Genomic DNA, 127,609 nt, shown 5'->3' on the forward strand with positions numbered 1-127,609 from the left:
TTCCAGAAGTGTTTTCCATTTGGGAGTGTTGGTGATGGAAATACTCAAAATAGGATGGAATTCCCAGCAAACTCCTCCTCACGCTGGCAGCCCGCAAATTAAGCATTAATAAATATGCCAGCCTCGACACTAAACAGCGGGAGAGTGAAGAGGGAAGCCTCCTTTTAGCAAGCGAGGCATCGATCGGAGAGTTACGTGATAGCTCTCCTTAAAACGGCATGTCACGCTCCTCCACTCCACTTTTTGTGAAACTTTTTCATACCCCGGTCGTTAAACCTTGGCAAATATAGCGCCAGGCTTCCGAAAACGACGGTCTGACGCCGGAGCTTTTACCATTACCCACAGTTCTGTTTCATGCAATTTCTCGCTGGCAAGCTTCAGGGTGAAGGTACTCAAAAATTCAACGTAGCCTGTGGTATTCGGCAGAGCAACACTCCTTCCCAAAAATAGAAATGACATCATCCAAACCCCCGCAGAGGGGTGAGCCGTCTGTTTACTGGAGGTCACGGACACGTGGGAGCTGTGGATTCGGGGTAGTCTAGAAAGCCTGTTAAATGAGATGGGTGTGGGCAAACCTGGACAGAAATCCATGGAACCGAGCGCTCGCAGGAGTCTAGAAAACACTTTTGCTGGTGGAGGCCCCAGTAACCCTGCCCACCACCCCTGCCCACCGACACCTCTTGTAATAAACCCTTGGAACTACCCGTTTGCTCTCTTAAAATTTTTCTTACGTAAGCAAGAAACGTGTTGGTACTGAAGCAGAAAGCAAATCCTGTGTGTTTTCAAGTGCAGATTAACAGCTTCTCTTGGACATAACTTTCCACTAGGAATGAAGGAAACTCCTGCTCCATTTGAGCCATTTCTTTTACTTCGGTCAATTCTAGTATTACAAATTGTGCATGTAACTTTATAAATATTTTAAATAGTTTTGTAAATATTTAATATTCAGCTAATTTGATTTTGAATTGTAAATGTCAAGTATTCTGGTATTGGGATTTTTATGTTTTATTATACTTTGTTAAAATTGTACATTTTTAGAATGTTTTTATCTGAGTAAATTTAATGTATGGAAAATAAAGAGTAAAACTGAATCCTTTTTTATTTTATTTTTTTTAATTTAAAGGGGCTTCATCTGTGTGGGGGCTCCTCCAGCTTGGCAGTGACCAGAGATTTTTTTTTTTTTCCTCTTTTAATTCCTTTTATTACTTTTGCTGTCTCTCCACCCACAGACATCTGCTGGTGAATCCCAGATCTACTGCCGTGCTTGCCATCGCTCTCCTCTCCTTGACTCGGCCCCGGCTGAGCCGAGGAAGCCGAGCTGCTCTGAAAGGCTTTGCGCTTGCTCTCCGCTCCCAAGGGCGGCCGCGGCCCGACTCCAGCTGCCTGCCCGAGCCTGTACCCCATCCCACAGCAGAGGGGGTGGGGAGAGGATGAGGAGGGAAGCGTTGCGCCCCGTTCCGCAGGGAGGCAGCAGCCGAGCCTCTGGGCTCTGCTCTGCCACCTCAGCCTGCCCCTCGCACAGGCTGTACTGCAGAGGGAGGGCAGGCTGGGGTAAGCAAAGGGCATCACCAGCCTGCTGCATCCTTCATCCTCCTGCGGCCAGTTGTTGCGGACGAGCGGAGTCCTGCTCGCGAGAGCATCGGGATTCTGAAGCCGTGAGGGAGAGAGTCGAGCAGCAGGGGGAAGACAAGGGGGACGTGGAAACCCACGCCCCAATCCGTACCCGTCTGCAGAGCAGAACTGCTCTACAGGGTGATCACAGGGGAGATTCCTCCTCACAGAGGGCAGCAGCTCCCTCGGTGCTGGTCACGACTGGTCATGGTCCGCAGGACCCAGTTCAGCACCTTGTGTGACCTGATGCAGGTGGAAGAGCTTCTGTGCTTCTCCCTACAGAGATGCTGTTTAAGAAAACCGTCTAGAAATAACCACACAAGCCATAATTAAGTTGGGATGTAATCCATCCATACCAGCACTGTATTAATTTTAAAAAAGCAACATTTGTACAGGAATATCAGTCAATCACGTTGTAATTACAAGTATGGTTGTCAATTATGAGTTAAACAATTCCTTACACAAACAAAACTAAACATAGAACAAGCTGCACTTAAAAGTTTACGTTGGAGTAAAAACACAAAGAACAATAAAAAATCTGAAGTAAGCATTGTGAACGAGATGCATGCAAAGAGGTGTAAATAGGTACAAATTGTACACCTTATTGAGCTAGAGTGCCAAGATGCAGTAGTATTGCTTCTTTTTCCCCCCATGATAGTAAGTTAGCTTCCAGTAACAGATGTAGTTAGTTCACAGACACATAATATACAAGAGTAATCTCATCCTGCTACGCTTCACTTGACAACGACTCTAGAGGAAAAACACACGTCCTACGAGATACCTTTCCTCTGCACAGGCTGCCTCCCTGCTCAGGACAGTAGTAAGTAACACCAAGATCTTCCAAACCCCGTGCACGTGGCAGGAGACTTCAGCGATGGAAAAAAAAAAAATAATAATTTGTTCGTCAACTCTTGACAGCAACTCCTGGGCGTGAGATGCTTCTAAGAGCGGTTCTCCCTGACCCCCCCTCGGTGGTAACATGCAAAACGAGTGACAGACTGGGTAGGCAGTGTGGGTTGGTAATTCCAGTGGCGTGTCCGAGTCCAGCATTCGGCACGGAGGCGAGTATACAACAAAGCCGTTCGCCCGCTCGCTTCGGAGGGCTCGAACGCACCCGCCCTGCCGAGCAGCCGGAGAGGGCGAGCGGCGCTCCGGGGACCGCGAGCCATGTGGGCACTGCTCGTGTCTCTGCCCGCTCTGCGGCCGGCAGCACGCGTCCCGCCAGCCCCCTGTGCCGCGGCGGGGCCCTCCACCGCCTTCTCCCAGCAAACTGCCGGGCGGGGAACAGCCAAACCTCCGGGCTAGGGAGGGGGGTGACCTTTCGGAAGCGAGCTCGTATGAACAACGGTGTTTCACTGAACACGCAGGGATTGGGAATTCACAACAGACTGGAGTTTTATTTCAATGTTACCTGTCCAGGTGTGTATTTTACAATTAAACACGTCCTAAAACTACAATAAAGCTGTGATGTTTGGTATGAGTATTTCAGAAACCGGCACCATGCCTAAGTTTGCGGTGCCACAAAAACCAGAGACAAAAAGAGCTGTCCTCCCCCAGCTCACCCCAAGCACTTGCCTTAACTCACTGCAGCACTGACACGAGTCTGATCGAGCTGCAAAAGACAAAGCTCCGCTTTGGAACATTAAAACACATTTGCTCTCATGAGAGACCTTCCCATTTTTAAAAAAAGGGAAAAAAAAGAAAAGCTTTAAGGAATCATAGGGAGATTTTCCAGAAAACTGTCACAGGAAACACTTTAGCTCCTCCCTCGTGCCTGTTTGCTTGTTAGAAGTCAATCGAGTGTCCCTTTATTCACAATTGTCACATGCACAATTGGGTTCCATTCGTAAGGTCCAGAAATGTAAATGTGCCTGTGTGGAATATTACAGCAGGTTTCAAAGCCGGAAGTGCTCGTCTGTACTGTTTAATAGTCACAAACAAGGCAAGGTAAGATGAGACACCTGCTAAAGCAAGACTATGCTAAGGTACTGAGAGCGTAGGTGACATCCGTTTCTTTCCCTGGGGTGTGTGTGGGGAAGAGTGGGGGTGATGGCCAAGGGTAAACCAAAATCCTAGGCTAGAAGCCGCTTGCGTGTCTTAGACAGAAGATTGCACTCCGAAAGTCTCCTGAGAGGCGTACACCATGTACAGGAACCCGTCCTCGTCCTTCTCGCTCTCGTACACCTCGGATATGGGTGTGGAGACGCTCACCATGCTGTGTCCGTTCACCAGGAGGAAGAACGCCTGGTTGGAGTTCAGCTGCAGGCGTCGCCTGTTGGGGGGAGGCAGGGGGAGCGGACAGGGGAAGGAGTTTGACAGTGATGACCATGCATTTCCACTCACATTAACACAGGCTTTAGGACAGATGGCAAAACAAAGTCCTCCACCACTGACAGCAGCAAGATGTCCCCACCCAGAGCAGCCCTGCCACTGCAGAAGGCGTTTGCTTCCCACCTCAACGTCGTGCCAAATCCATCTACTAAGCCCAGCCAGACAGGTCCCCCCACAGAAGCCCCTACTTCCCTACGCTCCAGAAGGGCGTTAAACTGCAACGAAACGGAAGCGGTACTCCTTGCCAAGGCGGTCCCTGTACAGCCAGCCAACACCAAGGCCTGCGGGACCTTCGCTCCGCAGCACCTCGCTGGAAATACAAACCCCGGCTGACCTCGAGCAGCCTGTGTGAAGGCAGGGAGGGAGGACGGGCTGAGCTTTCATGCGCAGGCCCCGGACCTTTTAAACTCACTTTGTCACCAGCTCTGTAACAGCCTGCGTTTAACCTTTGGAGCACCTTGCTCCCTCTTCCCCTCCCTCCCGGGAGAAGCATCATGGGAAGGGCAGAGAGTGCCAGGCTTTACAGACAGCGTGGCACAGTAAACATCCAGCTCTGGCGTTCCCCTTGGATCGTTCATTTTAGTTGGGGGGAAATAGATATTCCTGCTAAACTGCCCCCTGGAAAGCAGGTTTGCAGACAGGAGCTCTCTTACTACTTCATAAAGCAAGCAAGCAAGAGGAGCTCGGATATGTTGAGGTGCAACCAAAGAAAGAAGGAAAGAACAACAGATAGAAGAGCTTCCCGCCGCTTCCGCTCGCTGCTGAGGGGCAGCAGCAGCTGGAAACCAGGATTTATTTAGCCTCCCAGGCAAAGGCCTGGAAAGGGACCCTTCCAAAACCAAGCTCAAATCACTCCAGAGACAGCAGGCTGAGAGACGGCAGCAGCTCTCCAAGGGCTGGGAAGGACAGGCTTTGCTATGCACAAGAGGAACTGGCTGAGGACCAAGTCCAGCTGGTACCAAGTCATCTATTAACAATAAAGCCAAAGAAAAAATGTGGCAAAAATCCTTTAGCTTGCCATTAAAACTTTTTGCCCAGGGCCTTTAACGTTCATGAGAAATTCTGGAAGACTTGAACAATCTGGTTCCTGCTTCCAAAACCCTATCTTACTTTCTTACACATGTAAGAGCTGGGATTTGCTTGCGACAGTTTTTGTACAAGCCTTGGAAGCAGGGAATTGTTTGGACATGCTGGACAACTCTCAGTTTTTACAGCTTGTGGCCTCCACAAATCAGCTCCCTGCTCCACCGTGACCAACCAAAAGCAAACTCTGGTTTGCTGCTAACTTTCAAGTTTACTGCTTGAGAACTCTTACTAATCAAAAACTCCTTCTAAGCCAGGAGAAATGCACCTCTAGCAGAATTTCTGACCACAGTTTTAAACCACATAACTTCCACTCTGTGGCTATTTCCCCTTTGCCTTTCCTTGTAAACAAAGCTCAAGCACCAGAGCAGAGCAGCGCTCACGCCACAGCCTGTGCAAACAGCTGGGACAAAAACACACCGGTCTGAACGTGTGTTTTTTCAGGCCTCAACGTCAACATTGAGGGAAACCTCATTTCACGATCAAAGGATGCCAACATCAACCCTAAGCAACGGCTCAGAGCTCTGGCTATGAGCCCAAACTCCCCCTGCAGTGGGTGGGTAGAGGCAGGCACTCCGGAGAGGGACTCCCAGGCAGAACACCAAGAAGGCAACCCCTAAAATAGCCATGCGGGAAGCACTGGAGCCCTGGGCCAGAAGCACCCATGTTAGACAGGGATTCACGGCCCCAGACTTCCTCCTACACCTCTGGGAACCGGTTACTTCTGAAAGCAGACTAACAGCTCTGCTCTTTTCAGAGGCTGGAGGTTTTTTTGGGCAAAGCCAAAGGAAAAGCACCATCTCACGAAGCTGTCTTATGATAAGACCAAGCGCTCGTTAGATGAATTTTCCATTTAAAGAGCTCCCAAATACATACACCAGGTGGGGAATTAACCAAGAATCATAGTCTTAGGCTGATACAGCCTAAAATCACTGAAATCACAGCGTACTACCTGATAATTTTGATTAGCTCGCTCATGTTCACGTGATCTGGCACCAGGAACTTGGTCTTATCCAAAACTGGAAGCTGCTTCTCTCCCTTGTACCTTTCAATGATCACCTAAGAAGAAACACAAAAAGACAGGAGCAGAAGATGTGAAAGGCAAGAAGCGGTGTCCGTGCCCTCATCTCCCCCTTCCAATTTTAACACAGCAAAATACAAGCATTTACGGTAAACTCCATTTCTCTTCATTTGTGAAGGCAGTTATCTCAAATCTGAAGAGGAACAATTGCAATTACCTTCACGTGCTCCTCTTGTTCTGTTTGCAAGAGTAACTGCATGAAGTAGCAAACAGGGATTTAACAGCACATGTCCACAGCTTCAGTGCAATTTTACAAGAGCTCATTCGCTGGAATCATTTAATCTAGCACTGAATTACCCAGCAACAAGGAAACCAAAGAAAAGATAAAGCACACCTCCCTCTAACGCATTACAGTGGCTGACTCGGGGCTTGAGCTGCTAAGGAAATCTGCAAATTCAAGCAGTTTTCCCTAGAATTTGTCCAGTTTCAGGCCATCTCTTTCTAACAACTACACCTCCAGATTAGTATGCTGTTCCATTCACCTTCCATGGCTACTCTAACGCATGAGAGAAAGCTACTTCTGAAGGGGTATAAAGCCTCAAAGGAGAGAATTTCCTCCTCCTTAATCTCAAGACAGCATGCTTAGGAACCAGTAATTCCGTCAAGATTGTTATGTTCCTTAATTCACAAGGAAATTGCAGATTTGCCAGTTTAAGTAGCACCCTGCCCAGCAACTGTATATAGTTCCTGCTTTTAAGAAATGATCTCAGAATTCGTGCGCTCCCTTTCCACAGCCATGTGGCTTTTGTTGTTTTTAAATCAACGGTAGCTACGTGACACCATTTACTTGGATCATTTCCATGCTCACGGGGTCTGGTTATGTTGATATTCCAAAGTTGCACAGGTGAAGAGATATTGAGCCAATTTAATTATATCAGAGAAAGACTTCCTTACACCAGTTTAAATAAATGCTGGCTCATTCTGGAAAAAAAACAATACCATTTTTAAAAAGGTAGACCATAACCAATAGATAGTATTTCCAACAGCAAAATGAAAGATGTCGACAGTACAGGAGGAATTTACCATCTAGCATGACATTGCCATCTTATCTCATCCAGAACCGCTAATGATGATAACAAGGCAGTGACTCAAGCTAGGACATGGACACGCAACTACAGCAAGCCTCCAGGGACCCCAGCAGGCCTCTGCCATAGTTGGGAGTTTGCATCACTGCATCTTCAGCAAGTTGCTTGTGTACCTCTGAATTTTTGCTAGCAATATGTCTGTGGCTGGCTTAAAATGAGAGCTTTGCTATAAATCAATGGCTTTCAATCTGTGGTCAAAAGAGCTTGGGGACTATGGCTAAGTGATCCGTGAAAAGTGGGTAAAAAAGCAATCTTCTGTGAGGAAACAGGTTTGTTAGGAAAGAGCCTTTTGGGAAAACTGCACATTCCAGGAAAGTCAGAAAATCTCTGCTATAAATTATTACTTGTTCCCATGCCCAACAGCAGAGTAAAACAGCAGCAGAAGCTTCGAGATGAAGTAGTTAAATGCTAAAGCTGAAAACCTTTCGGTTTCTATTTGACTCTGAGGCAACAATTGCTTCTGTTGAACAAACTTGCACCAGTTTGTTTACAGAAGAATTTCCACACACAAGGATCATCAGCTCTCATCACTGAGAACCAAAGGCTGAGGCATCCAATTAAGTTCTGTCTTCTGCCCCTCAAGATCCCCTAAGGTCTTCCCTGTTCCACCAAATGGCCATAAGGACAGTTGCATTTATTGCTTTCTGCAGTGACTGCCGTCACACAAAGCCCACCAGTTGTGAAGAACTCATCAGCAATAGAAGACAATCCATGCCCTTTGGTTCCTAGGATGCTTTGCTTTGCATTTGTAACCTTGAGGATGCCATAAAGAAAAGAAAATAAAAATTCAGGCAGCAATCGAAGCTGACCAGCTAAAGAAGAGTGATAAGGTGAGGGCTGATCTGCTCTTTGGAGGTGAGGTGGAGGGGTTTGACAGCCAAGCACCATTTCTGGAGACCTCAAGCACATGCCCATCTCCCAGAAGGCAAGCATTGCTGTCTTTCTCAGCACAGATTGGTGACAAAAGCGGTAACTGTCTCTACGTTACCATGTATTCTTCTTGGTTAGCCTCTGCAGATTCTTCTTTTATTGAAGAAAAAGAAAAGAGCTGAACACTCAGGAGAATCTCAAGAGTTCATCCAGGGTGTGGTTTTCTTTAATGTTACAACAAGCAACTGCAATACACAGGAAACCCTGCTTCCTTCAGTCCCCAGCTAGCGCCTTGCTCTATCATGCTGACTGCCAGTTACTAGTTTGAGAAAGTTTCTGAAATCCAGGCTTAACAACCCTGAATGGCCAAATTTTCATTTGGTGGTCTCACCAGGACAGCTTTTTTACAGGTTTCTAACTACTAACAAGAACATGACACTGGAAATCAAAGTGAAAAAAGAAAAGAATCAGACTTACTGGTATTTTAGTTGGATGCTGATCTCGAATCAGTCGTACATCTTCCACTCTTTGCTCTGCAAGAGATTAAAAAAAGTCTGTTCAAACATCCACACTTAATGCTGTTATTACCTTCAGTTCTTCACCACTGAAGAGAGGGACTGCATGTTAATAAAAGCCGCAAATTCAGGCAGAGCAGTTTTCGAATGGGACAGCACTGTCACAAGCCAAACCTCTCCTCTGACAGCTGATACTTTGCTTTTTCCCCCCAGGTGACAAGTACTGCACTTACACTGCTTCGGACTCCTAGAAAGTGTTAAAGGAGACAGCTTCCTCCCCACACACACCTCAATTTCTGCCCACTAAATCAGACGTTTAACCTCTTAAATTTATGGCATCGAATTACACCACCCAAGTTAATGACTAAATATCCTGTACTATTTTTGCCAGATCCCAGAAGAGGAAATTGTCAACAATTGAGACCTAGAACTAGCCAAAGCCTGGCAGCATCAGCTTACGCCGTGTGCTCTAGCGTTACTGAATTACAGTTTTCTATTTTGATTATGCCGCACCCATTGTCGCAGAAGCTGTCGGTAAATTCTTGAGTACCTAGACATTTCACCGCTCTCCGTGCCAGTTTTCAGGATAAAGTTCACCTCTCCTCAGACACAAATATTAATAGCACAGATATTATAAACCAGGCTAAAGTACATGGCAAAGTAAACAGGCGCTGTTGCTTTTAGAGGAAGTTGCATCTGTTTATACCCTGCCTGCTTTCAGATTCAGTGAGCTGGATTTTAACCTCTCCAGTTCTTTTCAGCGGGCGGGAGCTTTCCAGGCCATTTCCATCTTATAAACACCTCTCAGAGAGAAGATTTAGTGTTGCATCACAGCTTTAACAGACATCTACCGAGGGAGAAGTGCTGCTCATGGGAGAGGAAGAGCTTACATCAGCACCCATCACCAACTCGTTGCTGGTATGCTAACACACAGGACACACTACCTGTCCCATCACTCAGCAATGACATCACTCAGCTCTCCATTAGTCCATATTAAGTGGCTGTGCATTAAATACGTCCATGCGCCTTTTTATGAGCCCGGTAAGGAAATGCAACTCACGTGAATCACAGTTTAAAGCTGAAGGTGAATCAAGCAGAACTAAGGCAAGGAGCATGCAAAGCCTTCACCTGACTGTGAGACTGAGAACCTGAAAGCCATCCTGCTTCATGTCCCACAGCCTGAGCCACCTCTTGCAGACCAGCATTAACGCTTCAAGAGCAGAGATTATTAGCCAATTAAAATACTTTTTAAGATTAACCAGAAACACAGGAGATAGGGGGAGTGAATAAGACCAACCATCAACCTAGCAAGCACAGACAGATTTGACTAACTTTTCAACTGAAACAGGTTTGTTCACAGCAACGTTATTCAGCAGAACTCCCTGGAGTAGGAGGAACATAAACCGGAAAAATCATTGAGATTATTGTATACGGCGTGTTCAAAATCAGGCTTCTGTCAGCCACAGATAAACACTGTTCTCTGACGACATTAGTTGCAGTGGCAACTGCTTGGCTGCCGTCCTAGCTGAACTTAATACCTGCCACAGAGGCTGCTGACAGGCGATGGGGTCAACAACAGTTTTGGAAGACTCCAAGAAAAGGGGCAGCTTAAATATAGGCTCTGCTAAATCAAAATTCTCTCCGCTTCAACGTGGAGAACAGCTTACATTTAACAGAACAGCAAAGGCAAGGGTGGGCATACCAGAAAGCTCTAAGAAGCTTGACTTCAACCCAAAGGCAGAAGGAAAAGAAAATCTGGATCGCTATCTTCCACCAACTCCATTTTATGTATGGGATTTTATAGTTCACACAGAAATAGGTTATGCTGCCAGTTCTTGTTACCCTCAGAGCGTTTCAGCCTACCTCACTGACACACATGAACAGAGACTGAGCTCTTTGATCGCTCTGGTCCCATCCCAAGCACAGAAAGAAGTGCTGGCACCGCTCTATCAAGGCTGCTCCTTCTAGAAAGAGACTAATCTCATTTCTCCAGCCATCATTACACAGCTCTTTTTGATGCCTTGCTAGTTTTCAACAACCGAAGGGAGACGGGAGGCATCCATCCCAGCCCACGCCAAGCACCAAGCTGCAAGGGGAGCTTAACGCTCCCGTCGGGAGAGCAGTATGTCGGGAGGGAAGGGAGGCCCAGCTCCTGGCACACAACACACAGTGATGTTTCCAGGCTCCTGGGAATTTTGCAGTCGATAATGGATGCTGCGGAGAGGCGATCTCCCCCCGCCAAGCCCCCCTCCCAAGGCAGCGCCCGGCACAGCGCTGCCACCCACCCCAGCGCCTCGCTCCCCCCGCCCAGAACAAGACCGCTGGCCCCAACGCCCGGCCCACAGCCGACAGCTGGCCCACTGGGCCGGGCCGGGCCCCGCGGCCGCGCAGGGGAGCGCGGCCAGCCCGGGGTTGTGCCAGGCCCAGCCCCGAGCAGCGGCGGCTCCCCTCCGGCCCCAGCAGCCGACCGGGCAGGGGCGGCCGGGCCCGCTCCGGCCGCGGGCCCCGCGATCAGCGGGAGCCGGCCCAGGCCTGGGCTGCCCGGGGATCTCGGCGGCGCCTAACGAGATGTGCCCCCTCCCCGCATCGCCGCCCCCCCCCGCCGCCGGCCTGCCCCACCGGCCGCCCCCGCAGCCCGCCGGCCGAGCGACGAGGCCCCGAGGGGGGCCGGGGCAGCCGGCGGGCCCTGTCAGCGACCCTGCCCCGCCGCGTCCCTTCCCGGGGCGCTCACCGAAGGTGCGGCGCTGCTTGAAGGTCTTCTCCGAGGGCATGGCGGCGGCGGCTCGGCCTCAGGCCCAGCGGCTGCTCTGCGCGGCGGCGGCGGACAACTCCGAGTGCCGGCGCCCGCCCCCCGCCGCCGCCACCGGCGGCTCCGCCGTCAGCTGACGCCGCGCGTCACGGCGGGGCGGGCACGGCCGCGCCGGCGCCGACATGTTGAGTGTGGCGGGGAGGGCCGCCCGCCCGCCGCCTCCCCCCGCCGCCCGCCGCCTCCCCCCGCCGCCCGCCGCGCCTCGGTTGCCTCCGCGCCCTGCCGCGTTCCTCCCCGGCGCCGTGCGGCCCTGGCCGCCTGGGAGCGCGGTGGCAGTGTGCCCTCTCAGCGACACGCAGCCGTGGCCGCCTTGGGGCACCCTGAGGTGCCCCCCTCTCGGCGACACATAGCCATGGCTGCCTCAGAGTGCCCTGCCATGTGCCACCTTGGCGACACACAGCCTCAACAGTGTACTCTCTCCACGAAAGACAGCCATAGCTTTCTCAGCTGTGTGCTCCCTCAGACACAGCCAGGGCCGCCTCAGCAGTGTGCCCCCTCAGCGAGACACAGCCATGGCTTTCTCAGCAGTGTGCTCCCTCAGTGAGCCACGGCCATGGCCACCTCAGCTGTGTGCTCCCTCAGACACGGCCATGGCCACCTCAGCTGTGTGCTCCCTCAGCAAGACATGGCCATGGCCGCCTCAGCAGTGTGCCCCCTCAGCGAGACACAGCCATGGCTTTCTCAGCAGTGTGCCCCCTCAGCAAGACACGGCCATGGCTTTCTCAGCAGTGTGCCCCCTCAGCAAGACACGGCCATGGCTTTCTCAGCTGTGTGCTCCCTCAGTGACATGCAGCCATGGCCGCCTCAGCAGTGTGCCCCCTCAGCGAGACACAGCCATGGCTTTCTCAGCAGTGTGCTCCCTCAGTGAGACACGGCCATGGCCACCTCAGCTGTGTGCTCCCTCAGACACAGCCATGGCCGCCTCAGCAGTGTGCTCCCTCAGACACGGCCATGGCCACCTCAGCAGTGTGCTCCCTCAGTGAGACACGGCCATGGCCACCTCAGCAGTGTGCTCCCTCAGACACGGCCATGGCCGCCTCAGCAGTGTGCCCCCTCAGCGAGACACAGCCATGGCTTTCTCAGCAGTGTGCCCCCTCAGCAAGACACGGCCATGGCCACCTCAGCAGTGTGCTCCCTCAGACACGGCCATGGCCGCCTCAGCAGTGTGCCCCCTCAGCGAGACACAGCCATGGCTTTCTCAGCAGTGTGCCCCCTCAGCAAGACACGGCCATGGCTTTCTCAGCTGTGTGCTCCCTCAGTGACATGCAGCCATGGCCGCCTCAGCAGTGTGCCCCCTCAGCGAGACACAGCCATGGCTTTCTCAGCAGTGTGCTCCCTCAGTGAGACACGGCCATGGCCACCTCAGCTGTGTGCCCCCTCAGACACAGCCATGGCTTTCTCAGCAGTGTGCTCCCTCAGTGAGACACGGCCATGGCCACCTCAGCTGTGTGCTCCCTCAGACACAGCCATGGCTTTCTCAGCAGTGTGCTCCCTCAGTGAGACACGGCCATGGCCACCTCAGCAGTGTGCTCCCTCAGACACGGCCATGGCCGCCTCAGCTGTGTGCTCCCTCAGACACGGCCATGGCCACCTCAGCAGTGTGCTCCCTCAGACACGGCCATGGCCGCCTCAGCTGTGTGCTCCCTCAGACACAGCCATGGCCGCCTCAGAGCACCCTGCCAGTGTACCACCTCAGCAATGCACAGCTATGGCTGCCTCAGAGTGCCCTGTCGTGTTCTACTTCAGCAACACACAGCCATGGCCACCTTGGGGCACCCTGACAGGCCTCTCTCTCAGTGACACACAGCCATGGCCACCTCGGAGTGTCCCACCATGTCCTCTCTCAACAATATGTACTCTTAAGCTACTTTGCCTCCATGCAGAGGTGCAAGTTCAGCAATTTGCCTTCAGTTTGCCTTCAGCATACGTAGGCACGAGTATGAGGCAGCTGTGGTAAAGTTTGCGTTCAGGGAACAAAGTGGTCGGAGCGGGTGTCGCAGTTCCCTGCAAAGCCCACCACCCGGCCTCGTGCGGTTTGTCAGGAATCGAGGAGATCGCCAGCAATCTCAGCCGCGAGCCACGTTCGCCTGCGTTCACCCTGCAGATACTGCGTCGCAATTGGAAATGCCCAACTGTTTCTTCCCCTAGCAGCTTTCTGACACAAGCTGTTGGCTGTAGACTTTCAGCTGCCTGCCTTTCTCTTCCTCTCACATATGTTCCCGGCACCGTGTTTTGAAATATAAGAATGATTTTGCAGCAATAGGGCTACACAATTTCGCTGTACAATCCAACTTGTGTGGCTGAAGGGATGGGGAGCTGCAGCCATCAGTGTCCTTAGGAGTACAGGGAGAAGGGCCGTTTCCTAACCAGCTTAGAGCTTATCAGGGGTTTTTGCATTTTTTTGGCCTGGAACGATGCATTTGAAGTTAGAGCCATGCTGTGTTCACACGCTGGAATGAGGGTTCGTTGCCTAATTCTGTGATTCAGGGTCATACAGTTCCGGTGGCTGTATAATTATAAGGTGACACCATTAAAGATGTGACTAACCAAGGAGAGAAAAACAGCCCTAGGGTCTATGAGTGCTCTATCCATCACATCACTGTCCAGGGACAGCAGGTGAGACATAGTGGATGATCATCGGAAGGCTGATACACCTGAAACTTAAACTAGCAAGCCCAGATTTCTGTTCCAACAGAATTCTTTCTTATTTAAATGACTGTCTTTTAAAAAAAAATAAAAAATTCTGGGCTGAAAAAATTCTGCCACGCTCTCAGAATTGGCTGTGAGGGGCTGCCGTGTGGCTGTGGGCAGGACAAGCCCCGGTGAACCAGGTAGTGTTGGTTTTGGGGTGGACAGTGAGTCCTGGTGGCAGGGCTGACAATACCGAGCGCTGCGCGTCATGCGGTTTTCATCCACACTACCAACTGTTAGCGGGGCTGCAGCTCAGGCTGAAAGCATCCATATGGTGCTTAGGAAGAGCCACAATCAGAGTATCTGCTGACAGGCAGGGCTATCACATGTTCCACTCATAAATAATCAGCAGAGACTGTGAGAAGGAAAACTTAGATCCACACCAAGACTCACTTGACCTTTCCCTCCTCATCTCATCCTTCGCCTATGTCTGCATGTCGACAGCACAGACAGTTGGTGAGTCTGGATTTAGGAGAGGTGTTAGGCGCAGTTGGAATGACAGCATGGACATAGCCTTTGGTACCAGCTCTGCCTAAGCACAGTTCTCCATCCCTAGTGAGAAAATGCTGCTTTTGAAAATGCTTTTCCTTCAAACTTGGTGACTATGCCGGAAAGGAGCCCTTTAAAAATCTAGCCCGCAGAGCATTTTTATTCTAGTCTTGGAACACTTTACAAAGCATTTAGTCTGAAGAAGAGAAGACTTAACTGAAAGGAGACATTGTATTGTCTTCAAATATGCAAAAGGTTGCTGCAGAGCAGGAGGGTATTAGTTCTCTGCGTGCAGTGAGTCTAGGACAAGAAATAATGAGCTTACATCTTGGAAAAGGCGATAGAAATTAGACATTGGGTTAAGGGTAAGAATAGCTGAGCACCAGAACGAATTGCCTAGGAAAGCAGTGGAATAGTCACCATCGGATATTTTTATTTAACAAGAAGTCAGTAAAAAATCTGTTCTGAAGAGTTTAGGCAGAATTGTTCTTATCTCAGGGAGAAGGATGGGGTAAATAATCTCTTACAATACCTGTCAGCCCTAGTTTTTCATGAAGCAAGAGAGATGTGATTTGCCCAAGCTTACAAAGCAGGTTAGAGCACAAGCTGGGTTCGCATTCCAGCTCAGATCCTCATGTCTGCAGCCGACAGAGCTGGCTATACTAAATCTGAAGTCTGAAGTGAAAACAAAGCCAGGTTTTCCCAACCATCGTATCTTCCACAAGGTTGGTTTTCGGTGGCATGGGGTTTTTTTGTTAAAAAGCCAGTATGAATGGCGGCCCCAAACCCTAGCTGATATTTGCAGCATTTCCCTGGGGAAAAACTCCCACTTTTCCTATTTTTTTCTGTATGAGCTGCTTCACAACAAAGTGAGTGTATCTCACAATCAGAATTCTAAACCATCCCCTCATTTCCCTGGTACAACAGTACTGGAAAGGCTTTTTACAGTGAACAGACAAAGCTATTCCTCTGCAGTGCTACACCCATGCTGGAAGACAGCACTTTAGTGTCTAGGGCTATTAGCTCAGCAGCTGTCAGCAGGATTAAATTCGCCAGAAACATGGAGAGAAAACCCCCATAAAAGAAAAGGAAAAACACTGTGCTGAAAGTAACTTGCATTTCAATCTGAATCAAAATACCTTCCCTCAGTTATTTTCTCATGAATTGTTCTTATTGATCTAGCTCAGCTAAAGATCAATGTGGGCCTTCATTTTTTTAACGCAGTGTGTGCAGCCATTACCCAGCCACTCTTGGAGATTTTCAGACAGGATCAGATTGTACTGAATTGTTTGCAATGCCTTAAAATAACTCTTCTGAGAAGTTTTAATATCAAATTTGTCTTAAGATGGTGACTACCCTATGAACAAATTCCCAAACTTCAAATTTCTCTGCAGAAGTTCTGAGTTAGGAGAACTCTAGCAAGAATGACAAAATATCTCTGTTTGTGGGGAATGTAAAAGTGTAATTTGAGAAAACTGAAAGTAAAGAAACCACTCTCAGAACATTTTCCCTGTGTGGGTTTTCTCTGAGGTCTAACAACAGATGAGCCTGTCCCTCAGTGGGAACGCTAGCACTGTCTCTCTCCTCTTTCTGGCCGCCTATTTCACAAGACTTTTGGAATATAACACTTTTGAGATTATTAGACAGATGTTTTTTTGGATGGCAAATCCAAACTTACAGACACGTATGCAATTCCATCACAAAAACATAGTTTTCTTACAATGTTTGCCTAAAACCTCATTGCACTCCCCGTGCAAGAAGTATTGCCCAAGACATCATTGCCGTGTACCATAACCCTGACATCAGTTACTGCCATTACTGCTGTTCCAGCAAACATTTCTTGGCTTCAGGATCAGGTTTTAAATGGGAACCACTGGTTTCACAAGGAGACACAGTAAATCAGTTGGTATAAGCAGCAATAACTTATGTTTATGTACTACCTTTCACTCAAAAAGTTCCATAACCTCTTGGCAAGCAGTAATGACAGTGTGAGTGCAGGAGGCATAGCAGGGAAAAAACAGAGAATAATACAGCATGCAACAAAGTCTTCCGCTGATTTTTAGTACTCCCGGGATTTAAGCAATTGCACGCATATTCAATTATTAACCGAGTACTGCGTAGCCTGTGGCTTCAGTAAACACCCACCTTATTTACATCGTGAGAAACTGAGGCATGTGGAGGTTCAGTGTGTCTGTGATTGCACAACCATTGCTCAGCAGCCGAGCCAGTAATAGCATCTCAAACACCTGACTGCCTGTCCCATGATCTGTCCTGGGCAGGATAATGCTTCTGTGAACTAGAGCTGCCAGAGGTGTTGGGCACAATGAAATTGTTTCAGGCTGGACCGTGGCCAAAGCTGAACAACAACTGCTGCTAGCAGAAGTGCTATAAAGCCTTCTGTGACCCTAAGCTGATCATTAGATCAACTAATAACTCATTGCAAGGACAGTATGCTGAAGAAAGACCGTACCCTCTCTCATCAAGGGAGGGCACCGAGCTCAGCTCTAAAGCAGAAGGATGCAAAATGCTTCCTGAGTCATCAGCAACATTTTCTGCAGTGTTCTGGATTTTTCCTGAAGAGCCCTGTCTGTCCTCTGATCAGTTTATCCTGCAAAATCTGGTGAGATCAGTGTCCAGACAGAAAGGAAGAAGGTGGAAAATACTAAAATCAGGATGAGAAGAGCTATTTTCGCAGCTTAGAATAGCAAGGAAAGGGTATCTGAGATGAAAATAGGAGATCACAAAACCCAAAGCAAAATTCTTTGGTCTTTTTATTGAAATATTCTCTCTTCAAGTGTCCTGCCTCCAAAGATGCTTATTACAAAGCAGAAATCACACTGCAGGCTTATGCCAAAAAAACGTGCTGCAGATACTTTGTGTGGCAAACAGGGCTTGCAAAAAGGGTTTGTTCATCTGTCTTGGCCTGCCTTGCCATACTTTTCTGTCCCTCTTGCCAAATGAAAAATAAATAATTCTCTCCTAGCTGTTCAGGTTATAGTTGGCTGGATATGCCATCAGCTGGCTCATCCCTGCTCAGAGGATGGGAAGGCGTAAACACTTCCAGGATTACAGAAAATGAGGACACTAACTTTGGGACCAGTCCAAAGCCCTTTAGAGTAAGTGGGAAGACTAATTGACTATAGCGAGAGCTGCATCAGCTACTTAATTGCTGAAGGGAAATGAAACAATAAAATTTCCCCTTTTGGTGCATCCTTTTCCAAGAGCCCTGTGGTAATGGCTGCAAGCTGCCTGTCTGAAACAGCAGGACTGGAAAGTGCTGGACTATTACTCTGGTAATATTTACAAAGAAAGGTTCTCAGACTCTTCGTAGTGCTAGAGAGGATGGGAGATGGTGATAACACACTTTTACCAGCTTGCCTATTGTCACAAACAAAGCTGGTAGATTCAGATAATGGATTCAGCAACATAGAGGAGAAAGTGCTGATTTTATAGTCTGGCCACAGGGTGGTAAACACTGACGTTATAAGTTATATTCAGTTACAAGCACCCTGTTCAACACCAGCTCTCTGCCTTCTGGGCGCCAAGGACCTTTGCTGTGCCCAGACTCTGCTTGTAACTATTGTGTGATGCTCCGCAAGAACAGCACTGGAAACTTTTTCTGCCTGGGCCTTGAAACTTGGAGTGGAGACAATGATTGTTTCTCCTCTCTAATATGATGAAAAGCTGGGATTCCTCCACTCTGCTCCACAGGAAGGGGAAATTGGTCACGTTGAGCACTGAGAGCCCACAGGGCTTGTCACGTTGCATCTGGCTTTGCTCTCTGCCGGGTGACATCAGTGCATCGTGGAGGTGGGCACTACCTTTCAGCCAGACAGACTTTTCCCCTTCTAAATCTGGAAGACGTGGGCATGGGGTGATGGAGCACTGTGGGAACTGGCATGGATTTATGATGGGCTGTCCTGCCTTCTGCTGGGTTGGATTGGAAAGGGGGTCAGCGGGGCAGGGGGAAAGTCTGATCACTGAGGGATGGGGCAGGATGCGGTGGCTCAGCATCCGTGGAGCCAAGACTGTGGGTTAAGGTGATAGGGGTCAGATGGGTGAGGGGAAGGCAGAGAAGGTGGTAGGGTGATTAGGCACCGTAGGAGCATTCAGAGGAAAAGGAGAAAGTCCAGATAAAAATAGAAAATGCAAAAGAGAGATAAGCATGTGTGTGCTGTAGACTGCTGAGTTTCAGCTCGAGGCAATGTCACCAAGGACATCTTTTGTTTCATTCACACGAAAATCCTTGCCATCAGTACTTCTCCTGTCTTCTCCATGAATCCATCAGTCCCTAAACAAACAGATATGACAGGGCCTTCTACAGCTGTGTCAGAAACCTTGAGGACCAGCTCAGCATCATGTAACGTGGGGGGGAAAACCATGTGATTCAGTACAGGTGGAAAATGGTTACAGACATATTTCCAAACAGTCGGATGTTCGGTCGAGGTGACTTGTCCATGTGCAGGGTTTTAAATGCTTGGAGCAGCTTTTCTTAATTTAACCAGAATTGTGGGCACTAAACTTGTCCGTCACTGAAGCCCCAAAGGATTAGCACATTGTTAAAAATGACATCCTCATTCTGGACGTGGGTAGTGTTGGAAGGAGGAATGCAGTGGTTCAGGCTGTAAAAAGTCATGCATTTACTCATCCTGTGGTTGCAGCAATTTTGTTCCTACCACAAACCTTGCAGCCTGGACTCATCATCTGGCCATCCCATACACATAGCCACCCAGACCTTCGGGAATCAGGGCATTGTCCCCCTGACGACCAGAGCTGCCCACTAAACCCTTGGCAAAATCCTTGGGCTGTCCAAGGCGACCCAAACACCTCTTTTTGTCTGGTGGGACTGATGTCCAAAGGTTGTTCCTCCTTCATCTTCTGCCAGTGGCTCGCTTTGCAGGCAAAAAGCTTCCCTGCAGTGATTCTTGCTGGCAAGGTTTGGAGACTTTCTGCATCAATTAAACGTCTGCTTTCCTGCCTTCTTCCAATTTAGGTATTTGTCGCTTGATTGTCATGGTGATTGCTGCCTTGAGCCCCTCACTGAGCATGAAGCCTGTCGATTAGGATTCAGGGCAGCACTTGTGCTGGCATCGCAGGGGACCCTCTTCTGCTGAGCGCTTCACTGAATGCAGAGAGTTCATTTTGCTGCGGAAATCCCAGTCGAACAGCGACTCTTCACAGCGCGCAAACCAGGTTGGCTTTGATTTTTGTAATTACGTGGAAACAACTTGATTTCCTTGCGAGCATGTTGTCAGTGCGGTCCTCACAGCCTGTTCCTGGCCAGAGGATCTGGATGTGGGTGTTCAGGAACCCCGAAGGACTCTTTCAGGAAGGCAACTGTTTTGCAGAACATGGGGAAAAGAAGCCCTTAACAAAAAACCCCAAGGTCTCTCTGTGGAACAACATGGGAAAGAGGAGCCATTTACAAAAAATGTCAGTTCTGTCTTGCTTCTAGAAAAGCATGGGAAAAGAATGAATTTGGGGGGGGGGGGAGGAAGAGAGAGAACGCCAAGAGGTCTCTCCTGCAGAAAAGGAGCCATTTGCGAGGCAGCGAGGTTTCTCAGGCAGCATCCCAAAGCACAGCTGCGCCAGGGGGAAGGCCAGGGACGCAGAGGCAGGTAGAAGGGGGGCGCGCGGGCGTTTCCATTTGAGGAGCCTCGTTAGCGCAGTAGGTAGCGCGTCAGTCTCATAATCTGAAGGTCGTGAGTTCGATCCTCACACGGGGCAGGTGTGGTTTCCTCGTATTTTTGATCCCGTGGAGCTTTCCAAGGGACAGCAATATAGTTTTATTTTTTTTTAATCGAATTGCAGCAGGGGGTGCGACCGAGGCGGCGGGACCGAGCCCCGCGGGCCTGGCAGCGGGCTGCAGCGCGGGCCGTTACTGGGCACAGCCACCACTCAGCGGCGCCCCGCCAGGCTCTTGGTCCTCCCGGGCGCTAGGGGGCGATCCTGCCGACCGCTCTAGCCGGGGAGGGAGGGGGGCAAGCTCCATGGTCAGCGGGAGGCGTGGCGAGGCGATGGTGGCGGCGCTGATTGGTGGCGCCGGGCATGAGGCGGGCCGCCGGTGCCGCCGGCGCCGCGCAGGGCCCCGTGAGGCAGAGCGACCGCGGCCATGGCGGTGTGCGCCCGGCTGTGCGGGGTGGGCCCGGCCCGCGGGTGCCGCCGGCGGGGGGCGGCGCGGGAGCAGCGGCGCGGGGGCGCCGGCGACAGCGAGCCCGACACCGACACCGACCCGGAGGAGGCGGGTGGCGGCGGTGCCACGGAGGACGAGGAGGCGGCGGAGCGCATTGAGGGCGGGGGGCCCGCGGCGCACCCCGCTGAGGCCGGCCCGGTCGGGCGGGCGCCGCTGTCCCTCCTGGAGCTGCCCCCCGAGCTGCTGGTGCAGATCTTCGGTTCCCTGCCCGGTACCGACCTGCCCAGCCTGGCCCGCGTCTGCACCACCTTCCGTCGCATCCTCCGCACCGACACGATCTGGCGGCGGCGCTGCCGCGAAGGTACCGCCTGCCTCGAGGTGGGGGGCCGGGGGAGCCCCCAGGGGCTGGCCCCGGCGGGGTGCAGGGAGGAGGATGGGTCGGGGGTGGAAGGTGAGGGGCCCGGAGGATGCAGGAGCACCCGGAGGGTGGGGAGGTGGCGGGGTGCGGAGCGGGGCATCCTAACGGGGTGCAGAAAGGAGATGGTGTGTGGGGTCGGGAGGAGCTGGGGCCTGAGGGGGGGCGGGTGTTGGGGCCGGGGGGGTGCGTGCAGGAGGGAGAAGAGGGCAGCCCCGGGCGCCTCTGGGGCATGGGCCCTTCCTGGTGCACTTGCTGCAGAAGCCGTGATGTGAGCGGCTCTGGCAGAGGGCATCAAGCAGGGCTTCTGCCCCGGGGAGCACGGGGACGGCACCAGGCCCAGGCCCTGGCAGGTGATGCTTCCATGTGGGTGTCCTTGGGTGAATCCTGCGGATGGGGTGCTGCGGGCGGCGAGGGTAGGGAATGGTGGGCTGCCACAGCATGGGGCTGTGCTGGGGAAGGAAGGAGTCGGTGGGTGTGCGGGGCTGGGGGCCCTGGAGCCGCAGGCAGAGCAGGAGCAGGGAGCCCGCTGGGGTCTAGCGAGCGGGTGGAGGAGGCCAGGCCTGGCTAAGGTCATCCCTTCCCATCCTGTCTCGGGAGGTGCAGTGCCAGGTTCCGAGGGGTTCCCACTGTGTTCCCAGGGGAGTGTGTATTGTGAGGATGCTGTGCCGCATCAGCGCGAAGGCTTGGGGTGTTGCTTGTCAGTCGTGTCTCGGGTCTGTGCTGCTTGGCCCTGCTGCGATTCTTATTCTTTACACATCGTCCTTTTCCTCGCATCAGTGTGGCTCTGTCCCATGTTTGTTAATCCAGCGGCTCTCCCGCGCTCCAAGGGCTGTCTTGCTGTGCTCATCATCTCTCTAAATAGTGTGATCCTGCCAGGTGCATCTGATGCCAGCACATGAAGTCATGTATTTTTTTGTTGTTGTTGTTTGTTTTCTGTTTTTAATAGCAGCGAGGGCATTGGGATGAAGAATTTAGGTATGTCAGAGTGGCTGGCTGCCATGGGCAGTGGGATCTGTTCAAATGTGTTAAACCTTGCAGCAATGAGTTCGTGCCTTATCAGCACTATCCCAGAACCCTTGGACAGTACAAAGGCTGTACCTAGAAAAAGTATACCAAAGCATTCTCATTTCTTAATTTGGCATGGGGTGATCTCATTGTCCCAATAACTTAACATTGTTTTTTGGAGATAGGCTAATAAAATGGTGTTCATACTAACACAGAATCCTCATGGACTTTGTGTATTTCATGAACAATTTGTAAAGGTCACTGATTATTATTTTGATAATTATGATCCTGGCAAAATCTTTATATAGAAAAGTATATAACTTTTAAATGTAGTCTAGATTGTTTTGTAAAGGAACCACTAAACTAGGCCTAATGGGGAAATTTATTTATTAAATTAATGACCACTCCTTGGATTTTCTTGCTGGTAGATAAAGCAGTGTTCAAAAGCTTAGCTGAAATTTAAAGAAACAATGGGCTTTGTATGGCTAAAACTAAACTGGACAGGAAGGGGAAGTATGAAGACTACACTTTGTTCCCAAGGCCCTTAGCTAGCTACAAGGCGAGAGGTGCATAAAATAAATCTTTATGCTCTTTTTGCACATTTTCTTACATGTCCCCAGCATATCCGTTCTGGCCACTGTCAGAGAGCACTTTGGTGGACTGCTGGTATGATTAATCTTGTACCAAAGGCATGGTGTGCCGTCTGTGCCAAACGGATAAGGGTCAGGTTCCTGGCTGGAAAACTACATCTCCCAATCTGTTAGTGCCATCTTGTAACCAGTCACGGTTCTCAGAGCGGTTCCTGATCTAGACTTCCTGCATAGTGCTTTGTGTTGCTCTACACAGCAGTGTAAGTAGTTACTGTTGTGGTAGTACTGTAACTTTGAGTATTTGTATGTATGAGCATAAAATCGGTCATCATTTCATGGAACTGTTTTGTGGTTAATTTCTCTGCATATATTTCAGAGATGTTGCACATGCTCAGCTGTAGAGTGTGCTCAAACGTGAACATGCCACTACATGATGAGTACATCTACTTAAGGGTGTATATGGACATTGGATATTAGTATATAAATACACATACAAAATTTAAAATATCCTGCCCTGTATCTCTGTATAGCAGCACATTGGTGACTGTATGATAGTCGACCATAAAATTTAATTACTTTGTGTAACCTTTTTTGAAAACAAGCCATTTCCCAACTGAGGACAGTTCTTAAGTGTGTGCCTGTATCTGAGCCTTGTGAAGCTGCACATCCTAGAAACAGAGCGAGAACATGTGTGACTCTCCTAGCATACTCCTTATACTGGTGGCTTATTCACTCTGAAGCCTACTGATATGTTCCAGAGCTGAGCTCTCTGAGGAAGTAACTGGTAAACTTTGTCAGTCGTATATGCAAAGCTATTTGTGTTCTCAGAAATGCACAGCAGTAAAGAGACAAAGATGATCCTAAAGTTAACCAGAACACTTCTCTGAGAAGTTGATTCTTGCAGTGCTATGTTTCAGCCATTTTTTTATCTTCATCTTGGACAGGAGTAGCGCTGAATGTAAGGCAAAGCCTGGCCGTCACCCAGGTCAGATGGGGCACTCAATCCATTGAGCGTTGATACCTTGCTCTTGCACTGCTGTGGGCTGGCTCAGCTGTAGATTAGTCCTGGGACCATGTTGTGATTAGTATGAGCATCCAGAGGACTTGCCTTCCTGAAAATGGAGTGGCTTTTGCTGGTGATTGTGAACTTGGAAATTGCTGGGATTAACCAGAAGTAGTTTTGTAACACTGGTGTGGCTGTTAGGGCTGTTGTCCTTTTATCATTGCAACTGTTTGGAGTAAACAATGTCTCTGAATTGCTTCTTTGGCAAGACAAGTATTGCAGTCGCTTTTGTGTTTTCTATAAATAGGAGATTGCTGATCTCTGCAGTGGGAGCAGAATTAAAGCCCGCTTCACCCTGGCTGGCGGCCTGACCTACCTTGATTAACACCTGATAGTCCATGCTAAATGGTAACCACTTTCATCTGAAAATAAAACAGTGCAAGTGCAGCAGAACACCTGGAAACACATCAGTAATTCACAATAACCAAATCTAGAACTTGGATGGAAAAGCTTTTGTTTGGGAGAACAATCTCCAGCAGCTTTTGGAGCTGCTGAAACTTGTCAGCCAAGGTGTTAGCGTCTTTAACGTTCAGCAGGTTTTATAGAAAGAGGTGCCCGTGGAGAAGAGTGGGAAATCTGGTTTATACACTCGGTGAGGGGACTGTTGCACGGAGTTTAGGTCTTAAAAGACTCCAGAGAATCCATGCAGGGGTTTGATGTGCAACTGTTCCCACAACAGGAGCGATTTCTTGTTTACTAGGGCGCAGTGCTACATGAAGGTGGTTTTAATAAGTCACAAGGCTTTAATCTCCCTTTATGTGAGGTTAAGCCATTGTATAATGTGTTTCTTGGTGAACCATGATGGGCTTTTCCTCAACTCTGACCGCATTCTTTGGCATTTCAACTACAGCTTGGCAATGGTTTGCTGTCTTTTGCTGCTAATGGCAGGTGCTCACTATCTGTCTCGCCATCCTTCAGTCTTCCTTAAATCTGTTTGGGAGCTGTCGATCTGCAGGTACACATCTTTTGCTTTAGGATTTCCACAAAGGCTTTCATTTGTTGCAGGTCAAATCTCCTTTTGCTCAGCTCCTTACTTGTGGCTGCAAAATATCTCAGTGGTAACTACAAGCCTTCCTCTGGGAGAAGTACTTGGGAAAGTATTTAATGTATTTTATTCCGATAGTTCAGCCTTTAGAAACAAGAAGCTGGTTCCAAACTTGTTCACCTGATATTTCGGAGATGCTAGCCTGAGAATCTTCCATTTTTGTGGTCTCTGAATTAACCCAGTAGGTTTCTGTGCTTTCTGTTCTGTGTACAGCCTTGTAAACATGCATTTATCCAGGAGTGATTGGAGGACATGATTACATGTCCACAAGCACAGTGGAAGCTTAGCAAAGGTAAGGATGTCAAGCTCTACCAGACATCCTAATTTGCTCTCAGGTGCAGGTGTCCACATACAGTGCTAGCAGCTGCTTACTGGCATTGCCATGCTGAGAAAATCAGAAGGAAAAACCATTTATTTGGTCTTTGAGAGTACAGGGGTTCTTCCTGATATGGGTTGGAAGAGCCTTGTTTGTTTGTTGTTTGTTTTTTAAACTTCAGCATAGGCCACACAGAAGGAGGCATGTGACATGGCTTCTTGTAGAAAAGACAGGAATGTGAGGCTTAGAAGAGCATATGGTGAGAGCAGGCCAGGGAGTAAATTACACTTGCAAAAGTATTAGCGCAGTTCAGAATAAATGGAGACTGCCTTTCAAAGTCGTTTAAATTCCAGTGCATGTGACCATGGAAACAGCACTGTGTCACTGTGTGTTTGGTAAAGCTTTCAAGCACTCCTTATAAACCTAATAAAACAGGCTTCCCAGCTGGTCAAGTAAAACCTTTAAAACCAATTTCTATCCTTGCTTTTGAAGCAGGATTAAGTAGCCATTTTCTAACGGTATAAATTTTGTGTGTGAGTTTCTGTGACTATTAACTCCTTAAAATACTTTACTCGGTGAGCTGTTGCACTGAGATATGTTTCCTTAAAATAGACTTAATTACAGTGAAGTGGAATTTCCCAGGAAGCTTGAGCCCTGCAAAGCTTTCTTGGAAAAGGCTTTCTATTCTCTGTAGAGAAAAATCTTACCGGTTTTATTTTTCTGTAATTTATCTTGAAGCTCTATTTACTGTTAAAATTTGTCCCTCTTGTATTCTGGATTAAAAAGAGATGGCCAGCTTTCTTGCTTATGGTATTTGGAGTTTCTGTTGGCACTGAGCCAAAAGACTGATTTCCCCCCCCCACATGAAGTGGCCATCGTGGTGTTAACAGCTCAGGAGTCAGAAGAGCTGAAGTGATGCACTTACCTGGACCTAAGCCATCACTGGGCTTCTGACTTTTTGTAGTTGTTTGCTGAACAAAACAGGGTAAGGGCTAGTTATCATAAAATGACATGAGTGGTAAAACACACTAACATGAGATCTTTTTTTCCTTGAGAATAGTTTCTTATAAGAGACTTGGATGTCTAATGTTAAATAGCATGTAGCAATATCAAAATTTGAAATTTTTGCTGTTTTTTTTTTTTTAAGGAGCTTGCTATTACTTGGGAGAACTTTGAATCTTTCCAGGAAAGACTTGACCTATAACATTTAGGAAGTACACCTTTAGTAGTGATTTGGCATTCATAAAATTTCACTGCGGGTTATCAAGGGCACTTGCATGAAATTGGGATAGAGCTGTAACACTTCATGACTTTCCACCTCACCCCTGTTGTTTCAAGATACCTGATGGTAGTGGATCTACTGTGGTACTGCACAGAGACCGCGCTCAGAGGGATTTACAGATCTGCTAGGGAAAACACTTTGTGAAAAATTAGCACCTTCTGCAGGAGGAGAGAATGTCACTGTGCTAGTACTGCTGTTGGAGAGCAACCCGGAGAAATGCCATTCGGGCAGGATCCTCTGCATGTCTCCTCCCTTTATGATGCAGTATAAATATCTTCAGTGACACTGAATTTAATCTAGCTGCAATGCCTGCTGCGCAAAGTGTGCATCTTACTGGTTGTGTGGCCAGGTGAGTATTTGTTTACATGGAAAGAGTTGGCTGTTTCTAAACCGTAGCTATGACCACACTGTTTCTGTCATCTTACAAAGATCTCTAGCTTTCAGATCAGCTGAGGAAACATACTGTTCCCTCCATCCCTTTGATGTAATTACCAAACACATACCCACTTATGTACATATGCAGGCCGGTGGTTGGAAGCCTCGGTAGCTCTGGCAGGAGGGGTAGGCATGGCGTGATCTGCTGGGAGGGTCTGAATTTCTAGCCTCCAGCAGAGCTCTGGTTTCACAGATCTGCAGAATGGCTGTGTCGGGTCAGCTGGCTGTAGCCAGCACTAAATAGCTTGTGCTGGGCTGGATGTACTTTCCTGTCTGCTCTTTGGCTAATTGCGCTTCCTCATCCCACTTTGTGTTTGGTAACGCTTAGAGCTTGCTCTGGCTTTTGCTACAGAAGTCAGCAGGAATTTTGCCACTGACCTTTGCATCTTTTAGTGAAGGGCAGTGTGCGTGTTTGTGCCTTCTGCCCACTCTTACCTTTATTGAACTTGCCGCTTACCCGAAGTGATGTTATGAAGAATGTATATTCCTCATAGGTGGGCTGACAGTAAGCTTTATCATTGTGTATGTGTACCACAAGTGTATTTGTAGATAGGAGGAGGCTGAATTCATTCAGGGAAACTTCGGCTTTTCTCGTGTATGAAAAATGAATTCTCACTTTGCAGCAGGTTACTAGCATTAGGTCTTTGGCAGCCATGGTAAATCATTAATTCAGGGAGGTTTGACTGAAGATAAGTTTCATATTTAATGATTTGATGAGGGTCTTCACAGACTTGTGTTGAATATCTGGCAGCTGTTTGGTATTGCTAAGGAAAGCTGGTGTTTGATCTGTGCTATAGATGTCTTTGATGTCAAGGAGGGTAGTTCTCCGTACTGAGATCTATTGGGGTCACTGCAGCAGGATGTTTTTTGTTGCTGATGATTTTTTGGGGTCTCCCTCCTCTCACTTCCTCCCTCTGGTCCCCTAAGGATTTCTTGCATTGAGATGTTAGTGCTTGCTTTTATTTATTTAAAGTTTCTTAGAAGTTTGGCATTGACTCCCTGAGAATGAAAGGAGAGAATCTCATTTTCTGCTTCAAAGCTGCCTCGAAGATCTCTGGACTGCTTTGTTTTCAGGGTGTTCTGTAAGCAATCAGAGGCATTTGAGTGTACAACAGACCCATCTCAATCTGATCAGCTTTCAAGTGTAACCATATTTGTACATGCTGATGCCTGTTTTATGTCTCCATTTCGTTCTCTTTAAACTCTGTGACCTTTTGTTTAGGATCCTAATAAGCAGTTTTCCCTATTGGATACCTCAGTGGGAGCAGATAATTACTACACACAATCATGATTTGATCTGAACGAGCATACAGTCCCAGCTGGAATGAGTACACCTTCCAGATTTTGCGCTCTTTCTGGCCTGGGTGTAAGCATCTGTAACTGTGCTGTGTTTGTTGCAGGCATTGCTTGTAAAATGTGTTAGATTCCCAAGCTGCGATGAAATTACATCTAGTTTTCAGCTTTCTTTTCGAAGCAGAAATAAGATCCTTGGACTAATGTGGCAGCTTGCAAGAACGCACCTAATAAGATCTCATTTTTGCTCCAACAGTCGATATCAAGATCGTGGGTAGCAAACACCTTTGTGCCAGGACTGACATTATCATCTGTGTCATTGCAGAATATGGCGTCTGTGAAAACCTGCGGAAATTGGAGATCACAGGAGTGTCCTGTCGAGATGTTTATGCCAAGCGTAAGTAATAAAGCTGATATAGATCTGTATGTTCTTGCTTAAGTACCAATTTTGAAAGCATATATGTGTTGAATATTTATTAAACTTTGATGACGTAAGTTATTCAGACTTACTTGTTGATGGCAGGGGTTTCATCCGTGAAGTTAACCTGTTTGGAGTTTTATTTAATACTAAGCAGATGCCCAGAACTGGGATGTCTGTGCCTCCCAATCCTTTAGTGGGAAAAGAGCATGTAATTTAACTTTATGATAAAGCGTACTGAGGATTTTTTTTAATCCCATCCTGTTCTGCCATTTTCAGATCTTGCTAAAGAATTAACTGGTATTTTTCCATAGCCCTAATGTTGCCAAGTCTTACTCTTGGTGAAAGGATGCTGTTACGTTGACACTGGCGAAGTGCTGTAGCTAAAGGGATGAGCATTCCTCTGGGCTGTTCCTGAAGGAGGAGGGCCTGGCAGGGCTGGGCTTCTGCCAGGGTGTCGGTGTGTTTTAGGAATGGCTGTGGGAGTGGGACCCCCAGCTCCTTAGACCCGCTGTGCCTTCTGCAAGGCAGATGCACATCTTCTCTCTTGCAGTAGGAAGGGGTGGGGGCATCATTGGATGAGAGAAACCAGGGTAGGCTGAGGACTGAACGGAGGCCTGGGTCCATGGTGAGGCTGTCTCTGCTGTCACCAAATCTTGCTCTTTGCAGTCAGAACCTGAGCTGGTTGCTCAGACAGCCTGGCATAGCCCCCCCAAGAGCTCCCATACCAGCACTGGCAGGCTGTGTTGTCTCTATCCCTGCCCCCCCCCCCCAGTTTTTGTAAGGTTTTGTAATGATGTGTGGTCCTTGGGATAAAACAAGATTTAACCTGCAGCACTTGACCTATGGCTTCTGGATGTTCAAAGAAGGCCCTGCTTTATGAAACAAAAGCAGAGAGGTCAACTATGAGAGGTCCCTGTAGGCTTTGCAGACCCAAAATCTGGCTCAGCTTCTACATGTACTGTATTTGCTGAACCTTGAAGCAGTGATGACCTCAAGCATTGATCTTTAATGCTGGAAAGAAGAACAGGTAGAAGTGTTTTAATGCCATCTTTAACAGACTTGCTGAGCATCCACAGGAAAATTATTTCATTAGCTAGCGTCCCTCTTTACCTGTTTGTATGCCAGGAATAGGACTGCCTAATTTTTCTGGGTGGGAGGGCTTAGTCTCATTAGTACTTGAGGCCTCCCTTACTTTCCTTTCAGCCAGTATCTCTGTATGACATTGGTGTGGTAACAGCCATACAGCACATACCATATCAGATCTTAATTCTGCATTGCCAGTCTTAAATGGCAGAACATCTCTTCATGTCCTGTAGTCTTTTTCACTAGCCCAGTGCTGGATCTCGCAGCCACAGCTGTGAGCAGTCACCTGGGAAAGACTGAGAAGGGGGCAAGCCTATGTGGTACTTTCCCATGTACTCTCCCAGCTTCTGACTGTTTTCAGTTTTGGGGGATTTTCAGTGTCTAATGCAGTCTGTTGATTCAGTAGATCTCTTTACATGTATGTTTCCAGTCTTTGCACCAAAGCAGTTTCTGAATCCTTAGCATCCATTGGCAAGTAGTTGCACGTGATGTGTGAGAACCACCTCTGTGACAGACTTCGCTGTGCTTCTGAGTGAGGGCTGTGTGTGTAGCCTTTCAGCAATCCTAATCAGCAAGGGTTACTCTGAAGTCAGAATGCTCAGCAGCTGTTTCTGACTGTCAGGGATGTACCATCTCAGTTCTCCTGCTCAGATTCAGCGGTTTGCCCTGTTGCAGACACTTAGTGAAACAGTTTCCTGGTGGCGTGACCCAGTTTTCTCTCCAGTCTCATAAACCTCTTTAATTGCAGAAGAGTTAATCTGCGGGTACTGGCAGGACTTTCATGCATTTTTGTCTACTGAATCTGCTTCTCTAAGTAGTAGTGTGGGAAATGGGGAACTGAGCTTAAGCACTAGAAAGAGTTACTAATCCAAGGCCTGGGCTACTGTCCCTGTAGTTACTTGGCCTAAATGGTCTTCTGAGACAGTGGTGCTCATTACAGTCACACTACAGAGTTTGAGGAGGACCCCCGATTCCACTTTGAATTCACTAGATGCCCTTTGTAAATATTGTCTATGGGAATCTTGAACATGCCAAGTTCTGTGCGAGTAATCCTGCTAACCTGAGACCAGGGCAGACTGAAACAAGTGGTGCACCACAGCTGGAAGTGAAGTCAAAAGAGTTTGACTTTCCTGTGGTGTTGGGCCAGATTCATCGTACTGTTACATGCTGGTTACAGTGGAGCAGAGTTCGCTGGTACTTACCCTGCTGTGTCTGTTCAGGTATAAACCCACGAGTGAAGTCGGGGCGTTTTATGAAAATCCTTCCCGACTACGAGCACATGGAGTACAGAGATGTTTACACCTGCCGTACGTACCTCCTGCTGGTTGATGCTTCCTGCACTAAGCAGATATAAGATGCTGCATGGAGTGTGACGTTGCTTTATTTTGGGGTGGACCTTGGGACAGTATGGAGGGTGCCGGTTAGTCGGTTCTTTCTGTTGTGCTTTCATGGAGTGTTCTGCCCCTTTGGAGTGACCACGCGTGTAAGGTGGGCAGTGAGGTATGTTGGTCTCCTTTTGAAGTGCTTTGAGTTAGAGAATTGTCCTGACCGAGTGCAAAAAGGAGGGTCTCTTGTCACAGGGAGGACTTGCTCTGCTCTTCATGGACGGCTCCCTTCTTAAAAGGAAGTATTCAGACACCCTGGTGAGGGCTCCCAAAACCAAGTTTAAATAAGCCCTGTACTGACAAAAATCTTTGTCTTGATTCGGATGAGCTGCATCCAGATCCATAGCCTTACCCAGTGAAGAATGCTGGGGGTTCCCATACTAATTCCTTCCCTGCACAGTGAATCCTTTTAACTACAATCTCTGTCTCTAGGAAACATTCTGCTGATGTTTCAGAGATTGTGATTTGCCTGCCTTAGTCAAGAAGCCACTCTGGGTAAACTGTTCTTTCCCTCCTAATGTTGTGTTGAGGGAAGAATAGTAAAACATTGGGAGTTTAACACTTCCTGTTCAGCAGGAGTTGGGGGGAATACTGGTTAGTTCACATCAATTAAGAAAGCCAGTACTGCTTGGTATTTGGAAGAGCTGTCTCTAACGCTGCTTTGGGTCTGCAGAGTTCAGCAAACTCAAGTTACTAACTCACTAGTGCTTGGGAATGTAATTTTTCACACATGCTCCTGAGCCGAGTGGATGCTGCAGACTAACCTGTGCTAAAGAAAGCAGTTGACCATGGGTCACGCAGAGAAGATATGCCTTTAATATGAGTCATGACAGACAAAGCAGCAGCAGTGCTACAGCAGGAATTGGTAGAAAGTTTAATTTAGGTTTGCAGTCCTGCCTGTCGACATCAGCCTTGTTCTGGAGCTGGAAGGGAAGGAGAGGCATGTCCAAGCTGCCTTGCAGAAAGAGGCATCTACATCTACGAAATCTTTTGTAGACTGCTACCTGGGTGTTTGCTCCAAATGTGCCACTTGTGGTCGCTCTCAAGCGGCATTTTGCGCTCTTCCCTCAGTTAATTCTTTAGCTGCAGCCTCAAATTTCTGATGCCTCATGCCCCTTCCCTTTAGGGGCATGTTGTATTACTTGAGAAAAGCCAATGTGGTTTAAGATGCGACTGCCCATTTCCCCCTTTATCCCCCTCCTCTGTATTAAGACTGTGTCGCCAGGACTTACCATGCGAGTGCTCCCTGATTCATATTTACGCAGCATTAGCCAGGTCAGCTCGGATCACTTTCTCCAGCGTTTTGAACCAGCCTGTCTGATGCTTAGCTTGTTCCACTAGCAGGTCATTAATCGCCAGCTGAGGGGCAGTAACTGCTTATACTGTTCTAACTCATTGTGCTTATGGATACCCTGCTATCCTGAGGGTCTAAGAGAGTTGTAGCGGGTCAGGTCTTTTCCACTCAAAGTGAGCTACCGGTGCTTTAAAGGCTGCAGCTTTCACTGAAAACTCCCATATCAGGTTTTTGCATTTCTCTGAGCTGGACACGGTGAATAAGATTTGGTTAAAACAGTAACATCTGAAAGCATCTCCTCCTGTTCTAATAACCCGTTCTGGGGTTGGAACTTGTCTGTTCATACCTATGGTGTCTGTGGCGTGCCAGCACTGCAATACTTGAATTGCTGTGCATTTGCTTAGTGTCATTTCCTTATCCTGTGCCTAACTGTAATGAGGAGCACAGGTATTAGACCTTGCCCAGACAGCCTTCTGTTGGTGACAGCTTGGGCATTCACTGCTTTTCCTTGCCCGTTCCCATCTGGATTCAAGCCACCTTCCCATCCGAAGAGCATGCAGTGTTGCTTGTGGCAATGTGGGTAATAGCCAGGCTGGGTGGACTTGTGCTGAAGTGTGCAGTGGATGTGTTTTTGCTCCATCTGGCAGGATGTGGGCTCAGAAATTCAGATAAGCAAGAGGCATCTTTAGGATTGAGAAAAACAGGCAGCGTGCATAGCAGAGGAAAACCCTGGAGAAAGACCCAAGTGCTGTTTTCTTTTGAGGAGCAGGGAGGGAAACAAGTGTCAGATCCATCCTGTATCTTGCCAGGAAGAGCTAGAGCTGGAATTCATCAGGTTTTTGCTGCAACGAATATAGCTGCTGGCTTGCTGGAGCTCAGAGACACCTCAGGCTTGAGAATGGAGCTGTATTTTTGCTTGGAGAGTTTTTTGGGCCTGTGATGACCAAGTACTAGTGTTTTCCCCAGTAACTTCCTTCCCTGAATGAGCAGGAGGAGAAGCCCACAGCACCCTGAGCAAGTGAGGGAGACTACTTGGACGGGTCTGTTAAGGAGGGTGAGTCTAGGTGGACCGCTGCTCACATTGCAGCCTCTTCCCCATCAGCTCATCTGGATGCTTCTGTGGCGCCAAACAGCTGGGTTTTTAAAAAATTAAACAGGAAGAGCTGCCCACAGGATTGGTGCAAGCTACACACATGAGCTGCTGTCCAGGGGGTAGGGTTCTTTTGGAGGTGAATGGGATTTTCTTGCCGCCTCCTTCCTTTGCAGCCCCAGGTTTCCAGGTGGTCGGGGCAGATGGTGAAGCAGGCTCTGTCTGTGGCTCATCGGTGTTTCCTGGACTGCCATGGCTCCTGGCGAACCAAGCTGCAGCTGGAGCCAGCTGTTTACCCAAAGTGAGGACACAAACTGCCCTCGGCAGACACGTGGCTTGGAGTAGAAGGGCTTGCTTCGTCAAGCAGACACTTTCTGTGCTGTTGAATCGTCCATCAGCCCTGAAAGTGCTTATGACAGGAGCTGGGGGAGGAGGAACATCCTCCTCACTCTTGGATAGCTCAGCATCAAGTTTTCTGTCCTAAAAATAATAATAATAAAAAAAGAAGCTGGGTTTTATCAGCTCCATGCCAGACAGGGTAGAAGGCAGATTGTGGTGGGTGAAGTGGCTGATGCACATAGCAGTTATTAATGTGTAATTACTGCACTGAGACAAGAAGACAGGGAACATGATTTGCTTGCTTGCCTTAGTGCTGTTTGTGCTGCACTTGATTCACTGGGTCAAACCAGGCCATCAGTCTTAAATTGTTTACTGCACAGGAAAAAGGCTCCTCCAGGCCAGTTGGCAGCAGCCCTGGACAACCCTCCCTGCTGCCCTAAACCTCTGTAGAAGTTCTCTGCTTTGGTGTAATAAAAACACTCCTGTAGTTCTTGTTACCTGAAGTAGTTAATGAAACAAAGCTGTTCTAACATTTGCACTGAAACACAGTTCTTCCTATAAATTCATGCAAAGCAAAAACCGTTTTTCAAGCCAGTCCTGTAAGTTTAAAATGGGTTATTGTGGCCTTCTGAGTTGGCCACGAATATCGTTGTAAGGCAAGTGTAGTATCATCTTGCCCTCCTTATAGAAATAATCTGCACCCTGTTGTTCCTGCCCAAAATACCAGCTTGTGTGTAATGCCTTCACGTGAAGGTTACTGGTCATGTCAGGAAAGTATACGGACAAATTTAATGTCTGCCTCTGTAAGGACTGGAGGCAAGTAGCATCTCTCAGCTTTCCTTGAGAGGAGATTGTTCTGTAATAGGCATTTTCTCCTGCTTGCTGAAGATGTTCCTACTTGTCCTTCATTTTTGGTGGGACTGAAGGCGCACCTCTCTCTGAGATGGCAAGTGGAGAAGCCTCACCTGCTGCAGTAGGCTTTGAGGGGCACTTTGAAGCAGCTTTTGGGCACTGCTGCAACAGCTGCTTACTGAGAATTCTTAAGGCTGTTACTGACCTAATAACGCTGCCAGATCTCCTGAGCTGGTGTGGTCTGTGTGCTTTGCCCGTGCTCTCTCAGTGGCTGTTTTTAAGGGTGCTTGACTCTGGAGACAAGTTTGTCTATACAAGGCAGGGAGATTACTTCAAAATACTCCTATTTCCCTGTTCCTTACTGCCTTTCTGCCCGCCCTTATTTCCTGTTGCTTTGCAGTCTGAGGCATCAAGTACATTTTTGGTAACTGGAGACGGCAGATACTTTATTTGGTTTTAGCTCTGGGTATATCATATGATTTGCATTAATGGGACCGTGTTACAAAAGTTTTCTGGGAATTCCTGGTGAGGTATCTGGTTGTGTAAAGTCCTGGAAACTAACTCCTGCCCCTGCACCAGGGCCAGAAGCAGGGCTGCAGAGAACAACATACATTTGTGCGAGCTTGTGGGAGGCCTCAGTTGAGAACTGCCTGGCTGTGGTCAGATGTAACCAGCTTTCCTTAGGAAAGGCAGTTGTGGGTAGTATGGGTCGGTGTTGTGTGCAGTCTGGTAGCAGTCTTATTTTCCTTCCCCAAATCCTAACTCCTTAGCTTGATGTGCTCACTTCAGTGTCTCACTGTTCCCTAGTGCTGCACCGATACAGACACATCCTGGGATTATGGCAGCCGGACATCGGGCCCTATGGGGGGCTGCTGAACGTGGTGGTGAGTACGTACCTCATTCTGGGGGCTGTGGTGATGAGGACTGATGAGTCTTTCGTGTACTGCTTTCTAGGCCTGGTTACCACCTCCATGCTACCGAGAAGTCTGAACAGGCAGCCCTCAAGCAAGTGACTGGGACCCAGAGCTTGCTTCTTGGATCTTTTCATCATCACCACCTTTCTCCAGACAGTCCTTTTGTTTTTCAGCTGTACTCCAAACAGCCAGAGGAGCACAGAGAGAACATGAACAACGTTTCAGGGAAAGGCTTGATTTAGATTTTAATGCTCATTATTCCAATGGCTGGCACAGGAGTCTATTCCTTGTGCATTGAGTACAGCAGAGGTTTTAGCACTGGCCTGTCGCTTACTGCGTTATTTTTGCCTGCAGCTGAATGTTTGGCAAAGGGTTTTGCCCTGGCATTCGTGCATTTCTCCTTCCTGTAGTCTGCCATACTTTTCACCAGCCCTTGTCTTAAGAATAATGTATCGGATGTAGTGATACTTCTGCACGACTGGGGCAAGACCTGTGCAGTCTGGCAGCTCTTGTGCTGCTGGGGAGAGTAGTTAATGACCAATGTATGGGTGAGAGCTGGGCTAGATGTTTGCCTGAAGCCCTTGTTCTTTGCTCCAAGGTTCAGTAGGTGACAGGCTGAAGTGTAGCAAATCACGAGGCCTTTGGGTTTTGCGGGGTTCTGTTCCATGAACTGGTATAAGAGTGCATCCAAGTGCGCCAATACTTACATGATATTGCGACCTTATAAAGACAAGTGTGCCTCTGTGGCATTGCTCTGCTTTTGTCTCAGCTCTCTGTATTTAGAAAATCCACTTTCTCTGGAATTGCATGGCTTGAAGAAAGGATTGTTAGGCGTGCAGGAACAAGGTTGGCACTTTCACCTCTGAGCAGAGGAGATTGTTGCTTCCTGTGCTGGCTGTGAGTAATAGGGCCAAATAATTCCTTGTCCAAAAGGCGTGGATAATCATGAGAGGCAGAATTCATCTATTCGAGTATCTGCCAGCATGAGCTCTCAAACCAATTACAGTTCGACTAGCTGTGTGGTCTCTTCAGTGCAGTCTCTCCCTCTGGATCCTGTGCACCAAGTATCCGTCACAAAGTCATTTGCGGTAATAAAGGCCTGATCGTTTTCCAGTGGTGCAGGAAGCCCTGTAAAGAAACCCTCTCCCTCTTCACCAGGGCTGTGCTGTGAGTGCATATGGTCTGGTTTAATTGCTGGAAAGCACTTTGGAAATGCAGCAAGCTGTTCTGCAGCTCCTGCCCTGTTGCAGAATAGGCCCCAGGGTTGTTTGCTGCAAACTCAACAGAAAGCGCGCAAGGCTGATGTCGTGTGCCTTGTCTCCCATCCCTCTGCAGGTTGATGGCTTGTTCATCATCGGGTGGATGTACTTGCCACCTCATGACCCCCATGTTGATGATCCGATGAGATTCAAACCTCTCTTCAGGATTCATCTCATGGAGAGGAAATGTGCAACGGTCGAGTGTATGTATGGTCATAAGGGACCTCATAACGGCCATATCCAGGTGAGCTCCTGTAGCACTTTCAGCATCATCTGTCCTAGGTGTGATGTGCGTGTGCGTGCATGCACATTGGCTCCGGAAATGGATTAATCGAAAAAACGTATGAGAATTTTAAGTGATACGGCTTTCACCACCTTGTTGTATGTGTGGATACCAGCTGTACGCTCATTATGTGTCTGGCAAGTTGTGTGGGCTGTTCCCTGCTCTGAATTTGTTCACTGGCAATAGTACAGCAAGGCTGTTAGACGTCTTCTGTTGGGCTGGAGCGCAGTGGGAGGGTGGGAGCACCAGTATGCGTACAGGCTGAGGGAAAGGGTATGTGAAATGGCCTTGTGCAGCCAGTGAATGTGTCCAAGCAGACACACAGACGTGTTCTGTTTTACAGTGAGACATTGAGAAAGTGATGTAGCATCCGTTCAGTACATTGGATGCTTTGAAAAGCTTCCTGAGAGGTTGCTTCCTTTTCTTTGAAGAAGGAAGCTCAGAAGGAAAGACTGTAAAACTAGTGTCTTTCATTAGAATGCATTGGGGGTTTATTGCTTTCATTCAGCTGCTCTGTAGCTGATGCACTGGGTATCTTAATTTTTAATTAATAATAATTAATTACATTTAATTTAATGATTTCTCTGTTGTAGCAAATTCAGTAGCCTTTGTTGTGTAAAGCATTTACTCTAAGCAGCCTTAGTTACATCATCCTAGGCATCTCTAAACAGGTCTGTAACCTGTTCAATTCTCCTCCATGGTAACTACAGATTGTAAAGAAGGATGAGTTCTCCACCAAATGCAACCAGACGGATCACCATCGGATGTCAGGGGGAAGGCAAGAGGTAAGAGTGCTCTGCCAAGCGTCTGCATTAAGGCTGTTTGTATGTCCCCTTTCTAAAGATAAAGCATTGCTGTCTTAGCTAAGCTCTTAGCTAACGTTGGGGTCTGGGATGTGCTCTTCTCCCTGGTAATTTCTGTGTATCTGAACCTAGGTGAAAACCCAGGCTGGGTACCCTCTGGTTGATTTTCTGCAATCTGGTTTTTTGGGTTTTTTTTTTTTGCGTAGAACTGGTCTGTTACTTGAATCAGCACTTGAAGTGGCCACACTTGAATAATTGCAAGAACTTGGGGAACCTCTTCTGTACTTGCTGAGGTGTGGTTTAAGGATACAGTATATGGGATCAGTTTGACATTGCACCCGTAGAATGTCTGGGTGCAGGCTGTTAATATCCATCCTGCTGAGCAGAAAGCTGTTTTAGGCAGTTCTCTGTGGCAAGGTGCTCTTTGAGCACCAGCACCTCTTTTTCTTTCTGTGCTGTGACACCGTTCCTGTTCGATAGCAGGCCTGTCCAGAGAAAGACAGCAACATGCATTGTATGCTGTGCAGCACTTGCCAGGCACTGATCTCCGTGGTATTGCTGTCTGAATAATTAAGATCTTTCAGATACAGGCCTAATATTGAGTACCATCTGCATTTGAATACCTGCTTGTCAGTGAAGCACCTTTCTGCTGCTTGTTGGCTTGGTCAAGGGATTAAAAATCTTATTTGGTTGGTTATCCTGTGTCAGCTGTAGCCAGCAAGGCAGATTCCTGACTCACACTGCATGTTTTAAGGTGCAGGTATAAACGTCAGGATGAAGACCTTCAGCTAATACCTGTTCCAGGTAGTGCTGTTTGCTGCCAGCTGGTTAAACATGACAAATCTGATACTTCAGTTGCTTCTAACAAATGCTTTAAAATGTCTGTCTACTAATGGGAAACAGCTGGGTGAAAGGTTTAGTTAAGTGTTTTCTGGTTCTGTGGCAGATGAGAAATGCTTTAATACTTTCAAAGCACTGCGTTAAGTGTGCGTGGCATTATGGTAATTGGAGGATCTGGCTTTAGAAGATAAAGCAAGCAGGTTTGGAACATCATTTGGTAGGCAGCTATCTTAGTGTAAGCTGTTATCACACTAACTCATGGAGGGTATTAACTTGTCAGAGCTGGTGTAGAGGTACTTCAGGAGATGTTTTCAAAGCACCCTTTGGATTTAGATGCATCGGTATTAAATCAGCAGGGCTTAACCACCTAAATCTTTAGCGCCTTTTGAAAGCTTCTGCTTTTATGTTTAACATGCCAGGATAGGGCACAGGAGTCAGCTTATGGGCACACAAATGAGTTACTGCAAGGTAAGTCACGACATAAAGAAGTAGTAGATCAGCTATTTTGCAGAAACAGGTGATGCCTTTGCTTTTATTCTGAGGAGGCATATTGGTTCTACCTGTAATTTGTTTGAAGGAGAGTGTGTTTATTGTGTGGTGTCTGGCAGGTATAGGGCAGTTACCATTATCACTACGTGTTAGGCGTATTTCCAAGCCAGCTCTGTAGCAGCACAGTCTTCTTCCCAAATCCAGTCATGGTTTTTCTGTAGCTTTGCCAGGGATTCATGCTGACAAGGTGAAGTCATGTTGGGGTGCATCAGTGTCGCAAATGAAATGCCTTTATCTTCCCCCTTTTCTTATGTTGCAGGAATTCCGGACGTGGCTAAGGGAAGAGTGGGGTCGGACTCTGGAAGACATCTTCCATGAACACATGCAAGAGCTCATCTTGATGAAGTTCATCTACACCAGCCAATATGAGTAAGGGCACCAGCTCTTTCTAGGTATTGAGGCTGCTGCAACTGCAAAAGCACTTAGTCATTTGTTCCAAAGATGGGATGCTTGCGGTGGGCTTTAACAGCCAGAGGAATGGTCTGTCTGTGCAAAGGCATGGTGAAGCACAGCACTTTCCAGTTGTGCAGAGAGATGAGGTGTAATGACAGCCATAATAATAAGGTTCCAAGTTCTTTACAATAACTAGGCACAGTAAGGTGGTTTTGAGTCATTTAACTGTTTAATTTGAAGACGGAGCAAATGCCTGTGATCCCAAGAAGCTCGCTGCTTGTTACCCGTATTAGTAAGCAATATACTTTGCAGTGTGCTAGGCAGAAAGTCTCTCAGTCAGTCACTCAGACACTCCCTGAGAACTTGGGGTTTTTTTTAACTGTCACTCCAGACTTCTAAAGCAGCCACCTCACTGTGGCAGATGTTTAAATGTGCTTCATCCTTCAGTTCTCGGGAAATCCCAAGAAATGAGGAGGCTTACCGTGACATTGCTGCAGGAGCCTCCTGGTATGCTGATGAGGACTGGTAGAGAGAAGTGAAGGGAGGCAGTGCTTGCATAGGTCGGAAGTGAAATCTGTTAAGCTTGTTGGTATTGCTTGAAACACAGATCCTGTATCAATCGTGACAACATCCCAAAGCTGCCTGGAGGAGCAGACTGCAAACACATTCCTCATCTTGAGGGATTCTCGCTTAACCCCTCTAATGTGTTGGTTTTTGCACAGCAACTGCTTGACGTACCGACGCATCTACCTCCCTCCTAGCAGCCCTGATGACCTTATAAAGCCAGGTCTCTTCAAAGGAACATATGGGAGCCATGGGCTGGAGATTGTCATGTTGAGCTTTCATGGAAGGAAAGCGAAGGGGACTAAGATCACCGTGAGTGTATTTTCCTTTCTCTCAGATGCTCATTACAGTATTCTTGATGCCATGGATCCGTAGAAGATGTCTCTGAGAGGTAGTCGGCTGTTGCCACCCTAAACCCTGTTCCTTGTGGGGATTGGTGGCACCGGGTGAATCTTAACACATGTAGAGTAGCTAGGACCTGCTTTGCAAAGTTTCTCATGATGCCACCTGGCTCCCCCTTCCTTTCTTCTCCCTTCCAGCTGCTTTCTGTGAGCAGCTGGTAGCAGGTCACTGGAGATCACCTGTGTGTATCTGAGCAGGCACCAGAGGTTGGCAGCTCCTCACTGAAGCCAGGCTAGTGAGCTCCTTCCTCTTTGCAGGGAAGGATTCTGACAAAATGCAGTTGCAGCTTTGACTTAAACCCTTGCAAGTACAGCCTGACTTGTAGCTTTTGATTTAAAATTCTCTTTCTGGGAGGGGGGAAAACAGAGAGATGATGTAAACAGCTTGGGGAACAATAAACAAGGTCCAAGCAGGGTGGGGTTTTTTTGTGATTGTGGTATAGGGTGAGCTATGTACGAGTCAGATGATGGACACGGGGAGGAGGCAGGTCTGAACTCTGGCACCCTGCCTTTGTAGTCATGCTGTTGCTTCCTGTCTCTAGGGAGATCCCAACATCCCAGCTGGGCAGCAGACAGTGGAAATTGACCTGGCGCACCCTCTGCAGCTACCCGACGTTGAGAACCTTCATGATTTCAGTGAGCTCTCTCGCATCGTCCTGGAGGTCCAGGAGCAGGTGCGTCGGGAGGAACAGGAGAAGGAACACCGGCAGGAGGAAGAGGACCGCTCCCAGCAGGCTGCCTCCCAGCCTGCTGCAAAGCCCCTGGGAGGAGAAGGTGCCGAGGGGGAAGAGACTGCAGCTGGGGCAGAGGGAGCAACCCAGGACAAGGCACCAGCTTCCCAGTCCTTCGTGCTGCCCATGGGAGTCATATCAAGGAATGAAGACTATCCCCGGACCTGCCGAATTTGGTAACGGGGACTAGTGGGTTTAATAGCCTAGTCGTGCCAGTCACTTTTTGAAACAGAACAGGGAAGTCCCTGAGGCATGTTCTGTATTTGCTTGTGCTTTACCTGTGTGCAGATCTCCCAGCCCCTTGTGCTCAGAGTTGCTGCTGCTGCTGTCCTCTCTCCCACGCTCTTGTTTGCTCCCTCTCTTTCTTACCACACTGTCATCTACCATCCTGCTTCCTTCCTAGATTTTATCCTGTTACTTCTGAAGCTAGCACCTATCCTGTATTCCACCCCCGCCTTTTTTTAATGGTGCGTTTTGTTTCCCAGAGCTGCCCAGCTTGTATGTTTGGAGACCTGTTCAAGCTGCTTCCCGTTCCTGTGTGTGCCATTTGTGGTGTTTGGCTGTGGGAATACAGTGCGCTCTCCCACCCTTCCCTGTCTGCTGGTGCCTTGGGGCTAGCTCTGGAAGGTGCTGAGCACCCTAAGCAATAGGTGCACGTACGCAGAGAGCCTTGCTGAATGGGACCTGGAGTCAGTGAAGCAGTGTACTAAATGAAGTGTGGAAAAAGAGCCCAAAAGCTGAGGCTTAGGCAGGTGATCTTCAGCCAAACATCTGTGCTCATGGAAAAACCTACCAATAGCTGGTTAATCCCAGAAGGCCCCTGCTGACACAACCGAGTTGTGTTTGAATAAAACCCTGCTCCACCTGCTGCTTGCTCGGAGGTTAGGCTGACCTTTACTCCTCCTCAGCTCCATTTAGATTTTTTTTCTGGGGTTTAGATTTTTCTTTCTCTCCCTCCCGCTAGGTTTTGTCACAAGGTTTGCCTCTCTGGTCACCCTCTCAACGTGCCTTTCCTTTTCTGTGGGGAGTGTCTGGGCCCTGGTTGATCCCTGAGTTGCAGAAGTAAATCTCACATGGATTTCTGGGCTGAACTACTGAAAAACTCAGCCTTGGTGTGCAGGTGCTAATTAGAATAGTCTAAAGCAGCAACCTACAAAAGCAATGGAGAGTTTCTTTTTTCAAAATGGTATCAACAGTGTTTTGTGCTGTGTGATAAGAACTGACTTTTGAGTATAAAACTCTGTTCTGTAGCTCCTGGCAGTGTGTTGGACAATGGCTTGATTGTAGTTTTGTGTTTGTTTTTTTTATTAAATGCTGGGTAATTATGGCTGTTCTCACGTCTTTTTTTTTTTTCTCTTCCCTCCTTGCAGTTTTTATGGGACGGGGCTTATTGCTGGCCATGGCTTCACCAGCCCTGAGCGAACACCAGGTGTTTTTGTTCTCTTTGATGACGATCGCTTTGGATTCATCTGGCTGGAGCTGAAGTCATTCAGTCTTTACAGCCGGATCAAAGTCTCCTTCCAGAATGCCGAAGCGCCTTCCCGTGAGGCTTTTGATGAAATGCTGAAGAACATTCAGTCGTTGGCTACTTGACGGGTGATCTGTGATGGACAGGGCTAGGGGTTGCAAAGGCTGCTGCACTCCCCAGCCAGGGCTGGGATGGGGCGTCCTTGCTCTCGGTACCTCTGAATAAAAGCATGCACTTTTAATACAGCCTTTTTACCCCAAATGTACACATCCCGGTTAAAAAAATCCATGACTGCCCTTTCCTCCCTACCGCTCCACACTGCTCCCTAGCAGTCCTTGTTACCCAGTCTGTAACGTAGCTTTGTATAGCTGAAGGGATCCTGGAGAGGAGGAAACAGACATTTCTGATTGCAAAAAGAATGTATTGGAACAAAAGTAACTCAAGGTCAGAGCTGGATCAGAAGAACATCTAACTGACTGGATGGACACAAGCCCTCTGCTTTGACCGTTAGCAGTCTCCTGGGGAAAGAGCTCTTCTTCAGGCAAGGGACTCATTTAAGCCTTTGCTGCGCTCTAGACCTCCTGGGAGACTTGCTTTACCCTCCTGAAATCAGCACGGTCCCCTGCTGCAGGCTGAGTGGCTGCTTAATGATAAATTGCATCAGCAGTGACAAAGCATGTCCTCCTCTCCAGAAACCTTTCTCTGTTGGGTGCAGCATTGTCAAGAGAGGCTGGTGTAACAGTTGCATCCCTGGCTTAGTAATTGGAGTGAGTGGTTTACTTTTGAGAAATTCCCTCAGCTTGGCAGCAAGGGGAGGATTCCCACTGTAAATGACAGTGTATGTAGTGTTGCCCTGGCTTCTGGAGCTTGATGGATGTGCTGTCCCTTGGGCTCCAGGTCTGGGTGTCTCCCTGAGCCTAGAGAAAATGATTCTTTTTTTCATATAGGAGCTGGGTATGGAACTGGAAATGAGTGTGAACTGCAGGAGCTGGTGCATTCAAACCGGTTTTGTACCGGGAAGATTCACCTCAGATCTTTTAAAGTGGGTCTGCAAATGTAAAGGAAGGAGAGGAAAGAAAACCAGCTGCAGTCTGCTGACTCCTGTCTGTGATGGGCAGCAGAAGGTGCCATATGTTGCTGGTACTGATGTGACCCCAGTTATTTGTCATTCTTGTATCAGGTAGCCCCTCACAGTCTGAAGGAACAATGAGGGATTCTCCTAACATCGCTGTGGTTGGTTCTGGCACCTTTTAGGGTTGGTGCTGACAGGTGGGTGCTGCTGCTCCACTCACAGGACCTTTCTGTTCCCTTTCTAGTTATACTTGTTTCATTTCAGATAACGGCTGCTTCCACAGAAAGCTCCTGGGCCTGATTTATTTCCATGATAACTGCACTCTGTGTGGCAGATCTGAGCTCTGCTGGGGAGTGTGGGCTGCAGACGAGGAAGCAAATTCCCCATAGACTGTTCTGTGCAGGAAAATCCTGGCCAGTGGTTATCTACAGACTGTGGGTTGTGCTATAAACCATCGGCATTTGCATCAGCCTGTGTTATTAATCCTGTGTAGGAAGAGGTGATAGGGATCCTTGTGCAGAGAGAAGAGCAGTTTGTAAGGAAGCTCTTGGTTACAAGCAGAACACCTTTGTTGCAGTTGGTCTCTGGCTGTCACGATAAACTCCAGGTTTCTTTTCCCACTACCAGCCAGATCAGTGTCTAACAAAACTCTGCCTTTACATCTGCAGGTTTTGGTTTGTAAATGTGTCTGTACGTGTGTTGTGCTGGGTGGATTCAGGCCCCTTCTGTGGAGAAGTTTCAGTCGCTGCCTCGTTTCACTGACTGCAAGCAGCTTTTATTCTCGCAAGGGCTTTTTGCCACCTCTGGCTCTTGAGTGTTCCCTCGAGCTGCATGAGAACTGAGTCTCCAGCAGAGACTTTGAGCAGAAGGTCTTGTCACTCACAGGATTAATTCCTGTCTCTTTGGATATAGTTTTACAAACCCCTGGGAATGTGAAGGTGATTGAAGGCACTTTTTTTTCTTTGTTTCCTACGGCTTTGTCAGTAGTGGAAAACCTGCCTCAGTGTTAGAGGTGAGGATCTGAAGTGCTATTACTGTTCCAGTGAATAAGCTATAAAAAGCAGGTTGTTTCTGAGCAGCCTGTTAGAGGTGTTGCTGTCGGCATCAGCAGAGGGAAGAGTTGACTTGAATCTCCCCCCCGTTAGGCAGGGCTGGGAGGGAGGAAGGGGAGCAGTTCTCTGAACCTTGGTGTGTGGGCAGAGAGGTGAGCTGAAGCTAAAATCGGGCATCTCGGCCCCTGGCTGCAGCTGCTGAGCTGTGCGCAGGAGAGGATGTGCTTAATCTTGCAGACGGAGGTTTCCAGCTTGATGATGCAGATTTCTGGAATACCTAAAGACATTAGGTATTCCTTGCAGACTGGGTGGCCAGTTTATCTTGGAGCTCGCTGTTAGGCTGGTGCAGGCAGTATGTTGGCTGCTATGTATTCTCCCTAGCAGCCTAAACGGATGGGAGAGGTCCCCTTGAGCAGCTGCTTAAATTGCTTATCTCTAAAACCAGCTCTGCTTCAGCTGCCACTGGATCCTTAGCTCTGACTGTGTGGATTCCTCAATTTCTTCAAAGTCCCTACTCACCCGAAAAAATAAAAGTCCTGAGGTTTTACATAATGACTTAATAGTTTTTGCTTTTTGTTTTCAAAGTAAGATTGAAAATCCAGACTGTATTGAATGGACTGCAAGCACTTGGCCTGAGACTTGAGCCATTTTCTTCTAAGTACAGATGCTGGCTCTGTAGCTGCTCTCCTCCCTGTAACCTGCTCTGTTGGGCTGGCTGAGTAAAGGCAGTGTAGGTACGTGTCACTGCTGTGTCATACAATATTTTTCATAGTTTTTACGTACAGCTTAAATTCCTTTTGATACCAAGAGTCTCCTGGGGGGTGCAAACCCATGGGTAGCAGGAGCGTTTCGCTCGGTGCTGAGTACAGGTCTGCTTTGTCACTTGAGTGAGGACCCGTTGGCTAGCGGTTGGCACAGGTTGCGTATCTGCTGTTCTCCAGGCGGAGATGGTTCTTCTGCTTGTAGCCTGTCCTTTCCAAACCTTTTCAGTGGCAGTGTAAAGGGTGTCCCTTCTGAAGGCAAGACCTGCTTGGCTGGCTGGGGAGAAGGGTTTTGCAGGGGCTTGATGCTCTGCAGGAACTTTTCACAGCTCGGCTTTGCCCCTGTAGTAGCATCCTTTTATTTATAGTGTACCTGATTGTGACGTTTTGAGGCCAATGTGCTAGTCCTGATTAAAGGCAAAACTGCTGATACACTGTGGCTTTACTCTGTCTAGAGCAAAGGCAATGCACATACCAAATTTCGTATTAATGCTCCTTCCCTGCCGCCTTAATTTCTGCTCCTCAAAGCCTGGCAGGCTTTTGTGGCATTTCGGAAGGAAATTCCTTCTAATTTGGCTTAGGGTGAAGAAAGCGGTTAAGATAGTGAATTTGGAGAGACTTGCTTAAATGCTCTGGGTGCTCCAGTGCCTTTGCTGGTTCCTTTGTGCATGGCTACATCTCTGCTCTCGGAGAAAAGCAGAATAACGTGGTGAGGAGTTGCAGCTTGAGCTTCTGAGAGCTTTGGGAAAAGGGAACAAAAGCAGTGCAGCCGGGTTTAGCGGCAGGCCGTTTGGATCTGAGCATCCCCCATCCTGCCTTCCCTCGTGGCACCTGTGGGAAGCAGTGCTAACGGTACCGGGGTTTGTTGGATTTGTTGGTGTTTGGGATGGGCTGTGCCACCCTCCTGCGCAGTACGTCTCGGTGCGTACCCTGCTTGTTTCCTGAGCCCTGGTTGTCTAGCTTGTTGGGATATTTCTGGGAGCTGTTGACAGGGATAATGTGTGGTGGTGCCTTGCAGATGGTGATAAATTTCTGGTGCTGACGTGTCCTCCTCCTGTTCGCTCTGTAGAAAATCTTGGGGACAATTGGCTTTATTTCTTGATCCCAGATGGATGGAAAGAGCTGAGGAAGATGGAAAACAACTTGTCAGGGGTAGGAATACTGTCTTGGCAGAAGCCTTTTGGAATAAACAAAGCGCTTGCAATTAGGATGCAGAGCAGCACTGCCCCAGTAGCCACAGCAAGACCTAGGGCTTAATTCTAGCTCAGGAGCAATAAGCACTGCTTACGTGCCTGGGCCGTGTTGTGCCCCTACATCATGCTTTCTGTGTTGTCAGAACACATGGGTTTGGCCAGCTGGAAAACAGAAGCATCAAAGATCCTCACCCAGCCAGTTTGTTTGCCTTGGGCCTGTTTTCATAGCTATAAATGTGCTGTGAGCAGGCGTTGTGGTTGTAGGAGACTCACTGCAGTCCACATGGACTTGTCAGGGTTTTTTTTTAATTATTATTATTGAGGAGGAGGAAAAAGGATGGCATTACTTGTAACTTTGGCGGTCGGCTTCCCTTTGGAGTGGACAGTGCAGTGCTGCCACAGGTACTCTGGAATGGGACAGCAAAGGTTGGATGGCAATTATGTTGGGAAACTTGTACTGGGAAGAAAGCAAATACATGTGCAAGCGTGCTTGGAGGTGTAAGCTACCAGGAAAAACCCAAAATGCAGCTGGATTAATGTTTACTTTTAAACAAGGTTGACTTTTTATTACTCTTTATTAATTTAAAACTAGTGGAACTTAATGGAAGTGTTGGGTGTTATGTGGGAATGGGCTGTATAATCCTGACTTGCTAGTTTAGGAAATGATAATATATTAACTCTGTCTTGTAGCTGGTTGCTCACATGGCCAATAATCTTCTGTTGTGTTCAGCTGCCAAAGGATTGCGTGCTGGCCGCCGTGCCGCGGGCCAGACGGGCAGCATCACTCACCAGTTGGACAGTGAAATAGTTGAGATGTGTGATCAGGCGGTGGAGTGGAAGATAAGGTACCAAACTGTGAGTGCCACTGACCTTTTTTGTGTGTGCTGAATTAAAATGTATGATTCTGGGTTTTGTTTGGATTGCAGTCTCTTTAATTTTTGAGGAAAAGAGCACTCAGATGACTGTGTTCATTAACTTAATTGAAGCAATCTGCACTTTTTTCATTAATACTCTTGCTTCCCTTAAGCAGGTGTACCCCGTTTCTGTGTGTATTTTGCACTCACCACTTTAACATGACACTGACAGATTAATCTGGGCATCTCCTGTAGGCTCTGAGTGTAAGTAAGTCCCTATAAAGGACCCTGTGGGGCTTATTAATAATGAAAGTGAAACACCAGATCCCTGCCTCACACAGAGGGTAGTGCATAGGAAAAAGGGTGAGCTTTTCTTTTGAAAATGCCATTTGACATCAAACACCTCGGTTTCGTGCCACAAATATCCATGTGGAACACAAGAACTGTAGTTTAAACAACTCGCCTGTAGTTTATACAACTCTGCTCCCCTGTCTGAGGGATTTTGTTTGTGGTTTGAGAAGAACAGGCTGTATAAAAGCCGGACATAATTTTTCAACACTTGGCCTGCTTCATCCCAGGTATCACAAAGCTGAGCAAAATGCTTGTATTACTTTTACACCTGATCATTGTTACCCAAGGAGCCTTTTCCAGTTTCAAATAATAAAAAGGAAAGTTTTGTGAACGTACTTCTGTTTGCTGCTTGTTGTTGTTGTTCCAAAGGAAAGTGGCAGGTGAGTCCACCCTTCTGACATGCAGCAGCCTGTCTTCTGCCTGTGATAAAAATTCATTTTCCCTTGTTTGGGTATTTGGTGAGCAACTAAACTGATCTCCCGAAGGTGTGAGGCACACACCTCATGCTGTGAATTCCCAACTCTTCCTTGTCCCTGTTTTCTGTTCTTTCTCCCTGCATCTACCCCCAGCAGGTCCTGCCTGGGGAGCCCAGCTCCCTCCCTCAGCACAGGCTGGAGCTGGCAGAACTAACGGCCTGAGCCCTGACGAGGGCCACAGCTCTCCTTTCTGCAAGGAAGCACGTGGCAATCCTGAATTTTTATGTTTTTTATTATTATTATTCTGCTTTGTCTGAAGGAGATTAGCTGGCACAAAACTAACGTGAGGGATGAGGAGGGGGAGGCTGCGCAATGGTGTAAGCCCCCTTTATGGAAGCAGGCTAGGAGTTCTATATTTCTTAACACCTTTTTTTTTTTTCAGGTTTCCCCACCCACCCCCCCATTCAGATTCATGTCCACCTCAGATCTGAACTGCTTTTGGCTTTGTGGTGTGAGCTCAGCTGCCCCCGAGGAGCCGTTCATCCCTGTGCGGCAGGGCTGGCGCCTGGCCGTGTGCTAGGACGTGTGGCGTGGTCCCCAGGTCGGTGCGAACAGCCCCAGCCCTGCCTTTACCGGAGGGGATGCTGTGCTTCAAGTTTTGCAACCCAATGCTGCCAGTACGTTTCTTGGCAGATCATTATTTTTGAGAACAAACCTCGGCCATGGAGCACTAAAGTACCAACGTTCAGGCATGAACTTTTCATCTGGCAATGGCTCTGCTGTAACGCTGGTAGTGAATGAAGGGCAGAGCGCGCCATTGCAGCTCCTCCCGTGCAGCCCTCTGGGAAAGTGGGACCTCTTCCATTTCCCCTTTTGGGTTTGGTTTTTTTTTTTTTTGCCACCAATACCTTCCCCTAATCTTCTGCATTAATTTTCTGGTGCTAAAGGCACATCTGACACCGTACACAGAACACTTCGCATAAAGGAGCGATCACAGTCGTTCAAGCCTTAGCAAGGGAAACGCATCTACTAAGCACACAGTAACTCCTACCATATGTTTGGCCTTTGAGGAGCGCAAATGCAGTTTCTCAAGTGGCAACATTGCTGAATACCTGCCACATGCACCTCCCAAGTGCTGGCTTGCAACCCTCCCTCTGCTTCCAAAGAAACTCGGAGGTGTGAGGGTTCGGTGCTGGGCAGCTTCCTACCTTGCTCCCCTTGCTCCCCTCCCGTGCCCTGGCCGAGGCGTGAGGAGGTGGGTGCCACCTGGCAGAGGTGGTCCTCAGCAGGTGCGTTCCTCCTCCCCATGGGTGATGGAGGAACCGCTTTTTCCATCTGCAAGGGGTAAAGTCCCGTGTGTCACAGTCGGTTATGGGCTGTTAACTGTGGAACAGGCAGAGAGAGGGTTGTCCCCTTAGCTGTCAGTTTAGAAACAGGCTCTGCGAGGGTAAATTTTCCTGCTCTGGGAAGACGGCTGCTGTGAACAGGCATGTCCCACGCTGGCTTGGGGACTGTTTGCAGCTGGGTCTTAGTCTCCTCTCAGGGCTGTGTCTGCTCCGCCAGAGGCCACTGCTGCTGTTTGCGGTGATGCTGCTTCTTCCTGCTTGGCTTGTTTCTGAAAACCACAAGGCTTTGTTGCCTTATTGCGGAGTCAGAGGTCTGTTGGATCCAGCCAGGACGGAAGGTGGGTCTCTGTTCTTAATGCTGCAAGTATGCGCCTGAAAATCTGTTCCCTGTGGGAGCTCAGCTCCTGGCAGCTGCCGGAGCCCTTACCCTGGGGTGAGGATGGGATGTGAGAACCGTACCGAGTTTGGCCACCCCGTCTCCCATGCAATACTGCTGCCTTTCTGCTTGATGCTTTTATTTTTGGCTGTTGGGAGACATGCTGCTGGGCAGGTCTGGAGCCTCCTGCTGACTGACTGGCCTGGCAAGCCACAGTGAGCTTGGCCCAGATGTTGCATCAGCTGATCCAGAGCATCAGCACCCCTGAGCTGTGTGAAACACCATCTTGCGCTCTGCTTCGCTCCTGCTCTCCCTGCTCCTTCGGGAACAGGCTGGAACACAGGCTTTTATTCAGCGCTGCTGGGGAGGGTTGGGGTTTTTTTACTGTTTTCTGCTTCCCAGTCATCTGTCTTACCCGGGGCTCTTTCCCTGCTGTGAGGGGAGCATCACCTGCCCTCCTGGTGCAGGAGGGGTTGGAGGGTGACAGCCCCGCACAACGCCTCCCAGGGCTGCCTTAGGGGCTGGGGTCCTGCTGCTGAGTCCAGGGACCAGGGGAACCCGGGAGAAGCCTTGCCCACCTCGCTCCTTGATCCAAGGGCTGGTGTTTCCCAGTTTCCAAGCCCTTGGAGGCACCGGAACGGGGGAACGTTGGGCTGCCCGAGCTGGGGTCTGCCCTCTCCTCCTGTGTCTCCCCTGGGCGTGCAGGCTGGAAGATGAGCACTTGGGTGGGTTTCACCCACCCCGTGCCCCAGCAGGGCTTGGCTGCTTCCTTCTGCTGCTGCTGCCGCCAAAGGGTGATTAGTGGCAAGCTCCACACGGTTAATTAAAGACGCCTGAGCTCTTTCCTTCGGTCCTTGGAGTTGCCGACCTTTGGTGTGCACGCTGCCATCCCCCCGATGTGTTCTTGCGGTAATTAACATGTGAAGGTGGTAATTAACGTGCCCGGCTCCCCGAGGCTGTGGCCGTGGCTCTGGGACCCGGCTTTAATGTCACAACGTCCCTCTCAAACCCGACCTTGGCAGTGACCCCCGCCGGGGCCCGCTGTGGCGCGCCAGGTCCGCCAGAGGGCGCCCGGAGACCGGACAGGGACACGCGTGGGACCGGCACTCACGGGCACGCGTGGGACGTGGCATCCCCACGGACACTCGTGGGGCACGGGACCCCCACGGACACTCACGAGACATGGTACCCCCGTGGACAAGGACATTTGTGGGACCAGCATCCTACAGGCACAGACACTCGTGGGACCGGCCCCGCCCGCGGATACAGGCACATGTGGCACCCCCAGCACCCTGAGACTCTTGGGACCAGGCACCTACGGGACTTAGGACCCCTGTGCCATGCCTCAGGTGGGGACATTCAGGGGCACCCATGGGACCTGAGCACCCCAGGGGACCGGGTGGCAGGACCCCCGGGAGCCAGGCACCCCCGGGATGCTCTGCTGCTGCCCTCCATCTGCAGCCACCTGCCAAGAGGCAGCCCTGATCACCCTGCCTGCACCAGTGCCGGGGTGCAGGGGGGGGGCTAGGCGGGAGACCCATGGGCCCCGGTGTGTGGCTTTGCTAGCAGCCACACCTGGACGATGCCCACCCCAGGGAGGTGTGAGGACAGTGCTTTCTCCCACCAAACACGAGTGGGAAGGGCTGAGCCGGGTACCGAAGCGCTGACATCTCCTGGAACACAGCTCGAGGTGAAACAAAACACTGATGCGCAGGGCAGGGAGAGCGGTGGGTGATGCAGCCACCAGCCATCAGCTCCCTCGGAGTTAGTTATTCAATAAGCAGCTCGTTAGCCATCCTGACGCACTTCCTTCCCTGCCTCCTGCTCCGTCACCTTGTGTCCTGCCTCGCTCTCAAGACCGCCAGGCTGTTGGTGGCCCCAGCACCCCCCGGCACAGGCAGGGTCAGAGCTGGGGGGACGATGCTCCTGCAGGGGCTGGTGGTGCCGTAGGGGCTCATGGGCTGCTCTGGGGTCAGACTGGGAGAAGCACAAGCTGGAGCATCTTTCCTGCTCACTCACCTTTCTCCACCTGGTCCTAAGCTACCTGCTTCCCATCAGCTTCCTCAACCTGTCACTCTGGCACCTGGGGGACAGCCCAAACCCACCTTAGTCACTTGTGAGCATTTTGTGCTGCCCAAGCAGCGAGGATGCAACTGCTTTACACGTATGTGGACGTTCAGTCCCCTCCCTCTCTCCCTTCCAGCCTTCGTGTCTCACCTCTCTTCCAAGTGTCTCACCTCTCTTCCAAGCATTTTCGCAGTGGCTGGCTTCTCCCCGAGGCTCTTTCTGTCCTTATCCCTCACCTGACCTCCAGGAACCCTCGTTAGTCACGGGCTGGGGCAGGGCTCCCTGCTGCCTGCAGTCACCGCTCTTTCCACAAAGCCTCGTTTGACCCTGTGTCCCTCAGCCCTCGTCACCACAACACCCAAGACACAGATCAAGTGTCCTTTTGGCAGTGACCTTGTTACCTGCTCGAGTGCATTTACCCCCACCTTGCTCCCAGATATTAGGGGGGTGATTTGCAGCCAACCGCCTGACATCCCATAATCCCGGCTGAGGCAAGATCCATTATCGGTCACTGCATCAGCGGTGCTAGTGCTGCCTGGCTCTGCTTCCTGCATGTTGCTGCTAATTAAAAACAAATGAGGAGGGGATGGCTGGCAAGTGATGTGCTGGATGGCTGCGACTGATCCACTCCATTTAGGAGTTCTGTGAGCTGCTCAAATAAATAACGTGGAAATTTAATTTTCTGCCACTCTGGAAAGGAGAGGTCTTGGATATCATTTGTGCTCTATTCTGAACATCTTGCTTGCTGTAAAGGGGAAACCTGCCCTTGCTGGGACCCTTCCCAGTGGCTCCCGCATGGATAACGCGTTTGTTTCATCCACGACCACATCTTGGCTCGGGCTGCTTCGCTAGGGAGAAGGTGCCAAATTGGCCCTTTACCATGCGGTGCCTGACACGAGGGCAGCTGGAGGCAATCACCGGCAGGGGAGAGCCTTTTCCTCTCCAAAACAAGCAGATACGGCAGCGATGGGGAAAAATACGGCTTAGAGCCTGCAGCCAGCTGGGAGCCAGGCAGCGGAGGCTGTACCCCAGCCCTCACCGCGCCGTACATACAATTCCCCTCTCCCTCTTTGTTTTCTCTAATTGCAGAGCGAGGCCTCCCAGGCACAGCCTGTTTCTCACCCCGCGCTGGTACAAAGCTCTGCGGAATGGGGCTGGGACGTGCTGACCCGGGAACAGGGAATGCAGGCTTGGAAGAGGGATGGAACCGGTTTGGGCTTCCCTGGGGAATGATGCTCGGCCGCTCAGCAAGCTGTGGCCGTGACGGTTGCTCTCCTCCCAAGTGTTTTGCCCTGGGGTGGGGGGTGAATGCTGCTCCTGGGGAGCAGAGCGGGACGGGTACCCCCACCCCAGCATCCCCGAGCCCCCCGGGGTGGGTGGAGGCATCGGGGCAGCACCGCCACAGCCAGAGCAGGGTCCTCTCTGGGGTCTCGGCAGATTTCACGTGTTTCTTTAAGCCTCTTGGGTGGGATGTTGGCTTCTCCCGCTGGGCAAGGGTGTGAGTCCTCTGCAATCTCCTCTTGCAACCGTTTCCTTGCCTGCGGCTGGGTTGTTTCACATACGAGGAGGCTCGGGGAGGCAAGGTGGAATTACAACATTACAGACAAAGCCTTAATATAATCTTCCCCGCATGAACGGCATTGCAGGGGGAAGATGTGGAGAATGTTCTGAGGAGCGGGCTTCAAATGAGGCAAGCTGCGGTTCAGGATGTACACTGAATTGCTTCATCACCGCTCCTAATGGCTTAACCAACGAAATCCATATTCATAAATCAAAACAGGAGCGTGAGCGACCTCTGTTCAGCTCTGCTGCCGAGCTGTGGTGCATCCAGAAATAAGGGCAGATTATATATTGCAGGCAGCAGCTCTGTATATATCTTCTGCAGCTGCCACAACTTGGCCTTGGTATTAACTGAGCCCAAGGAGAGACGATACGATCAAATCTGTCTGTCGGCGTCTGAAGGATTAGCTGAGTCAACCAGGAAAAAGCTGAGCTAATTTATCATGCTATTTTCAGTACTGAAATGCACCCTGGACGTAATTTCACCCTCAATTACAGATCTTATAGTTCTGCAGAACATAGTTATCAAAAATATTCTTTTTCAATGCATTTAGTGTTTGGATTTCAGCGTTACAGCGGTGTGGTGGCAGCTCTGTAACCAAGGCGAGCTGATGAGATCTGGGAAGTGGAACCAGTGGAGAGAGAAAATGAATATTATCTGTTCTCTCTGGCCAAGGAAAACATGGTGCAGGGAGGAGAGCGTCACAGATGTGTTGGCAGAAGGACCTGGCGGTCTCTTGCCCACCGCACAGGGCTGTCACCAGCACTGGATCAGATCAGCTGCAGCTTTTTCTGTCTCCCCAAGGACACAGAATCTGCTGTTTTCCACCTCGAACCCCCTGAAGTGTCACTGGAAAGCCCAGAGCAAAGTCTGGCTCTGCCCTTCTACAGCGGTCCTTTGGGTATCTCCCCCCCAAACCAGGCTAGCACCCCCTGGGATGCCAATGCCACCCCCAAACCCTCTGGTTGCCCTGGCTGGACCCCCCCAGCATCAAAACATCCTTAAACTGGTGCCTGCTCTGCCAGGGCCACCTCCCCAGCAGCAGGCCAAGGGTGCAGCAGCCAGCCCAGGCTGGAAGCATCTCCATCTCCATCTCTGGCTGATGCCCTTTGGCATCCACAGGCAGAGGCATTTCAGCCACCCTGACTTCACTCCCTCCGCAAATCTGGCTGTCAGTGGCCATGCCCCGTGGTGCCTGCTGCAGGCTGATGTCTTGTGTCTCTGCCGGGGAGATCTCCCAGAAAGTAAGCCATTCCCAGGGGACAAAAAAACCAAAACAAACCTCAAACCAAGATGAACTGCAAGGATTCTGCAGTTTTAACAAAAACTCTCAGTTTTACCAAAAGTTTAGCCGTTTGCTGGTGAGTTTGGCAGCCACGGAGGAGCTGGGCTTTGTAGGGATCCCTCAGGGCTGCGGGGCTGGCTGGTTTCCCAGCCCAGTGCGGGTGAAGGCAGCAGTGTGATGTGACGGAGGGGCCAAAAATAGAAACATTACCACGAATGGAGAGGAATAATACTTTTCCTGAAGCCCTGTAATAGCCTTGAGGCTGCTAACGTGGTGATAAGCAGTTGTTTGTCTGTGCTCTGGAGCAGGCGTGTTTTATCTCTTCCTTGTTCCAGCCTGGAGAAAAAGCCCGGTGATTTTGCTGCCGTGGGACCACCAGGTCTGTATTTTACTGTTTCTCTATTCCAGCAGCGCCTGGAGACCTGACTGGAATTACATGGCATGACACAGCTGGTGGCCCGGCTGTGCTCTTAGATTAGAAGCCAGAAGCAGAAGGTGCAGGAGAGGTCTGCAGCTTTTTGGAGGGATGAGCTGAGCAGATCCGATGCCTTAATTTGTGACGTTTTGTGGAACTGGGGAGTCATGGGTGCAGGTGCCCGGCCGGGGGGCTCCCCTGGAGCCATGTGAGGGGCAAGCGCAGCCGTTCCTGGTGCCGGGAGGAGGGAGTGTTTGCAGCCGCCTGTGCAAACAAGTGGCCTCAAGGAGGAAACACCATGGGCTGGGGGAAATCCCAACCTCCTTGTGCAAAGCCCAGGGCTCGAGGAGAGGATTACATCCCAGGTAAAACTGGGATTCCTTTCCCCCTCTCCTGTCCTGCCCCAGAAGTTGTGCTTTCAGGGGAGGTGACGCCAGTGTCCCGTGCAGGAGCACAGGGATGCCAGGCAGCTTCAGTGGTGCAGAGGTAGGAGAAAACCTTACTGATACCCTCCATAAAAGACTTACGTTAAATATCGAGCTAATTTTAGCTATTTTATTAGCAAGCAGCTCTGGGTGATGATGCCTATAACAGTTTAGTGGCTGGTTGCCTCTTGCAGCACCAGTGCTGAGCAGGGCTGGATGAGTTTTTTCCTTTATAAAACCCTGCAAGCGCCATCCCTTGCCTTACACCCGCCCTGAAGCGTGGCTGATAAAACCAGTGACTTCTCCCAGCTTCAGCCCATCTCCGGGAAGTGGCTGATATTAAACTTGAAACAAATTACACTGTGCATTCGAGTGTGGATGCTCAAATGCATTTTCTTTTCCTAATGACAGAGGCAGTGGGAATTGCAGCACCATTAATTTCTCCTTTTGCCTCCTGCGAGTTGTCAGCGGCTCTCCCTCTTGCCTAGTAACTACCGCATCCAAGGGGCTGGATGCTCTGCTGCAGCCCCGGCACCTTTTGTACAAGCTCGGGACTGGAAAATAACTGGAGCAGCCCGGGAAATGCTGCGGGCGACGCCGGGAGCGGTGGGAGGCAGCAGGGATGCAGGGTTTGCGGCGAGCTGTGGAGGGGCCAGCCCGGCCCTAGCACCCAGGGCTGCTGCTCCCTGCCGTGTTTCCTTCTGGTTTGTGCCTTTTGAACCTTTTTGGGGGTTCTCACTGTTGGTGGAGGGTGGGGAGACGGCGTGACTGCCGGGCTTTAAAGCATTTCCAGCCTGGAGGAAGATCAGCTGTGCTGCCAGCTCTCAGAATGGGAAACTGCCGCTTGGAGGACAATAAAGGTTATTAAATGTCAGGGAGAAATAAAGCTGCCTTTTTTTCCTTTTTCCTTTTGGCTTTTTTTCCCCACTGGCTGCACTGGTTTGCAGGCAATCAGTGCAGTGGAAGATGGGGACTGGGGCACCAGAGCAGCTGCCTTGGGGTACCCATTGGCTCTGGATTTAGGAGGGGGGGTTACTCTTTGACCGTTTGGGGGTCCTGGCTATGGGTCAGGGACCTGCAGACCCAGCCTTGTGCAAGGGCAGTATTAAATGGGTGTATTCCCCTTGTGGGCACAGCCTCACGGGGTCTTGCGTGGGTTTGGGCTCACGCTCCGGGCTGTGGGATGCATCCAGCTGCCTCCGCTGCTGGCTGCTAACGTGGCTCCGACCCTTTGCCAAGTGCAGGAGCGTGGGTGACGGTGCGGGAGGCGGTGACACCGGCTTCGCTGGCCTCTGCCACACCTCCCAGCTCCGTGCCCTCGTGGCTCCGGCAGTGTGAGCACCAACAGGTCTTTCCAGTCCTGTCCACGCGCTGCCTAGGGCCACGTTTCGGCACACCGTCCCTTCCGGAGCTCCCATCGCGGCTCTCGGGGCACGTCGGCAGCGGGGCGGCACCCGCGGAGAGGGAAAAGCACCGGGTGCGTCACTGGCTTGCCTTGTTTATCTTTTATTTTGACAGTTGTAGCTTTAATTAACCACCGTAGGCTGGTAAATGCTTGCAGGCTGTGCCTGCCCCCGGACCCAGCGCACCAGGGCACGCAGGGTACCTATCGCCTTTTGCCAGATGCTTCTCGCCCGCTGAAAGGAGCAGCCTCGGGGAGCCAGCGGCTACGGGTTGAAGGTAAAAAGCAAACTGGTGCTGCAGGGCTCCCTGGGGAGTGGGCTGGGGCTGGGGCAGCCCCTCGGGGCTCCCAGAGGGTGGGCGTCTGCCTGATCCCGCCTGGCAAAGCCACTGGAATGTGCCAGGAGAAAATATTGGGTGCTGATCGGCACCCTGCGTGGCAAGAAGAAGGTGTGGGATGGCAAAAGTTGGCAAATTTGATGCAGTTTGGAAATGGGACATTTTCTCAGAGGGTGAGCAGGATGAGCCCTAGGATCTGTGGCCAATGATCGAAGTGCAGCTCCCATGAGATCCCAAATCACGGCATCTCCCCTGCTTCCCCTCAGAGGCTCATCCATGGCACAGCTGCAATGCTTTCCCCCATATTTTCACCTTTGCCATGCCACTGCCTAGCTCTTTATTTTAACAGATGGCTGGAGTGACAATTACTGCCTCAAAAGACCATATTTATAAATTCCTTGTTGGGCTGTTATCTGGCATGTGATAGAGCTTTACACAAACAGAGCCGAGAGTCTCTGCTGGCTCTTGTAACTGGAAAGGAAATTATATTGCACAAAGTGCTTCAAGAGGGCATGACAGGTTTTGCTGCGGAAGTAGCTTTGGTGGGTGCATGTAAAATGAGTTTGGTTTGCATTGATTTGCTGCGTGTTAAGAAATAATCACCTGGGGGTAACTAGCACTGGCTGGCTGGCAGGCATCCCATCCCATCCCATCCCATCCCATCCCATCCCATCCCATCCCATCCCATCCCATCCCATCCCATCCCATCCCATCCCATCCCATCCCATCCCATCCCATCCCATCCCATCCCATCCCATCCCAAGGAGTATGCCACATTGCGGAGAGCTGCAGGCCCGTGAGGCAAAGCTGCTTTTCATGGCTCCTGGAGTTAATTTAATTGCTTTTCTCCTCTTCTTGGTTATCGTGCTCATGAATTTGGAAGCTCTTAATGCAAAACAATTAGGCTGCAGTTCCCTGGGGATGGAGTGGTTTCCTGTCTGGAAATGCTCCCTGTCCCTGCCCGCTTGCTGCTGGGCACCGTGTGCTGCTGACTGGGGAGGTCGATGGTGATGCCTGATGCTCCGGGCTGCACGGTGGGGATTGTGCTGGTGATGTTAAAGTTAAATGAGTTAAGTGATGTTGAAGTTAAATGGGAAGGACACCCAGGAGAGTGGGGAGGTCTGCGGGGAGGTTACACCTAAGCTCAGGAGAGGATGGGTGAGGTGGCCTGCTCAGGGATCCACATCTTTGTCATGATTTGGAAATAAAAGCAGGAAAACAGCATCTGGTCCTCTGCCAGCATGTTGTGCTCTCAGCATCCGCTTTGCTGGGCTTGAGTCATTCGCACCATCTTGCTGGTGACCTTCCCTTTGGCGCTGCGGCTGCCAGCATCTCCCGAGCATCCCCTGCCACATCCTGAGCCGCTCACATCCGAACGCCCCGGGGACCGCGGGGCTGCCATGGGCTCCTCTCTCCTGTGCGTGGGTCAGTGATGGTGGACCACGCTCTGCCTGGGTAAGAAGGCACTGCTGGAGGTGATACTTAACCATGGCTTGTCACCCTTTCTAGCAACTGAGCCAGGAAAAGGAGAGGGGATGTAAAACAGGAGAGCTGCGCTGGGCAGTGCTGCAGGTGTCAGCCAGCAGCATGTTTTGGGGAGGCTGGTGGAGGCACCGCAGGGTTTTGCCCGGTGTCAGGCTGCCCACGTCAGCTTTCCCTGGGAAACCCAGCAGTTTGCACAAGCTGGGGTGTATCCTGCTGTGCCGAGGTCCCTTCTGCTGCTTTGGGAGCCAGCCCACGACACTGGCAAGGTTCCTGCTGTCACCCAGCCCTGTGACACCATGATAGTGGAAAGCTGAGCTGTCGCTCGCCGGTGCAACCTTTGCACCCCCAGCAGTCCCGCGTTCGCTCCTCGCCCATCCCAGCTGCCTCGCATGGGCAGGAGGGATCAAACCCCCTGCGTTTCTCCCAGCTCCCTGGGTGGTTTGCCGTGCTCCTGTGGGCTGGTTTCTCGGGAAGGGAGAGGGCAAAGAGCAGTGCTTGGGGGAATGATTTAAGCTGCGGGTGCAGCAGGAGCTCTTCCCCAGGGCTGTCTCGCCGTGCAGCAGCGATGGTGTGCAAGCAACGCCTGCGTGGGCCCAGCTATTCCTGGGTTAAGTGTTCCATGGAGCCCAACGACTCAGGCGTGTTTGCAGGGAAAGCACAGGGAGAGGAGCCCTGCTCCTCTTGCTCGAGCTCGTGTCAGCCTGGCCATCTGCATCTCCCCGGGAAGGCTTTATAAATAGGTTCGGCTGCTTTCCTTTTCCCTGGCATAACTTTTTGGTGCTCTGCAGATTACAGGGAGGCTGAGGGTATTTATAACACCTTCGTCCTAACTTGCTGACGCTTGCCTCCCTTGCTAAGCTTTTCTAACGCACATGCTGTTAGCAGATGTTTGCTAACCGAAAGGACCCCGGGGAGACACGGGGAGGCTTTTTCCTCGCTAAAGAAGTTAGCATCAAGGAGGCACGTGTCTTTGACAGCCCATAGCCAGCTCCGCTTTGCTCAGCAAAGAGGTAAGCAGCAGCTGGCGGCGCATGGCATCCCCTGATGTGGGACCTAGCCGTGGGGTGGCCCCCGGGAGGGCAGAGCATCACCCCAACCGAGCTGTGGCGGGGACCGTGTGCTCTGGCACCTTCTGCTCTGCATGGATACGGCACCAAATCGCTGTGTTTTCGGGCTTGTTTTGTAACTTGGATCCCAGCTGTGATTTACTGGGGCAAGCTGGAAGTCAGCACCAGGCTGATCCCCTCCAGCTCTTTTGCTGTGTCCAGCTAAGGCAGAGAAGCCCCTGTGTTTTAAACCACGTAAACAGCCAGCAAAGGGAAGGTGCAGAGGTTTCCCATGCCTGGGTGGCGTGCCACCACGTGATGAGCCAGCGGGGTGTGAAGTTGGGACTGCAGGCGGATCCCTGTCCTTAGATACTTCCCTAAGTGAGGAGAAGGAAGCTCTGGTGACCTCTGCATCAGAGACTCAACCAGGAATAAGGAAATGAGAGGATTTTCCCAACCGTTGTGCAAATAGGGGCGTTCAGTACAGGAGGGTCCAACTTAATGCCATAAACCAGATTGGATTAGGACAGATTTGCAGAGGGCCAGTCTGGAAGAGCGGCTTATTTAGGTTTTTAGCAGCTGTGTCACAACCATACGTGGTGTTGCAACACGCTGTTGTGTTGTTATGCTCGCACTGGGGCGTTGGGTCTGAGGCCTCAGTGAGCAGCCAGGAGCTCCTGAGCTGGGCACAGGGGACATGCTGTGGGGTGGCCATAGAAAGGTGGCCTGGGCTGTGAGAGGGCACGGGAGGACACGGCTAGAAAAACACCAGGAACCTGACATCTTCCTTGTCTTGTGAGTCTGCACCAAATCCTTTAGCCCATGAGGTCGTGGAGGGTGAGTATCCTTAGGGGCATAGATGGTTTCATAGTGTTGTGGGTCTTTTTAATGTAAATTTATCGTTATGCAAGTGACTCTGTGGTGCTGAAGTGTCTTGCTGCCCCTGTCCCACTCCATGTGCTCTAGCTGTGCTCCGGGTGTGCTCACACCATGGGCTCAACCTGGCCCTGTGGTGTTTGTGTGCGGGACCTGGGCCTTGCGGCTTTTGTCAGAGCTTTTGTCTTGGTTTTCCCTGCGCTTGCTCTTCCCCCATTCCTTACAGCGGGTTTTTGCATCACATCCTTCTGTCTTCAAAACCCTGTCTCCTTTCCGGGGCTGTCGGCACCTTCCCCTGTGCCTTGTACCCAGCCCCGCTCTCCTGGGCTGCTTTTTGCTCAAGGGCGTGAATCAAAATATTGCCTAATACTTTAGTAACTTCCACAAGAGAGGTGCTTCCCCTTGTAGCTGCCAAGTAGGTGGGCATGTCACCCTCTGTTCAGTGCCGGTTCATCCTCTCTGCCTCCCTCGTGGTGCTGGGGAACCGGCCCCGGCAGATGTGAGCTTGGCTGTCTCGTGGTGCCCGCCTACTGCTGGAGTCGTGCCGGGTTGTGATCAGGGAAGGAAAATAGGCCACTTATCGTGTGCGACAGACACAGCCACCCCCAGAGCCTTTGTCTGCAAAAAGGGGAATGAAGTGATGAATATCCGCGTCAGTCCGGGGGCAGAGGCAGCTCGCCGTGTGCCAGCACTGCAGCTGGCACCCCGACGCCAGTGGGTCTGTGAGTGTCCACGGGCTCCCTGCAAACCCACCCAGGAGGGTGGCTGCAGCTGCAAGCGTGGAGAGATGGTCCTCAGCTGGCGATGGAGATGGGGAGAGGGGTCACTGTCCTAGGAGGGTGTTTTGGCGGGGCACCACCATGGAGAGGTACCCACAAGCTGCTTGGAAAGTCTCAAACATCTCATATGGGTGCAGGTGGGGTAATAACCCGGCCTGAACCTTGGTGGAGATGGGCTGCCCTGGTCCATGGCTGCTTCCAGCCGAGGTGGTGTGCCACTGCAGTCACAGGGCAGATGCTCCCAGCACGCTCAGCGAACAGCCCAGGGCCTCTCCTTTAAGGAGAATCATTAAGGTTAAGCTGAATCATTCCTGGGAGGGCTGTGAGTTACTGAAGCAGGTGGAGCAGCACAAAACTGTCTTTCTTCCATCCCAGTGCCAGAGTCCGGCTTTGGTTTGGTGCCAGGAGCATTGCCAGGGTTCCCACCTCCCCTGCTCCAGTGCAAAGCCCAGGTCCACAGCAGAAACAACACATAAAAAACATGACCTGCAAGTCGTGCCTTAAAGATCAGGCATCCACATGAAAACCAGAAAGAGCTGGCGAGGGGAAGGCAGTAAAACCCTCACCATCGGGTTATATAAAAATTGGGGATCTGGGATGTGTTTTTACATGTCACTTGCAATTTCTGAAGTCTGACTTAATTATAATAATCACCCTCAGCAAACAGTCAATTAGTAATGCTCTTGGATTTCTGCTGAGCTCAAACTTTGTGTCACAAATGCGTTGTTTCCTCTGTGGGCTGTTGCTAATGTGTGTGGGGGGCTGGCAGCATCCCCTCCATGCGGGGGCGGATGGGGTGTAGAGCAGTTTTGCACTAATTGGCACCATCTGAGCCCCCTCTATAAGGATGCTCTCACTCCTGCATGGCTCAAAAGGACTGAAAAGCCATGCAGAAGCTTTTACTCTCTTCCAAGGGTGCTCTTGTGTGGCAGCACCTGGGTTTGGCTGGGCTTTGCCGGGGATGCTGCAGTCCCCTTGGCACCGGTCCCAGCGATATTTCCCTGGGTTTATACAAAGGCCATTGCCCCACGGTATCTCCTGGGGAGGGAAGATACTGTTGTTACAGCCAAGCCTGGTTTTTGCTCGCTATGGGTAGTAGAGCAGGACCAGCTGTTGTTCTCTGGGGTGTGCTGGGTCAGTGATCACGGACTCCCTGCCCATGGGGGATGCTCTGTTACAGGAGCACAAAAGGGGCTCTGCTCTGGGCTGGTGTGATGCTGGAGCAGGGAGGATAAGCAGGACTGGGGGTGCTGTGCTGACATGGGGGGTTTCCAGCCTCCCCTTGCTGTCCCAGCATATGTGCCACTGCCTGGGCAGTGCTGTGGAGTTGGGGGGGCTGTTGCTTCCCCCAGAGCACCTTCTTCAGAGACAGCTCACGGGGTTAATGTGGGCAGTGGCTGGTCAAGTGGTAGGGTCCTTCTGGGAGGGCTGAGATGCCCTGGCAGCGGCTGGTAAGGGTGGAGCTGGAGGAGTTAGTGGCCTTATCTACCTGGTTGTTTGCTTCTCTTTGTATCAGAGATTCCCCGTTGTTGTGAGCACCCCAAAACTGTCACCCAGGCATGTAACACCCTCTTTGGGATATCCTTCCCAGAGGTCTCTCCCTCTCTCCTATCTCTTGCCACAAAACCCCTGGAACTTTTTCTCCAGCAGTGCCAGGGGACAAACTGGACTCCAGCAGCACTGCCCTCCAGGCCAGTGAATTCCCCCGAGTGCTGCCCTCATGCCACCACTCACTGCACCGGCTGCTCTCACCCATTTTCTCCTCCCCACTGGGGCTTTTCTGCCTCTGATCTAAATTGTGGGTTCCTCCTCCCCCCCAGAGTGGCTCACCTGGGAAGGAGCAGAGCAGGTAACCCGCAGTCCTTAGGGGTATGAGTGATGGGGAAGCTTAAAAACCAGCTAAAGGTGTTGGGAAGGGCTGGAGAACTCCCCTTTGATGGGGACCTCACCTAATTTTGCTTAATATTTTGGAAGTCTGTGCGTGCAGGGGCTTGGACAGGCTGTTTTGGTGGGGGAGGGGACGATGAGCTTGGCGTGAGAATCCCACCGCAAGGCAAGCGCTCCAGCCGGGGCTGCACACTCGCCCTGTGCCGCAGGAAAGGGGCTGGCGTGGCTCTCTGGAGACGTCCGCACTCGGCCGGCCGTGAAAACCGTGGCGAAATTACACAATGAGCTTTTTCCTTCCCCCTTCCTCCGAGCCGGCGCTGCAGCCAGCCAGGCTCTGCGCGCAGCCGTGCGTGCCTGCGTGGGCACCCGCGATGCGCCTGAGCTCCGGAGGGAGGGAGCGCATCGTCCCCGCGTCGCCTGCATCCGCTGCTCCCCGGTGTGCCGGCCACGCCGGAGCCAGCCTCGCCGCATGCCGCTGACCCGCTGCCGAGCCAAGGTGCGCCGAGGCTCCTGGGTGCAGGTAAAAGCAAGGGGAGGGAGGGAGGGCAGTGACGGGGGACACCAGCTCTCCTGTGACCCCGCGTGAGGACAGGCCTCGGCACGGCAGCGTGGTCCCCTCCGCTGAGGTTTAATCCATCCCTTTTCCCCATCTCACGCTGGGAGGTGATAACACTTTTTTCGTGGCCCGGCAGCCGCTGAGGCAGCACCGACTTCTCTTTAAACTCAGCTCATGGGTGGGATGAATCCATCCTCCCTGGGTAGGATGGAGGGTCCCCAGGTGCCCCCCCAAGGGTCCCCAGGGTCCCTCAGCAAAAGACTTCAGCCGCGCTGCCGTGCTGGCTGCATCTTTAACCATGAACCCAGCAGCGGGGGGCTGGAGGCAGCACCTCCTGTGGGGGGAGCGGGGGGTGGGGGGAGTGTGTTTGGGGCAGGGGAAACCCTCCTGTGCCTTTCGGGGAACCCATTTCCAAAATACAGCCTGGCCCCCAACCACCCCTAGGTGAAATTTTGCCAGGTGAAAACGGGAATTGCAAAATAAATAGCTCCATTTCGGGGCTCCGTGGGGATGTGTGTGCATGGTGGGGGGGTGTGTGGAAGCTGTGCTGATGGCAAGTGTTAAAGGAGAAACTGCTGCTCGGCACAAAAGCCGTTCTTACGCAGCACAGGTCTATTCAAGAGACATTTAATTCTCTTCTAAAGTCCAGGCGGATGGGGAGCTGCCATCTGGTGTCTGATGGCAGCAGGAAGAAAGGGCTCTTTGCAAAGCGGAGCAAGTTGGGAGCTTGCTGGGCTTCAGATTGTTTGAAATGGCTCCGTTATTGAGGCTGAGCGAGCTGGCTTTGGAAAGTGACCCGTGTGGGTTAACGCTGGCTTTGGAAAGGGGAAGGATCCTGCCTGCAGCTGCCCGACCCAGCAGGCAGCAGAGCCCCTGCAGGGGGATGCTGGGGCCAGGGAAATTGCTGCAGCTGGGGAAAAGACCCAGGGGACCAACGGTGTTCACTACACCTGCCAAAAATCCTCCCCTGCACTGGGGACTGTCAGGGGCTGGGACCACCAGCCACAGGCTCTCACTCTGCTCTCCAGCTCTCCCTGTCCCAGCACAGAGCTGGGTGCTGGTTCTGGCATGCACCGAGTGCGTGCGGCCTCTGCCCTGCCTGCGCCAGCACAGCTGAGCGCAGGTCTCGGCTCACAGCCTCCCCGGTATTCAGGGAATTATTTTTATTAAGTTGCAGAGGTTGTAACTTCTCCGCCTGCGAGGAGCGCCTGCAGCCGGGGGAGCAGGGCTGTGCCTTGGCAAGGACACAGCTTAAAGCCTGATAAAACGGGAAGCGTGTCTTCGCTGCCAGCGCAGGGAGCAGAGCGGATCTGCGGCAGGGACAAGCAAACTCAGCGTGGGGGAGTTCCAGCTTCCCGAAGTCCCAGGGCTTGTTTGAGCAAGGAGGTTTGTGCTTTTAAATGTTCACGGGGCGCTTTGGGAGGAAGGGTAGGTGCGGTACCTCTATATTTAGGATGGTTTGAGGGATCTGGCACTTGACGGGTCTGCATCCCGCAGCCATGACCCTGCTGCTGGGGTGTTCACGCTGAGGGAACAAGACTGACCAGTTCCCCTGGAGGAAACAGGCTGTTCCCTTACGGCACAGGGAGTTTTCCTTGGCAGAAACAAAGCTTTGCCCATGGTGCCTTTGCAGAGCCCTGCCGGGCTGGCTCAGCGCCTGCCACAGCACTTCTCACTGGTGTGGAGGTGCTTTGCCAGGATGGATCCGTAGATGCAATGGAGGTGGGTGGCTGCGTGGTGTCCCTGGGGAATGCTGGTACCAGGAGCTGCTGCAGTGGCCACAGTGCAAGCAGCATGCACGTGTCGGACCTCACGGTCTGGCTGCCTGGGGGCTTGCAGGGACCTGGATGCACTCATGGATGTGCTGTGCACAGGGAGGATGAGATGAGCGTGGATCTCCGTGGTGGGCTGCAGTGTGGAAAAGTGCCAGCACTGAGTAATGGCACTTTGCCCTGTCCTTCCAGCAGCAACAACTCCCCATGTGCCTCCTGCATCGGGGCTGCGTCCTCTCTGGGGCAGCAGGACATTCGGTGGGAGGAGGTGGCAATACTCCGTCCCCCTTCCCGCAGGTTAGGAAGGACATGTCCCCTGACATGGCTGGGAAATGGAGACGTGGGACATATTTAAAGCACCTCTGCTGCAGAGCAAGACAAAGCCCTGTCGTGGCCAGGGCAAGATGCTGCCCATGCGCTGCGGGAGCATCTCTCCTGCCCCCGCACAGCTCCTCCAGCTCTGCACAGCAGTGGGGATGAATTCAGCCCTTGGCATGGCGTGGATGCACTGCTGGAGATCTCAGTGGAACTCGTGGCTGTGTCAGTGCCGTCCCCTCTGGGCTGCCAAGCCAAGTCCTGCAAGAATATTGTGACTTTTCCCCAAAGCAGCATCTCTAATGGGGGATGCAAATGTGCTGAACATCCCCAGGGGCTTTCAGAGCCCTTGCATTACGTGTCTGGGTGCCATGCCAGCACCCAGGGAGCAGAGGGACTGGAGGGACGTACTCTTGTAGCTACAAGAAGACAGCCAAAGGTTTCTTTGTTTTAATTACAGTTTTTAATCGCCCCTGAACGGCTCCAGGCTGGAACACCATCTCCATGTAGGACACAGATGTGAGTGTGGGTTCGAGTGCTGTCATGATGCAGGATGCTACCCACGGCCTGAGCTGATAACAAGGATTAGCTGAGTTTGTCACCCAGCTCTGGGGACGGGGTGGGCAAGTGCTCAGTGGGGGCCAAGCCCCACCACTGGGGAGCGAGCAGAGCTGGGGCACAGAATACTGCTCCCCGCTGGGATTTCCATCACAACAAAGTGGGATTGGATTCCACTTCCCAGGCATGAATTGCTGAGGTCCTGCAGCATTCCCAAACCAGCACACCTGTAAAAAGTTTTGGGGGTAAACTCCATGCAGGGTTTAGGGATGATGGGAGAAAGCATCTCATCCTGAAATCCCTGGAAAACACTGGCTTGCCTGACAGGATCATGGCATGGGGACACACGCTGCTGGCACAGGGAAAGGGCTGCTGTTGTAGGGGTCTTGGTGGGACGATGGGGTCTCTGGTGCTGCTGGGAGGGACAGTTTTGGGTCTACCATGTCAGGCCACTCATCTTGCAGAGTAATAACAGTTCTTAGAGTGGAGCCAAGGCTCTTGCTTGGGGGAGAGCATCACGCCCTTCGTGCATCGCTTGCAGCAGCGCTGGCAGCTGCACAGGAGCACAGAGGGTCCCTGAAGGCTGTGCTCAAAGCTGGGCTGCGTCGTGTCCTTTATCATTGCTGTTCTCTGGTCTTGGTCCTGTGGGTGTCAGTTCAGCATCACTTGGAGAGGCTTTGGGAGTGATTATTTTTTGCCCCTGTGTGTCGTTTCCCCAGGCTTTGCAAGGAGAAGGAATTCAACTGCAAACCTAGATTAGGTGGTCCTGTCCCCTGGAAAGGATGCGCTGGGACCAGGGTGGGAGGAGGATGGCAGAGATGCGACGTTCCTCTGAAACAGAGCAGAAAAGAGGTCCTCCCTCATCCCCAGCTCCGTTGCTTTGCATCCCAGCTCCTTTGTCCTCTGTTCTTCTCCCAGCACTGGGTTTAAACACCCTGTGGGTCCCTTCTGGCTTTGCACATGCCTGTCTCAGGGCAGAGCCACGCAACCTCTCCCATTCCTCCCTGCCAAATTCCTCAGGGCATTGATCCACCTGCAGCCCTGGGGCTTGACCTGCACAAACCAACTTGGTTTCGTTCATCTCCAGGTCCCAGTAGCATTGTTACCCTGAGTACCCAGGCACATGTGTCCCATACCACCCACAGTTCTCTCAGTGCCCACGTCAGCAGGTTCTGCCCCCTCCTTAGGTAGCTGAGACATCGCAGGGGCTGATGCAGGTGGAGGAAGCAGCAAAACTGGGCAGTTCCTCGGTTAGATGGGCCAGAAATGCTGGTTTCAGAGGCAGATCTTGGAGGAAAGCCACTTGCGCATGTATGTGCAGCTATAGGTGCATCATTCAGACCTACCCCAGCATTTCTCTTTAGTACAAAACAGGCCTTTTCCAAAGTTTCAGGGCACCACGATTTTCCTGTGGCGTTTCCATGTGTGGCTCCAGCCACCTCTTTCTTCACTAATGAAATTCCCTGGCTAGTGCCTCTGGTGGGAAGATGCCACGCCAGCTGCCTGTGGGGAACACAGATATGCTGGAAGATGCTTGCTTGCAAGAAAGCCCACAGTCAGCTACGCTCTGCCTTGTCTGTTGGGTTGAGCTTCATGGTTAAAGTCAGCCCAGGAGCTGGAGGACCCAAAATATTCTGAAGCTCATGATGGTGCTGAAGCTCATGATGTCGTAGTAAGGCTCCCGAGCAGCCAAAAAGCCCCTTTTTATTCCAGAGCCCTTGTTTGATCTCAGAATTGACCCAGCAGTGGCAAGGCAGGAGCGGGATCCCCTGGGCTGTGCCTGGGCAGTGGGGGGATGTGCTGGTCTCCACGTGTGGATGGAGCTGAGTGCTCAGGCTGCAGGAGCTGAGGTTCCTCGTTTGCACTTTGGCTGTTCCTTTCCTGCTTTTGTTCTGCTGGAGTGATGATAGGGCTGTGGAGTGGGTACGGGGCTGAGTTTGAGGCTTGTTTTGTTTTTTGAGGTTCTTCTGGGTTCTGTGCTGAGAACTCAACAACCTTGAGGCTGTGGAGACGCCTGGGCACCCACAGCAGCTGCCAGCACCTTGAAACACCTTCCGTGGCCTTCGCTCAAGGGCAAGGCTTTATCTCGGGCTGGTCAGTGAGTGCTTAAATCCTTTCTGGCCCTTTGTGAGTAGAAAGCACTTACTCACGCTGCCCGCAGCCCTGGCCAGGTTTCTGCTGAGCTTGCAACACTCATACCCACTGCCAGTCCTGGGGTCTCGCTCAGCCTGCACCCCAAGCCCTCTCTCATGCCGTGGGATGTGCCTACATGGAGAAGGGCACGAGGGATGCCAGGAAAACACAGTTCAGCGTGGTTCAGAGCAGTTGTTGGGGAAGCGGTGTGTGCTGAGGGCTGTGGGTGAGCTCCTGCAGTGCTGCCCGGAGGGGACAGGGCTGGGCAGGGGCTGGGCAGGCAGCGATGCCATCTGCTTGCTGCCTGCTGTGCACATCTGGCAGCGAGCTCGGGGATGCCTCTCTGTCCCCTCCTGGGCACAGGCATCGCCTGAAGCAGAGCCAGGGGCCACCTTTCCCCCAGCGCAGTCCTGTGATGTCTAGAGAAATATGTTGTCCTGGATGTGGCCGTCTCTTCCCTGTGCCACTGGTGTGCTGATGCTGGGTTTCTGGGGCAGGACAGACCTGCCCAGAGCTAGAGCTGATGCCAGAGTGATGCATCTTCATTTATATTTGTTTTCTAGAGCTGGAACTCCCTAATCTTGGCTCTATCTTGCTCCTAAGCAGCGTGTTGCTTGAGGCAGCTTCTGCAAAGCTCTCTGCTCAGCCGTGCAGAGGGTGGGTGGCAGCCCAAGGGCAGGCTGGCCATGGGAGGGGGCTGATCAGCAGCTCTGGGTCAGGCTGTGCCCCCTCCATTTGCAAAGTACTAGTGCAGAAATGCTGTCATCTCCCCCAGCCACCTAGTGGGAGCAATTCTGATTGGGATGGATATTTATAAGGGTGACCACCTGGTAGAGGAATTTCTCAATTTCTTTACAGGCTGCATGTGGAAGGGGGCAGCTGGGACTGCCACAAGCCAAGGAGTGCCCAGCTCACAGCTTACCTGCATGAAATCTTTTTGCACGGGACTGTGTTCAGTGTCACATCCGTGCAGCGCCTGTCATTTGGGCAGGTGGATTTGTTGTCCCCACCAATTCCCTTCCACTGAGCGCTGAACTGAGAAAATATTCTCAAAAAGCTCTTTTGAGCTCAAAAAGCTCAAAAATCTGCTGCCTTCTGCTTCCAGGTGTGCTCCTGCAACAGGGTGCACGGGGGAAAAGCAAGGTGCAGCTTAGGGAGGGAGGCACGTGCTGCCAAGCATGGCTGCGTGAAGGTCCATCATGTGCACCCTGGCCTGCCTCCCCTTAAAATACAGCCTGGGATGCTCAGAAATGAGCTTGCGCTGCCGGAGGCAGCTCTGAGCCCAGATCTGCAGGTGCTGGAGGGGCTGGCGGAGGAGGTCCCCGCTCCATCAGTGCAAAAAGGGACTTTGCAGCTGCCTTGGGTGTGGGAAGGGCCGGGGGCGGATGGATGAAGCGCAGCGTGGTCCCCACAGCTGGCTGGCTCCCCGCGGGCACGCCACCAGTCCCTCCAGTGCCGCAGCCTCTCGGCTGCTCCTCTCCTCCCCACAGCCGGTGCTCTCGGAGGCTCCCCGGCTGCAGCAGCATCCTTGCGGCTCTGCCAGGACCCAGGTTTCAGCATGTGCTGGGGGAGAGTGGGGCTCAGTGCAAGGAAGGGGGGAAAGCGGGGTGCCAGCAGAGGGAGGAGGTGACCGCTTGGTGTTGGGTGCATGTGGGTGCATGAGTTTTTGCCACCCGAGGTGACTTTCCTTTCTGTCCCAGTTGTCTCTCAGCCCTGGGGACCTGGGTGACACGGGCTTTTCCCAGCCAGGGTGATGGGCTGCCTAGTGCTCAGGGAGGGTGCAGTGTTGTGCTTCCCTCTCTGTCCCATGGGTCCCAGCACCCTGCTGGCCCAAGGGGGGCGTGGGGAGGAGGAGGGCACCGCTGGGAGAGCAGCTCCTGCTGCAGCCTGTGGGTTATTTTCTGAGCCTCTGAGCTAGGAGATTATGCTCTGCTTGGTGAAACATTTCAGATTGGGCTTCATTTTGAAGGCCTTTTCATCTGAGGAACTGGACGTTGGTCCTTTGGGGTATGCTAGTCTTTGAGCTGAAAGAAATTGTGGGTTTTTTGTTTCTCTGGGGGTGGTTGCTTGTGCCCTGGGATCAGTCACCTCAAAGGCAGTGGGGCCATGGCAGTGCCATCGAGCTGCCCTGGGCTTGTCACTGCTTTACCTGTGCTGCTGTCCCTGCGTTGGCTCTGTGCCTGGCTGCTGCAGTGGGGCCGCTTGTACCGGCCTTGCTTCTCAGCAGGCATTGCTGGCCACCTCCCAGGGCAGCAACACGTTTGCTGAGGACATGAGTGACCCTGTGATCGAGGCAGTTCAGGGCAGCCCCTTCGTTGCCTTTTGCTGCACAGCAGCTGCTGCGGGACTGCCTGGGATGTGTGTGCACTAGAGCATCGCGGTCCATCACCAGCCAGTGCTCCCTGTGCTCGATTAATTAATCTAATTGCAGTTCAGAGCCCTATGTCCACATGCCGTTACAGTTTCTGCAGCCCCTCTCCATTCCCATTTTAAATCAGTGCACATTTAAAGCTGGGATGCTCCACCCCAGAGATAGTCCCATTTCCAAATGGGGTCAGGCACACCCGTGAGCAGAGAGGAGGGAAGGGGAGAGGAGGATGCTTCTCCAGGGCTGCCTTGGAAAATCTCCAGTGTGTTTGCCAGCTGCTGGCTCATGCCAACCCAGTTTTGCCCGTCAGGCTGTGAGATGTCATATCCCAAATGTGACATATGGAGCTTGAGCTCAAATTGTCTCTTTTCTGGGCTAAAGGATGAAACCCCCTCTTGAACAGTGCAGAAAGCACACAGGCACTGCATGGCTTTTCTTATTCACGTGGCTGATGGAGAGCAGCCACCTCTGTTTGCCTACTGTGTCCCTGTCCTGTCCCTCTCCGCTGCTGATGAGCATCCTGGAGACATCATAGGTGATGGTCTATGCTCTCCTTGCCCAAGGTCCATGGTGGCAGTTCCCTGCATCTCTGTCCTCACTCTTGTCCTCCCCTTGTCTTTTAGATGTCCTGCGGTAACCTGTCCCCCCACAGAAGGGTCTGCCTGCCTTAGCCAGCCTGTCCTCCCAGGCATCCTGCCAGCGATGGCCTTGGCGCCCCAGTGAAGGGTGAAAGGAAGAGGAGCGAGTCCCCCCAACACCGCCACATCCCCCAGGAGAGCCATGGAGGCCCCCCTGGACGTGCCTGTAGGGAACCTCATTGACTTTGATGCTGAAACACCCACCTGCATCCCCTCGGAGCCCTCCCCTCCCGCTGCTCCCAGTGGCAATGGGCACCTGGGGGACACAGGGGACATGGCTGGGGAAGAGAGTGATGCCACTGAGTCGGCGGACAGTGAGAATGACATGGGTGACTCTCCCAGGCACTGGGGTGGCTACCGCCGCTCCTCCTCCAACGAGTCCTTCTCCTCCAGCCAGAGCACTGAGTCAGCCCAGGACGAGGCGACGGCCGAGCGCCGGGAGTTCATGCGGCACTACGTGGAGAAGATCTTCACCGGGGGGTGAGTGAGCGGGGCCAGCAAGTGCTGCTGAGCCTGCTGCCAGGGGACATCCCGTGGGATGGGATCTGGCTGCTTTCCCACTCCGGGAGCATCGGTTTGTGTCCTTCCCCATGCTTGGCTAATGCAGCTTGTTGCTCCCGGCCATAACACGGCGTCAGAGCTAAGCGGGGCGATGTGGGCTCTGACTTATGCCCCTCTCTTGGGCATATCCCGGCTCACCTTTCACCCCCAGCTCCCCTCCCTTCTTTCTCTCCTTTCCCATGCAGGGGCTCACCATGCCGAGGGTCTCGCTGTGCTGAGGGTCTCCAGCTCCTCTCTCTTACTGGGCATCTCTGCTGATGCTCGTGCAAATGCCAGCAGCTCACACGTGCCCCAGGGCCCTGCAGCAGCCCCTGGCACTCCCCCCCTAGCCCTGCATCCCTCCCCCAGCTCCCATCGCTGAGGTCTCCGCAATGCTGTGGCTTGGCATGTCAAGCAGGATTGAGCAAACTGAGCGTGATGAGCAGCAACAGGGGCTGGTTTTGCTCTGGGGCAGAGCGCCTGTCTTTGGAGCTCAGTTTCTGCTCAGGCTGTCCTTGGCTCTTCCCTTCTCCCTCTGCCTTTGGTTCCCTGCCCCCCTCCCCTCCGGGAGGAACAAAAGAGCAGCGTAAGCCGTGAGCCGAGGGATGACAGAATGGATGCTCCCCTTCCCCTCTTGCTCTGCTCCCTCCCAGCATCACAGCACAGGGATGCTGCCACCGAGATGGATGACGTGGGTGAGCTGAGCCATGCTGGCTGGATGGGGGATGCTGGCCACATCTTCAGCTTTAACGATGTTTTTTTTCTTTTTCCACGTTTCAGAGAGGATTTGGACCAAGAAGAGAAGGCCAGGTTTGGCGAGCTCTGCAGCAGTGAGAACGGGAAGGGCAGGGAGTGGTTCGCAAGATATGTGAGCGCCCAGGTAAGGGGAGAGATGGGTGAAGGAGCAGTGATCTGGCACCAGGGGCTTTGAAACAGCCTGGGCAGGAGGCTCAGGCCAGGGGAATATAGAAATACCCCAAAGCAGTATTTTTGGAGGGCAGGAACTCAGGGAAAGGGAGGAACTTCAGTACAGGGAGATACAGAAGTGAATAAATGCACCTTGAGGCAGTTATGTGCATGCTTGTTGCAGTGTGCGGGAGAAGTCACCTCTTTTACCTATTGGCGCTCAGACATGCCCTATTCCCTAGAAAAACAATTCAGAGAGGCAAACCACTGTCTCCGAGAGGGAGGCCCAGCTGCCTGTGCTCTCTGCCCACCTCCTTGTGGCCAGGGGTCCTGGGGGGGCTGGAGTTGTTCTTGCTGCTTGCAGCAGCCAGCTGCTCCGCAGAGCTGTGCTAAACCCTGGGCTTTGTGCCTGCAGCGCTGCAACTCCAAGTGCGTCTCGGAGCAGACCTTCTACCGCCTGATGCAGTCGTTCGCCCTCGTGCTCTTTGAGTAAGTTGTGGCGGGGGGTGGTTCTGTGGCTTTGTTGCAGTCACCAGAAGCCCCTGAGATCAGAGCCATGGCTCAAGGAGGGGCAGCAACACGAGGTTGCTGTGGTTGCCATCGTTGGGTGCCTTCACCGAATCCTCCCTCCATGTCAGATGTCACCAGATGGATGACTTCAGCCCTGCCAAGAACCTCATGACCATGTGTTTCACCTACTACTACGTGGGTAAGAGTCACCTGCACCCTCGGGCTTTGCTTGTGCTGGAGACCAGTGGCGGTGTGCCCTGTGTGTGGGAAGGGTGACGGAGGGGTACCCAAGCTTGGCTTTTTCTGGCTGACTCCGATACTGAGCAGAAAAGAGCCTCCATGGCCAAGAAGCTGTGCAAACCTGTTGGAGACCCTCACTGGGGTGGCAGCTCACGCTGATGCTGGTTTGTCATTGCTTTTAGCCATTGATGTTTGTATGTGGCAATGCCCAGATGTTCCCTGACCCTGGGGATGCGATGTGAATGCCCCAGCCCAGAAGCACCTTGGCTTACTGCTGGGTGTGTGGTGGTCACTCCTCCACAGAGGACTGGATTTTCTATCCAAAATGGGGGGGGGGGGGGGGGGGGGCGGGGGAGGAGGATAAAGACCTACAGGAATTGGGATGGGATGGGGTCTGAGCCGTTTCCATTTGGCTCCTGGTCTCTGTGGTGCATCTTGTAGCTGGGAGCAAGTTCCCCAGGAACTGGCAGCACCCAGGACCCATGGGGCCAACTGAGCTCCTGATATGTTGCCTGCAGGCAAGCCCCACGCACTGCCCTTGGAGGCCAAGGAGAAGCCCATGGGCAGCATCGACTCATACTTGAAGTCGGCAAACAGCTGGCTGGCCGAGAAGAAGGACATCGCGGAGCGGCTGCTGAAAAACACATCGGCCAAGACGGAGAACGTCAAGGGCTTCTTTGGGGGCCTGGAAACCAAACTGAAGGGTCCTACCACCAAAAAGAGCGAGTGGGTACCACTCTGTTGGGTGGGCAGGGGGTGCTGAGGCAGGCACCCATAATGTGACTAAGCCAGAAACCTCCTGGGTGTAGGGTCACCAAGAGCCAGGGGTTATCATGACCATGGGAAGATGATCTCTAGCCTGGTCCCATGCTTCACATTTTGGTCACTGGGCATCTCATGGTCTGAGAGTCCCGTGTCCCTTAGGCATGGAGATACGCGGTTCCAGGAGATGGTGCTGTTGCTTTGTGGTCTTCTGCATCATCTCTGTGCTAGGTCCGACTGGGATGGACATCACAGTCTCTTAGCCACCTTTCTGGCCCCAGGGACGGTGGCATGGGAGCAGGGGTCTTTCAGATGAAGGTGCTCCCCTCACAAGGGGGGGCAGGGCTTTGCTGCATGGGCTGTCAGGGGGGGACAGGCTTTCTGGGAGCTGACACTGATTTCTGTGCCGCAGCGAAAGTGAGGACAAACCAAAGGAGAAGCTGAAGAAGACGGGTGAGTAGAGCCAGCATTGCTGAAGTAGGCATGGTCAAGGCATCCCTGGGGGGAAGGAGTGAGCATTGGAAGTGGTGCGAGATGGCCGGCATTGTCAGAGCTGTGGGGTGGTGAGAAGGGCAGGAAGGACCGATGCTGTCTCCTCTGAGCTCCTAGGGAAGTGCTCCAAAGGAGCCTTTAGCAGCTCCTTGCTTTGGAGCAGTCACAGCTCTTGTCTCACAAGGACATCTTGTGGCATCTTGTCCTCAGTGGCACAGGTTGCAGAGGTCTGGCCATCTACTACATCTGAGCCTTCATGTTGCACCAGTCTCCCTCCTGGTAGCTGTGTGTGTTACCAAACCAGCGGTCCCGTCCCTTGAGTATCCTCCTGGGACATCCATGCCTTGATGAGAGCTCATGTCTGCCCACAAAGGGCAGCCAAAGCTCCTCTTCTTGTTGCTGAGGGTGTGTCGGGTATGAGTATTTGGCTTGCAAACCTCACCATCGTGGCTGCTTGGATGCCAAGCTGGCAGGGGGACCCAAAGCCCACGCATGGGTGGGAAGGTGGGGGTCATCCAGACCTTGGCAGGTAACTGTGTGTCCCCGCAGTTTCTGTGCAGAGCCCAGAGGAGGAGAAGAAAGGAGAGAAGATCTACCTGTACATGCACCTCAAGCAGCAGCCGATCTGGTAAAGCCTGACTGGGGCGAGCGAGCTCCTGCCTGGCAGTGGCCTCCCTGGGGAGGGGATTTGTCCCTGCCCACACATTCCCCAGATGTCCGTGAGTGCTTTTGAGCTGCTGCTGCCCCTGTGGCAGCTGCACACATCCCTGGTGCTAGGGAGAGCCTGTTTGCAGCCACAAAAGGAGCTGGCCCAAAAATGGACCAAATCTGCCAGACTTGCTGAGCTCCTGGAATCCTCTCCCGGCCCCTGGGCGGTGGGTGAGCTTGGCCCTGGGAGGGCTTGGGGACAGGCTGGGGGAGATGGAAGTGGCTGTCCCCAGCGTCTCCCTCCCTCCCTGCAGGCACAACCTGCGGTTTTGGAACGCCGCCTTCTTCGATGCTGTGCACTGTGAGCGCAGGAAGCGGTCCCCCACCACCAGGTAGGACATGGGCCCGTGGGAAAAGGAGACGTTGTGTCCTCTCTAGCCCCCCGGTGTTCCCCCCGCTCCCGACGGCCCTAAGCATTACCGACTGCGGGGAAACCCTCTGCTTTCTGCCCCTGACTGCAAATCTTCTGGGGCCACTGGGCTGCGGGCCGATGAGGTCTGCATCCTCTTAGGGATTTGGGAGCACGAAGGTTCTCTTGCTCATTGTGCATCATGTTTTTTTGCAAGAGCTAAGCCCTGGGGGTGTGCCCAGAAAACCCAGCCAGGGTTCAGGCTGTTGGTGCTTAGTTTGCAAGCAGATGTGGGAAAAGATGCTTGGTGCAGCCCTTCAGGGAGGTGCAGCAGATGAGGAGGGGATGCCTGGAGTCCCGGCTGTCCGCGGGAGGGCCGTGGAAGTGCTGTCAGTGTAGCGTGGGGACTGACCCGAGCAGCCAGCAAGGACAAGAGCTGGAGACAGCAGCATGGCTAGTCCCAAGAGCTGGGAAATCAGGATAAACCCTGCAAAAGGAAGGGGCTGCTTGTTTTGGAGGGTGGCTGTGTACAGAGAGCATCTGGGTGCCTGGGCATGGGGGACCCCATGGGTGCAAGGCTGGGTGAGACCCTTGCCAGGCTCGTGCCCATCTCTTCCTGCACCACGGAGCTGCCACGAGGGCTCTGGCAATTCACTGCTCTCTCGACCGCAGTTTCACCCCTCCAAAGCCAGACCGTCCTGCTGCATCTGTGCAGTGCTTTAAGGGTTTGAGTTCTCGGGGTGAGAACTGTTCAGCTCGGAGCATTTGAACAGCCCCTTTTCCGAGCACTGACAGCACTTCTTGAAGCAACCAGCCTTCCCGCATCCTCCCCAAAACCTGAGCGCACACGCTGCAGCCCTGGCTCACACCCTGGGATGCTCTGCCAGGCTCAGTGCACCGATCAATGTCTGCCTTCTTCTTTATCGCTTTTCCCTTTTTCCAAGCAAGCCACTGAAAGGGCCTATTGAACAGCAGTGTAACCATAACTGCATTTGCTTTGATTAAGCCCCAAATTAGCAGCAGCAAATATCTCACAAGGACATACGCCACCAGCAGCTGCTCTCTGCTCCAAGTGCCTTTCTCAATTAATCTGATGGCTGAGTCTGCCTCCGCTGCAGAAGCAAGCCCGAATAATGAACGAGCTTCAGGAGCTGCAGCCTGGAGTACTCCGAGTATCTTACAGGGGGCTGGAAGGTGGTGGTGACCACCCCTTAGTCCTCTGGAGAGGATAACAGAAGCCACTGGGTGAACTGGGATGCTGCTTGCTGGACTGAGGATATTAAAATCCGTGGCAGGAGGAGCTGGCTGGTGAGGGCTGGCATCCCATGGGTGGGTTGGATACACCAGGGATGGTGCTTGGCCACGGCAGGTGTCCGGAGGGTCCATGGTGATGGGGCTGTGACCACCCCAGTGGGGTGGCCAGGGCAGCTGTGGGGCGGCCGGGCTGCGTCCTCCTGGGGCTGCACTGAGAGCTGGGGAGGGGTTTTTTTCTCCTCTTGGTGGGGAGGGCACGGGATGGGGGGAAGGAACCAGAACTAAATTCCTCTTTTTCTCTCTCTTTCCTCTCTCTGCCTCTAACAACCTTCCTCCATCTCTTCTTCTCTCCTTTCCCCTCCATCCCTCTATCTTGCATGATCTTTCACGCACCACTTTTGTCGGCCCTGTTTCTGCTGCCGCTCCAGAGGGAACACTGGGGAGGAAGAGGAGAAGAGGTGTGTCTGTCCCCGTACTTCAGTGCATTAGTGTCCAGAGGCCAATGTTCGCTTCAGGTCCAAATCCTGCCTGGGGAGGGGGGTAACAGGTTTCAGGGGGGCTCTGAAAGGCCCTTTCTCCACCCAGGAGGAACGGCTGTCGGAGGTTTGATTTCGTGTGCATGACCCTCTCAAAAGGGCCAGAAAGTGAGTGGGCTCCTCTTTAATGTGGCTTTTTAAAAAAGGAAACCTGACCGGTTTCCAGCTGTGATATTTTACTGTGGAAATCGGATGCCTAGCTGCTGGGGAAGCTGAGGACTTGTGCCAGGAACTGTTCCCTGGGCAGGTTTTGGAAATGAACCGAGTCTCTCCGTGGAGAAAGCATCCCCCTGTCCTGTCCTTCCCGCTTGCTCCCGGCTTCTGCTGCCACATAGAAGTGCTGAGTATCCTTTGCCAGCTGGAAAAAATGAACCTTCTTTTTTTTTTTAATGCACTCTTGTGCTGCCATCCCTAGATAAAAAGAAAAATGCAAATGCGGGCTGCATGTCACGATTGTGAACGTGTCCTTTGGGCTGCAAAGCTCAAAGCCAGCCACATCTACCTGTGCTCCGAGCTGGGATAGGGGCAGGGAGAGAGTCATTGCTCTCTTGCTGGAGCGTGGAATATTCGATCTTGGAGCAAATCACTCCAAGTGATGGCATTAGCAAGAGGATGAGGGTTCTTTGAAGGTGGGCAGTAAATCTTCCACGTGGCTAAAGCGTGCACCGGCAAATAGATAACTTAAATATTGCTCAGGCAGAGCATTGCTCAGGTTAGCTGGGCAGGGTGAAACGCTGTTGCTGAAAGATGAGTGATGCTGAGCGGCTGAAACCACGTCTCACTGGCACGGTTCTCCCAGTGCCCGGGGGCCATGGCAAGGCTTTCCTGGGTACACTGAAATACAGGCAAGGTGTTAGCCCAGCCCGTGGGGTTACGCACCGCTGTGCCTGCCCTGCCATGCTGGTATAAAGATTAAAGGGTTTGAGCAGAGCCACATGTGGGCTTTCCCCCTTCCCAGGCATGTTACTCGAGCTTAACAAGCCAGAAGCACGGCAAATTTTTCTTGGGCACTTTGATAATGGTTTTTCTTTCTCCTTCCTCTCTCAAAAACATAAAAAGGCAGGAAAAAAAGTGCTACAAACATGCTCCTTCTGTAAGTGGGCCATTGAGATCTGTGAAGTTTTGCTTCCAGTTTTCAAAGCCCCTTAATTTGATTCTTCTCCTTTCTTTTCAGCCTCCGGATTTGGATGTGGTTTTTATTTGCTAGTCATAAGCTTTATTTGGGAGAAATTACACCTTCTTTTTTTTTTTTTTTTTAATCCTTTTAAAATATACCATATTTTTCAGAGCCCTATATATAAATATAGGCAGCTCACCCCTGGAGACCTAAGGCTCGGCTCAGCAGCGTTCAGCTGCCCAGGCTGGGCTGAGTCGCTGAGGACTGGGTCCCCTCCATGGGGTCAGCCTGACTGAGCACCCATCCTCTTCCAGTTTCAGCAACACAGACGTGCACTGGGGCTCAGCTAACCTCACTGAATTTACCGTGAGACACCCTCCTCCCCAGCCACCCATTTCCACCTCCTCCCACCCTGCCTGGTGTGCCAGTGAGCTAGCACGAGCTGCAAGCATACCGTCCTCTCCTGGTGTTCTCCTCTTCCTTCTCCTCCATAGAGCTGTTTTTCTTCTGCCTATCCCTGTTTTTCCTTGCTTTTCCTCCTCTTACCCTTGGCTCTAACCTCACTTGACTTCTTCACGGGAGGGGGCTGGTTTCACCCTGGAGCTGTAGTTTCCCCGGCATGCATGCACCGAGCCCCCGGCTGCCAGCACAGTGTTGCACCTCCACAGTGACATTTCTGTGACACAGGCTTTATTCCCTAAGCCCCCCCGGGTGGGACACGGGGATGGGGACTCCTGCCACTGGCTAGAGCTGGCTGCAAACATCTAGAGCTTAAACCTCCCCTTCCTTTGAGGCAACACTGCAGCTGCGTTTGCTGCAGAGCCAGGGCATCCTCAGGGCAGCACTGTCATTTTGGTGTTTCGGCCCTGAGCGGGGCCATGGGGAGGGGGTACAGAAGCCCCTCGTGCTGTCGGAGGGGGAGGTGTGTTTGGGGAGCGGCTTGCTTGGGGAGCTGGAGCCCTGCTGCAGATGGGGGAGAGGTGCCTGGTACTCTCCTGGTACCCCTCCTAGGTTGGGGGGGCTTCAGCAGACCCCTGCTGGGACGGCCATCCCCAAGAGTGCAAACTCCCGCTGCTTCCCCGCTCACCCCCCTTGCCAAAGCAATGGCACCGAAGGTGAGAGACGCGAGCTCTGCGCTGGAGAGGCCAATGCTATTTCCTCGCTCTTAGCCAGGGCCTTCAGGAGAAAGCCAAGGTTGCAGAAGACTTTCTTGGGGCGTCTCTTGCTTTGCTCCAGGGCGAGAGATCTGCAGATGGATGTAGGTGTGCGAGCTGCTCCATGCTCCAGCACCGCACGTGCGCTGTGCGCTGGTCTCGGTGCCCTCCTGTCCTCTGGCAGCATGGCCTGGGGGAGGGGGGGGTGCAGGCAGGGGGTCCCTGAGTGACATCGGTGCCAGACAGGCTTGTGCCTTGCAGGGAGAAGTGGTGCCACATGACGCAGGAGGAGCGTGATGACAGCCTCCGCTTCAATGAGAACATCACCTTCGGGCAGCTGGGGTGAGCAGGGCGCGGGGGCCGTCCCTCCTGCAGGCAGGCTCCACACTGCATCCTTGCCAGCTGCTGGGGGGACACCTTCCAGATGTTCCCTCATGTGGGGACATCCCTTACAGTGCAGAGGATGCTTGATGTTTCTCCTTGGGGCCAGCTCCTGCCCGTTAAGTTGAAAATCTGGGCACCGCAGGGATCTAGCATGTTTTCCCACAGCTGAGCATCATCCCAGCACCCAGTACAAGGGGCTGCGGAGAGGAAGAGGAAGGTGGGGGGAGGAAAGGGCAGCCTGGCCCTTCCCTCACCAAGAGCTTCTCTGTCCTTCCTCAGCACATTCATTCACAACATGCTGGCGTTCGGCCTGAACAAGAAGCTCTGCAGTGACTTCCTGAAGAAGCAGGCGACCATCGGCAATTTGGATGAAGGTAGGGGGGAGCCCGGGGGATGCATGCCCCCTCCACAGGGTCCCAGAGGGATGGAGCCTGTCTGCCTGGCCAGGGTGCATCAGCACCCTCCCAGTGCCCTTTTCTCTCTCCTCTGCAGAGCAATACAAGCTGCTCAGCGACCATATCGAGCAGATGGCCACCGAATAGCTGCCTGGCCGGCATGCTGAAGTGAAAAGACGGCAGCCGGAGCAGGTGGGGAGGGGAAAGAAACCCACCACCGGGGCTACCTGAAACTGAAGTTGGGCTACTTAATCACACACACAAGCTGCAATAAAACCTGCATGATCGTTCACCAAACTTTAGAGCTGCACCAGGGCAGCTGTAGAAATAGGAGCCAAACAGCCTCCCCTTCCTCTCCAGACTATTCCGCATCGATTTTCAGAGTAGACAGTCCCAAAAGTGTATTTTGTCAGTTAAAAAAAAACAAAACACAAACCAAACAAAAAACAAGAGAAAAGCAAAAAGGGAATGACTGCTGCAGCCCCTAGGTGTGTTTATGAGAGCTGGATCACTGTGTCTCCAGACCCCTGGTGAAACACTACCTGTGGTCTTCAGTGTTTTGTAGCACAACGGCGGTGGGTGCGGAGCTGCCAAATGCATTTGCTGCTCGGTGCCTTTCTGGGGCTGCCATGGACAGTGGTAAATCTGGAGAATCCAAGGCTGCGAGCCTCTGGCTGCCTTTCCCTGCCGGCATCCTCTGGGTGAGCACAACAGAGGCTGGAGGTGGACCAGGGATGCGAGAGGTGATGGCAGGGACCACATCCAGCTGCTGGAGCCGCATCCAGCCACCGAGGAAAGCCACTGCCGGAGGAAGCAGCCAGTTCTGCCTCCAGTTTGACCTGTCTCTCTCCTTAGCCAGGCACTGGGCATTCACAGCATGTGGGTTTGTCCTGGCAATGCAGGACCCGGCTGCTGAGGATGGTGATGGGATGCAGTGGGTCAGTCTGGCAACAGGTTGGCTTGGGTTGTATATCCAGGCATGTCCCCACCGGCTGGGGACATGGGCAGTGTGGGGACTCACTGGAAGCAGAGAGGGGGCTGGTGAAGTGCTGCTACCTTCCTTGGTGTAAAGCTCCTTGAGAGCTGGAGGGAAATCCTTCTCTTGGGAAACCTTCCCTGAGCTGCCTGTGTGGTTTTGCACCTCTGGGCAGAGAGAAAACACAGTTTGCTCCATATCATTTGTGTGGATGAGCAGGAAAAAAAGCCATGGCCTTGGGCAGGATAGCTGGGAGAGGAGGCAGAGGAGCACCATGTAAAAGCATGTTGGAAGGAGGCAGCAAAGCAGCATCGAGGCAGATCCCCCTGCACCCACTCCCTGCTGCAGCAGCGTCGGGGCTTCCTGGGTTCCCGGGATTAGATTAACCGCCCTCCTTCCCCGGGCTGCACCCCACCGCCCTCTCCTTCCCCAGCCCCTCTGCTCCTGCTGATCATCAATCAAACCTGTAATAGCCCTGTCTGAAGTACATCTCCTGTTCCGCTCTAGTGATGGCAGCTACGCAGTATGCAGCGTATCTGGTTTTTCCCCATGGACCTTGGCACAGTGTTTGCAGAGAGGCTGGGGACACAGGGACATCGCCACTCCCCTCCGCAGGGCATGTCCCTGCTCTGAAGGGACCCAGTTGACTCTGCCCGTGGGGTCAGGAAAGCCCAGCCCCACACAGCCAAGGGTCCATCACTCAGTCTCACCCCCAAAACATTGTCCTGAAACATCAGTCCGGGTTTCCAGGGACCATCAGTCCATTATTCCCCATGCTGCCAGCTGTATCCTGTAAGATAAATAGCTAACAGGGTTTTTTCCATGTAGCTCTTAGTTTCTGGTGTCATTTGCTAGCATCAAAGTAATGCTTTTACCTAAGCTGGCCTTCCCTGTCTGCTGGAGCTGGGACTCTGCTCCATGCTGGGTCTCGTAGGAAGGATCGGATCCAGCACTGGCTTTGCCTTGGCCAGTCCCAAACCTGGGCAGAGTTACTGGAGAAAGGTTTTTGTCGGGGCGAGAGGCTGACGGAGGGGACTAACGTGCACTCCATCAGTGTCTCACCCTGACGAAAACCTTTCTGATGAAGAGGATGTGCTGGACCATGGGAATCTGGCAGCTCAATGCCAGGACCTGCACCCTGGAGCATCCCATCCCCGTGGCATCCCTGTCTCCACTCGGGTCTTTCCCAAATCCTGCTTTGTTTCTTTGTTATTATTTTTTTCCAACATAAGAAAAAGTTCAGCAGTGAAGTATATATTATTTGCATGTGTATTTTTCTAAAAAAAACCCAACTTAAAATATTAAAAAAAAAATATAATAAAAAATCTCCGTAAACCCTTCTTGATGGGACTGTGTGAAGGATGGGGTGAGAGAGAGAGATTGGAATAAATTGTCTTAAAAATTACTTTCTCGCTCAGCCTTTGTCATGTGCTTTAATGAGATGGATTGTCTCCGTGCTGCCTGCTTGGCCTCAGTGGTCCCTGGTGCCTTACCCAGCTCAGCCCCCGCCGGCTTCTCCCTTTTGATGGCCTACTTTTTTAATAGGGAAAAATTGATGCACCTTTTAAAGAAATGTTAGCATTTGCCCCGGAGCCAGCTAGACACACGAAGGAGATTTAATTTTTATTTTCTTTTCCCCTGTGCACTCAATCTCTGCCAGTTGCTGCTGATCTGACGACAGAGCCGGGATCCTGCTCTGGCCTCAGGACATTTGATTTCAGTGTATTTAAAAATCAATTACTCAGTATTATCTTATTAAAAACAGATGTTCCCTTAGATTAATGGGCTGGGAGTGTCACCCTCCACCCAGACTTTGGAGACCATATCCCCTCGGGTCTCTGTGTGGCCGAGCTGAGCCTGTTCCCTACCCTGCAGTGCTGGTTTCTTGGGTTTCATGGCCACATTTCTCATAGGAAGGAGCTTGCCCTGCTTGCATTTTTTTTTTTTTTTTTTTTTTTTAATTACCCTCCTTGGAGCACTCCACAGACTCACCACTGCAGGAGGGAAACCCCTCAGCCCCGAAGCCCATGTTCAGGTGTTTTACCCGGGGTTTCACGTGGGTGTGGGCTGACCAGCTATGGAAAACCAGAAGCCACATGTCCTGGGAGTGCTTTCCTTCCCTCCGTCTGATGTCTGATGGATTACATGTCGCCTTGCCGTGCCCAATAAGCTCACGTGTATAGGAAAGGAGGTGCTTCTCCTTAGGCATGTGCTCGACGTGAAGGGGGCACCCCTGGCACCTCCCGGCTGCTGATTTTGCTGGCTGGGTGCAGGCTGCACTTGCACAATGGTATAGAAAGGCTATAGGGGCAGCATGCGTAGCAATGGGGAGTGAGATCCTTGGCCATTTAACCCTGAGCTGGGAGCACTCCCGGCCTCCCTGAAGTGCTGGAGAGCAGTGTCCCTCTCCTGCTCCTCAGGTGGCGGATGTTGAGGCCGTTTAGCCTTTAACGCTTGAGAAATGAGGCACATTAAAAGTGGCAGCTGAGGGATAGACCCTACCCAGGTGAGTCCTTGGTTGAGCTGAAACCACCCTCATTTTAAATCCCCCCTGGTGGGCTAGGCTGGCTGTGATTTGGGCAGCTGCAGGAGGAGACCCTGGCAAAGGTAAGAGCAGCACGGGTGGAGGGAGGTGCTGTACATGATGGGCACAGCCTGTTTCCTCATCCCTCCCTCCCTGTGGGGTACCACTTACCCACTCTGTGCAGCAGCTTTGGGAAAGCTGATACAGTTCCTGGCTGATGCCACCCATCCATTAAACCCGGGGTGAGCTGGTGGATGCTCCAGCCCCGAGCCTTTGAGCCTGAGTGCAGCAAGCAGCTCCCAGGCCCCTCTCCCTCCCTCGAGGGATAAAAAGGATGTTTGCTTGCTGGGCTCTGGGGGTTTTATTGCATCTCTATTAAAGCTGTTAAAAATCTTTCCATTGTACTAGTGTCTGGGAGTGATAAGTATTCATAACAGAGGGGATTTGAGATGGGTTTGGTTGTAAAAACACCTCTAAGCTGGCTGGATTTATGGCTGTTAAATCATCCCTTTTCTCATCTGTCACAGCCTTTTCAGATGTTCATCACTGAACAACAGTGAAGTTGGGGCCATAATTTGTGCCGCAGTGTGTGGAGCAAGAGGGAAGGGAGTCCTCTCTGTCAGTAACTAGCTCATGATTTATGAACACCGACTCTATTCTTTTTTGTTTCAAGCAGGAGAGGCATTGACTCTCCAGCTCTTGCTCGCACGCTGCTGCTAGCTTGCTCGGCCAGCTGGAGCCAGGTAAGACCTGGTGGATTTAGAGCTGCGCTGGGCAGTTTGACAGCAGCGTTCAGGGAATTCGGGGTTGGCCCCTGCCCGCAGCGAGCTCCGCAATGCGGGGCTGCGCCTCTCACCGTGCTTGGGCTCTGCGTTGGCACTGGACCTCCCCATCCTCCCCTTGCTTTTGGGGTGAGATATAGGAAAACCCCACCGCAGCAGCCTGCAAAGAGCCTGGGTTTAGGCAGTGGTGAGTCGGGAGGTAGCAAGGTCACCTCGTCTTGCAACGGCGGCGTAATGCTTACTCAGTGCTTTGCAAGGCAGCGCTGCGGGGGATGCCTGCTGCTCTGCTCTCCCTCTCCATCGCCACAGTGCTCCTCAAAACACGTCACGGAAAACCTTTTGGGGATAAAGCCTCCAGCTTTGTCCAGGTGCTGACAGTCCGTCCTCGGTTGCAGCCTGTCCAGGGCACAACCAAAGGCCAAAGCGAAGCACTGGGGCCAGCATCCCGCGTGGGTGCTGGCAGCTATTGCAGTGCCAGCCTGGCACCTGCCAAGAGAGACCCCCAAAACACCTGGCAGGGGCTGTTTTGCCCCCCCGCCCCCCGTTCTGCCAGGTGCGCCACTAATCGGTTTCGTAGCCCCATCAAGTGTCTGCCAAGTGAACTGCATGGCCGGCTCCCGGCCCGCTGCCCCCCCGGCGCGGCCCGCGGTGGGAAGCTGCTGGTGCCTTCAAACCCAGGATGCGCCCAGGAAAAACTGCTGGCAGACGTGGCCCCGACTGCTCACCCGCTAGAAAAACCAGAGGCAGAGCAGAGGTGGTTTGCTGCCAGGGGATGTCACCCTGCGGTGTCCCTCAGGACCGAGGCAGGGCGCGCGGGCAGCGGTGGGTAGTGGTGAGTGTGAAAAGGTGGGGATGATGTGCCAGGGGAACCACTTCCCAAGGTGGGGGAGCTGGGTTTTGCAGGATGCCTGCAGAAGTAATGTGCTGTGCTCAGCTGGCTGCTGCATGCTCCTCTTTAGATTCTCTGATGTCTAATACAGAGTGGCTCAGCCTTACCTCTGTGTTTTGGGGCGCTCTCTACTAAATTCTGCTGATTTTCCTAGGGATTGTAGGAAAGAGACCTGTTGAAATCCCTTTATTCCTCACTTCAGACACAGAGCATCTCTAGGAGATGTTTCCTCTTGCTCTGTGGTAAGTGCCTAAGAGAACCCAGGGCACTCATCAGTGCCTTTGCATTGGGATCGGGTGGGGGGTGGGGGTGGGGTGGTTTAGCTTCTAAGCCTCTAAACTTAAAGAGATGGATCCCACCACTAAAGCATTTGTTTTTTATCCTTCTCTGAATGATATACAATTGAAATTGGAAGATTCCCATGGAGAAACATGATTTTGATTAGATTTATTTTATTTTTTTTCTCTTGCAGGAGCCAGGATTTCCCCAATCTGTTTTATGGCAGCACAGGGATGCTGCTGGGAAGAGATGTGCTGCGGCTCTCCTTTTGAAAGGGCTCAAAGGCAAGGCTGAGTCACTGCATGCACAGACAGAGCTCCAGATAGGGCCCTGGACAATAACAAAACACATCTGTCTTTTGAGGCCACGTCCCAGATGTGAGTCACATCCTCTTGCTCTGCACTTTCAACCCGAGACACCATGTTTGGGCAAGGTCACTGCAGCTCCTTGGCTGGCTGGGGAGGTGTGTAGTGGTGTTTTGGCCAGATTATTTTCACCAGCCTTTCACCCGAGCACTGAACATTTTTTTTTTTTTATTATTATTATTACTTCTTTTCCCACTGCTGGCCCTTCAAAGGGCATTGAGCTCAGCTCCAAGCAGTCTTTGCCGTGGGCTCAGCCTAACTTGCCCCGCCACAAGCAAAGCGGGACACGCAGCTCTGTAAAGGCTGGATAAGCTGGGAAATCCCAGTCCTTTCTTGCCAGCATGCTTTCTCTCCCAGCAGATCCCTCTGGAGCTGGTTGAGTACAATGCTCAAGGATGCTCTCTTGGTGGAGGGGACGCAGCATTTAGTGGGGGCCGAGCCCACAAGGCAGTTCCCCTCTCTCCCCCTGCCAGCAGCATGGCTGGTGCATAGCAAATCTCTGCACCATACACCAGTGGATTTGCTGTGCCAAGCATCAGCCCAGCGGGTGTGGGTCCTGCTGGGGCTCGTTTGTGGGTCCCCAGAAGCCACCAAGCATAAGGATGGCATTGGATGGCTGCTGAGCATTGGTGTTGCACAGTCGTCTTGGGCAAAGCAGAGCATCAGCTTTGTCATAGCTGTTCCTAGTGCTATTTCTGACAGCACTGCAGGTTTATTCCAGCCCTGGGGCTTTTCCCTGTGTTGTGGCTTCCCGCAAACCCCAGGGAGGAAGAGGATGCATGCAGAGCCTGGCTGAGCATGCTGGCTTCAGGGGGAGCAGGCTCTGGAGCCCCCACCAGCAAGAAATCCCAGCCCTGACCCTGGGAAGCTCTTGTAAATGCCTAAAGCCTTGTGTGTATCCTCGCTGGGAATGCAAGTGGAGATTGAAGGGTGATTTTCCTTTTACAAATAGGGTGGAGGCACGTGTTTCTTCCCTGCAGCATGCAGTGTTTATCCGGCAGCGCACCATGCGGGTGGCCGATGTGCTCAGCTGCATCCCCAAGATTGTGTTTTATGAGCTGTTTCTGCAGTTCCCCAATGAAACTGGACATTTTCGGCTGCAACGATGGGCTAGAAACCCCAGGGAGTCAGGTGGGATGCAGGGCCTCGTGTGTCACCTCTGCACAAAGTCACCTTCTCCAGCTCTTGGCTATTCATAAGAGACAAACACCTCTTCCTCCTCCCTGGGGACTGGGCATTCAGGGTGTGAGAAGCCCTGCAAATAAGAAATCCAGGGATGTGGCACAAAAAAAAAAAAGATTGAGGTCCCCATGGGATTACAGTGGGGCTGGCAGCCAGCAAAGCTGCTTCGTCGCCAAAGGGAGGCAAAATTGAGCAGTTTTCCTTGGCTGGCCTCTCCTGCCGCTGCGTGTGCAGCTTCCAGGCAGGATGCTTTGACAGAGCAGGGGACAGGCAAGGCCACCGTTTGCTGCCTGCAGGCTCCTAGCCCTGCTGTCACTCAGGCAGGGCTGGAAATGGGTCTGAAATGACCTTTCGCCACTGCAGCCCTATGGGGTTGTTGCTTTTGCCTGTGCGTTTTGGCATCTAACCCCTCCTGGTCTGCACAGGAGCTTGCTGGTTCCCACAGAGGGGATGCTTGGAGAGGAGCCCATCCCTGAAGCAGGAGAGGAAAAGGATGCTTGAACATGCTTAGCTAGGAGGCCAAGTTTCCCAAGATGGCACTGTGGTGTTTTCTTATAAGCTGTCACTGCCAGCAGAAGGGAGGGGGAAAAAAAAAATAAAAAAAAAAATCTCCTGAATAGTGTGCATCTGGTGCAACTGCGCAGGGCAAATATTTGATGTGCTGAATAAATGAGCAGGAGGGAGACGTCAGGCTCTTGCACTGGGGAGCTCTGACTCATGTTCCCACAGCAAGCAGCACTTCAGACACCTTCCCTGCAGGCAGCTGCCAAATGTCCCTGTCCCTGGAGTGCCGCACACAGAGGCGAGCATGCCCACACCTCCACTCACAGCTGGGGATCCTCACACAGCTCTGGGGGTGCAATTAATATCCCAGGGTGGGCTGGGGCAGCCTCATGGGTGATGGAGAGGCAGTAGCGAGGGGGGTGTCTAGGAGGGGGCTCCTGGGTTGCACCTGCTGGTTCAATCCTCACCTCTTCTCTGTTTCTTAGGGATGCTGAGCCCTGATCCTGTTGTCTCCCAGCCTTATTCACACCCAGGATGCCCTTATTGAGCAGATAGCCTGGAGATGCTGCAATCACCTCCCTGTCTGCATGGTGGGCTTCGCCTCCCGGCTGTGACTCAGGTTTCGGGTGAAAGTACTGGACAATTCCCTTCCTCCCAATATGTATTATAAGCTTGTGCTAAAGCAGCAGTGTTTTTCTGGCCAGTTACTCGTGGTTGCTCAGGTGGAAAGCTCGTTCGTGCAGCAAGTGAGCGTTTAAGCAGAGCACTGTGGTTTTTCTGCCCGTCCGATTGCAGCTGCAGGGGAAAAGCGGAAGATTGTGGCCGAGCTCGTTTCCCATCAGGGCAGCGTTTGTGCACAGCAGCGAGGGGACAACCTGCAATTCAATCTCCAGCTTGAAAACCTCCACTTTGGGTACAATACTGCCTGTGTCCTGCTGCAGACAAGCCATGCTGGCCGGCTGGGCAGGGACAGGCTGTCCCAGCCGCGTGCTCGTGCTGGTGGCACTGCCTGCCTGGAGGGACAGCTTGTGCCTCTGAGGACAGAAAGTATTTTGCGATGTGCTTTGGTTTTGCAGCGTGTGTGACTGTGAAATGTTCTCCCCCGCCAACTGCGTCCTGAGGTTTGTGGATATGAAAGTCCACATGTCTCTTTCTTTTTTTTAATTGCTGTAATTTGTCCAGCTCTTACCCGTAGTCAGGAGCAAGGCTTGGCTTTGAGCTCCCTCAGTGGATTTATTTTGGTTTTGATACTGTGCAAAAAAAAACCCCAACCCCTTGTGTTATGCCCTGTACGTGCATCGCGCGCACGGGTAATTTTGCGCGCTGGAGTAATTTCCTTGCCCCCAGTGGGACTTCTCTTGTGAATAAAGCTATGTGGGATCAGCGTCAAAAAACCACAGCCTGGGAAATTTATGCAGAGGAGGGAAGGAGGGAGATTGTTCCTAGCAGGCAAACAGCAGGGCTGATTGCTGTTCTCATTGCAGGCGGAGGGCTGGGCTGGTGCTAATTAGCAGGCGGCTGGATGGAGGGCAGAGTGCTGTGGCTCACAAATTGCCTTAGAGCAGAGGTTGATGCCTCCTGCCCCGGACACTGGGGTGGTGGGTGCCCAGGGGGCTGGTGCTGGGCTGGTGCCAGGCATGAGGTGCTTTGTCGGGGCTCCTGCCCTGGTCTTGTAGCATCCTGGAGCCTGTGATCCTTTTTCCTCTTTTGGGTGGGAAGGGGAGCCAGGCTGGGCTCTGTCATCGCGCTTGCTGGCAGCAAGTTGGGTGTCTCCATTTGCACCGTGTCCAGGGTGGAATGAGGGGATGAAGACAAGGACTTGAGCAAAAGGTGCAGGATCAGAGAAGGGAGTAGTGGAGGAAACGACCTCTTGCTGCTTGGAAGAGTCTGAAAACTGAAACATCCAGGGCAGGAAAAAGTAAAGGTGGATGGTTTTGCCCAGGGCGTGGGGAGAGGGCCAGGCACAGCCTGGGCTGAGCCCTGAGCTGAGCAGAGGGCACAAAGCAGGGACCAGGGGAAGGGCCTGGGCTCTGCTGGGACACATCTGCCAGTCCCGCAGCCACGAGCGATGCGCCCCATCCCTGCGGGGCTTCCCAGGAGCTGCTCCCATCCTGCACCCTCCATGGCAGCACCCACCCCTGGGCACCAAGGACCCCGCAGCCCCCCGGCACAGGGGAGCAGCGTGACACCCCTCTGAGCCCCAGCAGCAGGCAGCTAGCTGTGTGTCCCCACACACGGGGCACGGCAGCAGCCCTGGGAGGCTGCCCTGCCAGCATCAACGCCCCAGGTGGCCTTGTTTTGCTCTGCAAAGGCGGATGGGAGCTACCATCTTCTGAGTGAAGAGCATTTTTAATCTCCTGCTCCCGCTCCGTGCAATTAACTTGATTCCCTCCCCTTGTTTCCTGCAGAGGTTTAATTAAAATGCATTGTTCGCCTCGCCAATTATTTGCTCTGTCCCCCGGATAACCTCTGTGCAGCGGCTGGGTTGTTGGGGCTTTATTTTTTTTCTTTCTCTGTGGGTTCCCCCCCCCCCCCCCCCCCCCCCCCCGCCTTTGTTGTTATTGAGGTTTCTCTCTGCTCCCCCCCAGCAGCTCCTGCAGTGTTTACCTGCCCGGGGAGAGCGGGACGGGGGAAGCAGGCGAAGCACCAGGCACAGCAGCCCAGCACGCACACGGGCGAGCGGGGGGAGCACAGCATCCCTGCGGTGCCGGGGGGAAGGCGCATGGAGCTCCGTGCCCCCGAGCAGCTGAAACAACAAGACCTTGTTGACTTGCCTTTGAGTTCCCCAGCACTCAGCAGCTGCTGCTCCAGCAGGTGATAATTGAAACCGGGAGCAAACCTGGATGGCGTCAGGGGTTGAGATGTAGTTCAGACTTCATCCCCCCCTCCACCGCCTTCCCTGCCGCCAGGGTATAATGCTGCTGCTGTCACCGGGGCTTTGCACCGGGTTGGGGACCCTGGGGAAGGTGAGTGGGTGACATTCAGCTCCAGTCCCCAAGGAGAGGGGTGGTGGGACCAGCTGAGCGGCTGCAGCACCGCAAGGTCATACCTCGAGGAGCGATTTCGGAGAAGGGGTGTTCAGCACTTTCTAAAAATAACCCCATTGCAGGACCAAAATAACAAGCTGCTCTCAACCAGTGCTGTGCTTGAACCCGGGCCAAGGCAGCTGCTGCCGGGCCGGCGGTGGCCCCTCGGTGTGCTGCGCAGCTGGCCTTGGCGGGGGGCCACCCGCCGGTAGTCCCCCCACCGGCAAGGGCTGGGGAAAGGCCAGAGAGGGACCGAGCATCGGATGCGGGATGGCTTCGAGAGGTGCTGATGGTCAGCCTGAAAATGCAATGTGGGAGCCTGGAGGAAGGGCGGGCATCTGCTCTTGCGCAGGTCCCTTGGGAACTGGGGTTGATCCTGCCCCGAGGAGCTGGGCTTTGGGAGGGGGGCACAGCCACGTGGTTTTCCCCTTTCCAAACGGGTCTGTTTGGGGAGCAGGATCCATGCCTTGTCTGGCTCTGCTGGAAGATGCTGGCCTCGCAGGGCATCTGCGGGTTGTTAGCGTCTCTGCTAACACATCCCCAAAGGCTTCTCTGTTCCTTTCCCAGCAGCGTTTCCCCCTCACATTTCGCAGATCCTGCTCCAGTTCTTGGCTTTCCTTGTGGGGGCTCTGGCAAATGTCATCTTCCTGGTGGTCCCACGAATTGGGATTTACTGGCTCATTGATTTTAAGGTACAGGTCTGGGCTCAGGCTCTGTGGAGCTCCAGGCTGCAAGCTCTGTCCCTGTCCCCCCAGGGCTCCCTGGTCTGGCATCCCGGAGGGGGATGTTTGGGATTGTTTCACGTGTGAAATCCCAGAGGATGGCATGTGCTGTGTCCTGGTCTGTGATGAGGTGCTGCGGGGTCCATCCTTAACTATGGGGTGGCTTCCCCTTCAGTGAGGGTGTGTGCTTCCCCCCTGCTGCCCACTGGGGCAGTGGCTGGCTCCATCCCGGAATGCCTTGTCACCGGCAGGGCTGGATCCAAGTGTCTGGCAGGGTCAGGCCCCACAGGAGCCAGCGGAGGAGGCAGTTTTGCACCTCTGGAGCAGCTGGAGGGGAGCCCAGGTTCTTTATGCTGCAGCCCCAAGGTGAGCTGGCTCCAAGCCCCCAGCTCCTGCATCTTCCCGTCTCTTCCCTGGGAGTGGGAGGGGACAGGGAAAGACAGAGGACAAACCAAAATCTGTCCCTGCTATGAAGCACATCAGCATCACCCCCAGTCTGGCTCCAGCTGGGTATCACAGTGGTGCTGCCCTCCCACACAGTGATGGGTTAAACCTCTGCCACCTTTAATTTCAGGCTCAGGACCTGCTTCGTGTCACCATCACCCAGTCGACAGCCTCCATCTTCCCAACGGGCTGGGAGAAACCAGAGGAGAGATCCATTTCATGAGCACCTATGCGTCACTGAAGCCAGGCATGCGGACCCTCCTCAGCATCTCTCGCTTTGGCAGCTCCCAGTGGGGTAAAATTTTGGCCAGCTGAAGCCAGCGGTGGCTTCAACAGGGAATTTGGGAAAGGGATAGAGAGAAAAATGCCGGCCACCATGCCATGCCCTCAGCTCTGGGACCATGGGTGCCAGATGTTCCCGAATTATATGGGCAGGTGACCCCATCGACTCCTGGGTGCTTTGGGAGACCCCCAGCATGCTAACACCATGCTCCCATAAAGACATGCAGTTAGAGAAAGGCACACAAGTCATTTCCCTGTGGAGGACAGGACTGGACCCTCTGCTTCAGGTCATGTTGTGGCTGCTGGGGCTAATTGCTGCTCGGGGATGATCTCGGCCCCAGGATAGGTTCTGGGAAATCAGCGCCGGTTTGGTGCTTCATCCTGAGACCAAGAGATTAACTTCAGCTTTGTGCTTTGCTGACAGCCGGCACGGTGCTGGAGGATGAGGCAAATTGAACACAGCATGGCATTTCCCCTGCGGGAGACCTTTCCTCCAGCAGCACCGGGAGAACCATCCTGAGCGCCAGTGAGCAGGGCCAAATCCAGACTTGCCAGAGACTGGGCACGCAGCCGCAGCATCTCCCAGTACTGCTGCTCCTGGAGGTGATGGGGGGCTATGGCTGTTGCAGTTGTTCAGTATCTCCTGTGGCCAGCTGGAAGATTTTTCTTTGGATTCTTCCAATTGCCTCCTCCAGAGCATCGTGCTCCCACACTGTGCCTGCCGTGCGATGCTGGGCTCTGGTGTGAAAGCTGGGTGCAAGTTTGGTGCAGGTGAGCCCTGGCCCAGGGGTTAGGGATGCACAATGGGAAGGATGGGAGGGAGAAAATGGGAATAAACCCACCACAGTGCCAGGCTGGTGGGGAGAGCAGGCTTGGCGAGGATGCTGAGCAGTGAGATGCTGGAGGGAGGGAGGCCAGGCTGTGTTTTCATGCTCCCTGGGCCAGTTTTGGGAGGTAACGCTGCTCTTCCTACAGGCGGTAGGTTTTGTTGGCATCTGTAAAGGGTTGGTGGGGGACAGGATTCAGATGTTCACGGACCTCTGCTTCTTGAGGTTCCAACCCAGCAACCTTGTTGAATCTGGAAGAGCTGTCCCTGATAGGTGTAGGTTGAAATTATTCTTAAACGGAGCAGGGATGAACTGCTCTCAGAGCAAGCATCCCTCCCTGGGTGTTTGCTGGGTGCTGCATGGGAGCCCAGCAGTGCTGAGCTCCCCTCTCCTCCCACCCACCTTTCCAAGTCCACTGATACAACTTGGAGCAGTTTCCAGTCTAATTGCAGCTGTGAAGTTGGAATCCCCAGCCCTACTAGGACGGTAAATCTTCTTTTATCCCTCCAGAAGAGGGTACAGCAATAGCCTGGGGGCCACAACCCCACTCCACACATCCTCCCAGGGCATCTTTTGAAGGAAGGGTCCAAACCTGCACCATGTTCCAGCTCAAGATGAGCCTTGGTACCTCACCAACCAGACCTACAGGGCTGATTTTTGGGGTGGGAAGGGTCAAGCTCCATGTCACGAGCTGTTGCCATCGAAATTGGACCAAGCATGTGCACGGTCCTCCTGGTCCTCTGTGATCCAGCGGGAATGTGGCTGGCCCCCAGCACCCAGCCAAGCAGAAGATGGTCGCTTTTGGGGTAGTGTGTCCTTCTGAGTGCCCCTGATTTTGTGGCACTTTTTTTGTTATTATTTTTTTAGGCTTAAAATCCATATGCCTGGTTGTTACTGCCTTTATGTGCTTTATAATTGAAAACTCTCAGTTGCGCGCTTCTCCCATGCAAAGCGAAGGCTTCAAAGCAGCAGGTGGAAATTGAGCCGATATCTCTGCTGCCAAAGTGAAAATTTGAATGAAAATTTAATTTTTCCTCCACAAAGCAGGGAACCAGGTTCCCAGGGCCCTGGCCAAAAGCCCGCTGTGACCTTGCCTTGCAGGGGCTGCAAGGCTGTGGGAGCAAGCCCCAGCTCTGCCCCAGGTGTGCAGAGATATGGGCGATGCTGTGAGGGAGAAGGTTTTTCTGGAGCGTGTCTTGGCCATGGAGTTTCAGATGCTGTATGGGCTGAGGAGAGGGGACTGAGCATCGCCTGGGCTTTGAGCATTGCCAGCAAGGCTCAGTCCCCTCCTGCAAGGAGGCTCAGCAGCCTCGGGGCAAGGTTGATGCCTGTTGATGGTGTTGAGTGGTGCTCCATGCTCAGTGAAGTCTTGGTGCTTCCAGACATCCAGGTGTACTTCAGCCAGGTGCTTTTCTGTGGCATCGAGCTGTCCTTGATCCTCTTCAGCACCCTGCTCTTCACTGTCACTGACGTGGTGGCCCAGGACTTCATGCTGGCTGCCATTGTCACCTGCAGAAGGCAACGATGACCCTATGCAGAAGGGTTGTTCATTGCTGTGAACATCTGTCCCTGGGCTGGGGGCTTTTGGGCACCTGAAGGCTCCCAGGGTTGCAGAGGGCTGGCTCCACTGCTGAGGGTGCAGGGCAGGAGCTCCCCATGCCCCTGTCCTCACTCGGGGACCACTTGGCGAGGCAGTGCTGGCAGCACGAAGGAACGGCAGGAGGGGGGAAGCAAGGAGGAGAAACCTGGCTGTGAAAGCACTGGTGGAGAGATGCTATCTGGGCTAGAGCTCTGCGAGGGAGGGTTGTTTCCCCCCCTGAAGGGGCTGGGGGCTCCTGGGGGGCACGCAGTCCTATGGGAGCATTTTCTCACATCCCACGTGGATTTGATTTCTCAGCCTGTGGATTCCTTTCTGCTGAGCAAAGCCCATGGAGCCGCCTGCGTGAAGGAGCCGCACGGCCACAGCAGGCGAGTTCCTCTTGTATATTATTTTTTGTTTGTTTTTAATTGAAAGACAAAAGGCCGTGTGCTGGAGGGAGCCTGCCTTTCCCAGAGCCGTTTTGTCTTATGTCTTCATGGGAAGAGGAGAAAGATGTGAAGGGAGCAGGGCAATCCCCAGGCCACTGATCACTCCCCATCCTTGGGGCCACCATCCCCCATTCCCGTGGGAGGACGAGACCCCCCCGAGCACCAGCTGCCCCTTTCCTGGGGAACCGGCTTGAGACAGGGGTGAAGGGGGAGCAGCTGCGGGGCGCAGGGTTACACCACAGGCAGGTGTGCCTATCACTTGTGCTCTCCTGAGCTTTATTTCTTTCTTTTGTTTGTGGTTGGTTTTTTTTTCCTTTTTAATCCCCTCGAAACAAAGAAGAAGGGCAGCTGCACCCGGCAGAGCATCCCGCAGCAGCCTGCGGCCGCCTGGGCAACACTGAGGCTTCACTCACGTGCTGGATCTCGGCTTTGCAGGTGATTCCTGCCCCATCCCTTTGCCAAAGCAAACCCTCTCGCTGGCCCAGGGTGGGTTCCAGGCAGGTCAGGGCGTTTGCTGGAGCAGGGATGTTTTTGGGAACAGCTGCCAAGCTGAGGAAAGCAGCCCACCCCGCAGCGCCCCGGGCCGCCCAGCAAAGGGCTGGCTATTTATGGGCTGAAAAAGGAATATTGTCCAACTGCTGAAATTGGCAGTGAATCCCATGACTATAATAAACAGCTTCCCGGCCAAGGTCCCTGGCTATTTTCTCTCTGTTTTGGCTTGGAGAGGAAGATTTATTTTGTTTGCTGCTTGGAAATTTCCCCCCGCCCCCCCCCCCTCGTTTTTCTTTTTTTCTCTTCCTTGGGGACATTTCAAGACAATGAACCCCCCAAGCCCAGGCTGGGCTCACTGTTGCCCTGTATGTCTCTGGGTCAGAGGTGTCAGTGCCACCAGCTCCCATCGTGGCACTTGAAGTAGAGCCTTTTGGGACGAACTCAAAGCCTATCCCTTACAGACCTGCAGGGCATTTGTACCCTCCAGATGAGCCTTGATATTTAAAACAAAACAAAAACAAAACCCCACCCAAAAATAAAATCAAAAAGCCCCAACAAAACAGGAGAACAGCCCCCACCCCCCCCACCAGCCTGTAGGAAGTGTTTTCCTGGCTGTGGGACCGACCAGCGGGGCAGGAGGGTGGATTCTCTGTGCAGCCTTTTCCTTCCCCATTTTTCCCTGAGGAGATGTGGGCTGCCAAAACCCGGGTTGAGAGCCCCCGCGTTGCTGCGCTGTCCTTGGGTGCCCCTTTCCCCATCCTGCAGAAACCCCCCAGCTACTGCATCTCATTCCCATGGGATGCGAAGGGCATCAAGCTGGAGAAATCAGGCATAAGTGACCAGGTGCGTGTGCAGCATCTCGGTGAGGTGACAGCTCCAGCGGTGCAAGGGACCGGCAGCATCCCAATCCCCGTGCCTGCAGCAGGCTGGAGCAGTGGGGGTGAGATACTAGGAGTTGGGACTACGTTTCGGGACTGCCCTGGCTCTGCACACATGATGCAGCAGCGGTGGCAAGGGACCACCAGCACCCAAACCCATCAGGAGCTGGGGCAGCTCCTGGAGCAGAGCTCTCCTCACAGCCGGAGCGGGAGGATGCAGTTCGCAGCTTGTCATGGAGGGGATTTGGCAGAGGCTGCTCCCCTCTGTTTATTGATGTAAAAGCTAGGTTTACTCTCTTGGAATGACTTTTTTCCCCCCAGCTAATGGCTCCTGTCAGTTTTCCTGCGGCACTACTCAGGTTGCTCTCCAGCCTGGGGAGCAGGATAAGGTCCAGCTGTGTTTTACCTTCTATCAAGCCCTCAAGGTGCTGCCAAGGATAGATTCTCGCTGGGCGAGCAGGAAGGTGATCACAGTCGGTCAGGGATGGGCCAAAGGCACTGGGGAAAGCCTGCAAAATGAACAGCTGATTTAATTGCAGCCTGCAGCTTTACTGCCTGAGTATTAGTGGCATGTGACTTCAAAGTGGCCCTGGCTGGCTCCCTGGAAAACCTTGCACCCCTGCCAGGTTTTAATCCCACCTTTGCATAATCAGGAGCAGCACAAATGTGGTTCAGGGGCAGCCGCACCGTGGGGCAATGAGGATTTGGGCAGGGTGCGATGTTGCAGGGTGCAATGCTACAGCCAGCTCCAGTCCCACAAAGCCACCACCTGCGGCAGAAGGGTCCCCAAGGAGGGATCCCTTAGGATTTTGCATGAGGTTTCTTTCTTTTCCCACAGGAGCCAAGCTTGCTGGCTGGCTGTTGTCATGCCGAGCGTGAGCATCTCCAGGTCCCTTCCTGATGGAGGAGCAGCATTTGCCCATCAATTCCCCTGCTGCAGGGCAGTGCTGAGTGGCAGGGATGTCTGAGCTGGTCCATCCTTGAATTAATAGGGGTCAGTACTGGTTGGAGGTGAAGGGACAAGGCAGGACGGGGCAGCCAGGGTCGACAGCATTTCCACAGGGGTAGCAGCTCCCTGCAGACTGCCCTGCAGGGCACGAGGTGCTGTACACAGCGAGCGGGATGCGTCGGCATGACCCTCATCTGGCCGAGGTTTCTGCAAGCGCTAGAAGCCAGCTGGGAGATGTGGAGCACTCCCAGCCCCAGTGAGCAGCTGTGCTCCCCGCGCTGGGAACGGAGCTGGGCTGAAGCTGTGCAGAGCACGTGCAACGAGGAGGCCAGGTCTCAGTGCAGTGATGGGAAAGGCTTGCTGGGGCTGGTGTTTTGCTGAGCTGGCTGTGTTCAGAGCTCTGGTTTTGCCTCTGCTGCAGGTGGATACGGTGCATTTATATGGGCAGCTCATCCCTCGGCACCCCAAAAGCGTATCTGCAGCTCCTATAGCTGCTGGCATCGAGAAGCGGACAGGATCCTGGAGGGATGGCAAACTGGAATCCTCCCCGTGAAGGCAGGAGGATGAGAGCTGGGGCTTGGACAAGCCCTTGCTGTGTTTCCCCAGTGACAGGGGCAATGAACCCACAGCCCCTCGATCCGCCTGACACAGGGAGCTGCAGAGGCGCCGGAGGCTTTTGCAGGGTGCATGCCTGCACCCCAGCCTTCACTGCAGGATCAGCCCTGCCTCGGGTCTCCCCATCCTCCTTGCCATGCCTGAACCTGCCGGCTGCGCAGCACCTCTCCAGTGAGCTGCAGCCCCCGGGGAGCCGGCGCTGACACGAGCCAGATTTCGGAGCATGGCGCAGGAGGCTGGCGAGGGCTCGCCTTGGCAAAGCAGCGAGGGGAACAGCTTGCGGCAGCCTCTCTCCCCCTCCGAGCGCCTGCTGGGGTGCGTTCCCTAACCTTTCCTGCCTCCGTTCCACTCCTGTGTTTCTCTCTCTCCCCTCTTTTTTTTTTTTTTCCTTTCCTTTCCCCTAACTGTAAATGCGCCATAAAAATGGATCAAATTGCTTAAATCACTGTCATTAAATCAGTGTGAGTCCCCCCTCCGCCCCTGTGCTCGAAGCCTGGCAGAGAACATTTGTTCCAAAGGCTGAACAGCCGTCTTATTGCTCTGAAAGCATATTTGCTGCTTGATGGAAGGAGGAGAGGGGGAGAAAAACAGCCTGCAAGGGAAGGAGGAGGGGGGCGAAACCACCGGGGGCTGCTTCTCCTTGGACACACAGGGGGAGCGGGGCGTATCCTGCGGGCTGGGTCCTCCCTGCTCAGCTGGCTGTCACCGGCAGGTGGTGGGGTGGCAGGGCTCAGGGGACCAGGGACACCCCTGCGGGTTGGCTTTGATGCTGGAGTGAGGGGTTTCATGTTCTAGGAGTGGGGTCACAGGGGCTGCAGAGCACAGTGCCAGCACAGACCCGATGGCCCCAGCCGACTGGGAGCAGCCTGCAATCCTGCAAACCTCCGGTGAATTTTTGTTCAATATTTTCAATTCTGACCAGATTGAAAGCCAGCAGCAAGCTGGGGCATGCTGGCTGGTGGGCTCGCTGCTGCAAAACCCCTCAGCTTTGGAGTGACTGGGGTTGGGGGGGGAGTTTGCCCCCAGGGCTAGAGATGCCATCGTATAGCTCAGCCTGGTGCATGCATGGGAGAGAAATGTATTCCTGGTAAACAAGGCAGGTCAAGCCAGTGAACCATTCTGAGCCCCTGGGTTGATTAAGCCCTGCCAGTCCTAGCTAAAGAGCGGCTTTAGACCTGCTGGTGTTTGCACATCTGAATAAAAAGCTTTTGCAAACCCTCAGTATGGGCCCCGCTGGAGCTGGCAGCTCGGAAAAGCTGGGGAAAAGCAACTGCTCTGGAAATTCAGCTTATTTTAGGGGCCTGGTTTGGCATGGGAGAGCAAGTCAGCGATGGAGGCAGAGACAAGGCTGACTTCAGGAGCTGCTGCGTGTTCCCACGCCGGCACTGGGCCACACGAGGGAATGCAGAAATGCCTCTACCCAGGTGGTCTGGAAAATCCCTACAGAGAGAAACCCGGGCAGCAAACACCAAGGAGAGCCGGGAGCTGGAGGCGGATCAAAGGCCGGGGCTGGGGAAGGGGCTGCCACAGGTGGCAGGAGCCGGCAGGGCGAGCATGTCTCAAAGGCATCATCAAGCACATCTCAAAGGCACCGTTACTCCAAGCCCTCCCATTTTTACAGAGCTCCAGGCCAGTGTCTTGCAAAGCTGTTGCACTCACTAGCAGCTTTCTAGTCCGGTGCTTTGTCCCCAGGAAGGTCTCAGGGAAGATGCACATTCCCTCCCCATCCGTTGTCCTCCCCTCCACTGAGCTGGGATGCCACCTCCTGCCCTGGGAACAGCCTCCGGGCTTTGCTCAAGCAATAAGGATGGGTCTGGCATTTGCCTCCAAGACCGAAATATGACCTGGAGGATGCTGCGCTATGGGGGGCTGCCCATGGACCATGGCAGGGCTGGCAGAGCGGTGTGGCTGTGGGTCACGCTCTCCTGATGCTGCACCGATCTTTGCTCAAGAGGCTTCAGGAAAGCAGAAAGATTAGATGCGCTGGCACAGAGCCCCACGCATGGAGCAGAGCCGGTGGGGACAGGCAGCCTTGCTCCTGCCCCTGCCCTGGATGCAGTAGCTAAAAGCCAACCGAGCCTAAATGCAAAACAGCTCAGAGGGCTGGAGAGCTGCCCAAATTTCTACAGCGCCAGATTAAAAACGCACCAGCTTGCAAAGGCTGCCCAGAGGCTGGGGGGGAGCTCAGTCTTCCCGAGGCACAGCATGCTCCGGCTGCCCACCGAGGCGGCCGGCACGGGGCTCAGCTTGCCCCTCAGTGCTGCTTCTGGGGAGCCAAAGTGGTCCTTCCCATGCCCTTGAAGCGTCTGTACGTGGCAAGCAGGGAGCACCCTGCCATGAGACATGGGCTTGCTTTCAAGGGTCTGCCTTGGAAATGGGAGCGTGGAGAGGGCAACGCAGCCGTTCCCTCCTCGAGGGCTTTGCAGATTAATTATTCCCAGGGTAAGGAGCTGCTTAATGGCTCTTCCCCTCCTCCCCCCTTCCCATGGGAAACTGCAGGGACAGCTTCTTCTTGTCCCTCAGGGGTGATGCATGTCAGTGTTAATCCCTGAGCATCCTGCTGCTTGCTAGGGACACTCAAAGCTGGCCAGATCCTTCACCCTGGTGTAAATCAGGAATAACTCCCTTAAAGGCGGTGGCACACATATGCTCCATGTGGGACCATGTGGGAAAGCAGGGCTATTAGCAATAATCAGGTTTTGTTTAACTGTATTGAACTCTGGGGAGGGGGGCACCCCCACCCTCTTCCTGGCTTTTGGTCTTTGGTTTCCGAATGCCTGCGGGCAGCAGATCTGTCTCACCAGAAGCGCTAATGGAACAAAATAGATATTAATTCTGTGGAAGCGTTTTCAGACAGGGGCTTGTCTCTGTAACCACCATCAAGGTACGGGAGCCTTTTAGTGCAAAGTGGGAGCAGCAATTTTCCTTCTGGCTGCATGTTGGACCACAAGGATGCTGAGGGACATTTTGGGCCTGTGCCCTCTGTCCTGGTCTTATCCATGCTCTTCCCAGACCAGCTTTCCACCACATGGAGCTGTGTCCTGGCCAGGGCTGGGCAGAGCAGCCTCGCTGGGCTTACCTGGGTCTGTTTCAGACAGGTGCTGTAGAGCTTCAGGGGCTCAACGACCTTCACGTCCAGCGTCTGCATCTACAAGGAAAGGGGATGTTGGTCTGCCAGGTAGAAAGCAGAGCAAGCGTGAACAGGAGCAGGCCAACAGCCAGCATGGTTGGACCAGATCCAGACCTGGAGGTCTCCCAGCTGGTGATGCCAACCAGAGCATGTAAAAGCCCCCTTAGCTCCAGGTACCGCGTACCACAAGGTGGCACAGAGGAGAGGATGGCATTTCCCTCCTTTCCACCCCAAAATGATATGAAAAGCGGAGATGGGTCATCATCTCAGGCATTGTCCAACCCTTGGGTTGATTTCTCCCCAGTGGGCCGAAGGACCCAGCCAGGCATCACACGAACAGGCATTTCTGCCCACAGATGGTGAGGGCAGGAGGGAGCACAACCCTCCCCAGCAAGAGCAGTCACTACCGCACTGCTGAGTACTTGCAGCTCGCTTTATTGCAGGTGTGTGTTTATTGCTTCCTGATGGGAAGGCCCACATCTGGGACCTATTTGCTTAGGACCTTGTTAGGGGGTTGTGGTCTCGACTGCTCTTTACCTCGGCCTGCCTGTAACCCTGCACTTTGGCTAGCTCCCCGGCAAAGCCCTTCATGGCATGAGGCTCTCGGTATCGGCGTAGCCTGCAAGCTGCTTCACCGGGAGGTCCGCCTCGTCGCAGAGGTTGACCACCTTCTGCATGTAGGAAGCCAGCAGGGTGCAGAACTGGCCAAGGACCTCTCTGCGCTGGCCACCATCCTCTCCATGAGCTTCACCCAGCTGTCCTTGGTGGGGACACACATGGGGGTAGTGGCTGGAATTGCTGGCAACACTGGGCTGGGCTGGGAATTTGAGCCATGGTGTTCCTCAATGCAGGCAAGGAACCCTCTTTTCCACATCCTCGATGGCTGGGCTGCCATTTTCCTTGACCACTTGCTTCCCAAGTGGCAGTGTCCATCTGCCAGATGGACTGCTGAGGCTGCAAAGCCAAGAGTCCAGCAGATCCACACCTGGCCGAGGCTGGCAGGAGCTGTCCTCGCTCCTCCCGGCTCCCCAGTGCTCCTGCCCTTCCCCAGTGCGTGGTGCCGGTGGGCTGCAGGGTTGATGACTAGCAGGACCTTACATTTCTCAAGTTCTGGAGCTCCAGTGATCTGCTGCTCCCCCCTCCATGCTTTTAGTGACCCTCTGCCAAAAATAAAGCATTTGCAATCCACGTTGGTGCCCTAAGAAATGTGGGGTCATGCCCATTCACCTGGATGATCTGGGGACCATTGAGAGGAGGGAACTGGGACCAATAAGGAAGAGGTGGGAAAAGCTGAAATGCAAGCAAAGGGTGAGGGAAAGCTGGGGCGGGGGGGGGGCTGAGGGCAGGTCTGGGAGATGCTCTTGTCTCCAGAAATGAAAGGTGTCCTTGCAACAGCAAGAAGATGCTGAGCGGCTTAGGTGCTGGTGGGAGGCACTGCTTGAAGCCATGATCTCTCGGGAACACCACCACATCTAGATCTAGCAGCTTTCCCCACCACAGCTACCTGTCAGGCAGGGGGGGGGGGGGGGGGGCGGGATGGAAAGGGCCTCTCTGCCAGGAGGAAGACCTGGGGGAGGAAGGCGGCTGCAGCCCGGCTGTAGCTGCCTGGGAACCTCTTGGGTTGCGGTGCTTTTTCCTGATGAGGCCCCACAAATCCCACAGCGAGATCTTGGCTCCAGTTGCACGGCACAACGTATGGATCCAATACAGTGCAAGCCATGCTTGTCAGAGCAGCCTCCGAGCTCCAGCAGATGCAAAGTTTCTAGGAAATTGTGGTTTCTGCATGTGTCTTTAAATGCCGAATCCAAACAGGGTCTTTCTCCTCCACCTCTCCGCTCTTGCTGGGAGGTAGCAGGACAGCAGGCTGCTTCTCTCTCTGCTTTCCTCCCTTGAAAGGGATGCAGGAGGGGCTGCATTTCCAAACACATGGCTTTCCTCGGGAGGGTGTGCTGCCACTTATGCCGGTGGAAGAAAAGAAAAAGCTCACGTATTTGGGGAGCGAAGCTGTTGGACAGCCGGCATGACAGCCAGCTCGCAGCAGCAGCATCACGCAGGTAGCTGTGGACGGGCATGATTGCTGTGCTTATTTCCAATTAAAAGCTGATTTGCTACAGACCTCTCCTGACCTTCAGCCTGGCAGACGGCTGTTTTGCAGGGGAAAACAGCCCCGCTCCCCACCTCCCTCCCTCCAAGCTCTTGTTTCCTCCCACCGTGCCAGTGATAACACCCTGTCTTGCTCTGTCATCATGTCTTTATCTTAACCCTGCAGATTTTTTTCCTTCCCTAGTGGGCTGGATGCTTTCTTAATGCTTGTTGACAGGGTTTTGCAAGCAGGACGTAGGACTGGGTGTAGGACACATAGGAACCTGGGTGGTGGCCATCGCTCCTGTCTCAGGGAAGTCTATTTGGGGCATGTCCCTGCAGGGTTGGCCCTGGGGGGTTCCCAGAGCTCAGCACAGCCCCATGCCCAGGGGACCCATGGCAGGAGGTACCGTGCGTACAAAAAAGCCTCAGCTCACCTGAGACCCACGGGTGTGCCCATCCCCAACGCCTACAGCCGCTGCTGCATAACCAGGGTCCTGAGAGATTCCCCTTTCCTGGGGGTCCTGAGGCATCTGCCCTCCCACGGCTCCCAGAGCATCCCTCCTCCCCATGTGCTTTGGAGATTTCAAGGCCATGGCATGGCCAGGAATTGCCAGGCAGGGTCTGGCTCAGTGTCCCTGGTGTTATGCCTGGGGACCCGCACGCAGGGCAGCTTTGGCCAGGCCCTCTGCCAGTGCTGTGACTGCAACGACAGCTTTGAATTTAGCAAGCTGCGGACTTTGCCTTCTGGTCACCGGTCTCCAAGTACTTCCCATTGGTTTGTTTATGGGAGGGAAAAATATTGAGCTTGCAGCAAGGAGAGAGTTACCTGTTGGGATGGAGACCTACTGCCTGGGGAGGGGGTGGAGAGAGATGGGGGGCAAAGGCAGGGGCCCTGTGGCAGCGAAGGTAGGTTGCAATGCCATAGGGATGAAGACTTGACTTATTTCCTGGAGATTCGATTTATTTCCCACATGGGACCCATCCCCTAGCTCAGCTGAGTGTCTCTGCAGGCTCAGCCCGTAGCAGTGGCTGTAAGGAAAAGATGTAAGAAAGAGCCTTACGTGAGAAACCACACCGACCGGGGACCAGAAGGGCTCTTTTCTGGCAGGAGGGATCGAACAGCGCGCACACGAGCTTGCCGAGGCGGTGGCAGTATGGCTGAGCACGGGCACATTCAGCACACATGGGCCAGCAAGGGCCAGCAGGGTCCCCGCCAGCTGGGGTGCCATGCCCCGGGGTGGGTGCAGGGCTCTCCCCGCTCTCCCTGTCCCCGGACCAGCAGAGGGCAACAGTGACCTTTGCAACCGGCTGTCCCCAAAAAATCACCCTCCCTGCATCAGGGGTGCTTGGCCGGTGCAGCCCAGCTGCGGGGGGCAGGGGCATCCCAGGGGGGTCTCATGGCAGCGGGTAGGTGCACTGGTCCTTCCCCATGAAACGTGGGCTTTTCTCATCATCTGCTCCACAAAGTGGTGGGGTTCAGGCTTGACCTGGCATAGTAACCACATCAGTGGGCTCCAAGGTGGGATTCATCACCCCATCAATGGGCTCCAAGGTGGAAATCATCACCGCGTTGATGGGCTGCAAGGTGGGAATCATCACCCCATCAGTGGGCTCCAAGGTGGGCTCCAAAGCAGGGAGAGCTGCTCTGTACCCAAGCCTTGGCCTGAGCAGCGTGGGCTCTATCCCCAGCACTGCCTTGGAGGGTGATGGTGTTACTGGTAGCAGAGCAGCTGAGCTTCCCACACTGTGCATCCTCTGGGTGGACATGATTCCAGGTCAGGACTGCTAACGCACTCATGAAAGAAGGTCAGATACTGCCTGGGAGGTGGGATGTGGACTTGGTGGGTGGTGGAGCAGCCCTTGCAGGGGTGCTGGAGGAGGGCTGAAATGTGGGAGATGGTCACAGTAAGACCCAGCCCAGCTGTATTTTGGAGGCTGGGACAGGATGAACATTGAGGAACGTGAAACCCAGACTGGATGTGACCCAGCAACCCCAATTCTCAGCTGCCAGCCCCTCTGCAATTAGCCTCCTGAACCAGCCAGCAGGCTGAAGTCGCAATTTTCCTAAAGAAATAGCTCAGTACCTTGGCCCGCATGAAGGTCAAACCCAGAGCAGTCGTTAGCCATTGCATCGACCTCCCGTTACCGCCCCTGAGTTGCTGGCAGGGCCAGTCTGGCAGCCGCAGTCCTGCCACCCTGGCCAGCGGAGGGGTGAGCGGGGGGGGCCCTTCGATCTTCCCGCGGACGTGGGAGTCAATCCATTTGCTGAAATGAATGGGAAATGGTTGAAAGGCTAAACCTCAAATTAGGTATTGACTATCTGCCGAGCTGGGCAGCACTACCTGCTGGAAACTGAGACATGCTTCCCATCACTGTGCACACACACGTGTGTGTCTGTGAGCATGCACAGGGCAGCTGGACCCCCTAGCTGTGCCAAGGGGCCGCTGGCATCTCATCTGGTGGCTCAAAGGGATGCTGAAGCGGTTATCAGCTCGGTATCAGGTTTTTCCCTGCCTGCTGGACCCACTTGTGGGGGAACCGGAGCCTTCGGTGAAGCTGCGCGCTTCAAGGTGAGACAGTTGGGCTGAAATCCTCCTGTCACGCTTCGGTTAATATTAAACCATTAAATGTGCTCAGCTCTTAATAGAGGGGCTGGTTGGAGCCTTAACCCTGTGCTTGCCAGCATTTGCTGCTCATCTGCCTCTCCTCCCACAGGGATGGCAGTCCTGGCCCCAGTTTGCATATTCTTGCTGCCAAGGTGTGTTTGTTCTGCAGGCAATTCTCATCTCTTCTCCCCCCAGATATTCTCTTGCCTCCTTCCTCAGTCACAAATTCAAGGCCACCCCGCAAAATATGTTTTTAAAAGTCTATTCATTTGAAATCCAGTGGTACTCTGCAAAAAAATGGTGTTTGAACAAACTCTAAATTGTACTTTAAAGAAAACACAGCTGTTTAATTACAGCCTGAATGCAAAGCAGCCTCCATCATGTGAGTAGTAGGAGCTGGGTGCTGACTGTGTGTTTGGCCTCTGATCCCCTTTAATCTCTGCAGTCAAAGGATTCTGGTTTGATTTCCTTTTATTTCCCCACCCGGCTTGGAATCTGCAACCAATTTGTTGTTGTTGTTTGGGAAATAAACCCCAGGGAAAAGGTCTGGATCCGGCACAGCCGGGCTCGCACTGGCTCTGCCGTGCCGCCTCCTGGTTACCACAGCGCGCAAAAAAAAAAAAATAAAAAAATAAAAAAAATCTGTTTTCCCTTTGCCCACCCTGCTCTGCTTTTTTTGGCCCGTCTCTCCCCCGCCCCGAAGGAGCCGATGACTTTCGCATCTGCTGCCGCATCTGTTTTACCCATCGGGTCCGAGCGTGCTGATAACTTCAGCTGGGAATGGGAGCCCACAGGCAAGCCAGGGCTGGGGGAAACGCTTCCTCCGGGAGGAATTAAGTGTGAAGAAACAAGGGGGTATGTGAGCGGCTGGGTGTCCCGCTGGGGGCTCGGACCCCTTCAGAGGTGATAAATCCAACCTGGGGATTTAGGCAGCGAGGAGAGGATGGGGATGCAGGTTGCACCGAACCAGGCTCCTTCCAGAGCATCAATTTTTTTTTTTTTTTTTTTTTTTTTGGATGGGGAGCATTTGTGGGGGCTGCCAGGCTGCTTGGCTCAGGAGGATGCTGTGATGTTATTGCAGACTGTGGCCCCAGGTTCATTCCTGCTACAAATCCATCACTTCCAGGCTCTGCCTCCGCTGCAGCTCTTGCCTAAGGGGTATCCAATAGCAGTTAGCAAAAAGGCAAATAAACCCCTGGCCCTGGATTAAAGCATGAAGCTCCCAGGCAAATCCTGGGTTTGCATCACTGGTGGAGTGGCTGGGGGTTGTTCCTGAGCTGCAGTGGCAGGGGCTTGTGTCCTGGGGGATTTCTGGCTGTGGACTGGGACCCCCAAGGTGGCAGGATGAGCTCCGCTTGGTTCCAGCAGCCGGTTGCTCACCTCAACAAGATGTGGTCAAAGTGGGAGGACTGAGCATCCCTGTGATGTCTGGGGACACCAGCCATTGGGGGCAGCACATAATGTCCCCTCTAGCTGCTTTGGCCCCCTGGGATGACCCTTTGCTGCTGCATTAAGCCAGGGGTGATTTTGGCCAGGCTCGTCTGAAGCTCCGATGCTTCAAGCAATGTAAACCTTTCCCTGTGCCTTTCCTTGTCCTGCTGAGCTCTACCCTGTGCCTCCAGCTTGGTCGGCTCCAGGCTGGTGTTGCCGGGACCCTGCACCCCTCCATGAGCTCTGAGCTGTGCTCAGCTCCTATCGCTGCCTTTGATTTCCCCTTGGAGGCTGCACCAGCCTTTCATTTTGCTCTCCTTCACCGCGCTGTGCTGGTGTCATAAGCCTTTTCAGGCGAACATTAAAGCCTTTGTCTGGTTGGGAGCAGAGCAGACCATTTAGGAGGAATTAGTGGTTACATTGAAAGGGGAAAATAAGGGCTCCTGGGTTAAATGCACTTTAAATGTCTTAATAATTGCAATTGGCCAACTTGTTCCTCCCCAGAGCCAAAAGCCTGTAATATGGGAAGCTTTTCTCTAATCAAGAGCAGCACTGATACCTTATGTAGGAAGCCACATAGGATAGAGAGTTATTTATGAGAGCTCAGCAGGCAAAGCTGCCTGTCTGTCATCCCTCAGCCACTGGCCGTCCCATCCAGGCCCACTGGTCACCGGCACCGCCAGGATGGGGCTCGGGATGGCTGCGTGCCACCCCCATCCCAGGTGATGTGTCCCCATGGGACCCCAATTAAGCTCTCTGCTCTGAGGGAGGGTCGCTCTTCCCTTCCCAGTGGGAGCCCCCCCCAGGGACCTCGGGTTGTCCCCCTGCCCAGGAAGCACCACCCAGCCCCGGCAGCCACCACGCCGCTGGCAGGCAGCCGGTTAGTGCCATCCCGGTGGCTGGCTGAACCCCTGCACAGACACATCCCGGCTCCCTGGCTCCAGCCGCCGCGCAGCCACGTCATCCATCAGCGATGACAGGCTCCTTTTGCAAGGAGCCTTTGTTGGCACCCTGTGCCGAGCCGGGGAGGGGGGGAAAAATGGGCTCACTGGCTTGCGGCAGACCTCCAAGGCGAAAGCACCAGCCCCGGCGAGGAGCAGCCCCCTCCCTGCCAGCAGCCGGGGGAGGGAGGTTAAAAGGTGCAGCTTGGAGGAGGTTAAAAGCAAAGCAGCTTTTAATTTATAATGTGGCCGAAAGAGAAATTGTAGCCAAAAAAGATAAAGATGCTGGAATAGCTGGAATTCTCCAGCCGCAGCGACTCCGAAGGGTAAAGCCGCTGGAATGTGTGTGTTGGGGTGTGTGTGCGGGTGTACTTTGTTGTCCCTGTCCCCCCCATTGGGGTCTGCCACATATCCCTTCTGCAAAAGCAGGGGGCTGCCCAGGGGAGCAGCAAGAAGCAGGAGGGAGGGAGGCAGTGATCCCAAGGGTGCGTATGCACCCATGCAACTGCTTCAGCAATGGGGTGCAAGCCTGCCCTTGCCCCCCTGGCTGCTTTCCACGCTGAACTGGGACCCGCCACCATGCTGCCTGGGCGAGGGCAGGCTCAGAGGCACTCGCAGGGGAGGGATGGGGGCCAAAGTGCCTCTGTATTTGGGCTCAGAGCTTGGCCCGGGGTTTCTGTGAAGCACAGGCAAAATTAAACAACTGTCGGAGGAGGATGGTCTGTGCTGCTCCGGCCCTGGGAAGCAGAGAGCAGGGGCTGCCGCCCACCCTGCACCCTGCCAGGCTCCTGGGGCAGCGGCACAGTGGCTGGCAAAGAAGAGGTGCAAGCCAGAGGGGAGGTCTGTTCCTTAGCAGTGGTGAGGGGCTGTAAGGGTGGGCCTGCCCTTTTGAAAGGTCTTTTGCATCTCAGGTTTCTCCGATCTGGGTAACCTTCAAGCAGGGCTGGCCTTCAGCACCTGGCCGTATCGCTCAGGGCTCAGGCCACCAGCCCGCGACGAGGATGAGCTCGCTCCCCATCTGCTCCCTTCCCTCTCCCCTATCCAGTTGCAATAGCCCATTCACAAATCCATCCCAGGTTGTGGAGAGGGGAGGAAGGAAAGAGCCAACAACCCTCCTCTAGATGGGCAAAACACCCACAAAAGGGGGTGCAAGCATTCCACCCTCTTGCTGCCACACTTGCAGCGGTGGGGCAAAATGCATCCCTGCTCAAGGGATGAAATGCCTCCGGAAGGGAGGCTTGAGACAGAGCTGGTGCCACCTCCCCGTGCCATGCCATGCCATCTGCTCAGTTCTGGGAAGGCCGGCTGGAGCCTTTGCCAGGGTTTGGGGACCGAAAGAGGACAGATGTCCCCAGCACACCATGTGTGCACTGGCATGCCCATGGCGGCACTGCTCTGAGGATGCTTGGTGCGAGCTGTTTGAGTCCCAGCTCAGTGCTGGAGTATCTGTGGGTCTCCCCAGACCTGGCAGCTTCAGCAGATGCGGGTCAGGGGGAGACAGGGGCTGCTGGAGCTGTGCAAAGTGCAGGGCCTGGGTGGGGATTTATCTCCCAGCCCCTGGCAGAACAAGGAGCCCCCGTCCGCCGCTGGCAGTGCAGAGCTGGGGCAGGTGGCTCAGCCAGAGACACCATTTGTTTTTCTGTAGGTGGCTTTGATCTGCTCTCCTGGGGGTGAGCTGGGGAGGACATCCGTGCCCTGGCTGGTGGACCAGGGTTCAGACAGGTCCAAGCCTCCTGCCCCAGCCTTGCTGGCTCTGCCTGCACGGATGGATGCTCTGACCCAGTTATTGGCTCTTTGCTCTTGGCAAACTCCAGCCAGGCATGAAAACTAGAGCTGGGGCTGCCTTGACAGAGACAGGGCAGCTTTTGGGTTTTGTTTTCCATACAGATCTGGAGCGAGGTAAACCCGGTGGCTGGAGGTAGAGCCAGTCCTCCCCAGCCTGTTCTCCTCCTGGTGGGGTACCAAGTCACCCCGGGCATCCCGGGTGGTGCTGACCTGCCCAGAGCTGGTCTGGGTCGCTGCCACTTATTTCAACTTCCTGATTTCTCCTTTTCATGGTTTATTTCCCTTCATCTGGGAGACAGGACAAGAAGCTTCCTTGATTATTCCCTGATGTAATGCCCCCTTCCCCCCCCCGCCCTGCCCTGCTCTGTGTTTTTAACAGCAAATCTTGCACCTGTGGACGTTTAATAGGAACGGTGTTAAAGCAACAGGGTTATTTGTGGCTGCACCTCCAGGCTGCCCAGCATCCCCTCCCCAGCAGGGTTGGAGGCAAAATCCAGGGTCAGCAGCCAAAGTATCCATGCTTTGTGCAATGATGGGCAGCACTCCCCAGGATGGCACAACCCCACTGTCAGGGCAAAGAAGCTCAGGACACTTTCCTTTGTCATACGGGTTTTTGCAGAAAAAAATAGCAAATATTTCCTACTTTATGCTCCGGTGTTTTGCACCCAGCCTGGATACAGGGAGCAGAACTTGGCACGCAAGGCATCCCCTTGCTCCCATGGGTGCTTAAGGAGCAGAGGTGTGGCTCAGAGCTTTTGGGTCCAGGTGGCAGCCCCCAAAAGGCACTTTTCTTCCCCACCCTCTCCAACGGCTCAGAAAGGGACCATGGCAGGCATTTGGCATCATGGTTGGGTCTGAGTGCAACTTTGCACAGCGTGGCAGAGCTCCTAGGGTGGAGGGGACGCTGCTATTGCGCTCAGGGAGGAGGGAGTGAGATTATATCCCTCTCTAGGGAGAAAAATTCTCATTTTCCAGTGACTACAGGGAAATGTGAAAGAGGGGGTCTGTATTTCTTTCCCTCCCTGCTGCACTTGCACAGACACAGCTTCCAGCACCCTCCTGGCTGGTGAGGAGCCTCTACCCCCACTTCCCCTCCAGACCCAAGGCCAGGTCTGCCCAGGCTGCGTTCATCCCAGGCCGGGTTTTAATACAGATTTAATACAGATACATTACCAGGAGCTAAAGGGGCATGTGTGCCATGACTTCCCTGCTCCATTGCTGCACCTTCCTTATTTACTTGGAGTTATTTAGAGGGAAAAAAGAAGTAAAACAAGGGCTGAGCCCTCCCCCATCGCCACTGCCGCATAATTAGTGTTACAGCAAAACCACTAATATCATTGCTGGAACAGGAACTCCTCCAGCTGCTGGCCCGGGAAACAAAAGGGATTCCCCCCCACCCCTGGCTTTATTGTTGTGGGAATACCCAGTGCCCCAGCTCAAAGCCCTGTCAGGCAGACGTCAGCCTGCCTGGGCCCTGGCTCCTGAAATCCTGTCCCTCTTGCTCCCAGGCTTCTCTAGTCTTCCCTTCCTCTCCCAACGATGGAGTTTTGCCCCTGGCTGGCAGGATGAGGATGCGGCTCCTTCCCCCGTACCCATCCCTGACGGCTGCTGGTCCTTGGTAGCCTGAATCAGAGCAGACACCTGAGGAAATCTCTGTGGATAAGCCAGGGTAGCGGTAACAGGAGAGTTGCTTTCCCTGCTAGAGGCTTGTTTTGTTGCTGAGAAAGCTGTGTTATTTTACCCAGGGTGAGTAACACCTGAGAGCTTTCCTGCAGCAAAAACTCCAGCTGCACCAAACCCAGCAGGTCCAGCCCTGGGAGGGTGCTCAGGGCCTGGCATGGGGAGTTATTTCATGATAAAATTAAAGCAACTTAGCTCTGCTCTGTTTTCACCCAGAGATGGCTCGCAGACGCTGCTGAGCTTTTCCCAGCTTTTTAAGCTCAAGTCTAAGCTTTGAAATGGCAGCGCTGTCCCTGCACTGGGACACCGGGTAAAAATAATGCTGGGGAGATGAAAGAGGATTTGCCATTTTTAGTTTAACTGCTGGAAGTTCTTCTTTTTGGCGTGTTGTCAGGGCATTGCAAAAGGGGGGGGGGGGGGCAGTTCCCTTTATTCCCCCCCAGTGCGGGCTGTTGGCTTCGGCACAGTGTAGGCATTGTGCATGTGGAGCTGCCTTAGCAAAAGAGAGTGTTTTTTCCAGATGGGAAACGTGTTGTTTTGCAGCCTATGTTAAATAATTTCTAATCTATAATCTGTTAACAAATAAGAGCTCTGTGGTATAGGGTAAGGTGATGCCCCGGGTGTTGTGTCAGGAGCCGCCTGGGTGCTGCTCTGCTGAGCATTGCTTGTGCATTGCAGCGTGCCCGCAGGCTGCAAAAACCTGCTCCGAGGCTCCTCTCTTCTTATCGATGGAGCAAACCTGCTGTTTTTCCAGTGGTTACGTATCAGGATGGCAGCAGGGAAAATTTACCTTCAGATCTGACTGGATTACGGTTCTACAGCCTGAGATTTCCTCTTATGTCCATGCTTTTTATCACAATAAACGTACCCACAGTTGCTCTTGCTGTCCATACAACTGCCTAATAGATATTTATTTGCTGAAAAAGGAATTGGTCCATGACTTTTATCACATGGAGCTGCTACCTTTGCTGCTGTAGAGCAGTGAGGAGTTCCTCAGGTTAGCACTGAGCTCTGTTTGGGGGACAAAAGGGAAGTAATTTTCTCTCTGCGGGCTGGCTCCCCATGCTTAATATTTCCTCTGCAGCTCTTCTGGTCCCTCTTCATTGCATCTCCCAAGTGTTTCTCCTCCTTCCCCTCCTTGCTCTTGCATTTCTGCACTCGGCTTCACTGCTGGAAGAGCAGCCGGCAACGTTGGGTGGCAAGGCTGCCTGCTCTGCCTGCTCCAGCCCCTCCTCCTCCTCCTCCTCCTCCTCCTCCTCCATCGCCTTCACTTCCTTTCTGGTCGTGCTTCTCCCTGCTGGCGTGCAGCGAGCCGAGCGGTTTGCATTGATCCGTCTGCCGCCACACTTAGATCTCCTTCCCGAGGGGTTTCGGCTTGTTTCGAGCCCGGCAGCGTGCAGGAATTGCTTGCTCCATCTTTCATGTGCCTTCCTCGGTGCCGAAACTCATCTGCTGCTGGCTCGCCCAAGGCCCTTCCCCAAAAGCCCCCGAACGTGCTCAGTGCTGGCTCCACGGCCCCCTCCAGCATGGTCCTGCGTGCTTGGCTGGATCAGGCCTCAATTCCTTCCCTCCAGAGCTATTTGCAGCCCTCCCGATGTTGCTGACCTCTGCGGAGGCTGCGGCAGCATCTGGCAGCACTCTGCATCCTTTCCCCCCACACCCGCCTTGCAGCCTCCCGTGCCCCCCGCCATGCACCGGCTGCGGCGTCTCCCTCCATGCACACATCCTGCTCAGCCCCTGGCAAGCACCAGTGCCAGGAGCCGTTAGTGGGAATATCTTGGCTTGGCTAACCTCCCTAATTCAAAGGTTCACATCCAACACGCCCGTGTTGGCGCCCAGCGCTACGTCTGGGCTGCTGCGTGGGTGGTGGGGAGCAGGTTCAGATAGTTTCCCTTTATGGGGGGGAGAAAAAAGGCTTTCCTGGGGATTTTTAAGCCGTAAAGCTGCTATTTCTTTGCCACAGACTCTCCAGCATTGATGCAGCCTGGGACATCCTGCTCTGTAGAGCAGCAGTGACGGGGGAGCGGGGAGCCCAGGGCATCCCCCTTCCTGCAGCCACCCAAGCACCCGCTCCCAGCTGGTGGTGGTGGCCTGAGATCCCTAAGTTGTGGAAGGGGAGCCTGGGCCATGTTTATCCAGGGGTTTCCAAAATGTAGAGAGTTTGCCTGTGCATCCCACCCTCTCTCCCCAGGTGTGCAGCTGCCACCTCCTCCCTCTCCGGGAGTCCTGGCCCTGGAGGGATGCTTGTGGTCCCAGCAGAGAGGGCTGGCTTCAGGTCTGGGGTCCCCTCCGCCCCCGCTGGGGTGAGGGTCTGGACTGATATTTATAGGAACTGGCTATCTCAGCACTGGTTTGAAAAACCCCAGGTAGCACCAGGCTAGATCCCTGTTCTCCAGGACTTTCCCTCCTGCATTTGTCAGTGTCAGCAGGAGTAATTTCGTAAATATGCTGGGAGCAGGGGTGGGGACTTCACCCAGACTTTACGTCAATGTAAACAGCCCTAATTGGTGCTGGAGCCTCATAATTCCAGGATTTCCCCCCCTCCTTACCCGCGTGCATCGAGGAAATTTGCAGTGCCAAGGCGAAGCGTGTTTTCATTCATAAATCCTGGGGGGTGGGGGTGGGGGAGCAGGGGCTTGCTGGCGTTTCTTGCCTGGGGGTGCTTTTTTATATCCCCTCACCCTCCCAAATCTGACTTATCACTTTCTTAGAGCTGTGGCGGAAACGCATACATGTTTAATGGTGTGAGTGCTGGGAAGAGAATATAGCCATTTACTGCTCAAAGGCCGCGCCGGGGGCTGCCTTGCGGCCCCTGGGAGCCTTCCTGCCTTCTCAGTTAGTCATTCGATGGCATAGGAGCTGGCTGTATGACTATAAACATATGGCCTTTGTTGGGAGGCAGAGTGGCCTGCCTGCGCCCAGGCTGGGTGCTGCGGGGCTGGGATTGCTGGGGGTTGGTCCCCGAGAGGGCAGAGAGCCCTGGCTGCTGGCTGGCATGCATTGCCCAGGGGCTGTTTGTATTTGCAGCTGGGAGCTTAATGCATCCTGTGCTGGGAACCAGCTGGGGTAGGGGAGAGGTTGGTGGCTGCTCTGCAAGGGGGTCACAGAGCTGGGAGCATCCAGCTCCCGCCTCTGCCCAAATCTCTGCCCTGGCGCGACGGTGAGGCCACCTGGGTTATCTGCACCCGTGCAGGGGCTTGGAAAGGCAGGTCAAGGCTCTGCACGGGTGTTTGTCTTGCAGAGCACTGGCCGGCCACGGCTGGTGCTGCATGGGAAGGTGCTGGGCTTGCCAGCAAGGGCAGAGCTGAGGGCAATGCTGCTGTCCCCTGCCAAGCATCTTGCAGCATCTTCGAGCTCCCAAGCACCAGACCGGCCAAGCTGGGCAGGTCCTGGCATAAGCTCAAGCAGACATTGACTGCCCACTCCTCCTCTGCATCTGGTGGGGCACAGGGATGTGATCTGCCTATGATTCCGGGGGCATCCAGCTTTCTCCATGTATATGGGGTTGTTTTTTACTTCCAAAGGGCTTGGAGGATCAACTGTTTGGCTGGGCAGTTTCCCCACTTGCATTTCTGTGCCTCTGCTGTGCAGGATTTGCAACCTGGCCGAGCCAGCCATGGCTGGATGGGGAGCTGAAGCACAGAAAGGGACTGGGGGCTGCCAAGGAAGAGGTTCCAGGATTCCCAGGGTTCCCAGGAGCCAGCTGCCAATCGCCCACTTGCATTAAAGGCTCTTTCCTTCCTATGAAATTAGGCTCATAAAAGAAACAAAAACAAAACCCAAAACAAAACCAAACTTGGCAGCAGGCAGGGCAGAGTTCTGCTCGGTAGCAATTGCACCCGGCGGCTGCAGCGTCCCCCTGCCCCACAGTGAGGGTCAGCAGCCTCGGGATGCGGCTTTGGTGCAATGCTGCCTGGCTGCTCCGCCATGGGTGAGCATGGGTTTTGGGGGTCCTCTGAAGGGCAGCATAGCCCCTGCTGCTTCTTTCGAGGCTGGGAGACTGACTCGGTGGTCACAGTGCAGCGTGTGGGAGGGATTGCCATCCCTTTTCTGTGCTGCTGTTTCACTTCTGGTGCCCAGAAATAGACTTAAAACCTTCCCCCCACACAAAGAGCTGAAGTGAAATCCAGAGGAAATAAGCCATGGTGGCCACATCTGTGGTCCAGCACTAGGGGCTGCTGCCAAGATCCTCCACGCCCCAAGCCTGCTCCCATCACAGCTGCCCTGCCAGCACAGAGCGAGCAACGGGGATGCAAGGAGGGATGCTGGCACAGGGGATTACACCCCAACAGGGATTTTGCTCTGGATGCACACTCAGCTTTCAGCATCTCTTAAGATGGCAGAGATGGGCTTTGCTGCTCATCCCTCCTTCATCCTGGGAGTGAAGGACCTATCTGCTCATTCAGCAGGTCCGAGTGGCAGCAGATTAGCCCCTCTGGGGTCCCTTTTGGCTTTTGCAGCCTGTACAGCCCTATGCTCATATGCACGGGGGGAGCTCTAGGTCTCTTGTAAGTCACCTTTCCCTCCGGGTGCCAAGAGAAATGCTGGCTCTGCCAAGGAGTCCCTGAATGGGACAAGGTGTTAATGCCACTGCAGAAGCTAAAGGTAACATCTCCCAGACCAGGAGTGGTCCTGGCAGGGCTGCAGGGAGATACCTGGCAGCCTAGCAGGCTGCTGCTTAGGGGGCGGTTGGGTCTAAGGCGTTCTGTTGAGGATGTGTAGGAGGGATGATGACTGCAGTCCTTCTGGGATCCAGTCAGTGGGTGTGATGGGAGCTGACTGCTGATTTAGGCAGGAGATTCCCCCGGTCCCCTGGAGCCAGACCTGTCCTTAGCTCTGCCCCCAGTGTGATGTGGCCCAGCTGAGTGCTTGCTGAGGTTATAGCTGTGCCTTGTACAAGGTGCTTGCATGCACTGTTAGCAATGGAGATGCTGTTGCATTTGCACAGCTGGCAGTCAGGCCCAAAATGCTGTCCCCAGCCTAGGGCATGGGCACCTTTGTCCTGGTGCATTGCTTCTAGGCAAGACCTACTTGAACAGCAAATATCTTTTCCATGGTGAGATTTGTTGTTTGCTCCCCAAGGCAGTGGCTGCCCTGGAGCCAGGGGTCTGTGCATCCCACAGACCCATCACTGGTGTGAAGCGCTCCCGCTTGCCTGCCACATCCCAGTCTCTGGGGACTGTGACGGACTGCGAAGCCATGCAACCAAGGTGGGGGACCCCAGCTGCCCTGGGTGGCTGCATATGGGTCAGACCCCTCCATTGGCACCACTTGTCTGGGGCCAGCGCCAGGAGGATGCGGGCGCAGCTGAGACATTTCTGACCTGCTTTCAATATCTGGGATGCTGCTGTGGGTGTTGGATTTGGCTGGGGCAGGAGGGCTCAGTGGGAGCCAGGGCTGCAAGCAGGGGGCTGCTGGGGATGCTCCCACCCACACTCCAGGCTTGCCAGGGTAAATCCAGCATTAAACCAGAGCTTGGCTCCATCCTCCCTGACTAGCTCTGGTGTGAAAAGCAACCTGTTTATTTAAAGCATGGTTTAGTACCTCTCGGCTCTGCCGCTGGAGGGGAGAGCCCTGGGAAGGGCAACGGGCAAGATCTGGGCATCCTTGAGTGGGACCAGCGGCTCCTGCCTGGCTTGGCCGGCGCCGGGTGCGGGGACGTGCCGGGACTCGTGTCGCCCTGCCCTCCAGCACACATGCCTATTTACGCCTTCGTCCCTCTTGCCGACTTTGACGTATTGCAGATGTTTTCTTTTCAGGCTGGTCAGTGGAAGAGGAATGGCTTCGTATACATCGGAAGCGCTGTAAATCACTGCGATGGGTTTCTCAGAAGGGCTTCCAGCCAGGGCCATAAACATATTGCCTTCGGCCAATATGACATCCATGGAGCTCCCCGGCCGTCCACCCGGCCGGCGTGCAGCTCAGCGGCTCTCTCGCATCCAGCTAGCACTCAACAGCTGATAACTTTTCTTTTTTTTTTTTTTTTTTTTTTTTTTTTACCCCTTCTTTTCTTCCAAGAGTTGAACTGTTCTTCGAACGAAAAAGCTCGAAAGGGCCTGCAGCCAACAGCTTAAAACCCAAGATGTAGGTTTTGTGAGCTGGGTGGTTTAGCGGTTACAAAACATGTGCGCTGTGTTCAGGTTGCTCTGGGACCCCCATCGCGGGCCAAGTCCTCCCGAGCAGGAGCACAGTCCCTCCCCAGCGAACAAAGGGTCTGGTAACTCTGGGAAAAGCAATTTATTTCTGCTGGCCACAACAACTCCCACTTCCTTGGGGAAAAAGGTAAAAAAAAATATATTTTATTTTTTTTAGTACAATTACATTTTTTTAAACCATAGTCATCCCCCTTTATTCTTCACAGTGTTTTCTCACCGGCAGGGTTAGGAAATCATGTTTCACATCACTTGGGCTGCTGACCCTTGCGAGAGATGTTGGATTTCAGACAAAAAAGCTGGAAGGGGTCTTCTGAGCTCACCTCAGCCCAGGGCGGGAGGAGTTGTTTCATAAAGAGGCATTGTAAGCAGCTCGGTCTAAAAGAAATGGCATGGCAAAAAATCCTGGGCGATGGATGCCCTGGTTGCATTGTGGAATATGAAGTCTTCTGCTGGGGAGAAGTTGCTTCCCTGGGAGCACTGCTGGTCTGTGTTTCGGGGCCACTGGGTCCTTCGGGACCTTCAGGGAAGGGTCACCCCTCCAAAAAGTCTGCGACGGATGTGGTCTGATGTGGGAAAGAGCAAACTCAGGGAGATTCAGGGAGAGAAGGTTCTGGGGAGTCTGTAGTGGTCTTTCAGTACTTAAATGGGGCTCATAGGAAAGACGGGGGCAGACTTTTTAGTGGGGCTATAGGACAAGGGAGAATGGTTTTAAACCAAAAGAGGGTAGATTTAGATTAGAGATGAGGAAGAAATTCTTCCCCGTGAGGGCAGCGAGGCGCTGGCCCAGGCTGCCCGGAGCAGCTGTGGGTGCCCCATCCCTGGCAGTGTCCCAGGCCAGGCTGGATGGGGCTGGGGGCAACCTGGGCTATGGCAGGTGTCCCTGCCCCTGGCAGGGGGTGGAACTGGGGGGGCTTTAAGGTCCATTCCAGCCCAAACTATCCTACGATTCTGTGATTTTAATTTAAACTTGTCAGTGTTTAATCGCTGCAAACAGTGTTTTCATCCACAGGGCGCTGCAGCCTCAGCAGGATGGCTGGCAGCACAGGGGATGTGATGGGGCTGGGACCATCGTGGGGGAGCAAGAGGGTTTTGCAGCCCCCTTTTCTGAGCATCTGTGAGCCCCGCTGGTGTTTGCAGCAGAGTCTGGCTGAGATTTTATCCAGGCTCCCCAGTGGGTCTTTCCATATGTGTGGCTGCTTGGCATCGGCCCCTGTGCTCAGCAGAGCCACCTGCCTTGGGGATGCTTGGCGAGAGCTGTAGCTTGACCCCTACACGGGCTGTTTGCTGCCTTTTAGAGGCAGGACACTGGCTTTGATGCTCTGCCCTCCTCGCCTGCAGTTTCTCTGTGTGCATTGACCCTGTGGGGTCTGGGGACCGCTTCGTGCCCGGGGGCTCTGGCTGGTGGGCGCTTCATGCAGCATCCTCACCGCTGCTGCTGGCAGCCCAGACCACCGCTGGTGCAGGTGAGCTGCTGGTGGCAAAGCAAGCCGGGAGCTGCTCCCCGCTCCTGTTCTCCCTCCCTCTCTCCCTGTGGAGTGTTTGGACAAATAAAGTTCGGAAAAAATCCGAGCTGGAGCTGCTGACTCCTTGTGCAAGCGGTTTAAAATAGGCCACGTTGTTCCAGGCCGACGGCAGCCAGCTGGCCCCGCGGCCTCCCCGCTGGAAAACAACCGGGAACAGTAACACGGGAGCCCCGCGTCGAGCCTGTCACCATGGCACAGGCAGCGCTGGGACGTGACCCGCGGCCACCCTGCCTCCCTGCGTGGCCTCCCGCCCGAACGCCGGGGCATCGCAGGGCTGGCAGGAGCAGAAGGGCTGCTTCTGGTGGTTTGGACAACGTGGGGACACTAATGAGACATTTCCCTTTGCTCTGCAGGTGGGATGTCACCAGGAGGGGTAACAGAGGCACCAGCATTGGGGACCTGGGGGATGCAGAGGAGCATCTCCAGCAGTAGCATCTCCCCCCGTTGTGCCACTGGCTGTGCCTGTGTGTCTGCCTCCAGTGGGGTCCTGGGCAATCAACCTGCTGCTCCTATTGAATTTTTGTATTTTTAATACAAAGCGGTGCTGCTGGCTGGAGGCCCAATGGGAAGGGGGCCCCAGGTGGGCTGGACAGCAAGGTGCCATGGGGTAGGACCATGTCCCCCTGGGGCCAGCCAGTGCCATCAGCCCACGGTGCCTTTTCCGTGCTCTGCAGTCCTTTGGGGACAGGAAGGGCTGCATTGTAAGATGGCCTTCCAGGATTTCCTCCAGCAGCCCTTGGAGCAGGATGCGGCCGTGCACTGGCTTCCAGGGGAACCTGCATGGATGCTGGGGTGGCCTGGGGACCCTCCACTGCTCCTTTCCAAGCCAGGGCAAGCCCCGGTGCTTGTGGTCCTGGTATTCCCAAGGGGACTCTGCAAAGCATAGGTCAGTTCCTATGGCACGAGGGAGGGCTGAGAGCTGGCAAAAAGGTGGGAACCCCAGCAGCCGTGGCCTGATCCAGCACAGCCAACAGGCTCATTTACCACCTGGCCCATAAATGTTGTGTAAAGGAGACAACAGGGTCCCTGGTGCAGGTGGTTTAGCTCATGTCTGCTCCTAAAGATGATCCTCAAGCATCCTTGGCAGTCTTATGGACCTGTGTGGCAGCAAGAGCTCGGCTGGACACAGATCAGGAGGACTGCAGTCCCTCCGGGGTAAATCCTGTCCCACAGGCACTGCGATGCAGCTTGTGAGGCTGTGAGCAGTACACCAGGGCTCCCGGGAGGCTGGGGACATCACTCCATCCCAGGCCAGCGTGCAAACACTGGGAGCACCCCATCGCTGTCCCTGGCTTGTTTCCTAGTCCCTGGCCACCACTGCTGGTACCTGCTTTGCTTCCCCTTCTTGCTGCGCTTGGATCATTTCCGTTCTTCCTTCCAGTGTGGGCTGGGAAAGTGGGAGAGCGAAAGCACCCATTCACGGGGATGCAGCAGCCAGAGCTGCCTGTGCTGGCAGCACCACTCAGCCCAGGGTCAGGGCATCAGCTGAAGCCTGAGGGGTGCAGCATCCTTCCCCTGCACTGATGCCAGCCGTGCACGGCATCCTCACTGCTGCTCGTCCTCTGCGCCCGCTCCCTCCGTACCGGCAGAACCAAGAGCAATTCCTTGTTGCGAGGATTAATGGTTGCATGCAACTCTCCTTGAAGAGCTCAGCACCTTGGCTGGGGGGAGGAGAAGGATTTGGCAGCCAGGAGCAGGGGGATTAGCAGAGATTTGTTGGATCTCAAGGAGAGAGGTGCCAAGTTTTATCTGCCAGAGTAGAAGTCCTGCTGCAGGGGACCCTGAAGGATGCTGCGTGTCCGTGTCAGCTTGCTGCAGCGCCTGGGGCCTGCCGAGGGGCACCAGGGCTTTCTGCATGGGGGAGCCCATGTGCCCGTGCCAGTGCCATAGGGAAATGCCACGGAGGTAGCTTTTGGCTTGCATCATTTTAAATAGATACCACAGGCTCCTCACCGGCACGGCTGGGGCCGTGGGGGCATCCACGTGCCTGCAGTCCCTGAGGATGCAGCTCTGTGGGGCAGTGAGATGGAGCAAATGCGACGGTCCGTGGGATGTGCAGGAGGTTAAAACCAGCTTGGGTTTAAGCTGAACCCCTGTGGTGCTGGTGCTAAAATGCCCTTGGGAGTGCAGCCCCTTTGCCGGAGGGGAGTGGGGAAGGGGGTGAGCTCATACCCCCAGCACTGTGCAGGGCGGCAGGGCGAGCCTGCAACATCTTGTGTAACAAGGAGCAAGCATCAAAGGGAAATGCTTGAGCGAAGCAATAACCCATGCTAACAACAAAAAAAAAAGCCCCTCTCCCCTTTCATTTCCCTCCCTCCCCTCTTGACCTTGAAGAATGCTGGAAGGTGTCATGTCATCAGCATTTCCCAGCCGCTGGGAGCTGGGGGGGGGGGATTTTTTTCTTCCTTCAGGGCACCCTGCCAAGAATAACAGCCGACTCCAGCAGGTCGGCACAGGAAGGGAACGGCTGGAACCTGATTTGCAGTCAGACGCTCGGAGAGCCGGAATGCGTTTTATTGAAGAGGTCTCCAAGGAGGCATAAACCTTTCCCAAAAAAAAAAAAAAAAAAAAAAAAAAAGAAAAAAGAAAAAAAAAAGCACCTTTCCGATGAAGCTGTATTTTTTAATATGTATTTTAAAAAGCCCTTAAGATAAACTTCCTTTTAGTTTATGTTGCTGGTGTTGATTTATGGCAGGGGCAGGAGTGGGGAGGAATGGGGAGAGACTGAGGATGGGGACCTCATCCCTGGTGCACCCTGATTTGAGGCCAGGTGTGTGCGGAGCCCCTGTGGATGAAGGCACATTTGCCCGGTGGGATCAACTTCATCGCTGCTGCCTCCAGCGGAGTGAGCACATCTCTTGAGATGGATGCATTTAGCAGAAGTCAGAGGGAGACACGCAGGAGAAATTCCTCCTGGGAAGGGGATGTTGCTTGCCCGGCAAACAACCCAGGCACAGGTCAAGAGGTTCAGTGTCCCCATCACAACCAGTGCTCCTGAGTCCAGCCCTGCTGCCGGCTAAACACCTCATGGCTGGAGGCGTGAGAAGGTCCCCAGGGCAGGGACCGCTGGGCACTGAGAGCATCCACACGGCTGGAGGGGGTGAATCCCTGCTGGAAGCCCACATTTGGTTGGGAAAGTGATTAGCAGGAGACAGGGACACACTTTAACCAGACAGACTGGACAGGAGGAGGTGCCTGGCCCACATGGATGCTGCAGGAGGATGGAGGGCTTCACAGCTGCAGAGGTACGTGCCAAGCTGGGGAGGGGGCTCTGAGGGCTGGTGATGCCTCTTCACAGCCATGGGGGGAGAAGGGCTTGGTACAGGGAAGGGATAAACTGGTGGCTATGGGAATTTAGGAGGTCTGCGCTCATGTTCCTGCCGATTAGCCCCTCTGCCTCAGTTTCCCCAGGCGTGACGGCTGCGTCCTGTGTCTGAAGGGATGTGTCCACCATGGCTGATGGGATCCAGTGCCATACAGGGAAGGTGAGCCCACAGCGGCAGGGATGAGTGCCTGCTTCGCCTGCACAGCCGGCACCTTTCCCAAGCATCGGTGCTTGCCACAGCAGGGCCCAGACCCTGCATGGGCTGTGTTTGCTGCTGCATGGCCACGGGCTTCTGCCCTGTTATTGCCAACAAAAATCTTTCCAATACAGAAGCTTCTCTTTTCACCCTTTGGCTTCAGGAAGGACTATTGATTCCTGATCCACTCCAGCCTGTGTTTACCAACCTGCCTTCCAAAAAGAAAGAAAACAAACCCTGTACATTGCTTGGCCACCCGAAGGCACAGGAGAACCTCCCAAACAAGCACTTCCACCAATTCTTAGAGTGAAGACACTGGCGGCGGCCCTTGATCTCCAGTCCCGGTGGTGAACCTGCTGAGCTCCCAGCCCTTGGTCTGCTAATCTCCTCCCACAGCTCACTAAATCCTGCAAGATGTTCCCAATAATGAGCAGAGGCTGGGCTTGGTTTGTTTGCAGAGCTTCATCCTTGGGGACATCTGGTACCCTTGGCTTGCCTGAGCTTCAGATAAGCAGCAGTTGGCGTCGGGAGAGCAGGGACCGCGGGTGTTCACGCCCCGATGAGACATCACAAGGTGCCAGCAGGGTTGGGGTGACGATGGGGCTGGGGTTATGGCCACCAGGGCTGGGGTCCCAAGGTGCCGCTGACTGGGTGCTGTGCTGATAGCCCGGTTCCTCCTGGCTGATCCATATCCCGCTACCAGGAGGCACCGGGGAGGAGCGGGGTCCTTGCTGCCGGCTTGGCCGCAGGATGCGGTGAAGAGGTACAGCTCTCCAGCTCCTTTTTAATTCCTTTCCCAGCTGCGTTGCCTCATCGCCATGACCAGGCTGTAACCGGAGCGGGTCAGCATTTTGCTGATGGAATGTTTTTCCATCGGGAAATACCAATTTCTGTGGGAACATCTCAATTTTGACCAAACTTCTTTTTTGGGGGAGGGAGAGTATGTAAAAACCAGGCCTTACAAGGAGGCTTGCCTTACTCCTAACATTGCTTTTGAGACAAGCACGGCAGAGTGGGTTGTGGAGTGTGCAGGGTGCGTGCTGATGTGGGGGTAAGATCAGGGCTAAGGAAGGTCCAAGGTGCTCTTCAAAAATAGTAAGCTAGAATATTTTTTAAAAACTTGGAGTAAACTGGTGTATTAACCTCAGAAAGAATTTCAATCTGGATTTTTCAGAAAGATTCAGCCTTTGTTTATCTATCCTTAAGCTCCTTTTGCCTTTTCCCATGCTATGCTACTTGGGCATCCCAGGCACTACCACATCCACTTGGGTTTGACATCCTGGGTACCAGATATCAGTGGGTGGGAGAAGCAGTGCCGAAGGGGATTTTTGGCTGGGCAGAAGCTGTAACCATCTGCTTCCCAGGAGGATGAGGGGGCCTAGCTCCCTTGGGCTCTTTTGGAGCTCCACCAGGTGGCTACCAGCCGCGGATCTGGCCCTGGCTCCCCTTGGCTGCCCGGTGGGGCAGATGGCATCTTCCACTGGTGAATAACGGGCTGGGAATAGAAAGCTGAAACCAGAGACCGAGTCTTCCCGTTGCATCTTCAGCGTCATGTGAGAAGCTCCTTCCCTCCCATCCCACTCAGCAGCAGCCAGGGCTTGCCTAGAAATAGCTCCTGGCACTCATGGGGCAGGACCTCGACCTGCCCCGCCGCGTGCCGGGAACCGATGCCATGCACAGCCCCGCCACGGCTCCCTGCCTCAGGGCTCGAAGGCCGAGCAGGAGCACAGCGGGCTTGGAAAATACTTGGAGCTTGGAAAACACTTTATGCTGCTCACAACAGGGGGATGCCAAGTTGCTGGGACTGGTTTGTGCCCTGGGCTGCTGGACCCTGGGGAGGACACAGGGTGCAGAGTCCCTGCATAGCACAAGCCCCTGAGGGCACTGCAGGGGCCTGATTGCTGCTCCTGAATTTTTACTGCTGTGCAAACTGTTACTGTTTGCACTGACAAACCTTTTCTTCCTTTTTTCCCCCCTCTCCCTCTCCTCTCCACCCTTTTTTAATAGCAGCCTCTAACAGCCACACTCATTCTTCTTTGTTGACACGGCCCTTTGGCATCAGCACTTGGCATTTGCAGAGCAGCTTGTTCTGGAAAGGAAAAAAAAAAAACCTCTTTAAAAAAAAAAAAAAAAAGGCAACGCGGCCCTTGTGCCTTGCAGGGGACGTGGCTCCCTCCTGCCTCGCAGGGCACGGTGCCACAGGGTGAATCAGCGCCTGGCCCCGGTGGGGGTGAGCCAGGAGGTGCGGTGTGAGGTTAACACCACTGGATGCACCCACAGGGACTGAGAGCAGGGGCTGAGGGTGCTGGGTCTTCACTTTGCTTCCACCCACATTCGTGCACTCACACAGGCATGTTCACGCTCATGTGCACCTCCAGGCTGGCCCTGGGGCTGCTGGATGGATCCAGCCACTGGCAACAGCCGCACCAGGTGCCGAACACATCCCCGCGATGGCTTTGTCCTCTGGCTGTCACAGGAGCAGCGATTTCTTTGCCGCAGCATCTCTGTGAGCGGTTGGCAGAGCAGGGTGGCTTGGGCTCAGCTGCAGCGTGTCTCCGCAGGGCTGTGGTGGCAGCCGGTGGCCCCCTCCTCTCCCCAGAGTCACCTTTCTCCATCCTGCCTCATGGGGACCATCCCAGCAGCATCCCTCCTTCCCAGGCATGGACCATCCTGCATCCTCCTGCACTGCAGACCCTGCGCTCTGGTCCATGGCTGCAGTTTCAGCACAGAGTGGCTGCCTGCTATCCCCTCCCCTCGCCCCACAGCTCCCTGTCACCTGCGTGCAGCTTTTCTTGGGTCATCTCTTTTTTTATTTCGGGTTCCAAGCCACGCAGGGGCAGATGTTCCTGCTCACACCAGCCGTGATCTTGGCTGAGAGCATCCTTGACTCACCTGCATGGCCACACGAAGGACAGGGGGAAACAGTTTACAAGCAGGAGAAAACATGGCTGGGCTTTTCCAGCAAAAGGAATAAAGAAAAAAAAAATCAATTAAGAAAGTCCAAAGGTTCAAAGAAAGGTGAAAGCAGCAAATAAAGGACATATCCTGACTATTTCCATGAACCAGCCCTATCTTCTCTGTCTGAAAAATCAGCACCAACCAAGTAGAGATCAGCCTTTTTAAAAAAAAAAAACAAAACAACAACTTGCAGAGAAAAATACAGCTGTGGAGAGCAGAGTTCAAGGTCACTAAACCCCAGGCCAGTGCCCCAGCATCCTGCAGTGGCCACACTGCCAGCTTTGCCCTAGGCAGGTGACACCATGGTGCTCAGGCTGGCCGCTCTGTGCCTCAGTTTCCCCAGGTGGCATAGCTGGGGTCACCTCCCGCGCCTGCCTGTGATGGCATTTAGATGTTCCCTTTGGGTTTTGAACATGGATGGTGGCGGGGCTGGGCTGCCTGGCATGGTGCCCTTTCCCGCCTGGGTTTGCTCTCCGGCAGGATGCCGGGACCCCACGGGCAGAGGTGGGAGCCTGGTCAGGCGCCGTGGCGAGGCAGCGGCT

General features: G+C 53.2%; 3 protein-coding genes and 1 non-coding gene across 18 annotated transcripts; 3 read left to right on the forward strand and 1 right to left on the reverse strand.

Moving 5' to 3' along the window:
* Positions 1 to 1,940: 1,940 nt before the first annotated feature.
* On the reverse strand, positions 1,941 to 11,448 carry MAP1LC3B (microtubule associated protein 1 light chain 3 beta). Its single transcript, XM_037408724.1, has 4 exons — positions 11,308 to 11,448; positions 8,539 to 8,594; positions 5,978 to 6,084; positions 1,941 to 3,883 (listed from the first exon to the last, which is right to left on the reverse strand). The coding sequence occupies exons 1-4, from the start codon at positions 11,345 to 11,347 to the stop codon at positions 3,709 to 3,711; spliced, it is 378 nt and encodes a 125-aa protein (XP_037264621.1). The 5' UTR covers positions 11,348 to 11,448; the 3' UTR covers positions 1,941 to 3,708.
* Positions 11,449 to 20,219: 8,771 nt separating this feature from the next.
* On the forward strand, positions 20,220 to 20,292 carry TRNAM-CAU. The gene has a single exon. It is a non-coding gene; the product is annotated as a tRNA-Met (tRNA).
* Positions 20,293 to 20,645: 353 nt separating this feature from the next.
* FBXO31 (F-box protein 31) lies at positions 20,646 to 48,432 on the forward strand. Of its 6 annotated transcripts, none has more exons than XM_037409107.1 (10): positions 20,646 to 21,059; positions 28,471 to 28,542; positions 30,870 to 30,956; positions 35,417 to 35,493; positions 36,859 to 37,026; positions 37,776 to 37,850; positions 39,517 to 39,626; positions 40,373 to 40,526; positions 41,158 to 41,522; positions 42,717 to 48,432. In XM_037409107.1, the coding sequence occupies exons 1-10, from the start codon at positions 20,678 to 20,680 to the stop codon at positions 42,937 to 42,939; spliced, it is 1,713 nt and encodes a 570-aa protein (XP_037265004.1). In that variant the 5' UTR covers positions 20,646 to 20,677; the 3' UTR covers positions 42,940 to 48,432. The 6 variants fall into 6 exon arrangements, with proteins under 6 accessions (XP_037265004.1, XP_037265005.1, XP_037265007.1 ...); XM_037409110.1 differs by lacking the exon at positions 20,646 to 21,059 and adding an exon at positions 25,045 to 25,111; XM_037409112.1 differs by lacking the exon at positions 20,646 to 21,059 and adding an exon at positions 26,449 to 26,766.
* A 6,989-nt stretch (positions 48,433 to 55,421) lies between these two features.
* KIAA0513 (KIAA0513 ortholog) lies at positions 55,422 to 83,869 on the forward strand. Of its 10 annotated transcripts, XM_037409293.1 has the most exons (15): positions 63,845 to 64,321; positions 65,529 to 65,743; positions 66,905 to 66,963; positions 72,127 to 72,621; positions 73,462 to 73,561; positions 74,003 to 74,076; positions 74,226 to 74,296; positions 74,856 to 75,063; positions 75,512 to 75,552; positions 76,141 to 76,219; positions 76,554 to 76,631; positions 78,331 to 78,360; positions 80,971 to 81,051; positions 81,373 to 81,467; positions 81,586 to 83,869. In XM_037409293.1, exons 4-15 carry the CDS (start codon positions 72,284 to 72,286, stop codon positions 81,633 to 81,635), a joined length of 1,245 nt encoding a protein of 414 aa, XP_037265190.1. In that variant the 5' UTR covers positions 63,845 to 64,321; positions 65,529 to 65,743; positions 66,905 to 66,963; positions 72,127 to 72,283; the 3' UTR covers positions 81,636 to 83,869. The 10 variants fall into 10 exon arrangements, with proteins under 10 accessions (XP_037265191.1, XP_037265192.1, XP_037265186.1 ...); XM_037409294.1 differs by lacking the exons at positions 63,845 to 64,321; positions 65,529 to 65,743; positions 66,905 to 66,963 and adding exons at positions 55,422 to 55,527; positions 57,507 to 57,668; XM_037409287.1 differs by lacking the exon at positions 66,905 to 66,963.
* The last annotated feature ends 43,740 nt before the right edge of the window (positions 83,870 to 127,609 follow it).

Source organism: Falco rusticolus, chromosome 15 (assembly GCF_015220075.1).
Source record: "Falco rusticolus isolate bFalRus1 chromosome 15, bFalRus1.pri, whole genome shotgun sequence".
In the NCBI taxonomy this organism is placed as follows: Eukaryota; Metazoa; Chordata; class Aves; order Falconiformes; family Falconidae; genus Falco; species Falco rusticolus.

Bases quoted from the DNA above. Each gene is read 5' to 3' on its own strand.
- KIAA0513 (XM_037409294.1), top strand. From the start codon at position 72,284: ATGGAGGCCCCCCTGGACGTGCCTGTAGGGAACCTCATTGACTTTGAT. The intron at 74,297-74,855 runs GTAAGAGTCACC...TGTTGCCTGCAG, and splicing joins TTTCACCTACTACTACGTGG to GCAAGCCCCACGCACTGCCC. The intron at 76,632-78,330 runs GTAGGACATGGG...CTGCCGCTCCAG, and splicing joins AAGCGGTCCCCCACCACCAG to AGGGAACACTGGGGAGGAAG.
- MAP1LC3B (XM_037408724.1), bottom strand. From the start codon at position 11,347: ATGCCCTCGGAGAAGACCTTCAAGCAGCGCCGCACCTTCG. The intron at 8,595-11,307 runs GTGAGCGCCCCG...AATCTCTTGCAG, and splicing joins CAAGCAGCGCCGCACCTTCG to AGCAAAGAGTGGAAGATGTA. The intron at 3,884-5,977 runs GTAGTACGCTGT...TCCCCCCAACAG, and splicing joins GAGCTAATCAAAATTATCAG to GCGACGCCTGCAGCTGAACT.
- FBXO31 (XM_037409107.1), top strand. From the start codon at position 20,678: ATGGCGGTGTGCGCCCGGCTGTGCGGGGTGGGCCCGGCCCGCGGGTGC. The intron at 30,957-35,416 runs GTACGTACCTCC...ACTGTTCCCTAG, and splicing joins CAGAGATGTTTACACCTGCC to TGCTGCACCGATACAGACAC. The intron at 39,627-40,372 runs GTAAGGGCACCA...GTTTTTGCACAG, and splicing joins ATCTACACCAGCCAATATGA to CAACTGCTTGACGTACCGAC.